Source organism: Coffea arabica, chromosome 2c, assembly GCF_036785885.1.
Source record: "Coffea arabica cultivar ET-39 chromosome 2c, Coffea Arabica ET-39 HiFi, whole genome shotgun sequence".
NCBI lineage: Eukaryota > Viridiplantae > Streptophyta > Magnoliopsida > Gentianales > Rubiaceae > Coffea > Coffea arabica.
In genome coordinates this window covers 23,381,234-23,521,749 of record NC_092312.1, presented here as the reverse complement: position 1 = coordinate 23,521,749, position 140,516 = coordinate 23,381,234, and the positions used below count along the sequence as shown (strand labels likewise).

At 35.5% G+C, this 140,516-nt stretch overlaps 15 protein-coding genes and 3 long non-coding RNA genes across 37 annotated transcripts; 8 read left to right on the top strand and 10 right to left on the bottom strand.

Annotated features, from left to right (window-relative positions):
- Window positions 1-1,056: 1,056 nt before the first annotated feature.
- On the bottom strand, window positions 1,057-6,890 carry LOC113726904 (uncharacterized). Its single transcript, XM_027250821.2, has 7 exons — window positions 6,591-6,890; window positions 5,447-5,707; window positions 4,780-5,376; window positions 3,251-3,421; window positions 2,239-2,384; window positions 1,383-1,493; window positions 1,057-1,296 (listed from the first exon to the last, which is right to left on the bottom strand). Exons 1-7 carry the CDS (start codon window positions 6,741-6,743, stop codon window positions 1,215-1,217), a joined length of 1,521 nt encoding a protein of 506 aa, XP_027106622.2. The 5' UTR covers window positions 6,744-6,890; the 3' UTR covers window positions 1,057-1,214.
- A 2,039-nt stretch (window positions 6,891-8,929) lies between these two features.
- Window positions 8,930-12,588, bottom strand: LOC113726898 (dolichyl pyrophosphate Glc1Man9GlcNAc2 alpha-1,3-glucosyltransferase-like). Its single transcript, XM_027250815.2, has 4 exons — window positions 11,667-12,588; window positions 10,817-11,023; window positions 10,233-10,470; window positions 8,930-9,452 (listed from the first exon to the last, which is right to left on the bottom strand). The coding sequence occupies exons 1-4, from the start codon at window positions 12,459-12,461 to the stop codon at window positions 9,082-9,084; spliced, it is 1,611 nt and encodes a 536-aa protein (XP_027106616.2). The 5' UTR covers window positions 12,462-12,588; the 3' UTR covers window positions 8,930-9,081.
- A 6,311-nt stretch (window positions 12,589-18,899) lies between these two features.
- Window positions 18,900-23,425, top strand: LOC113726897 (ATP synthase subunit delta', mitochondrial-like). Its single transcript, XM_027250814.2, has 2 exons — window positions 18,900-19,280; window positions 22,789-23,425. Exons 1-2 carry the CDS (start codon window positions 19,029-19,031, stop codon window positions 23,131-23,133), a joined length of 597 nt encoding a protein of 198 aa, XP_027106615.2. The 5' UTR covers window positions 18,900-19,028; the 3' UTR covers window positions 23,134-23,425.
- Window positions 23,426-27,623: 4,198 nt separating this feature from the next.
- LOC113724090 (uncharacterized) lies at window positions 27,624-28,512 on the top strand. The gene is made up of 2 exons (XR_011839233.1): window positions 27,624-27,814; window positions 27,993-28,512. It is a non-coding gene; the product is annotated as an uncharacterized lncRNA (long non-coding RNA).
- A 3,571-nt stretch (window positions 28,513-32,083) lies between these two features.
- Window positions 32,084-41,304, top strand: LOC113726896 (uncharacterized). Of its 8 annotated transcripts, none has more exons than XM_072075401.1 (5): window positions 32,084-32,283; window positions 32,458-35,235; window positions 40,529-40,678; window positions 40,771-40,837; window positions 40,958-41,304. In XM_072075401.1, exons 1-2 carry the CDS (start codon window positions 32,242-32,244, stop codon window positions 34,987-34,989), a joined length of 2,574 nt encoding a protein of 857 aa, XP_071931502.1. In that variant the 5' UTR covers window positions 32,084-32,241; the 3' UTR covers window positions 34,990-35,235; window positions 40,529-40,678; window positions 40,771-40,837; window positions 40,958-41,304. The 8 variants fall into 8 exon arrangements, with proteins under 8 accessions (XP_071931502.1, XP_071931500.1, XP_071931497.1 ...); XM_072075399.1 differs by adding an exon at window positions 38,339-38,460 and having other exon boundaries at window positions 32,084-35,235; XM_072075400.1 differs by having other exon boundaries at window positions 32,086-33,451; window positions 33,533-35,235.
- LOC140035248 (uncharacterized) lies at window positions 35,988-37,497 on the bottom strand. Its single transcript, XR_011839232.1, has 2 exons — window positions 37,260-37,497; window positions 35,988-36,487 (listed from the first exon to the last, which is right to left on the bottom strand). It is a non-coding gene; the product is annotated as an uncharacterized lncRNA (long non-coding RNA).
- A 4,357-nt stretch (window positions 41,305-45,661) lies between the features above and the next one.
- On the bottom strand, window positions 45,662-50,205 carry LOC113732038 (probable serine/threonine-protein kinase PBL19). 9 transcript variants are annotated; one of them, XM_072075393.1, is made up of 7 exons: window positions 49,959-50,205; window positions 49,543-49,834; window positions 49,421-49,468; window positions 48,594-49,060; window positions 47,016-47,276; window positions 46,572-46,694; window positions 45,662-46,444 (listed from the first exon to the last, which is right to left on the bottom strand). In XM_072075393.1, exons 4-7 carry the CDS (start codon window positions 48,978-48,980, stop codon window positions 45,905-45,907), a joined length of 1,311 nt encoding a protein of 436 aa, XP_071931494.1. In that variant the 5' UTR covers window positions 48,981-49,060; window positions 49,421-49,468; window positions 49,543-49,834; window positions 49,959-50,205; the 3' UTR covers window positions 45,662-45,904. The 9 variants fall into 9 exon arrangements, with proteins under 9 accessions (XP_071931494.1, XP_071931495.1, XP_027113432.2 ...); XM_072075394.1 differs by having other exon boundaries at window positions 49,543-49,828; XM_027257631.2 differs by having other exon boundaries at window positions 48,594-49,063; window positions 49,543-50,205.
- A 4,513-nt stretch (window positions 50,206-54,718) lies between these two features.
- On the bottom strand, window positions 54,719-63,004 carry LOC113732037 (eukaryotic translation initiation factor 4G). 2 transcript variants are annotated; one of them, XM_027257627.2, is made up of 11 exons: window positions 62,732-63,004; window positions 62,362-62,627; window positions 62,100-62,242; window positions 61,705-61,857; window positions 61,493-61,566; window positions 61,316-61,372; window positions 59,853-60,644; window positions 59,342-59,704; window positions 56,134-59,252; window positions 55,509-55,703; window positions 54,719-55,415 (listed from the first exon to the last, which is right to left on the bottom strand). In XM_027257627.2, the coding sequence occupies exons 2-11, from the start codon at window positions 62,586-62,588 to the stop codon at window positions 55,085-55,087; spliced, it is 5,454 nt and encodes a 1,817-aa protein (XP_027113428.2). In that variant the 5' UTR covers window positions 62,589-62,627; window positions 62,732-63,004; the 3' UTR covers window positions 54,719-55,084. The 2 variants fall into 2 exon arrangements, with proteins under 2 accessions (XP_027113428.2, XP_071931493.1); XM_072075392.1 differs by having other exon boundaries at window positions 62,362-62,568; window positions 62,732-62,947.
- A 2,581-nt stretch (window positions 63,005-65,585) lies between these two features.
- LOC140035247 (metacaspase-1-like) lies at window positions 65,586-69,860 on the bottom strand. Its single transcript, XM_072075391.1, has 5 exons — window positions 69,286-69,860; window positions 67,623-67,953; window positions 66,919-67,039; window positions 66,575-66,790; window positions 65,586-65,884 (listed from the first exon to the last, which is right to left on the bottom strand). The coding sequence occupies exons 1-5, from the start codon at window positions 69,662-69,664 to the stop codon at window positions 65,825-65,827; spliced, it is 1,107 nt and encodes a 368-aa protein (XP_071931492.1). The 5' UTR covers window positions 69,665-69,860; the 3' UTR covers window positions 65,586-65,824.
- An 11,981-nt stretch (window positions 69,861-81,841) lies between these two features.
- Window positions 81,842-83,585, top strand: LOC140035246 (large ribosomal subunit protein eL43). Its single transcript, XM_072075390.1, has 5 exons — window positions 81,842-81,961; window positions 82,586-82,625; window positions 83,025-83,113; window positions 83,191-83,273; window positions 83,367-83,585. The coding sequence occupies exons 1-5, from the start codon at window positions 81,959-81,961 to the stop codon at window positions 83,428-83,430; spliced, it is 279 nt and encodes a 92-aa protein (XP_071931491.1). The 5' UTR covers window positions 81,842-81,958; the 3' UTR covers window positions 83,431-83,585.
- A 2,988-nt stretch (window positions 83,586-86,573) lies between these two features.
- LOC113732034 (uncharacterized) lies at window positions 86,574-91,373 on the bottom strand. The gene is made up of 3 exons (XM_027257623.2): window positions 89,671-91,373; window positions 88,316-88,577; window positions 86,574-87,253 (listed from the first exon to the last, which is right to left on the bottom strand). Exons 1-3 carry the CDS (start codon window positions 90,894-90,896, stop codon window positions 87,074-87,076), a joined length of 1,668 nt encoding a protein of 555 aa, XP_027113424.2. The 5' UTR covers window positions 90,897-91,373; the 3' UTR covers window positions 86,574-87,073.
- Window positions 91,374-98,109: 6,736 nt separating this feature from the next.
- LOC140035874 (uncharacterized) lies at window positions 98,110-98,766 on the top strand. Its single transcript, XR_011839776.1, has 2 exons — window positions 98,110-98,460; window positions 98,586-98,766. It is a non-coding gene; the product is annotated as an uncharacterized lncRNA (long non-coding RNA).
- Window positions 98,767-101,371: 2,605 nt separating this feature from the next.
- Window positions 101,372-105,368, bottom strand: LOC140035245 (putative casein kinase II subunit beta-4). Of its 3 annotated transcripts, none has more exons than XM_072075389.1 (6): window positions 105,129-105,368; window positions 104,759-105,042; window positions 103,850-104,068; window positions 102,212-102,321; window positions 101,954-102,119; window positions 101,372-101,769 (listed from the first exon to the last, which is right to left on the bottom strand). In XM_072075389.1, exons 2-6 carry the CDS (start codon window positions 105,000-105,002, stop codon window positions 101,639-101,641), a joined length of 870 nt encoding a protein of 289 aa, XP_071931490.1. In that variant the 5' UTR covers window positions 105,003-105,042; window positions 105,129-105,368; the 3' UTR covers window positions 101,372-101,638. The 3 variants fall into 3 exon arrangements, with proteins under 3 accessions (XP_071931490.1, XP_071931489.1, XP_071931488.1); XM_072075388.1 differs by having other exon boundaries at window positions 105,282-105,359; XM_072075387.1 differs by having other exon boundaries at window positions 104,759-105,186.
- A 4,054-nt stretch (window positions 105,369-109,422) lies between these two features.
- Window positions 109,423-110,435, bottom strand: LOC113729707 (zinc finger BED domain-containing protein DAYSLEEPER-like). Its single transcript, XM_072076828.1, has 2 exons — window positions 109,589-110,435; window positions 109,423-109,505 (listed from the first exon to the last, which is right to left on the bottom strand). The coding sequence occupies exons 1-2, from the start codon at window positions 110,433-110,435 to the stop codon at window positions 109,423-109,425; spliced, it is 930 nt and encodes a 309-aa protein (XP_071932929.1).
- Window positions 110,436-115,028: 4,593 nt separating this feature from the next.
- On the top strand, window positions 115,029-119,397 carry LOC140035243 (cytochrome P450 714C2-like). The gene is made up of 5 exons (XM_072075383.1): window positions 115,029-115,539; window positions 116,486-116,712; window positions 117,186-117,427; window positions 117,643-118,012; window positions 118,786-119,397. The coding sequence occupies exons 1-5, from the start codon at window positions 115,242-115,244 to the stop codon at window positions 119,209-119,211; spliced, it is 1,563 nt and encodes a 520-aa protein (XP_071931484.1). The 5' UTR covers window positions 115,029-115,241; the 3' UTR covers window positions 119,212-119,397.
- A 140-nt stretch (window positions 119,398-119,537) lies between these two features.
- On the bottom strand, window positions 119,538-121,245 carry LOC140035244 (cytochrome c oxidase-assembly factor COX23, mitochondrial-like). Of its 2 annotated transcripts, XM_072075386.1 has the most exons (4): window positions 120,813-121,245; window positions 120,489-120,565; window positions 120,123-120,183; window positions 119,538-119,761 (listed from the first exon to the last, which is right to left on the bottom strand). In XM_072075386.1, the coding sequence occupies exons 1-3, from the start codon at window positions 120,940-120,942 to the stop codon at window positions 120,166-120,168; spliced, it is 225 nt and encodes a 74-aa protein (XP_071931487.1). In that variant the 5' UTR covers window positions 120,943-121,245; the 3' UTR covers window positions 119,538-119,761; window positions 120,123-120,165. The 2 variants fall into 2 exon arrangements, with proteins under 2 accessions (XP_071931487.1, XP_071931485.1); XM_072075384.1 differs by lacking the exon at window positions 120,123-120,183 and having other exon boundaries at window positions 120,813-121,238.
- Window positions 121,246-124,236: 2,991 nt separating this feature from the next.
- Window positions 124,237-128,458, top strand: LOC140035242 (rac-like GTP-binding protein ARAC4). The gene is made up of 7 exons (XM_072075382.1): window positions 124,237-124,618; window positions 124,790-124,877; window positions 125,751-125,860; window positions 125,976-126,039; window positions 126,598-126,662; window positions 127,465-127,530; window positions 128,158-128,458. Exons 1-7 carry the CDS (start codon window positions 124,475-124,477, stop codon window positions 128,254-128,256), a joined length of 636 nt encoding a protein of 211 aa, XP_071931483.1. The 5' UTR covers window positions 124,237-124,474; the 3' UTR covers window positions 128,257-128,458.
- Window positions 128,459-136,027: 7,569 nt separating this feature from the next.
- Window positions 136,028-140,121, top strand: LOC113732027 (uncharacterized protein At1g28695). Its single transcript, XM_027257616.2, has 3 exons — window positions 136,028-136,408; window positions 136,488-136,880; window positions 139,375-140,121. The coding sequence occupies exons 1-3, from the start codon at window positions 136,232-136,234 to the stop codon at window positions 139,927-139,929; spliced, it is 1,125 nt and encodes a 374-aa protein (XP_027113417.2). The 5' UTR covers window positions 136,028-136,231; the 3' UTR covers window positions 139,930-140,121.
- Window positions 140,122-140,516: the final 395 nt, after the last annotated feature.

Here is a 140,516-nt window from a genome sequence, read left to right as displayed (position 1 = left end):
TGAATTTAGACTTACAAGAGCAAGAACAAAAAACACAGCCGGAAACTGGCAATAAATAAGCCCATGGTATTTTGCATATTAAAGTTTTTCATGCTGAGAATGAATTACCTGACTAAATGTCCAAGTCAGTAATGGGCCTTCTTTAAGACAGTGTTCTCCTAATCGGATTTTGCCCAAAAAATTTTATTTAATTTTGTTTATAGTGCTTAATAACTCACAACTAATATGTTTCCTTTAGATGGTTTATTATAGTTCACATAAATCGGGCTTGCTTATTTATAGCTAGTAAAAAGGAGAAAGAAAATCCTTTGCCTGTTTAGACCAATTTGTATTTAATAAAGAATGTCATTTCTCTACAACGCCTTAGAGCTGAGCCTATTTCTTTGCATTCGTATTACATGATTGAATTCTCTCCCTTTGCATCTCAGTTTTGCCATTCCAACTAGGGCTTTGCATCTCAGTTTTGCCATTACAGCTAGGGCTGCAAACGAGGCGAACCGAATCGAATTTTGACCTAATCGAATCGAATCTTGACTTAATTTTAGTGAACTTGAACTCGAGCTCGAGCTCGACGAGCCGACAATTTCAAGCTCGAGCTCGAAAAAAATAAAAAATAATTATCTTATTTTTTAAAAAAATAAAAAATAATTATTTTATTTTATTTTTTAAAAAATAAATAAAATAATATTTTTTTCTTAATAAAATATTAAGAATATATATGTAATTTTACTATTAAAATAAAAATATATATATGTACTTAAAATAATATATATATACTTAAAAAAAATATATATATATATACTTAAATAAAAAATTAAAAAAAAAAAAAATATATATATATATATACTCGAGCTGGCGAGCCGAGCTTAATATCGAGCTCGATTTCGAATCGAGCGAGTTTGACTCGAGTCGCTCGCAAGTCTCGATTCATTTGCAGCCCTAATTCCAACACACCAGTTTTTTTGCATAATCTTAGTTAAAACCTAGCAACAGTGACTCCAAACTAGCAAGAACTTTGCAGCAGCAGCAATTAGCCCAAAAACCAACACATAAACAGAAGATAGAAAAAGCTTTAGCCCATGGAATTACATTCATTGGCTTATATCATCTAGTACACATAAAAGATCATTTTTTCAGCTTAGGTAGATAGAAATGTAAGCTGTCATACTTTACGTTTATGATTATACATGTGTAGATATCTATTTACAGTTGTATCATTGAGAGGGTATTCCATTATTTGTAACAGAATCTTGCTCTGGATCTTCACAGACATTGCATCTGCAGAGGGGGCATACCCTGATGAAGCACAACAGAGGAGCAAGAGTGACTATTGGTGTACAGAAAACAATGAGCTTCAGGAGAAAGAAAGTTGATGGACTTACCTATTTATTTCTTTTAGCCATTTATCAATACAAGGCATATGGTATTCGTGTTTGCAGGGAAGAACCCTTAATTTGTCCCCTTCCTCGTACTCGGCCAAACAAATGTAGCACCTGTATTAACATGAGTGTTCTGTCACTGTACAGAAGTAATCCATGGAATGGTAAGGTACCATGCTACAACTGCTAGTGTCAAGTTAGTTTTTTGAACAAAGAATTCACAAGCAACTTGGGATGCAGAAAACAATTGAATCTCTTGCATAGGAACATATAAGTCGAACTACAAAGCCTGTCATTAGAGAAGGGAAGTTATTTAGATGATCTCAACAGGTTCCCACCGAACCCGACAAAAGTATTTAATGGGCTAAAGTGAGTATAACCTAAGAGATTTCTGGACAATGCAATTTCAAGCATTTTAGCTGCACCACAATTATATGAATAAATCCCCTGTTCATCTTTACTTTTCCCTGATTATGCATATATAAACAAAAGCCAGACACTGGTGCAGAAACCTGTCAACACAACTAGAGGACACATGGGCGAGCTACAACTGAAAATCTCTCGTGACAAAAATTTACTCCCTCTCCTTTTCTTTTCCATTGGTTGGTTAGCAATATCATTCTTGAAGCCCATTGTACACCTAACTCCCATGGTTTCTTTGTGCAAGAACAGTTAAATGAATGATAAACCCCATAATATCAATCTACATGTCAGCTGGCCTAAAACATGCTTTGCGCTAAAGGGAACATAACTACACAAACAAAGCCTGCATATAAGACACATACAGCATGAATTCTTTGCAAAACAAACCAAATTAATGCAAGTTGGATCCTCCATCCACTAACTTGAGCAGACTTACTGTGGCGTATCGCCTGGCCTGGTTGCAGTTGCGTCTACTTTTGTGTGATATTTGAGAGGAAATGAGTCTACAACCGACTCTGGAGCTGGGAGTGTAAGCATTGACAGTGAGAGTGATAACGGCTGCCGATGAATCTCATCCAAAACCTAGAGATCAGAGCAGATAATGTGCTCAACCTATTTACTTAATTAAATAATAATCAATGCAAGGAACTAGAGCACATTGAGAATAGAGAGGAATAAAATACATAATCTTCTGGTGTCCCTTGGAAATGCAAATCCAGTTTTCAATTTGTTTCTTGTGACTAGCATTTCCCAACAACTAAAGTAAATGACAAAAACAAGTAAATGACAAAAACAAAAGTGGTGTTACTTTTACATCACAGTCACAGGTCAAACACATATCATTCATGTTAAAAAACAATTAGCATTTAAATAAAATTCTCCATTTGTCTTTCCAAAATCACTAATATTATGTTAATCTATCTCTCACATATACTCTCAATGACAGAGAGCCACAACAGGTCCAGAAGCAAGCTGTTGATTGCTAAATTAGAAATGTTATCAATGCAGATGGAACCTTTTGAGATATTGAAAAGTAACCCTTGAGTTCAAGTTCGTTAGAGTTTTGAATCTTCTTTCAGATCAAGTTAACTCCAAGTACTCTTTGTCAAAACCAAGAACCAGGTAAAAAGTACCAAACACTAAAACTGTCAGAGACAAGGAGGGGCTAATCTCTAGAACAGGACACTCCCTGGATCATAAATTCATACAAATACTGAACAACATTGTCATCCTCAATCTTATAATTGCTTTATGTATCTGTCTATTGAATGCGATGGAAGCCCACTCTTTACTAAAATTTGTCTTCCAAATTGAACACTCAATAAGTTGAAAGAAATAAAATATGATCTAGAAAAATTATGAGTATAACATGGAACGATAAGTAGGTTTTATATTGACCATTTATCTTCTCTTCAAAATCACTGCAGCTAAAAAGTTTAATGATCTACCTCAAACAGAGCTTCAGCGAGCATGATAATTCGTGAAATACTTGCAAGAGTACTAGACTCTTCAGCTGAGAAGAATGAATCACAGGAGCATGTACCGTCAGGATGAAGACCAGATGCACAAAAATCAGTTCGTCGCCCTCCCTCACCATGGCCAAGAACTCTTTCTGAAATCTGTAGGTGAAGAAAGGTGTACTCTTTCAACTGAATAAAAGGTCAAATATATAATAATACAATTCAAAGGCAGTATATAAATAGTTTGAAGACAACTAGCATCTCCTTCTTCCTTCTTGCCTCAGCAGGACACGAGTCAGCACTACAGACACATGTAAGCATGTCTCCATGATGTGTACAAAATGCATATGAACTTAGCAATCTATGTCACTAGGAAAACTCTGTTCGAATCCAATAATAATGATGTCCAGAGATTACCAAAACCAGACTAGAATAGGCATGAAACATCTAATATATCAGCAAATGAAGTTCATGTATAAAAAACCAAAAATTATATAAAGGGAAAGTGAAACATGCAATACAAATTAGAGTCATACATCACACGTAATACATTTCAGCTACATAATTACATAAATATCCACCTAATGTACATGATTGTCAAAGGCAGTGTAAGCAAGGCTCCAAGCCAAAGGGACATATCAGAAACCTCACTTCCCTTAGATACCTTGGGTTTGAGGTGCATGAGGACCTCCTCTATATGGTTCGAGATGAAGATTATCAACTTATAAGAATGAATATTTTCCTAAATGACAATGACCAAGAGATAACAAAATCTAATTCCTGCTCTTCCACAATGCAAATTATGTATTTTTCTTTAGAGGCTTTATAGTTGCCCATCCTTTCGTTATGGTCACTTGTGCTCATCATGTTTCAATGTTGCAGGATACCATTTGCACTGTTACTACTTTCAATTTGTCCACGTTTACCTTATTTTCTAGCTAATTGCCTTTTTCCAAAATCAATGTTATCTTTTTCCCAACAAGCTTCTGGATTGTAAATGATACATTTAAGTGTTTTTGTGCTTGCTTCGATCAGGAAGGTGCATGATCTAAACACCAAGCAACATGACATAGGAATTTGCCTTTTGCCTTTGACAACCAGGATGAGTGAATTGCCATTTAACTCTTGGAAGTTATCCTTCTAAATCTTCAAAACATACAATCCTGCCAAAGAATTCTAAATACCGATATTAATTCAGGTTAGCAGCCTGATTCAGAATTGGAAACGAGAATAAATTTTCGATTTGATAATGTACTAATGGATTATGAGACAAGGCTAAAACAGAATCAGTTTAACAACATGCTGATAGGCCAAAATGCATAAATTCATGAGCAAATCCCAATTCAATGACCAAGCACCAACTCTATCTGATGCGATAGCTTGGAATTCAGATATAATATTCCTTGATAAATTCTGAGACAAGTCATAAACTTTTCAACCAGCAAACAAGTATGCAATATGGGTTTCTGCATATCAAATTTTTTACAGATTAAATTCAGGAGGGAATGATAAATCACCTCAGATCTTAAGAGCCATCTTCGACCACTTCTGAAATTACTTCTAGCACCCAGGTAAACAGAATCATGAAATACACCATCATAATGGAGATCACCACTCAAATTAAGAAGCCATCTGTCCTCAGATCCTAGATCATCAGCAGGACCTGTGGCGAAAACTATGGTTGGGGAATCACTAATCCTGCTAAAACTTCGTCTTGATAAAGCTTCCCAATATAGCCTCCTATTGTTCCTTCTTGCTTGACTGCTACTTATTTCAGCAATGCTACTAGATAAAATATTGGAAGGGATACTCACCACATCAAGATGAAGCAAATCTCCTCTTCCAAGATCTTGCTCACTACCTGACATACGAAATCTTGAACTGGAAGGTGTGTCCACTTCAGCATTACTGTTACCAGACAGAAGAAGACTTCCTAAAGGATCAAGGGCAGAAGCAAGGGACCTAGAATCAGAAATCTCAGAACCCAGAACTGCAACCTCATGATTTTCAAAACAATTGCCATCTGGAGATGAATTTCTGCCCTCTTGAGCAACATTTCTCCCATGTTCATTTTCTGAAATGCTCACATTTGCAGGGATCACACTTTGAGATGGCTGTTTACAAGATATACTAGCATGTCACCTTTCTCATATCTGGTAAATAGGAACAAAATATAGGAATTACCTGATTGGGAACTAAATCTGTATGGTTTGAATGACATGTCTGATGGCCACTAGCTTCTCTACCTGGCATAGCATATTCTAGAGAGGCACTCTGAGTAGTGGCATTGCTGCTTGATGGAGCTGCAGTCTCAAGTTCAGAACTTGTGTACCCAGCCTCTGAACCAAATATTGTAGAAGATTGTGCTATTGAATGCGAAAAACTATCAGGAGTCAGATTTTCCACAGAATTGATTGTTGGTGGTCCCCTTGGATAATCATCAAACTGCAAGTGAAGATCGAGGGTTGTTATAATGCATCAATGTAAGTTAAAAAAAAAAAAAAACGGAAAGTAAAGTGGTAGTTTCATTTTCGATATCAACTGACTTCCCCAAGTACGTAGACAGAACCTGATTTCTAGGAGCATAAAAACAACAAGAACCACCAACATAATAAATCGTTCTATTAAAACTACTGTTTTATTATAAGTTCCGTTGTAATTAAGTCTGTGATGAAAACAAAACCATACAATGAAAACTTAAATCTCTAATAAACATGTTCTACACAATAGGGAACACAACAACGACAACGATATCCGGCTGACCATCAACTAGAGACGCACCTAAATTCCATTGCCCCCTAAAACACTCGGTTCACGTACAGGGCCAATCAAGTATTGCATTTACTGCCCCAAAAGGTGATGGCGCGAATTATAAATTTTTTCACTCATCTTTGGTAGAACCAAAATTGATGGAAGTTGTAGCAACAAAGTTTCCAAAATAAAAAAGAAGCAAATAACATGCTCAATCCAAATATGGATTATATTACTCTGTCTTTTATTTTGATGTGTTCATTCATGCTTACCAACTTCTACTTCTAATACCACAAACTGAAAAACACCCTCTTAATGATCAACAAGATGTGCAAATTTTACAGCCACAGGCCTTTCAGTAATCAATAATTAAACCAATATTTCCGCCCTAAATACAAACAGACACAAGACAAATGTAACAACCACAGTCATCTCAAACATCACCATCAATATTAGTCTTTTAGTGAGGTCAACTCTCTCAAAGATTCATGAACAGAAACAACTATCTAAAGTTAATTTATGCAGATATAGGGAAAAAAATTTTGTAGGCTATTTACAGAAGTTTTCCATGTAGTACCTCAATTGGTAATCGAGAAGAAGAGGAACCACAGATGAGGAAAGATGGGAGCTTAAACTTGGTGCTCTTGAGTTTAGACCCTGGCCCAGATGGTTTTCTTGATGATGATGGTTCTGACGGTGGAGATATACGGCGACTGGCGCTTGAGCCCATGTTGAGTTTTGGAAAGAAAAAGGCAAATTCTTGAGGTAGAAGAAGAAGATGATGAAAATGGGTGGCAAGAGACTGCAGAGCTGAGAGTAGAGAAGAGAGAAAGAGAACAAAAGCCAAAAAAGTGACGGTGAAGTAGACAAAGTCGTCGTCTGCTTTTACAATTTTTCTAGTCTTTTACTTAATACTACTGCTGGTTACCAGTAATAATTGCAATTTTGGACGTTTGTAGAGTAATACGACTGTATCAGAGTATCACTTACTTGGATGTAGTTGTTGATCAGGAGCAAATCGTTTTCTTTTCCATTTTGTCAGCCATGTATAATAGGGTTCAATTTGCTTGCACCAATGAGCTAATTCACCGCTACTGCAGATTTTATCCAAGAACACCAACAATAAAGAAATGTATAATAATGTTTATGATCGCACATTTTACGTAAAATTTTTATTGTTGAAACCAAGTTTAATTTGTTAAAGTTTTTTTCATAAAATAATTATATATTAGTAGTTATAATGCTTATGGATAATTATGTTCAAAACGTATAATTAACGTTGTGTACAAGTAAATTATTTTATATACATTAATAATGTTGTGTACAAGTAAATTATTATAGTCAGGTGCATGTTATATAAGTAAAATTTGTATTTTAAATTCAAATTCAACAACTGCGTCAGGCAGCTAAAACTGTCAGAGCATATGCATCGTTATTATATAGAAGATTAATCGGAGAGAAAACAGTGTGCTGATACATCCGGTAAACATTTTGAATGTCATCATGGTTATCAATTCTGATTTTATGTCCACGACTCAATTCAGACAAAGAGGAAGAAGAAAAATGTGGTAATAACAATTACATTTATGTAGTAATTATTGCTCCTAAAGAAATTGTGCGCAATATGCTCCGGTTCAATTTAAAAAGCCGTACAGATAACAAATACGACCACGCATGTGATTCCCGCCAATTATTTCTCTGTTGAAAAATCTCCCAAGTGCTGCAAAAGAATAAAGAAGAAGAAGAGGATCCAATTTTCCTACTCCACACTATACTATACAATAAACAAGTAGTAGCACTAATTTAATGTCCTTTCATTTAAGCATTTATTTAGCCATACAACAAGAAGGCACGGGGGATTGGACAAGTACGCCTCACCTAACCTATCGTGAATTGTGAAAGTGAAATTTTCCTTGAAACAAACAGTGAACCAGACCGCATCGCCTAATAGTAATAGTAATAGATTAATAGTTGATAATGATATGTCTCTCTGTATTTGACCCCGGCCCAGCCAGCATGAGCACGGTTCAATTCAAGTTCAAGGTATCCATTCACATCGTCATTATTATTATTAGGTTAGAAACACTAACCTAGTGTCATCGCCAAATTAGATCCTAAAGTCAATCTAAAGGGGATCCACAAACCAACACCATCCAACCAATTGGTGACAGGAGGTGCGGCTGAGGACCTTAAATTCAGAATAACTACCCCACGATCTTTCGATGTGGGATGGAGTCACCCTCCCCCCCCCCCCAAGCACACCCTCTCCAACATCGTCATTATTATTGATTCTACTTTTTTTTCAATTAGTGCATTTGCAGGCTATGAAAGACACTGAATGCTGCTATGAAAGGCACCAAATTCAACAAGCATGAGAAAAAGGGATGATCTGTTTTTGAACAATTTATGGAGCCCACTGCTTAATCCTTTGCTCTACTTGGAACATCACACAAGATGGCCCCTTTTTATTTCAATGAGAGTGGAATGGAATGGAATAGAGATTCACAATTAGTTTTTTTAATGCAAATCGTCTATGTGAAAAAGGGTTTCTTCCCCTACCAAAGCCATTGAAGTTTTTGACAATATAAAAGGAAGATTGGCAGTTGCTCATTTGCAGGAAATTCTAGGAAGAGAAGATTTAAGGCAAATATCCAGATTTTGGGAAACTTTTGGCGGAGAAGAGAACACATAAAATAAAAGAAATATTTTGTAGAAAACGTTAAAGAAGTTAGAATTGCATGACTAAATAAACTTTTGCAAAATCTTGCTGCTACTTCATAAGAAATTTAGCATTGCTGTTCATCAGACCAAAGTTAGTAGCCCAACACAGTTTATAACAATTTACTTTAAAAACTTTTCTTTCAAAGAAAGGTAGAAGCTGATAGGAACATTGACCAAGGGTTCAGCTCACAAGCATTTAAGGTCCCAGGAACCGATGGATGTTTATTAACCTTCAAGCAAGTATTACAGCAAGTGTAAGGCAAAAATACTTAAATGCAGAAGGCCAACTATCTGGAAATTCGTCAAAATTTTTCCAGATAATACCTTTTGACCAACACAGAAATAAGTTAAATGGACCCAATAATCCACTTTAGTTGCCAAATCCACGAGTACATCATTCCAAATCCACTGTATATAGAGATCATCATGAGAGGTAGGAAGGGAAGTTTATTTCCAAGAACTACAGGATGCAAGAACTGTCCGCATATGTCAACTACCACAATGCCCATCAGATAAGACTTCCCAAACCATCCAATGACAAAATCTGCATTCCTCACTACTGCACTACTATGAGATCTTTCATCCCCTTTAGGCACATATGCTCCAAAATACGAAGACAATCCGAACCACATAAGTGCAGCATGTAAAAGCAGTAGCAATACTTTTATAGGATACTCTTGTGCTTCATATAAAAGAGGGAACAATGAATAGCAGGATACTGCAAATGAAGCAGCAGAGCAGTGTCAGTCTTCAACTATATCAAATCACAAAGAGAGAAAAAAAGCTGAAACAAGAGTAAGATGTTGCAGGCAAGTTTGCTAGTTGCATTCGAACTGGATGAGCTGCTTGCTTCTATCCACCGGTACTGCAGGCAGATGAATCATGTCTAGGGGTTTTCAAGTTGTGCACAGACTTGTCTGTTTACACCATTGTCGGTGTTCCGATTCATAGTCCTATACCCACTTTTAGTTTGTTTGGAAAAAATTCAACATATACAAGGACAATTTTCTAAGTAATGTCATAGAAACTCAAAAACCACAATGGTGTTTCAGATGTTAAACACAAACTCCAAATCAATTTACTAATGTGCCTGTGTAAGCCTAGACAATCTGCCATGAAAGTGAAAAAGCAAGAAAGAGAAAAAGGAAAAAAAAAAAAGATTCCATTTCATTAATTTATAGTACTTCCACACTCCGCGTAATGCATCACACACCTATCAGAAAATAGAACGAAAAGTCCATCTGTCTTTTCCATTCAACAAAAGGGCCATGGCATGAGCCAGTAGCAGTAGCTCTCATCAGAAGCCTAACACAATAAGATCCCACACCATATCGTTTCCCAGAAAAGGAAAATTCATTGTAGGTGTGTATTAGTATGCAAGGGCGTGGATTGAGTCCCCTCTTCCAATCAGAGTTTGAGCAAATGAAATTTCTCACATATAATCAAATTTAGCTAAGAGCACAATTCCTCATGCACATAAACAAGCGAAGTAACATACCTATAGACAAAAAGAAGTAATGCTTTGCATCCTCAACACTTTTCAAGGCAATGATTGCAAGAGGGATCACAAAATGAAGTGATGCCTTCTCATGAACATGCCACCCAAACATAAAGCCACAAGAATAAGCATACGCCACCAATCTAGTAACTGCACTTGGTTTGGGATCTCTCCAGGCCTTTAAAAGACAAGGGGATATTGAAAGGAGGACCAGTACCAAACTAATCAATGGGGTGATCTGCAATTCATTATGTTAATAGACGCTATGTAAATCCAAAACTTGGCAGCTAAACATAGAAAATTGAAATGTTAAATTAATTACGGTAAAAATGCGCAGCCAAATCATTCTCTACAAGCATAACCATGAAAACTATAGATCAAGAATTTGGAATGCATAAAAAATATTTCGCAGATAGTCCTCTAATTTCTAGGCCCATTGTGTATCTAATTGCAGGACAATGGAGAGATACTGCAAATTATTGGATTTTAGATCATTGTATATTAATTAACTGATCAGCTTGACAGGGAGAAACTGAAAGATATTTGGTTTAGTGCATGTATTATAAGACTTCTAATGGATTTACCGTAGGTAATACTGCAAAAGGTGAGGAGTCCCCCACTAGCCCACCAGTGAATGATGCTGTTGGTGCTTTGACGTGGAACCCCATTTTTACAAGCAAGAATGCAAGCAGTTTATCGAACATGATATAGAACACCCAGAAATTTGGAGCCCAATAAGCATGACAGAGTCCCCTACCAAAAGGAAACATGCGCCGTAAAACTTGATGTATCTGCAAGGGCAATATTCACAATTCATCCCAGTTGTAAACATATGTGAGTATAACGCACATACCTAACAATTATGCTCCACAAGTCACATGTTAGATCAACAAACTAAAATTAGCAGTTAAACTTCAACTAATAGAAAGAGAGCTTAAAACTTTTTAAATCATGTGAAACAGTTTCCTGACCATGCCTACAAACATATGTGTGAAATTGACAACTAACACAGGGACAGTACTAGCTTCCCCGATGACCAAATAAAGCTCCTCTTACTTATTAACTTATGCCAAGAGCCTAAGACAAAAAAAACTAACAATGATCACCAAGTCATTAGCTCTTCGTCAAAATGGCCTTTAGCTTTAAAATATAGATGCCTAGGAAGAAAATTTAAGCTCAAATATTTCTATCAACCAAAGCATTACTTAGTTCAAAGCCCATACATCTTCACATAGTTTATATTCTCCAGAATGTGTAAATACAATAAGCAAAACAGACGTTCTACTGCGTAATTAAACTACAGAAAGTAGCATACTTGTAACAGTTTAGTTTCTTCAAAATTGCAACATAAACCAGGCTTCCAAGCAAATACTCCTAAAACAACTGCCGAAACAGAAAGATTCAAGCCAAATTAAATCTCGTGAGAAGCAATACCTGCCCATTGTACACGAAAGGACCATAAGCTGCCGCGAAAACGGCCACAACCACACTCCCCATCACCACCAATCTCCCAAACCCCTTAACCAATCCACCCCTGCAATAATGCCTCAACAAATACACAAAGTAAACCGGCGCGGCCACCGCAAACAAGTGCTTAAAACAAAGCAAAACCGCGAAAGCAAACCCTCCCAACAAGTCCTCCCCATTCTCCAATGCTGAAAGCGAAATCAAAAGCATCCCCAGCAAAAACCCATTATACTGAAAATGCAGATGGTCCACAATAATCAAACCGGGAGCCCAAACAGCCAAAACCCAGATGAGATATTTCTGTTTGGGGTCGAGTTTCCGAGTAATTCTGTAAATTCCGTAGAACAAAACAGCATCGGATAAGGTAACGGAGAGTCGTTGGAAGAGGATGGTTAGGTGGGATTTAGAGTTGAGGCCGTCAGTGAGGTGGACGATGGTGGGGTCCAACATAGAGGCGAAGAAGGAGAGGAAGTATTCGAAGTAGGCGAAGAATGGTGGGTAGTCGAGGGTCCATGGGCTGGTCTCGTCGGAGTACCATTGGGAGAGAGGGAGGGAATGGGTAAGAGCTAGCCAGTTGCGGTGGACCTCGAAATCTGTGCTGTGATATGCCGGAATTAGTAGGAGTTTTGTGCAGGTGGCGATCAGGGAGAACCAGAGGAAGTGGTAGAGCTGGTTTCCGCATGTTTTTGGAATTGAGGCAGCTGGGATCTGTTCGTTTTGGTTTTGGGTGGTGGAGTTGTGGCGGAGTTTGCGGTGGTTCATGGCTGTAGAAGGCGGGGAGTGGTGGTGGCGTCAGCCTTGCCGAGCGGAGATGTTAACGTTTAATCAGATGGAAGAATATGTCATGTTTCCCCGTCGAGCTTTGACATAATTAGAGAAAGCTTCCCTCTTCTTAACTAATTACACCTACACCCTTTATTTTTCAGATACTGAAACAAGTCCTCCAAAATAACCTCTTTGTTAGGGAAAGTTATTTAACCAAAAAAGAAAAAGAAAAGGACGAACAAAGGAACTTCTAAATTGACTGAACTCTTAAGCAAGTTTTGCAGAGAAATCCATCCACAGCAGTTAGACCGTATCACCCACCAATTTTGTTAAACTCTTAAATTTTGCAGACTAGGGGACTGTGGCAATGCTAAGAGCCTACAATATATATATATATATCATGTATATAATTTAAAGTATCTATTAGGTTAAATCTTCCACTAAGCTAGATAATAAAGCACCCTGCACAAATTAATCCGAGACTGCAAAGTTATTAAGTATTCACCTTGCTTAATTGTACAGAGTCCTGAAAGGGAAAAACAGTATACAATTGTAATCACACATAATACTTTGCAGAATCCAATGCTTGAATTGATATAGCAACTGAATTACAAAAAATGGTTCTCTTTTCGATATTTAAAATGAATAAATGTTTGAACTAGAGAGGTTAGCCTTTTAATGGTGATATCCCGCCATCCATCAGGGACCAGATAGAGATACTCATGCGCAGCGGTATTTGTCTCAAAGCTCCTCGGTGTTTCATTCAAGACCTTTAGTTCAAGCTGGCTCAATGTCGGGGAGGATACTGTAGATACAGCCAAATCATCGCATCGACGTTGAAATCTTAACATTTGAACGTATTTGTGATAAATGAACAGTTTATCACTTATTTTATGAAGTAATTAAGTTTTGTTCAGACAAATCAAGCACGTTTGAATATTGATTTAAATCTATTAAATTTAAATACTGAATTTAGGTGAAAATTCACTCGCTCTTGAACATTTAGGTGATTTTTCTCTCCTTTTCTCTCTCTTTGAATATGTTTTTTGTTGGATGCAATGTTTTGCATATGGACCGGGCCAGTCGGTTTGATCGGTTGAACAGTGAACCGGCCATGCCTCCGACTTGGTTCAATTAAAAAATCAAAGAATTAATTGAACCGAACAAAATCAGTCAAGAACAGGTTGAACCGATAAAAATCTGGAGGTCCAATCGATTTTTATTAAGTATTTATTTTCTAAAATAAATATTTTAGTTTTATTCAAAATTATTAATACAAAAATGAATAAAAAATTATTATACATTTGAACTGAGAGCAAACCGATTGAACCGATCAAACTGTGAACTGGAAAGTTTTTTGATTCACTCTACGGTCCGAGTTTAAAAACATTGGTTGGATTAGATGGCTATGTTTGTCCCGAAATTGGTCAAGTAATGAATGGTGTGAATGCCTTTTATGTTGTATATAACATGTGCAAGTTCCTGTGCCACATACATCTAAATATACCGCAAACTTGAATTTTCTGCAATGTAAACAATATGTAATTAAAGCACGGCATACACATTAATTAGTTTTCACTTGCTGAAGACTAGATCTAGCTAAAATTATTGTGATGAAGCTATAGCCAATATGATAGTTGTCCCAATCATCTCCCTCTCGTCTTGGTGCCTATATATTATATCACTCTCAAGGTGCATGATATCTCTTCTCATTCCATTTTCAGGGATAGGCAAGAGTATAGAAGAAATTGAGAAACTTGTGAAAACATGTCAGAAACTGTTCACAAGATAGGAGAGGTCCTCCGCATAGGCGGCCGTGAAAAGCACCAGAATGAAGAACGCAAGGGAGAGGAGGGCCAAGGTGAACACAAGAAAGGCTTCATGAACAAGATCATAGACAAGATCCATGAGCACCATGGAAGAAGAAGAAGAATCACGGGTCTGGCGGCCATGATGAGCACCATCACGAGGAACATAGTGAGAACGAGTATGGGGAGGAGGAGTAGAGCGAAAGTGACAGCAGGTGTTCCTTAGACCAAATTTGACTTCTGCATGTGGCGCATTGAAAAACTCTAGGTCAGGGCGATCATTCTTGAGTAAGAGTCAGACTCTGCAAGTGTTCCATGGACCAAATTTGAATTAGTCTCACTGAAGGTGGAGATACCGAGTATTCAAAGAAAAAAAAAACTATCATGTATGCCTTCCTACGAAGAGCAAAGCCAAAAACAAGTTTGTCAGTTCGCATGAACCATTTGCTAGCTCCTCTGGCTCTTTTTTGGTTTTCCACTTTGCATGACGATCATCAAAGAGTTTGACTTGGCCTGTTTTAGTTCCAACTTACTTCTTAATTCTATTAAGAAAAAAATGTTGTTTTGGTACTTAAACTTTGACAAATAAAAAGTTTTAGTCCCCAAACTTTAGACGAAAACAAATCTAGTACCCAAACTTTCAACTTTTGAATACATTTAGTACTTTTGACGGTTTTTTTTCCAAATTGCTACTTGAAAAAGTCACGTGTCTAACAACTATTAATAAAAAAATTGCCAAAAAATGTAAAATATTTTTTTGATAAAATTATTAGTTTTTAAACTTAGTATTTAGTGTTAGAAGGATATTATAATTGATACAATTATTAGTCCTTAAATTTAGTACTTAGTGTCAAAAGTATATTTTACATGACACTTAGTATCAAAAGAAAATTTTACTTTTTTTTTGGCATTTTTTTATAGGGTAAAAAACAAAAAAGTCCCCTGTGGTAAGCCTAATACACAGAAAAATTCCCTATGATTTTAAAATATACAACACGACCCATCATGCTTTGAATTAAATTGTAAATGTGACGGAATCCGTTAAACTTAACAGAAATGGACAAAATGACCAAAATGCCCTGATATAATTAAGCAAAAGACAGTTCAAAAAAATCATTTGTTTTATTCTCTAAATAGAGAGAATTGAGGGTTAAGGGGTAGAATAGATATATTTGATAAAAATTAGGTATAAAATTTTTTTTTTATGTTCCAATAAGTCATTTCCGTTAAATTTAACGGATTCCGTCACCTTTACAATTTAGTTCAAAGCATAAGGTGTCGTGTTGTATATTTTGAAATCATATGAGGTTTTTCTGTGTATTAGACTTACCACAGGGGACTTTTTTATTTTTTATCCTTTTTTATATAATAGTTGCTAGACATATGACTATCACGTAATTTTTTTCGGTAGTAATTTGAGAAAAATCCGTCAAGGATACTAAATGTGCTCAATAGTTGAAAAATTGGGTAATGGATTTGTTTTTATCCAAAATTTGGGAATTAAATCGCTCATGTGTCAAATTTTGAGTACCAAAACTGCATTTTTCTCTTCTATTAATGGCAATTGGACAGTTTGGACCACGTTTGGTTCTTTGTTCCTTCTTGATTTGGTCCTTGAGAGGGAGACAATATTAATTGCAAGTGGACATTGGATCTCCCTTTTGTAATTGGCAAGTGGAATGAATATTCTTATCCTCTTCTTTTTTCTGGTCAAGTGCACTGAATATTCTTTTATAAATGACATTGGTTCTCCCTTTTAGGGTACTCATTATTCAGGTGTTAAATTTTTAAAAATATTAGATTAATTAAGGAAGCATATAAATACAAGGGAATTAATTGTGGAACGTATATAAATGCAAGGAAAAATAATAATTATTAGCGTGTGTATATATATGATGTTCAACAATATTGTCCTCAAAAATCTAAAGAACAAAGAACAAAAGAAAGGAAAAGGAAAAGGCTTAAAAAAGGGGGAAAAAAAAAGAGGTGTTATGCAAATTAACAACCAATTAGTTGGACGAAAAAAGAATGTGAGTGTCTAGGTGTGATCATACATTAAGTGCAGTACCTTTTAAGATTGTCGACGCATCTGAAGAATTTAATTTAATTCTTGGTTGATTTGAGCGGTGTTATAAGAATTTTTGGTATTACTTTATTTCGTTATACAATCAAATTATTAAGAATTTTGATAGCCACTTTTTTTTTTTTCATTTGTTGGTACGCCATTACTGTTAAACAAATCCTACGTCTAGTTGTCTGCAGTCGATGAATATGCTGGTAATTACAAATTAATAAATTATAATTCATACCATCGCAGCACTAGTCTACTAGATGAAATTCTTTTTCATGAATTAGTTTTTTTGGCATATAAAAATTAGATATTACAGTTTGAAGTGCAAATATTTGATAGATTAACTACTCTTGTTTTGTTGGGGGGAGAGGGGAATAGTCGATACAAAGCAAACGAGGATTATCAATAGGGTCAGACTAGCCCAAATTTAGCTCGTAAAAAGCCCATTAAGCCTTACGTTTAATGGGGCCGAGTAGAGTTTGAATCTAAATATTAGCCCCGAATTAAATATGAGTTGAGTATGAGTTTTACTAAACTCAAGTCTAATTAAAAGCCGGCCTGTGTATTAGTATGTGTATATATGTGTGTGTATATTATACAACGTGTAATTATACATATAATAACACAAACCATTAATAACTTATATAGAATTTTATAATAATTTATGAATATTAAGCATATATTATATATAATTATGTATTTAATTATGAGATTGGAATAAACTAGATTTGAGTCCAAAGTTCATAGTAAAGTGTGAGTCGAGTTTTAGTGTTCTAATTTAAGGGTGCGTTTGATAAAATTGAAACCCGAAAATTGAAATATGAAATTTAAATTTATTAAGTTATCGAATTATTAAATATTAAATTAAATGCATTTGAATGTATATTACATTCGCTTATATTTGGAAGCAAGTTTTGTCTAGAAAATTTAGTGCCACTTAATTAATTCAGATATTCAATTTTCTGTTATCAAACACATTTGAACATATCAATATCTGAATTTATTAAATTTAAGTAAATGCTGAATTAAATTATCAAACAAGGTCCGAGTCTAAATCCGAAAATTTGAAAACTTTAATTATTTTGTAACTGGGAGCTTGAGCTTGTGGCCTTGTTAAAGCCTAGCTCATGGATCCTGATTGAGAGTGCTAAGCGCAACCCAGCGGACCCTCAATTTTTGTGGAAACAGTTTATATGGCTTCGAGGTTAGAAGTTCAATCATTAAAAGCAATTTATTAGTTATACTGGATCCCTGGGTCTTTCTACTGAACCAAAACTTTCAAAGTAGTAACCCTTCTTGCTAAATGCAAACCACCAAGGGTTCCAAAGAAATGCTTTTGGACTCTTTTACCAGTATTTGACTATTTCCCCTTACTCGGTGATAGTAATCTGGTATGCTAAAATGTGCTAGATTAATAGAGGGTATAATGTTCCCCTTTTCCTTCCATTTAGGACTGTCCATCTATAGACATGGACATTATTTTTCTCATAATAGTAATTGAATGCAATCCACATGTTTCACCATGCCTTATGCAACATGTATTTCCTTCCAAAAGCGAAGAAATTGAAACAAAGTTGTATTCAGTCACGCGTGGATCATGAATCATGGTTGTGATACGAGTAATTGAACATTAATTAAATAAATCTAAAATAGTTTAGTTATTCCAAAATCTTAAGCTTACTATAGCTTAATCATCAATTACTCCCAACCACTAGATGATAATGCCCAACTAGCCTAGTGGACCTGAAAATCAAGCCACACTATACTTTACGTTACTTCTTTTTTTTTTTTTTTTCCTGACGGAGTGGATGTCCGGATCAATTCTTACGGGGTCCGATTCGGACCCTTGTGGACACTGGATACCAACTCCTAAGGAGGTTTGCTGAGACCAACCGAGCCGTCCATGAGGGGCAGACAATTTGGTGGGAGGCAAGGGTTGAACCCCTGACCTCCCACCCCACCAGGAGAGGTGGTGGCCACTGAGCTAGAGCTCAGTGGTTCTATACTTTAGGTTACTAGAAGTCATTATTGGAAGGAATTGGCGATTACTTAGTGTGTTGTGAGAAATTGGATGAAGATTGCAACCATTATCAAGACAAAGTTGACAATAATGTACCAAGATTGTGCAAGGGTGTATAATCATTATCCCATAATGTACCCAAAAAACCCCCTCATTCAACATTGATTTATTTTTTCAAAAGTAAATTACCCGATTACCGACTGAACTTTTAAAATGGTATATTTAACGCTCAACATTTAAGAGTATGAAATTATCCTTTCAATTTTTAAACATGTATATTTTCAATCATTCCATTTTCTTTCGTTGTCAAACGTCTAAAGACTAGCACAAATCACGAGATATAACTAGAAGGCATATTTGAAGGTGAAAACAGATGGAATGGCTCAAAATATACAAGTTTGAGAATTGAATGGGTATCTTTGTACTTCTAAAACTTGAATGGTTAGAGATATATCAATTCAAAAAGTTGAGTGGGTAATCGAATAATTTTTACTGTTTTTCCCTTGTTTTGTACCATGTATATCACCACTTACTAGTAATACAAACAACAAGGGATGAACTCCAAATAGGCAGAAAGACTGAAAACACAGAGTCTCTCTCACTTCACCGTTTCCTTTCACTTCTCTCCGACTTGCGAGCCGAGCGAATCCCATTGTCTTCGAAAAATGCTTCGCCACTTCACTACCCGCCTCCTCTCTCGATCCATCAAATTCCGGCCGTTCTCCACCAACGTCGCGGCGGCCTCGGCTGCTGATGACGCCTTTGTTAAAGCCTGGAGAAGTACGATCCCTAATTTGGAACCACCCAAGACCCCTCTTTCCTTCATGCAGCCTCGGCCACCTGCTCCTTCTACCTTGCCGTCTAAGCTCACTGTCAATCTTGTCCTTCCGTACTCTTCCGAGTTCTCCAACAAAGAGGTCACTAATTTTACAATGATCCCTATTCGTCATATGATTTTTTGAAAAGGCCTTTTTTTCGGTTTTAAGTTTTTCTGTGTTGGGTTTTATTAGTGTTTTAATTATGTTGGTTTTGCTCGCATGCTGTGAAATTTTCACTTGGTGTTTGGTTTTTTTTTTTGGAATTTTTTGTTTTTTTGATCAAATATTTGATTATCTGCAACCAAAATTCTTTCGTGCATTCATTTTAAGATCGGTCTACGTGGGCTCTATGTGTTGTATTGTTCATTTTGTTTACTTGTTCGGGATTATGTCTGTAGAAATTTATGGCTGTTGAAATACTCGTGTAGTTTGCATAGTTTAAGTAGCTCTCTAATTTAGTGGTCATTGCATTAAAGATATATGTATCATCTCGAATTTGTTACATAATTCTGCTCGGGACCATGTTTTGAGTTGGCTGAAGCAGAATATGTGCATATGTAGAACATACATCAAACGTCAAATGCATGTATTTACCTATGTTTTCAAGTAAAGCGATTGGCTTATAAATTTTTGACTATTTTGGCCAATTAGGATGCAAAAGTCATGTTTTTCGTTTTCCTTGTGGTGTACCATTTGGACCTATAAATTTTGCCAAAATGCAATCAACCACTATGGTGAGGCATAGATTAAGTGAAGTTTGTTTGGCGGTTGGTCTTTTGGAAGCTTTGTTATTGAGGGCTTCCTTGTCAAGTCTCTTGCTATTCTGATTTGTAATTTTGATGAGCTGGATTGCATACATTCAATGAGAGGGATGGCACATTGTAGACATATGGCTTTGATCATGATAATTAGATGTTGAAATTTATCAAACTTTGGTGATCTTAGGAAAGAAAAACCACTTGTTTTCCATTTGAGCTACTAAAATCATTTTGAGGTGAAACTGTTACAGTTACTTTCATATGACATTGAGGGGGCTAATTTTGTGTCATCTTATAGTATGCTGGTGGTTGTTACTCTTCTAAAATTCCTTCCTTCTACAACTGAGTCACACATATGAAGTTCAACTAATTTACACTATCTTTTGTAAAACTCTGTTTAACTACCTTTCATTTAGTTGGAGAAACCTGCTTAGATGGAATTCTTTCAAATTAGCCAGTACATGGGTGCTGACACATCTGGACTGTAATTTTCAGTAGCTAACAGAACAATTTCAACTCATTTTCAAGTTGCATGGCAATATTTGACTCAAATCGTTTCAGTGAAAGATGGCTTCTTGAGTTGAATTATCAATGCTTAAAATTCAGTGCAACTTGGAAGATTTTTCCAAGGTAAGGGTACTAGTGAACCCGAGGACAGAAATGGTGTGGCTTTTAGGCCATGGAACGCAGGATTATGCTCCATAGGTTTTGTTTTATAAATTTGTTTTTATCTCCGATAAAAATACTGCATAGAAGGGTCAATGATCATAAATAGTCAAATTTTCATGTCAAACCAATTTGGTTCTATGATATTCTTAACTATCTTAGCCTGCTTAAGCTGTTGTTAAACTAGAAGGCATTTTGGAGAAACTTGTTGATTTTTCACCTGTTCCTTGCATGATATGAAATGTCTTGCTTCATGCCTCAAGTATAGATCAATTAGCTTTCTATTTTTTCAGTTAGGAGCAAATGCTGATTTTTGTCATTGTGTGTTGGACTGTAGGTTGCATCAGCTCACTTACATTCTGGCTTTTGTCTCGTGTAGTTAGTGAGTATAGAAATTGTCAAGCATTTGCGCATACTCTGCACTATAGGTGCAAATTATTTAGTTCCTTCAAACATGAACTTCTGTAGATGTCAAAATCAGGAACGTTTACATCTGAGTTGAGGCTTTATCGTTTTCTGGTATTACGGTTTTCAATGTTTTTGCTTCTGTTTTTAACAATGTATACTGAATGATAATGATGATGATGACGAATAATTTATATACCTGCTGCTGCTGGTTCTGTATTTCACTTTCGAGTTCTGTGGATCTCTTGTATCTGAGGCCTTAATAAGAGGTGAGGAGAATATATACTAAAGCTATTTATGGGAGGGAAAAGCTCAGTTTTGCATTTCAGTTGGGAGTCTTGGCTAGAATACATTTTTCACAGCATGCATTGCATATAAGTGTTCAAATGTGATGACTTTATTGCAGTATATCTTCATCAACTAGCTAGATAGAAGGGTGAAAGGCTAAGACATGTATTACAGTTCTTGGATTCATGTAATGCAGAAGTGACTTGATATATCCTATGGCTTGAGATGCCATACTATTATGAAAAATTAGCTAAGACTTTATTAGGAAGAAAGAAAATGCTTTGCCATACAAAATGATAGACAGGCTTCTGCAATTAGGAATAGGTAATGATAAGTTTAAGAAGCATATTTGCGGAAAGGTATCTTAACTTTGCTGTAGGAGTTCATTTCAAGTTGTTTTAGTTAATACAGTCATGCATGGCTTTTACTTTGTGCTTGCACTATTGGTTTTTCGAAAGTTTAATGCTTTGTGCAACTTAGGTATAAACCTTAAGCTTTAAAGCTCCTTTGGTATTACTAGGATTAGAATTGATACGCTGGTATTTTATGTTTGAGTTGGGAGTGACATCTGTAGTACACAGCATTAGCTTTGGAAAACCAGCACTTTTGGAATATTTGTGTACAATCTAGGTGTCAAGACCCCTTGGAAATTGACAAGTGCTACTTATCCGATAATATCTTTGCACTCAGTCTTGCCCCTCGAAGCTCTTCCTGTTCTCGATACTTTTGCTTAAGTAGATGTGATTATTCCTGCCACTGTGTTTTATGCTTATGTGTCAACCGAAGCCTGCCTTTTTCGTTCATCTGTATTATAATTCTGTTTGGATGTGCAGACTAGAATTTCTGTGTAAAGGAGAGTGGCATTGTGTTACGCCTATGAAATTACAAAATTAAATACTTTTTGCGTTGACAAGATACTTCAATGTCTTCTAGCTTGTTAAGAAACCTCTTTTCAATATAGGACAGGACACTTGGATAATTGGATGTCTGCTAACTTGTTGAGAAACCGCTTTTCAATATGCCAAACACTTGTGAACAAATCAGAAGCATTTGTACCGTGCATGGGGTTGAATCTGAAGTAAATTTTTTTTTCTTCAAATTTGTCATGAGTTGTCTGTCTGAATCAATAATGCTAAGGAGTTTGTATAGCGGAACATAGTTACCAATGGGGTGCTGACCAATAAGTCTGCAAGGAGTCAAAGTAGGAATCCATTAATTTTACTGCATTATTTTGAAGTATCAACTGACACGTGTATTACAAATTTTACCAAATGCTGATGTCCCCCCACGAAAAAGAAATTTCATTCTTGAGTGTTTCAGTCATCACACTGATGTTCATTTGCTTGCTTTGACCGATATGACTTCAAAAATATACTCCACTCTGCTCCAATATGCCGCCTCAATTGTTAGAATCATCATCTGATTCTACAGAGTACATTCCAATGCTTTGGTCTCTCAGCTGAAACTTTCATCATTGTGTGTCTTCACAGGTTGACATGGTTATTATACCTGCAACGAACGGTCAGATGGGCATTCTTCCCGGACATGTGTCTACCATTGCAGAGCTGAAACCTGGTCTTCTGTCCGTCCACGAGGAAAATGGTGTGAAGAAGTATTTTGTTAGCGGTGGCTTTGCTTTCATTCATGCGAACTCCTTTGCAGATATCATTGCAGTGGAGGCAGTGCCAATTGACCAACTTGACTCTGCCTCGGCGCAAAAGGGACTTGCTGAGTTCACCCAGAAGCTGAGTTCTGCCTCTACTGATCTGGAGAGAGCTGAAGCCCAAATTGGGGTTGATGTGTATAGTGCTATTAATTCTGCTCTCTCAGGGTAGCTAGTGGCGGGGAGCTATCAACTCTCGGCATGAACAGCAGCTTACATTTATCTTTGTTGACATATCTGAGATGCAAATTAGATCAGTTAATGGAAGAAACAACTTTTGCGGTATAGACTCTGTGAAAAGAGTCTCACAAGATGTGGGCTTCTTTCGAAAGTTGAGCATCATCAGAAGGGTCCTGACGGACTCATCTGAGGGCTTATATTCTCTTGACTACTGCTAAGTTAACATGAAACTCAAGTAAAATATTCATAATTGTAGTTGAGCTTTACGTCAGCTCTGTTGATTATCCCTTCCATCTACTACATCCTGTTCTCTGGGAACTGGATAGTTCTGCAGTTTCTTATAATTTGCTGGTCATGGTATCTGCTCTTCGCTATTCCAAATTACCCTGACTGCTTGGAAGTTTCCTTTGCATGCAATACTGTTTTGATCTTGCGGACATAAAATGATGAATAAGGTTAAGTAAACAATTTATCTGGCTCTTCTCTTCAGGATTATTTTTGGACCTCTTCAATTTCGTCCCCTTGAGATGAAGAGAGTAAAAGAGTATGCGTCAGACGGTGTGGTCCTAAAAGCAAGAAAATGACAAATTTCATATACGCTCATTTAGCCCATGTGTGTGGCCGGTTCTTCAAGACCTCAAGAATCTTACCCTTCAACATTCTCTCACCATCAACCAGCCACAGCTGTAACTTGGATTGCCCTGTCTCGCCAGTTCTTCAAGACCTCAAGAATCTTACCCTTTAATATTCTTTCACCATCTGTACAAGTTTCATACATGAGCGGGTTTTTCTTTTTTCGAAAATGGTTGAACGACGTAGGAACGAAAACAAAATGAAGAAAAAACAAAGCTAAAGCATTCAATTCTTCATGAAGGATTGAGCTTCCTAGAAAGGGCAAAAAAAAAAAAAAAGAAATAATTCAGCAACTAACTTATTTTTAATTTCTATCGTTGATCAAATAATTCATCTTCTGACACACCTGTCGTGGCCTCTCTATTTGTCCATAAAGTTCAAGAACAAGATTATTACTAAAATCCCAGTTGCAATCTTATGGAAATTACAGGGAGGACGCTGCAAAACCTGCCATGAATAAAAAAGTAGTAATTGTTAATATATATATATATGTGATAAGTTGGGTGAAATATATGTGTGTTAACGGGGACACTCGTTAGAAAAATCATTTTTTTTTCAAAGAAAAAAAGAAACTTGTTGCGCATATTAAAAAGTAATTAGTGCTCAAAATAGATAATTTAATGCTTTATGTGGAAGTCTAAGTGTAATTTTGCCGTTAATTAAGTTGCCAAATGGGCACATGTTAACATGGTAATGACTCAGTTCCAGGCATCGTGACGTCGTGAGCCTTTAGCAACTTGGCCAATTCTCCAACATATACAGTAACTTGCTTGAAAACGCTCGAGTGAAATACACGTTTAATAAAGCTGAAACATCATTGACTTAAAATCTATACCAAATCAGGAAAAGAATAATCTAAACAGATTCTTTGCCATTAATTCTAAAGCTTCACCTCACATGCGCTAGAGATCATGTGCCCTCCAATTGAAGGACTTTTTCATTGTGATTTTATGGTAAAGAGACACGACATCGCTTGAGATGGCTTAAATACGTTTAAAAAAAAAAAAAGAAATAGTATAGCATTGTCTTTTTTTTTTCCGGACTTTTAAAATTAGTTAGTTAAACCTAATTCTAAATTTAATCTTAAAAGTCGACAACTCTTGAGGTAAACTTAAGGATTTAACTACCCAACCCTCCAATCCCAGATAAATGGTGTGGGACTACGGGAAAGTTAGTAGAATAGTATAGCATTTTCAATGGCACTTTATCTCTTTTATATTTTTCACGAAAGTAAATAAATAAAATTGAGCATGATCAACAAAACTTGAAGTGCCAATACCATTAGCCATAATTCATACTTTGCATTTTTTACCCATATTTGCTTCAAGTCCACCACTCTTGGATTTCTTTCTCAGCAGAAAGTATTATCGTTAGTTATAGGAATACCATTTCTAAAGCAAGCACTCTTATGCAATAATAAGCTTTAAGAATATTTCCAAAAATAAAACACAAAAAATTAAATAAAAAATACTACAATTTATGAAGATAATTCTTTTTATTTTCAATATACTACAAGAAAATAATTCTCCTTTATACATTATTATTGTTTGAATTGATTTTTTTAAATTTACTTTTATATACATATAATGTTTTTAATCACTATTTTATCTGCATAGCTCAAATCATTCGGAAAATAACAATTCAGGCCGACTAAACTAAAGTCCAACTGAGAGGTAAAGCAGCAATCTTACGTGTGTTGAGAAGGACCAATAATTGATGCATGTATAATAGATGCACCCGTTCGATCTTGACCGTCGATTGCATTGACCTCCAGGATCGCGAACAGCTCCAAGATCGTCGAACGAGAAAGCACAGCCGTTTATTTATTAACTGCCACGTATCCTGTAGGGTGTACTGGGGGGCTGCTCCGCTGGTTACGTGACGAGGACACACGTGTAGCGGGCAACAATAATTAGAAAAGTGACGTTGGAATATTGCTGCCCGGGGTTTCGCGGTCAGAGGAGACAATGACCTTGAAATTTGAACCCCGCATGTACAACTGGTCTCGAGTGGGTCCCAAAATGTGTATGATTTCACTGGTGGAAGTGGGAACCATCAGTGGGATGTGGGCCCTTCCTTACGCAACTCCGATGTGGAATGTGACAAAAAAGACAGAGATGAGTGGGGACTAAAGTAAACACAAATCATGAAGATGAGGAGGAGGAGGAGGAGGAGGAGGAGGAGGAAGAAAGTGAGATGACAAATGGCATGTTGAGTCCATAATTGTACATGCAATGCTACTCTTACCACAAAAAGGAAAGAATCTTATGTATTGCGATGTCAAAATTTGCATGTTGATTCATGAATTAAGAAATTGGGAAAACTTAGCTAAATATACTTTAAGAAGTAATTTGTGACATATAATTTCTTATCAGCATTTGGTATGAAATTGCTTGTTTCTTAATTATAATTAATGCATACGTGAAACAGAGTAGAAATAATTCAGTGTTTAATTATGCATTAGACATGCATACGTAAATATGAACATTCTATTGAGTTATTTTTCTTCTTATTAACTCGAAACTTAAAAAAAGAAGTTGCATTAATGTTTTCATATATTAGGACCATGAGGGCGGGATTGATAGGTTTTAAATCATTACAAATTGAAGTTTTCATATGAAAAGCAGTAGAAAGATTCTTAATGCTTATCCTCTTTGTCATGAGCTATAATTCTTTTTTATACCTATAAAGCATAATACATATATAGATATAATATCGAATGATGTGAAATGCAGCCAATAGTGGATCTTAAATATAGAATTACATATTACTATCAAGAGTAAAATATATACAAAAAATACACTCTAAAAACTCTTATTTGATCTTAAGTTATAATGCCTAAATATGATTATATTTATTCTCCAATAGATCCAAAAAACAAGTAATAATGGAAGCCAACAAAAAATTTTAAAATTTATTACATCATATTTGTCCTAGTTACGATTGTTGAACGTTTTTTTTTTCTTATATGTTAATTTTAAAGATTACAAGAGACTTTTGAAAATATTTTATATGTACAGTAATCTAATTGAAGAAATTTTGGTTAAGCATACAAATTTGCTATTATTTGGATTGTAAGTTATTTAAGATATTTTTACTGTAGCACTTTTGTGATGTAATATATGTGAGATAAAAAGATAATTGAAAAGATAAAAAATGTATTAAAAATTGTAATGATAATGTAAGCAAATATATTTAAAAAAATAATCAACTGTTCAAACAAATATATATACATATATATGCGCTCTGTAAAAGTTGACCTAAGTAAAAGTTGAGATAAAATATAGTTTGTTCTTCAGAGGTTTACTCGCTTCATTCATGGCAGAAATAAGTGATTAAAGAATCATACTCTGGGCTTTCTTCTCCAACAAAAGTATTTCCAATTCAGCAAATCTAAAAAAGTTACCAAACACAATCTAGAAAATGCTGAAGTTCATGCACCCAAAAAGATTCCCTTAAAATGTCAGGGAGCAAACTGCTAAAAGCATCAGTTAATTTTTGGTTTTCCTAAAGTTGCAAAAGTGAATTTTTTAAACTACTGCAGTAGCCAAGTGGTACATTGTACTTCTGCCACTAGATTCAGCCCCTTGGATTCTGGAAAAACTGCCACACCACTCCCAAAGTATTTTTCTGGTGGTCCGTATCACACCATTGAACTTGGTGGTCTCAACACATAAACAACTAACCAGACAGTTGACACATTTAATTGTCAACATTACGAAAGCTTCCAACTGGCTAGACCACCAATTTTCCCTGCTCCATAAACCACTCAAGCATAGCCCTTTTTCTTGCTTTTCCCATCTTCCTGAACTGCCGCTATATAAAACCTGGGTCCTCTCCTTGCTTTCTGCTCCAGCTTTCTCTACTTCTCTCTTGTACGCTGCTATCAGTATCATCCCCACCTCAAACTCAGAAGCTTTCTGAACAATGAAGTCAGCTGCACTTTACTTTGCTGGCTGTGATGAGCAACCCCATTTTCTTGATTCTTGTTTTCTTTGCAACAGACCTCTGGCTCCTAACAGTGACATCTTCATGTACAGGTTAGCTAACTTGTTTCCATTTCAACATGTAGTACTGTGCACTTAATTTGATGTTTCTGATGAATATCAAGGGAAGATGGCGTAATAGAGAACTTAGGATTTAAAAAGATTCATTGCGATATCATCGTTGTTTGATTAAGTAGTTGAAATCTGATGTGAAGTTCTTGTAATACTGCAGGGGGAATACTCCATTTTGTAGCCAGGAGTGCAGGCAAGAGCAGATAGAGATAGATGAGGCTAATGAGAGAAGATGGAACAGATCATCAAACACCAACAGAAAAACAGCTGATTCTAGGAAAGAATCTAATGAAGGTGTAAGGACTGGTGCAGTTGCAGTGGCCTAATCAAACAAATATTGCCATATATTCTGCAAAGCCTATTTAAGACCTCTTATGGTGAAAAAGAAAAAAAAATAAAGCAAATAATGGAGGGCTATCCATATTTAGGGCTCGAGTTTGATGATTATCTTGTAAAGTAGCGGTGGGTAGGAGAAAATGAAGAGTGAGATGCCCATCATAAAATTTTGATTCTTTTTCTTTTTCCTTTGCCTTTTCCCTTCGGAAAATCTCTTGTTTGGTACTATACAACGACCAGCATCCAGAACTGGGATGGCATGAGATGTGCAATCTTCATAATGATGTTTATTTCGATGCTAATCTACTGAAATGAAATCATGGTAACATATTTCTACTTGATCATCATGGACCTTCTTGTCTGTTCTCCGTAGCTTTTTGGAGTAGTCAATTAGTATATATTGTTGATTTTCATTGCAAACCTATTGAAAAGAAACCATGGTAAGATGTTTCTGCGTAATCATTTCAGCCTTCTCATATTTCTCCCCTACTTTTTCTACTTGTCAATTGGTATAAACTGTTTATTTTCAATGCTGATCTAGCAAAAGAAATCCATGGTAACACGTTTCACATAATCACGGGCCTTCTCGTTTGTTTCTGCACGACCTTTTCAGACTTGTCAATTACTATAAACAGGGAATTCCTAGGATTTTCGTGAACAACTCCGAAATCATTTGTCAAGTGTGTTATCAATTTCACCACTGATGGATAAGTGATAACATTGAGGGCGGATGATCACATACGATCTTAATACCATTCATTGAAGATGCCCGAACAGAGATGGATGGATATTGCTTGAAGGGCTCTGTCGTTATCATCACTCAAAATTCAACCTTAATTGCTTTCGATCCGTTTGCAGCTAAGACAAGAAAAATTGCATTGCTAATAAATAATTAGTAGTCGATCACCATGATGTTTGTCAACCGTGATTATCCATTACTCACTTTCCAGTGATCAATAAGTATAAGAGGTATAAGTAAACAGGAACAGATTATTGACAAGCGAAGCTTCTCTTAAGAAAATTAACTTTGTGACGTGCGGTGGGGTGGGCTGGATTCAACCACTGTATATCTCTGCCCAGAAATCCAATCCAACTTGAGGAACAGCAGTTCATATTTGTACATGCAGGAGGAGGAGAAACTGCAATTCCAAATGACACGGTATCGTGTAGTTTGTGATGTGCTGTGCAAACTGTTGTGAGGGCAAAGCACAAGCATGAACTGAGGAAAACCCTCTCTTGTTTGCTCTGCATTGCATGGTTAGGAAAGGGCAGATTCCATAGATTATGCTGGCGGACTAGGTGAACCGAACCCATTCTGAGCACTTTATTTGTTGGTGATAATGAAATCTGCAGTCATGGAGGATATTCTGGTGACAATAAATCGAGCCCATCATGGGTCACCATTAATAAAACCAAAAGGCAATGCTATCCTTGTCTTTCTTTTTTACTTTTTCGGTGGACTATGATCGTAGGCCTTGCACACTGATTAGATAAGGATGTCGATTTGAGGTAGACAACTTAGTTTGTTCCATAGTTTTACGTTGATGTTCCATGTATAGAAAGAAGCTACATCCGTCCGAGTTTATATTCCATTTCCATTGTTTTTTTCCCCCTCCTCCTCCTGGGGAAGAACCCCAATTGTATTTAACTACTGGAGTTAGTCCGGTGATAAGGGGAAGGTTTTGAAGTCGAAATTTTGAATTCTGATAGTAGGGTTGCGAAAGGTGTAAGGGGAAGGTTTTGAAGTCGGAATTTTGAATTCTGATAGTAGGGTTGCGAAAGGTATAGGGAGGGATGAGAGGGTAAAATAAAAATAAATCCCTAGTTGTATTTTCTTTCTGAAAGAATTGACTGACTAAATTTACCACACGACTTAATTTACCAAAATTATTAATAATCCAAAAATGTGGTACTAAACATGCAAAGATTATTTTAGGCTAGTGTCATTAGGACAACTTACATTGAATTTTTATAGTTACCATTAATCTGACCTCCCTGTCTTTGTTTAGGTGTATTTTCCAATGGTTGCATGATTTGCAAGTGGTTTCCAACTTATGTAGTAGAACAATTGAAAAGATAAAGAACAAAGAACAGAACACTCTCTCATTCTCTTACACGAGCCTGCATTTTGTGCACTTCTGGGCTGAGGCCTATTCTGCCCACCATACAGGGTGTTTGTCCAACGCCACTTCACTTAAATCCAGAAAACAGCTCAGCCCATCAATATTGCATTTGGCTTGAAATTTTAAGTTCCGCTTAGAGTTATTATAAAAAAAAAAAAAAGTATACTGTAACAATTTAATATATTGGATTGAAAAATAAAAAAAAAGTGTTTATGAAAAGCGTAAAAGTTTTTCCTTAAAAAACTACTATCCAAACGAGGATAACATCCTACGTGGACCACATTAGAGAGGGTTCCATTATGACGGTTCGGCCCAATCAGACGTGCTTGAACAATAAGCCCATACAAAAGAAATATTACGTTATGCATTCACATTGTAAAAATCAATATATTTTTATTTTTTTAAAAGGTTTTTTTTCTAGCATAGGAGATATGAGATTTGAAAAACGGAAAGGGGGGAAAAGGGATTTGGACCCTCAACCTTACTATTTTATTTTGATATTAAAATAAATAATTCAGCTATAAAAAGTGACTTAAAAAGTATATGATGTTTATGCGATAAATGCAAATGTGGGAGTAGATAAAAGCACGAGATATCTATATTGTAGATGCAAATGTTATGATAGCTAAAAAAATAGAAGGCGGATCAACTTTTACTTTATTTCTTTTGCATAGCATTGCATCTCGTATTAGAATATCGTTTTCCAAAAAAAAAAAAAAATTGTAGCAGCCAAAATGATATACCTTCATGGATCTAAAATCTAACATTCTAACCGACGTTTGAAAAACACAAAATGTCAATATTTTGAGTTGCCGTACTTGAAAGAATAGAATGAGATGCGTAGTCGTCATAGACCAATGTACGCACCGCAAATGCCAAATTCAATATGAGAGGGAATTGGCTAAAAGAAGAAGTAGAGATCGCAGCATGGTTTGAAACTTCATATTTAATTCGATTCGTTCTATTTTTCTCTTCATTGTAAACTAATAACGAAGGATGCGGAGCAATAGGTCGAATTACTATACACAAAAGAGTTGTGAACTATAATACGCGAGTCCTCCTTTAGTATTAAAAAAAATTGTGTCATTAATTATTATCTCAAAATTTACTTTTGCACGATGGAGCATTATACTACCATCTCATCTTCCATACCCTCAAGTTTAAATAATTCTACTGACTCTTCCAGCCTTCCATCTTTCTACTATTTTAATTTCGAATAACTTCTAATTTCTTATTAGATTAATTTTGTATATATTGACAGTATATACATTAATGTTATTGAATGCATATCGCATGTTCAAAAAGTGAAGTTTAAATTCAAATTGAAATTATTTAACATGCGTTCAAGGGTATTTTTTATTATTATACAACATTAATCATATTTTGTTTAAAAAACATTGTATGCAAAATGTTTGGTTTAGCGGGAGGCTTAATCCTTTGTGGATATTTTTTTTTTTTCGGAGACGATAAACTTTTTCTATCCTACACTAAGAGGAAGAGGACGGATCTAAGTAGGTCCAAAAGTAACCCGAAGGAGATTGAACTACTACCGGACCAGACGGGTGCACAACACACTCGTCTGGATTTTTTAGAAATAAACCACTTAGATGTGACAATTTTTGGTGAGAGGCAAGAGCCAAGGTTTGAACCCTTGCCTTCCACCCCACCCCACCCCACCCCACCCACTTAGGTTGTGGATATCCACCCACCAAAAAAAGGGGAAGAATTGTTTAAGATTGCAATAGTTAAAAGAAAATTGAAGAAAAATGTGAGGCTTTGTAATTGAATATATAATAGGATCAAGGGCAATTGGGTTAACATCGAAAGTAACAAAATATGAGTCTCCTTAGCAGCTTGGAGAACATACACTAGCTAAAACCCCCCAAAACCCTTCTCAACCGCTGTTAGTCGGAAAACCCATCTCCGACGACATCTCCGGTGAAGCTCCGGATGTCTGCTACTTTGCGCCGTTTACACACAGCTCTGCTCAAGGTCTGTCTCTCTTCCCAACTTTCCCTCTTTCCCTTAACACCACACACTTCATTTACTCATTGCCTTCAATATCTCTCACTTCCCTTCACAACCATTAATTCCCATTTTACATATTTAAGTCGTACTTATTCTACTACCTCATTTGACGGTAAAGATATAATCTTTATTGACCAGAAGTTCGACTTTCTTGAACAATTTTCCCCTTTGGGGCACTTATCAAACACACCAAACACTGTAATAAATTCGAAAGAAAGGCGTAAAATTGTGATTGGGCTATCAAGAATGATTAAACAGGACCAAGATTCTGTATTAAAGGGATTCTCCAGTAGGTTTTGCCCCTATTTGCTTGTAGAAATCTTGAAATTATTTGAAAACCGCGAAGTCTCATTTGCATTTTTCAAGTTGGTCTTCTGTGATGCTTCGGAATTCATAGTTCAGTCGTGTTGTATTGTTGCACATGTCTTGGCAGCTGAGGGGTTGAGGTTGATGGCACAGGATGTTCTCTCTTGTGTAATTAGTAGAATTGGTGAATGTAGGAGTAATGAGGTGGTAGAGTTTATGTGGAGAGAGCATAGCAAGTATGAGTCAGATTTCTCGGTTCTTGATTCTTTGATGAGGGCATTTGTGAATGCAGATATGGGTTCCCAAGCATTGAAAATCTGGGATAGAATGAGGGAGGTCAGAATTAGACCAAGTTTATCAGCTGTTAGCATTTTCTTTGCGTTGCTAATTAGAGTTGGTGATTATGGTAGTGTATGGAAGTTATTTAGAGATATGATCCAAAGGGGACCTTGCCCGAATATTTTTGTGTATAATGTGATGATTCTTGGCTTTTGTAGAAAAGGGTGTGTTAGAACAGGAGAAAGCTTGTTGTTTTTGATGAGGAAGTATGGTTGCGAACCTGATGTTATTGCACATAATTTGCTAATAAGTGCATATTGTGTGAGAGGCTGGACATCTCATGCTTTGAATTGGGCGCATTTTATGGCGGAAAGCGGTTGTGAACCAAGCACTGCCACATTTGTTACAATTATTAATGCATTCTGCAAGGAGGGCAACATTGTAGAAGCAAGGAAAATGTTTGAAGAAATGCAAGAAATGGGTGTTTCACCAGGCACTGTGACATACAATGCTTTGATGGATGGATATGTAAAGGCAAGAGAAATTGGTGAGGCTAATATGCTCTATGAGGAAATGCGGAATATGAGAGTTGCTCCTGATGGTATAACTTTTAACATTTTGGTTGCAGGAAACTACAAATATGGGAGGGAAGATGATGGCAACAGGTTCTTAAGGGAATTATCTATGATGGCTTTGATTCCTGATTGTTCAATATCTGACATGTCCATTTCAGGATTGTGTTGGGCAGGAAGGTTAGTTGAGGCTTTGCACTTACTGAAGACTATGCTTGAGAAGGGCATACCTGTTAGCATAATTGCCATCAATTCACTCATTTGTGCTTACAGCAGAGCAGGACTGCATGAGAAAGCTTTTGAAGTGTATAACATAATGACAAAATTTGGTCTTACTCCTTCTGCTTCCACATCTACTTGTCTGCTGATAGGTCTAACTAAAGTAGGGATGCTTCAAAGTGCCAGAAACCTTATGGATAAGATGATGCAAAAAGAGTTTCCAACAAACCAAGTAGCTTTCACAGTGCTTCTGGATGGACATTTCAGAAAAGGGGATATCATGGGAGCTTTTAGCCTGTGGGAAGAGATGGGAAGGAGAGGGATGGCTCCTGATGCTGTTGCCTTTTCTGCCTTCATCAATGGACTTTCTAAGGCCAATTTTGTTGAAGATGCATATGATTGGTTTATAGAAATGAAAAGAAAAGGACTTGTGCCTAACAATTACACTTATAATTCTTTAATTGCTGGTTTTTGTAATTGTGGGAAATTGGACGAGGCATTGAACTTGGAAAAGGAGATGAGGCAAAGTGGGCTTCTTCCAGATGTCTTCACCATGAATATCATCATTAATGGGTTTTGTAGACAAGGAAGGATGAAATCAGCAATTGATACCTACATGGCAATGCACCACAGAGGGATAATTCCAGATATAGTTACTTACAATACTCTCATCAGTGGATATTCTAAGGTATTTGACATGGTGAATGTGGATAATCTCGTAAATATGATGCATGCCAGTGGTTGGGACCCAGATATTACAACCTATAACATATGGATTCATGGTTCTTGTAGCAGCAGGAGAATGAACCGTGCTGTTATGATATTAGATGAGCTTGTTTCATCTGGAATAGCTCCAAATACAGTGACGTACAACACTCTAATGAATGGTGTTTGCAACGATATATTGGATCGAGCAATGATTTTGACAGGAAAATTGCTTAAGATGGGGTTTGTCCCAAATATTGTTACGACTAATCTCCTGTTGTCTCATCTTTGCAAGCAAGGTTTACCTCAGAGGGCCTGGATGTGGGGGCAGAAGTTGAGGCAGATTGAATTTGAGTTTGATGAAATAACGTACAAGCTATTGGACAGAGCATACCATGACATACATGGAGATGCTAAATATGTAAAAGGGACTGCAGGAAAGATCCTTTTTCTAGATTTTCTTATGTACATTACCTATGACTACTTGTGCAGAAACAAGCTTTGCAGTGAAAAGAGTGATGAATCTTTTGAACTGCTGGATTATGGGACTGCAGGGTACTCAAAGACAACTTGCAGGGTAGCTTTGTAGCATGTTCATAGAAGGTTTGATACATTGAAACTGAAGTGATGAAGAAACAAGAAGTTCAAAAAAAAAATTTGGAACCAACTCTAAGTTGGGCATCAACCACTAGTAATATGAGAGGCTGGAAACCTGGAAAGGAAAAAAATATTCATAATTGAAGAGGTTGCTGCCTCCACTAGAATTGAACGATGAAGCAGTACTTTCTCTCCTGCCGAAATTGCTTATGCTAAATCACTGAAAGCTTTTTACCAGGTATTGGGACTTGTTCAGTTTCTGTAGGTATTATCTGCCTTTGACTGCTGAAATGTTCTCTTTCTCCTACTTCTTCACTTTTTCATTCTTTACATTTCTCTGCTGCTCTTAATTTGTTGACATTGATTTTATGGGCCTTGTGGTGATTTAATCTCTTTCCTTGCTCTAATAAAGCTTTGTTGCTAAAGAGATTCCATTTCAAAGCTTCAGCAAAGAACAATGTTCAGAAAGACTTGCTACATTGTAAAATTCCAACAGCACCTGCCTTTAAAATATTATTTCATAACAAACAGGTCTCTCTAGGAATGTCTCATTATCTTAGGAATTATGCTCATCCATAAGGCAAAAGAACGTGTCAGCTGAACATACATGAATTTACAAGTTTAAGGTAAGTAATGAATTTGCATTGACCCGGTCAAATTTGTCAGAATATGTTACTTGTACACGCTTACATGTGAATAATCCTGAATCTTGGTTGGATTTTGAGGTTTAAGTATACATGAACAGCTGGATATTGCAATACTGAAACATTATATTAATAAATCAGGCATGGGATAGTTCAGAATACAAAACTTTTGAATTCTGAAATTTAATACTTATGGATTGGACCACTCAGTGTCAACCATCCAAACTTAGAAAAAGGAAAAGAAATTGCATTTTGTCTTGTCTGCTTAGAAACATTTTGTAGAAGGATGGCTAGTGTAGGAAATTCTGAAAGTTGAGGCTTGTTAATATTCTTAAACTATTGGACATCGACAAAAAAGTTTTATTCTTAAAAGTACAGGTCCTTGTTCCCCATAAATACTAGTTCATGTGGTGTGAAGACCACACTACATTATTTCACAAAACTTTGTAGCAGCTAAATAACCACTGAAGACAAAGTTTCTGAAGAAAAAGATTAATGTCCAAGTTACACATTTGAGCTAGAGTCGGTGGTGTTCAGATCAGGCTTAGGAGATGATTCACTTGAACTTTTTCCTGTAGGGGGTTCTGGCAATCTTCCATGCAACCAATCAAGGATATAAGATTTCTTTAGAGTTGATTGTCCTGAAGCAGTAGCGTTGCCACAGAGAGGTTGCTTCTTTGATGACAATGATGATTGTGGCAAGTTGTCCCCTTGGTTAAGGTCATTAGTGCTCTGCTTGTTATCAAACCTTTGGCGTTTAGAGGGCAGATTGAAGTCGTCAAGTGGTTTTTGGGGTCCTGGTGGAGGTGGCGGTGGCCGTGACGACATGTGGAAATTCTTGAGATTCTTCATTTATGACAGAAATTGATCAAGTTAGAAATGATGCAAAAAAAACAGGTGGAAGTCAGTAAATCACCCACATATGAGGCAAACACAAGATAGGAATCAATAACCTTTAGAACCAGATATACAAGCTTAGAAGAAAATTTTGGATCTCAAAAGATAACTACTCCAAGAATGATCTTGAAAAAGGAAATCTAACCAACCAAGGATATGATTGTTTAAAAAAGAAAAAAAAGGAAGAAATAACCTAGTAAATGCAAAGGTGAAAAAATTTCATGTTACATATCGCATATATGTGTCTCTGTGTAATTTTGGATGGATAGATAGAGGAGACAAGGATGGTAGCATTTCTAGCTGTCTAGTACACTTGTAATCATGATCTGTTTTCTCCCTGATTTACAGAAAAGTTCAAGGATAGAAGACCATAACCCGGAAAAGCCATAATGCAGAAAAGGCAATAATAAACATAAACCCCGAAACTAGAAAATCAAATTTTTATGGATGTGTAAACCTTACATACCTACCATCACACTTATAAGGAAGAAAAAGACTGAATACGAGATGTTTCCAAACTAATTGGCCAGAAATTCAAATGGCACAAAAGTCGCTCAAGAACTAGGAACCAACTTAGCAAAGAAGCAAACAAAATGTTAGCAAATTCTATTAAACATGCAGGTAAATTGTTATCACGTTTGTGGATAAGTTGCGAGAAACATTTCCCTTTTCTATTCTCATTATGTTTGTGTGTGTGTGTGTGTTTTTTCTTTGAGCTTACCTTAGTATATGAATCAAATCAGAGAACCTTGATGCAAAAACAGAACTTATGAAGAAGAGCTAATATTGATCAGAGTCAAGTTGGTGAATATGGAAGAGCACCTAGGGACTGTTATAAAGGAGACGGACTGAAGCAAGAAGACAACATAGAGTATTTGGAGTTAAAATTACAATAAATATTCCACTTTGGTAAGATTTAAATTGAATTGGAACTATGTGGTGGAAAAAATTACAGATATGATAGTAATTTGACATGCACGAGTGAGGCTACACACGTGTCTTTGGTGGTGCTGATGTGTTTGCACCAAAAGGATCCACCTCTGGAGGCTGAATAAAACTGTGTGCTAATGCTAATGCTTAGTTAAACCAACTTATGCTCATTTGAGGTTCCTGTATACCACCGTTATTTACGTTACAAACTTTTTCATACACCCGAATGGCTTTTGGCACTTGAAACCTGGTTGTGTTACAAACTCCAACAACACTCACAAGGATATGTCTACTTATATATACTTCAATATATGGGTATATACTCCCAAATATACAGGTAGATGACTATGTGAGCAAGTCTATGGGGGTGGAACTATCATTCGGCGTGTGACATTCTGAAGCAATTTATTACTTGGATGCTAGATATCTGCAAATGATTTTAACCCCTAAGACCATTGTAGATTCAAATATATTTAAGTGGAAATTTTATAATGGAAGTGTCAAAAGCGAATTTCATCTAATGAAACAAGTTACGGTGGTGTGGCTAAAGTCGTCGTCACAAATTGTTTTTAAGAAACATGCCTCTTAACAGCTGTCCATTCCCTGATAGTCATATTTATGGGCGATGTTAAGGAGAAAGCTCAGGTTACAATTTTCCCTAATTGCACATTGATGTATTAAGTATTAACAATCTTCTATCTATAGCTATGTTGATACAATAGGGAAATATTGTGGCCCATATATTTAAATATGCATTTTCAAAACCTTGTGGATTGCATATTTAGAATTCAGCTCTTTTAAATCTTTTTCCGTTGAATGCCAACTACAAGTGTGGAGACGTGAAATTGATTAGAATTCATACTTTTGTAGGATGTAGACCAAACATAGATTCGATCAAGCTTCTGAATGGGCAACAGACTGTTACATTTCAAATCTATCTACAAGAAGTTCCTTGAATGAAATTTGGGAACCTGTGGTTGCATGCACATTGTGTTGAGTTTTCATTCTTTGCCAGCACAAATTGATCTTTTGTTGCAATAATAACAAAATCTTAGACACTGACTCCTTGAAATAAACCGCTATTACACTCTTTGTTATAGTCATGGGTGCAAATCATTAGAGTAGTAAAGTGGGGCAAAAAAAGGTTAAAACTAGCTAAAGCATCTTTTGCTCAAAATCATGGATTATTTCACAACACAAACACATCTTCAGTTCTTGGTCTGAACAAATTGATCCAAGCACTTATTCCACTTAGATTTCCAATTGCAAGACAAAATATGTTTGTTTTCAGTTTTGTACTTTTAAGAGGTTCGCTTCATATAGGTGTTTCCTTGATACTGATATAATAATGAAAATCAAAAGAAAATTGATAGTTTTATTGGCATTCCTAAAATAGGGAAAGCAATATCTGAAAAATGTTGATTTCTTAGAGATTTGTTCTTCTTTCTTCTTTCTGCAGTAATTGGAAGGGAATGATGTGATTCTCGGCTGTTCGTGTTGTATCACTGTGTTGGCATGTTGGTCTAATCCTAACAGAATAAAAGTATGAGTTATGAACTGTGATCTATGGTCCCTTACTGGCACCTTGAGTGCATGAGTGTTATCATAATTTGGCTGCATTGTGCATACTGATTGATCGGTGTTGAGTGAGGATTGTATGGTTGGTATTTTTGTTTGGGTTGCCTTTTGACCATGCGGCCCTTTCATACGCATTTTGCCCTTGGTTTAGTAATTGATCAGGGTAAGAAAAGACTTGCTTTTTCGTCTTCTGAGGTTGCTGACAGAATTTGGGATTCAAGTTGTTAACTGTGCGGTGCGGTGCGGTGTGGTTTTGCTCTTTTTGATACCCTTTTTGGCATTTTGCTTGCCTCTTCTTCTCTGTTTCAGTCTTTTAGATGCAGTAGTTTTTTCTCTCTTCCACCACAAAATATTGAATTCTTCCAGTTCTCACTAGCTACCAAATTTTATCTGCCTGTTATCCCACCATTCCTCCTCCTCATTGATTTTGCCCCTACCCCTCTCCTTTGTCCACCCCTACTCTCCATACCCTAAAGCTGAGTCTTCAAATCTGCTCTGTTCTGATCCTTAATCTCTCTGTTAATTCTTACCAAACACCAGAAGCTCAGGCTACTTCTGTACATTGATGGTTTTTATGACTTTCTAGAGAAAGAACTCTTTTTTTTTTCGCTTGGACTGTTGTTTCTACTTCAGATTGCTCGGACTATTGATTCTAATTTGGATTTTGTGTGGAAGAATAGTTTTTTAATTTGATATGTATATTTCTAACTAGATGTGTTGCTCACACAAGCCTGGTAAATTTATGTTTATGGATTAGGGTTTGAGTATTCAAATTTGGAAATTCTTGACTTGATTTGTCATTTGTTAAAATACCGGTTTTCTTGTAATGCGTTTAAGAATAAGGTTCTGAATAAATATTAAAGTTTCGGGAATTGCTGAATTTCTATAAAGGGGACTGCTGGCATGAAAGTTTTTCAAAGTAGGCAATGTTGAGTTGAAGAAATGAATGAATGAATGGATGCACATTAAAATGGGTGGTTCTGTTGTTGTGGGCTGCGGTGGTTTGTTTAAGCAAGTATTTGTTTCACAGAGGAGATAAAGTTGTTGAATTTTATTTTATTTTTTTTTAATATGGAATGAAGTGCTCTGTTTTGGGGAATGGGTATTGGTGGTCTTCATTTTAGTACATAGCTCTTCTTCCTCACTTTCTACCATTGGTTTAAACTATGACAGTTAGTTTCAGTTGCATAATTATCATGAGGTTCTGTTTCCTGTGAGATTTGTAATCCTAAAAGAACTTCTTTTGCCATGCTTTTTATTAGTATTTGTTTGCCTTTTCTACTTCTCCACTTGCTATGCAAATCGAAGTGCAATTTTGTTTCATTTTAAAGTCCTGATAAGAATCTTGAATTCGTTGCTTCAAAGTCACAGTCTTCAAAGTGCTTGTAGTCTACCTCCTACCTGCTTTCCCTCTTTAATTGGTTGTGGAAGTTAAAAAAAGAACAGAAATGTGTCTAATGGCAGTTTATTATAATTCTTCAGTATTTGTGGCTACTGCTTTTGATAGCTATAAAGAATGACCTGAAGACCCATGTAATGAATTGGAAAAATGGGATATGAATGCTGTGGATCCTTGTAGTTTGGAGGATGGTTACCCGCTCTCCCGCTGGCTCTGTCTCTGCCCTGCTGTAAGTATGTATTTGTCTAGGGTCTGACTTTTCACTGCACATATATATGTAGATGTGGTTTGAATTCTTGACTGTCAGTTTGCTGTATTTGCGTAGGAACCTTTCAATGAAGCTACCAACTTGCTTAACAAGATTGAAATGCAGCTCGGCATTCTTTGTAAATGTATATAATATCTAAAAGCTATTCACAACTCATCTGCTGCTTTCCTTCTTTTTATCTGTCGTATTCTCGTGATCATTGGTAGAGTTATCCATCTAAGCTTGTTGCCCTTTCTATTTGTAGTGGTCCTTGAGCAAACAAGACATCATTAGTGCATACTGATATCGTCAGTGGCATGGGGAGACAAATTATTATAGGAGCAGAAAGAAATCTATTTGCCGATATGAACAGTCAAGCCAGCAGGCATTGCTAATTCTTCAGTTGCAGAGTTAGGCGATCAACGGCTAACATGAGAGTGGCAGAAGCCATGGAAATTCTCAGCTCTGGGCTTGCATGTATCATTGATTTTTTTTACACCAAACCTCATCAACTACACTAAGGTTTCATTAGTTATGCCTTCCTATGAAAACAAAGTTTTGATGTCCAGAAATCGCGGAATCTTGAAATCAGATCTGACATTATTAAGTTCATTATGCTTTATAAAAGTTCTCTGTGGTTAAGTTTAACTTACAAAAACATTCCTTATAGTTTCAAATCATATGAAGCACCGATGGAAATCATCAAAAGTAACAGGAGGACATTAAATGACACAATTACCCTAACATATACAAGCTAAAAAACAAAAAACAAAACAAAAACCTCTAACAACCACCATGATTAAGCAAATCTACGTAAAAACCCTATGTGATTAATAAGCTAACTTGTGGAAAAGTCTTTTGTGGTTACCAATTGCCACAATTACCCTTCACTTTCCGTTGCCATTCTCCCTTCCATTATCTTCTTGCTTCCTTTCCTTCCCCCTCTTTTTTCCAATGGCGGAGTCAGGACCTTAGGGTAAGAGGGGTCAATTTTCGACATCACATCAAATATAATCATAATAAATTTACAATAAAAAAGCGCTTATGTTAAACATACTTTTTTCGTTATTTCAATTATTTTTTGACATCTAAATTATGCTATAATGTAGTGGTAGTTTAGCAACGTTAAAAGAGTTTGTTTTGGATTTATATCAATAATTAACCTTAATTAGATCTAACTCTTTTGTGAAGCTTAGGAATTAAGAATTCTTAATTTAGTAAGAGAGGCCAATCATTTTCATTACTATATAAAAAGTATGAATGTTGGTATTAGGAAGTGCAAGCGCTTTTTTTATTTTAATTTTTGTTATCTCTAAATTATCCTTATGTCTTTGAATTAGAATTATTGCATTTTAATGTGGCACTAGTCCCCCTCATGTAACTGCTTGGCTTATGAATAAAAGAGCTTGTTAAAAAAAATGTGGCACTAATTAAAAGAAATAAAACACTCCAATTGATTACATTTTAATAGTATTGGTAATTATAATTTAAAATGGCTCATTAAAAACTATTTATCTACCCTTGGACTCCATCTCCAATTATTAAACGTATTAAAATTTCTTAATTGCAGCATGAAAAATTTTTCATTAGTCATTAGTTGAGATTGTAAAAAAAAAAAATCAATTTCAAAAAATAGATACTCTCCAGAAAATGAAGAAACATACAAGGACAAGAGAACCTTATTCATCTGTATATCTTCATACAAATATCACAAGTGAATTTTACATTACTATATAAAAAGTATGAATGTTGGTATTAGAGAGTGTAAGTGTAAGCACTTTTTTATCTTAGTTTTTGTTATCCCTAAATTACTCTCATGTCTTTTAATTAGAATTATTGCATTTTAATATGGCACTAATTAAAACAAATAAAGCACTCCAATTGATTACATTTTAATAGTATTGGTAATTATAATTAAAATTGCTCATTAAAAACTATTTACCTACGCTTGGACTCCATATCCATTTATTATACATATCAAAATTTCTTAATTGAAACCTGAAAAATTTCGCATTAGTCATTAGTTGATATTGTAAAAAAATAAAAAATAGATACTCTCTAGAAATGAAAAAACATATAAGGACAAGAGAACCATTATTCATCTATATATCTTCATACAAATATCACAATTAAATTTTACAATTATGCACTTTTTACCAATATGAAGAATTTTTCATGTTGCACCCAATGGAATTTTAATATACACAAAATGATGACACGTTTATAACTAAAATACCAGTATTAAACTGAAAAAAAATCTGAAATAGCACCATACAAACCACTATTATCTTTAATAGCAACTGATCAAAATAAGAAAAATTGAAAAAAAAAATTGAAAACCATTTATAACATGACATAAAGTAAATAGCAAATGAATTAAAAATTAGAATATAATTCAAATAATACCAAAGACAACATCCAAATCACTGATATCTAGGGAAAGACAAACAGTGTTATTGACAATAATATAGTAATGCTTCATTTATATTGGTTTGAACAAACCAAATCCATCCATCAAGCCACAAGCCATCTCGAATGATAAAATAAGAATTATAATAAGAGTAAATTTAAAATCATAAATGATAAACTGAAAATGATATCCAAATTATTTTGGTGATGTCCAAAATACCATTATTTTTCTAATGATTGCATATATTTAGTGTATTGCAATATTAATGAATAATGGAAGTTGTTATGAAATGAAAAACTTTAAAATTAAGTAAATTTCATTCATGGTGACAATTGTAATTAGACATTTAGTGCATTCCAATAATTGATAATAATGATAGTGATTATGGATTAAAAGTTGGCAATTAAAAAATAAAACACTGCACTATACAAAAAAAATTAATATTAAAATTGTTAATTAGCCACAATTCTCATTCCAATTCCATGATCAGAAAAAAAAATAATACTAAAACCAAAAATATTGTGCTCATATGAAAAAAGTAGACTTGTTGCTTTTGCTTTGCATTGGATTGTGCTAAAAATATGAATAAAAGAAAAGGAAAATAGAAAAACTCCAACTATCTCTATCTATAAAATTTCAATTATTAAAATGTACAAACCAAAAAATTTATGTGGTGGATCATTTATACTCCATTATTGACAAAAATAGAATTAACATAATACAAAGAATTCAAATTACATGTATGTTTATTTTTCTAACTTAATTATATTCTTCATTTAAAAAAAATTGTGATGATTGTGGTTTATATGCAATAGAATCATGAATATACAATAATTTTGGTAAAAAATGATATTACCAATATTTGATAGGTTAGAGTTCAAGCTATAAATCAAAAAGTATTTGGTTCATGATTTCAAATTCAATCCTAAGGGATATGTCAACTATATTAGAATGTTTTCTGTCTCTTGTCGTTTAATAAAATTTTTAAAAGTAACTAGCTTAAAAAAATAAATAACATAAAAATACTATATTATGATGTTGATGATCAAATTTTCATAAAAAAAAATTTTAGTATCTAAAGAATAATATATTTTAAGATATTACAATCACGTGCAAAGCACGTGAACTATTACTGGTCTAAATAAAAAAGATAGATTCAAAATTTTAGAGGGGACAATATAGATAAGAAAGAGAATTTCAAAAATATTGAGGGGCAAAGTTGATAAGAACAAAAATTTTAAATATTTTAGCAGGGGGGAGGGGGACAAATAAAGGAGTAACCTTCAGTTTTTTCAAATTAGTTCAAACCACGAGATGTTAGAGTGTATGTTTTAAAACTATAGGGTGTTTTTGTATAAGTTCGCTTAACCACAAGAGGTTTTTTGGCATTTTACCCTTAAATAGTATAGTAGGTATATCAACTAAAAATTTGCTTGTTTTTAGTATAAATAATTACAGAAGAGGTGCGTGCATCTCAAACCCGTAAATTCAAACGATTTTCTTCACTTTTTCAAATTAGTTCAAATTATGAGATATCGAAATGAATATGAGATTTCTATGTAGATCCGCTTAATTAGAGGAGACTTTTCTGCATTTTACGCTTATTTCTTTAATTTAAAACTGGATTTCCTGAAATACATACCATCATGCGTATCAAAATACTTCCACCAAATTCTTAGCAACGCCATTGAATAAATTGATAGTTAATGGTCTCATACAAAGAAATTCTAGCTAACTTTCGATAGGAATGAGGACACTTTGTCAAGTCTATAATCTATATCCTAGGCATCTTAGCGCCACAACTATGTGGATACTGCTCATCGATGAAAGCAAATATATGAAACTTCGTAGTCTGCCTAAATACAATCATCAGAAACTCCCTCAAAACTCGATCCAACAACAAAATCCAGACGCGCGAGACCCAATTCCCATATAAGCTCCAGCTGATGTGTATAGAAGCATGCTACCTGTCTCTTCTTCGTTTGAAGCCCAACCCCAATAAGAAGAGCACAATTGTTTGGGCTTAGAATCAGAAGAAATGGATGGATGAATTGATTTCAACTGCAGAAGCAGATGGTTGAAGTTTTTTCAGAGAGGACGGAATCAGGAGAACTTAAAGAAGATCAGGAGACAGTAGCTTGTACACAGCATTGACAAACCAATCCTCTTATGGTCCTCAATGGCATTGATACTTTCTCTGCTCTCGTAGAAGCAAGACAGATGAAGCAAAAGCAGGCGACAATTCGAATTTTACACTTCCTTTATTGCTTAAGCACAGTCCATTCCTTTTACAGTCAGATCAGAATTTTAGAATCAAAAGGTGATGCAAAATGACATCGATAAATGCTGCAAACTCGAAAGCTGGGGGTGACTAGCCCTTGGACAATTTCCTCGAGAGGACATCAAAGTTTGCGATGCCCCAGGACTTGTTATCTTTCGGTTAGTCAGATGATATCAGGGAAAAGCTGATTTGCCACTGTAGGATTCAGTAGGCAGAAAAGCTGATTAATTTCTCATAAAACTGTCGAGGCAGACCTGCAAAATGAATTTCCAAACAGATTCTTTGGAACAAAAAGCTTGATTGAATTGCATTTACATCTCAATACAGTGATTCAACTTACATGTTTCATGCTCCAGAAAAGGGAAACTACTCTAACAGAGTCACAGCGGAAAGTTTAATAGAAGGCTCAATGCCTTCACTAATTCCACACATATTCACATCATTGCTGTACCATTTCACCAATATTTCAAATCAAAACCCTAAACAAACAAAATCCATTTAAATGGAGAAATGATACTGGATTACATTTGCCTCTGCATTATCATAAACCCTCTTCTACTGACTCCACCAACACGTTCACCTAATTTTGCTAAATGTGCCATCCTCCTTTTTGCTGATTCGGAAGCTCCCGTCTTCTTTGGTGGCTTCTCCTCAACTGGATCATCTTCAACAAACTCAAAACTTCTATCAGGAGAAGTTAGTTCACCTGATACATGGATTATCTGCTTCAGCTTCTCTACAACTTCACTCATCTTTGGTCTGTCCCTAGCACTCTTTACCAAACAACTATCAGCTAATCTGGCAATAGCTACAGCTGCACTATGAGAATACTGATTTCCGAGTCTTGGGTCCATTATCATTCCAAATTTCCTGCTATTAGCAGGATACTGTTTTACCCAATCCAACAGCTTCTGCTCTGGCCTGGGTCTATCTCTTTCTAGTGACCGCCTACCGGTTAAGATCTCGTATAGCACAACACCAAAGCTCCAAACATCACTCTTGGCTGTCAGGTGACCCGTCTCAATATAGTCTGGTGCTGCATATCCATATGTACCCACAACCTAGTCACAGAAAGCAGGCTAATGAGGTCAGTCACTGTCAAATTATGATTAGATCACTCCTTCACCATCTTCATGAAATCAAACTTCAGTTGAGATGTATCTATTCACAATAATAAGTTAGATTTACCGCTGTAGAAACATGAGTTTGTTCACCAGTGGGTCCTTCCCTGGCAAGCCCAAAGTCTGAAAGCTTGGGCTTGAAGTCCTCATCCAGTAGCACATTCGATGCCTTAAAATCTCGAAATATGACCTAAAAGATTGATGACAGTCAGCTAACAGTAAGCCAGTCAGCTAAGCATTTATGACAGGAAAGCAAAAGTGCATTAAAGCAGTTTCTAAGTGCTTATTGTCCACATCAAACATCACCAACATACTCGTGACGTTGGAAAAATGATACTAGGTTACCTTTGCAAGATCATGCTCAGTTTCTTAGTATGACAGTCTAATATATAGGTCTCACAGATGCTGTTGATCAATTGCAGTAAGTAGGGCTAAATAGATCATCTTGTGGTTAACTTTAATAAGGTTGCGTGGCGTAGGATCAAGAGTAAAAACTAAACAGAGTAAAAACCTGAACTTCCAATTCTTCATGCAAGTAAGCCAATCCATGAGCTGCTCCCAGCACTATCTGCAGTCTCCTTTCCCAAGAAAGAGCAGGATAGGCCCTATTGAATAGATGATCTTCCAGGCTTTTGTTTTGCATGAAGTCGTACACGAGTAGTCGCTGAATACCTCTTTCTCCATCAACAGCACAATATCCAATAAGTTTAACAAGATTTGGATTCTCCACAACACCCAGAAATTGCACTTCTGCCACCCACTGCTTATGACCCTGCATCGACAATAAACCTTTTCCACAGTCAATATTCAAGCCACAAAGGTGGTTGAAAATTGAAAAGGCAAATTCCCAAACACACAGCAGGCATCTAGGCAAGTGGTGGCTAAGTAATAAATTACATTGCTAATTTCATTGGTCTCAAGCAATACTTTGCGCATGTACCAGTTCAACCACACAAGTAGAAAGGTGACCCCACTCCAGAATTTTATAGTATTTACAATGAAGAAGTGGCTGATTTGCTTACTATAGGATTCTCCCTTCATCTCAAGCAGTTCAATAATACAATAAATCACCTATGTGAAAGCGGGGGAGCACAAGTTGAGGAGGGGAGGGGTGGGGGACATGGAAGAACAGTCAGAAAATAAGCCCACATAGAACAGGCCCAATGACGGGGAGAGCTGTATGGTAAACTATCATCCCAAAAATCTTGATATCTCACAAATCCTCCCAATAAGATGGCCACAGTCATGACAAAGGATTATTAAGCAAGCATCTTCATCTCAACTGCTAATGCTTAAATGAGTTTACATTTTCACATACACAAATGATGAAATCTAAACACATGGCCGCCATCTACGCAATGACATCTCCATTGCCAATAAGATACTTTTTCAGAAACAACAAATTCCTCACTGCACAACCAGATTGATAGGGCTGTACAGCCCATAGAATCCTACTGTAAGGGACCTCATGCTAAAGAGTGGATGCACGATTGAACCACATTCAGTTAATCAAGACATAAACCACATCAAAATGATCTAGCCAGGGGCGTTTTGTGCTTATTGAGAGAGCATATTTCAGTCACCTGATGCATACTTAGCCTAATTGTAGACTTGGAGGGGGGAAGTTAAAACAGCTGTCTAGGACAGTCCCAATAAATCTGAACTCTCAATCAGTGCACCGCAGTTGAAGACAAACCATTGGAGGAAGTGACAAGAAAATCACAAGATTCTGGGCCTACATCTGAATTTTGGATTAATGACCATTTTACTGATAACTACAGAGATTAACAACATCGGTTGCAACATGGGGAGTTCTCACTTTCTTAATTTTTTGCACATCATCAGACTTCAGGTAACATACTCTGAATGCCTTCCACAAATCAAAACTACTAATGGAATTGGGCAGCAAATCATAACAGCCCGCTAATCCCACCAATGATGCACAAGCGTGATCTATCATACCAACCCAAACATCAAGCGCTTGAAAGTTCTATGACCAACAAATGAAACAGATAAAAGACAAGAAAGATTAGGCTGAATACTACACTAACAGACATTTTTTCCCAACAAGCACATCAGCAGACCATACCTGAAAGCCATCTCTGTTAAGTTTCTTAATAGCAACAACAATGGGGTCACCCTTTCCACCAACAGGCTTGATTGTACCTTTATAAACGCTTCCAAAACCTCCTTCTCCAATCTTAAGCAACCTATTGAAATTATTGGTGGCTCGAGCTAGCTCTGAGAATGAAAAGACCCTCAAATTCTGAGCTCTCTCTTCATACAATTCAGTTACACTACGGAGCGAAGTGGTTGAACCAGAAGACCTAGCAACCCTCTCAGAAGTGGCAGAACATGACGATTTGGACACCCTGTCAGCTGCTGAAATATCAGATTTGCTCTCACATTTTAAAATTGGTGCTGATCTTTGTTCCTTACTCTTAGTCCTATCCTTAAAGTAATGAAAACACTTCATTTCTCGTCCTTTTTTTCCACCCCCAGATCAAACAGCGCTTTCAAGATTGAATTTTTAACTCCTCAACTGCCATTAAACTCCTGCTGGAAACAGAAAAAAGACAAATGGAAGAAGACAAAATTACTGCCTCAAAACTTTTTAACATCACCAATCATCATCATAGAAGAAGAAGGTTTTTTTTTTTTTTTGGGATGGGGTGGGTCGGGGGAGAACACGTCAAAGAGAAAGAGAGAAATTTCACCAGCAAATTCAGAGGAAAACTTCACATGTGCAAGATTAAATACAAAGAAATCCCAATTGAAAGGACAGAGAAAAGGTTCAGGAAAGGCAAAGTTCAGCGAAAATTTCCAGTGAATACTACCAGAACTGAACCCGCAAAGAAAACTAGCCCACATCGAGAAAATGATAAAAAATGGAAACTGAAGAAAGATGAGGACCACCTAAATGGAACGACAGTTGAAAGGAGGGAGGCACCATTTATTTCAAACCTGTACAAATAATGGAAAGCTATTCAATGGGATGCAACTAAAATCGTCAACAGCACAAGCAGAAGGGATGTTACCTTCGTGATGTCAACAGCCCCAAGTACCATGTCCTCTTGGTAGCTTTTACTTTTGCAACCACTTGCACTCAAAATCAAAGGAAGTTTTTCAACTTTCAGACTTTCAACGCGTTTTGCATAATCTATCTTTTAAATACTCTGCTACTTCCATTCTTGAATTGCAACAATTATACTAGCACACTAATTTCTTTAAACAGCTTATGAGGAAACAAGTTATTGGGGTTCGACAAGAAGTAGTCGTTTATTTCTTTTCTGACCTCTAGTGCTGGGCTTGGCTAATCCGTTCCTGTGACTTGTGAGATACGAATATTGTCAGAAATGAAAGGGATTTTGACAAATGGTTTTGTCTGGCTGTGCCAATAAAAATTGAAAAAAAAAATACGCAGGAGAGGTCCCAAGCTTTTCGGGGAGCTTACCTGGTACGTGGACCGATCACTGATCTCGGCTTATCTTGGGACTTATATGTAGTCTTGTCTTATACTTTAGGAGTTCACAGGAATGTAAAAACTTTTGATTACGTCGTTTAATCTAGAATGAATGGTGGGGCTTGTCTGGTTCATTAATGTTAGCTTACCAAACACCAACTCAGATTGAAGAACTCAGGGGGAGGGCTAACAGTAACAAGCCACCGCCACCAGCCAATCGCATTTGGCTTTCGACGTGAATAATTTGGGAAGCTATGACCGACCAATTGTTCTAGTGAATTCTTTCCACTAGTTTTTTCTATTAGGCTCGGCTGCTGTGGATTTAGAATTGTGCACATGGCCAAGAAATTAGAATGAATTCTTTTGGTAGAATACATGTGTGCATAAAAAATTTGACAATGTACTGAGATTAATCTTTTATACATCTACAATTATATACCAGTGATCCTAAATTCATAATTCCTGTAAAACCTGAAGTTAAAATTTAGATTGAGATCGCTTATTCTGCTTTCGTTAATGTTGAAACTATCAGTATAACAAAGATTAATACAAAGCATTAAGTTTCGAGTTTGTTTGAATAAAGTATTATTTGAAATTATTATTGGACTATTTTTCTATTATGTGATGTATGTAAGATAAAAAGATGGTTAGAAATATAAAAAAGTGAATTGAAAAATGTGTTTATGATGTAAGTTAAATATTATTTGAAAAAATAATGTATCCAAACAAACCTTTAGACCAAGAAATTTGAGAATTTGACTTGAGCAGGATGTTGATAATTTTTTAAATGATTGCAGACCAAATCCAAATAAGCCAACCTTTCACTGTTCAGACGTTTTTGTTTTTTCCGTGCAATCCAAGGAGACGTACCAAGATCATGCCAAGTACTGGTGTGACAGAAGTCCACAAGTCATTTTCTTGTAATCTCTATTTCTTTGTTTGCTTTTTAGATAAATTAATTCTTCCTTGGTTAGGTTGCACGTGGACTTGGCAAATTAATTCATCCTTTCTTGTAGGACGAAGCTTGGATTTATTAAACAGTGGGACCACCATTTAGATTATCAATATTTAGAAAAAGATTATGCATTATATTACGGGTAAATCTTTTATGCACTGATAACGTATACACTAACGGGCCCAAATGCATGATACATATACATGATTACCAACATGAATATATGATATTTACAGCAGACGTAGACACTGATGTCACAGACACACATATACACACACAAAAAAAGAGGGAAAAAAAAAATCAAAGAAGTCATTTAAAAGTTTTGGTGAGGACGTGAATTAAAAATGGTGCTTCTTGCACTATATTGTATCTTTTGCGTTTGTATGTATGCAAGTCCTTTTTTTATTGCACTTTCAATGACCAAAATAGACACTTTGTAAAGGTCTCAAATGATTTGCTACCTATTTCTTTCCTCTGCAAATCAATTTCTGCCGATGGAAACTTATCCAAGACTAGGATAAATATGATGAAAGCACATAAGAATATCTTCCTATCCCAAGAAAAAATGATACCCTTCTCATACAGAGATATCTACATATCTTTAGCCTCAGTACTCCTAAAGCAAATTGAGAGCTTATGTTGAATTAATTTCTAATCATCAAAGCATCTAACAAAACTGAGTAATGACCAAAGGGAGTTACAAATGTGAGAATCCAAGCCTTACTATTAAGAACGTAGATACTGCTCCATTTTTCGTTATGTTTTTTTAGCACAACATTTTACAACTTGTTCCATACTAAGGGGGAGAGGGGGCGGGGAATGGAACAAAGTAAGCTATTGAAAATTTAGAAGGAACTAAACCATCTCCGAAAATGTTTTTGCACGAGAAATGCAAGATAGGGTTTCGAACCCTTGCCTACCCCAGAAAGGGACTTTTCCTGGTGGCCGAACAGAAATGTTCTATTTATGTTACTTGGTCTAAGGTAGACTATCAAGATCTAAAGGTCAAGCTCATGTACATGGTATGGTATGGTACACAATTTCCCCAGCTGTTACACGTTCTCATGAAACAGTAGTAGTAATTAATTTTGGGTCAATGAATATTTTGATTGCCCTGTTTAAGAGATTTTGAATAATGTTACACGTCGCATTTTATTATTGTATAAATTTCTCCCCACAATGTTTGGTGAGATGTGACTTCTATAGAAATATATAGACTGATTGGATCTCCCAACAAGCATCCCTTCACCAATCTCAAAAGCCCAGTTAAGCTAGCCGATGCTTATTTTGTTAATCTTTTCCCTAGTCTCTGCATTAATTCAATCGGAAGATTAATTAATTTTTGCTTGTAGAAATCAAAATCTCATTTAAACAACACAAAAACCTTCACTAGAAAGATTGGAAACTATCTCCATGGCATTTGATATGCAAATCTTTATTCCCGAGATCCAACTGAGATCCAACTTCATTGGTAGAAATAATAGTAGTGTCAGGTAATTGCGAGATCCCTAATTTACCTTTCTCTTATCCTTTCCCCTTGCAAGGGTTGGAATCTCCGATTGAACTAAGAAAAAAAGATATGCAAATCTTTATTCCAACAAAAGAGATAGTCATTTTTCTGTTATTAATTTTAGTTACAGAACAAGAATCAAAGCCCCCTTCGAGACTTCTGTGCTCACAACTTAAACGCCCTTGAAGCTTTAAGAGAGAATGAACTGTCTAGGTACCACGAGTGAAAATAAAATAATGTACGCACTACTGCGTACCATGGATGTTTTGGGATTTCGCAAATGTATTGTCCCAAAGGGTTTGGAGGGTTGAACGGGTTCAGGCTCCATGGAAGACGCAAATTTGAAATGTAGAAATTGCAGTGAAATATGGAAGTATTGTTCGTCCCTTACAATAAAAATAGTTTATGACAGAAAAAAGAAGATGTTATGGCATTGCTTAGCTTCGTCTCAATTGTAGTCAACATGATAATTAGAACTAAAGACCAATGGAGGAAGACACTTGGCTTGTTCAATCCTCATATTTTCCAAAAAGTCTACCAAACGGAGGAGTATATATATGTTTTGTACCAAGTATATTCTATTTAGCTCAAGTTAAATTGAGTTCAATCAAGATTCATGTCACACAATTGTTAAACTCGCCCTGAATTTCAGTATTAGAATGTCTAATTCAAGCTCATCTTGATTTTGACTGATCGCCCTTGATTATATAATGTATATACAGATCCAGAGAGTTAGAATTCGCTCCTTGATGAGAAGAATGCAATTTTGTCCAATCCACTCTTTGCTATTTGAGATTGTGAATGCTAAAAGGCTTCAAGAATTCGGCTCTCTTCGATGCATACATCTAAAATCAAGCTAAGCTGAAGATTAAAGACTTGATTTTGACTTTACAATTATGTAGACTTATCATATTATTATTAGCATATATTGGGTACAAGTAATATGGGCCATGCCTGATAATCTTGACTTAGTAAAAGATGAAAGCCAAATCAATCAGAATTCGGTCATGATCCCTCCTCTTACAGCATTACGGTTTTTGCTTCTTCTTTTTCCAACTATAGCCTTAATGGCTGGTGTAACAAGAAGGCAACTGGAGATTTCACGATAAAAATGAAAGAAAGAACAATGAGTCGGAGCAATTGTGTACAAGTTTTTTTTTTTTTTTTTTTTTTTGGGAGGAGGAGGGGGGGGGGGGGGGGGGGGGGGCGCCAGGGATATTATTATTTTTGTCTTTGTGAAAACTAGGCAAATTGAATGCCACTGTTGCAAACTTATACACTATAAGAAAAGGTAGAACAATATCTATATCTATACTATATATAAAGGAAGAGAAGAGGTTGCCGTGTTAGTGTAAATTATTTATGTCACTTTTTATAATTTCTATTTTACCCTTCAAATAAAGGGCAAAACAGCACCGTCATCTCTCTAAAACAAACACACACAACATTACTATTTAATAACCCTTTTTTTATTCAAAATTTTTGCCCTTACATTTGGGCATGCTCTTCCCCCTGGTTACCATAATAAAGTGCCCATGCATGATAAATGCAAGCAGTCGAAACTTGAAGGTTTCTCTCCGACTTAATGACTGGAGAGAAAACCCCTGTAGCATTTATAAGTGTTGCTTTCGTACGCTTGCTGTTCCACAAAATGACCGAAAAAACGAGAATTCCGGTTAACCTTTCTCTGTGAGTCGAACCCAAGGGATGAAGATTTTAATTTGAAGGCCCTTCAAACGTGTAGCTTCGTACAGCCAACATCCTCACCAGAGTGCCTCACGTTGCCTGACTGAATTCAGTCTTGAACTCGATAAAGTTAAACTAGCCAGGGCTGGAATAAATGCTAAAACTTAGCTAATGCGAGAGCTTCCTTCGAAAGTACAAGAGGTAAGCTAACGCAAAGCTCGAAGTTGTACTTGGTAGAATGTAAATGACCAAATCCACCGTAGGTTCAAACACAACCCGGGACAATGACGAGTTTTGATTTTACTCATTTGGCATCACAATCCTTTCCCGTACCCTGATATATATCCTTCTCTAAGTCATGCAAAGACCGACTTTGCTCAACAACAAGCCTGCTTACAAACCCTCAATTATTTATCTTCATGTCCAAAGCTCTCAAGTCATACAAAGGCCGACTTCATGTCATACAGCACCAGCAACAAAAGGCCATATAAGATCATTCAAGCCAGAACTAACTAAAGCCCTTTTTGCTTACAAATGCCTAAAAACAGGATTTGCATGCAGCTTGTGCATGGAAATGACAATTTGGTTTGCAAGGCTCCATTAAAACCTGCACTTCGCAGTAGCTCAATCCCTACATAGGCAAGAAAATCGCAACCAGAATAACTTGTGCTTACAAACATATAAAATATAGCCTACCAAAATTTAATTAACTCAAAGAGGCTGATGAAACCATCTTGCAACAGCACATGATGCAACTAGAGGCCGAGAATTGGATGCTCAATTGAACCTTGGCAATTGCAGTTATTTCTAGAAAACAATATTAAAACATGCCGGGTAACCCCTATTAAATCCCCATCTGCCCACAATAATGTGTGTCTATATATATATATATATATATCTGCAAACTTAAAGAGGCAACCTAAAGTGATTTCTTCTACCAGATACACCGAGCATCACTAGTACCCTCTAAATAAACTTATCTAGTCTCCATGTTTTGTTAGAACTTGGAGGCCTGAAGTTCTCTAGCCGCAAATTAGAGCTCGAGCGAATCTCATTCAATACAGAATCACCTCTTTCAGATGCAATTATCTCCAAGATGGTTCCAAGAACTTCAGCAGCAAGTCCTATTTCTACTAGGCGTCCTTGTTCTTCTCCACCTTCATATATTAAGCGTCCAACTTCATTAAACGATATTACATTCCCCAATACCACTTTGGCAAAGATGCGACCAAGAAATTCAGCAGCCCTTGGAGCATCATTTACGGCATCTTCCAAGGTCATAAGCACAGAGTCAAACCTGCCAAATAAATGCAAAATACCAAGTGAGACTCAAAAGTCAATCCTCATTAAGAAAATCAATTATCATAATGCATAATACAATGGAACCTACCCTTTTGTGAGATGATCTTGACTTATAATGCCATCTCGATGTTTCGTAAGAGTGATGAGAAGCTTTGCTAAAAGGTCCCTCTCCATGTCCTTCCTCTCAAAAGAATCAGTAACCCACAGAGATATCATCGAGGGATAGAAGCTCGGATTATTCAAATCCTTGATGCACAAAGCAACTTCGTTCTCATCTTTGGCACTGCACAATCACAATTACATTGTCAGCGAAAGGACATGCGAGAATGAACTTTTGCAGGTCAAGCTTGATTTGTTTTACAAACTTGAACTTGCATGGAGATCCTAATACATTACCCGACTCTCAATCATCTCACCAAAAAGCAGCAAATAATACTGCATGCCATGTATCTTTAACATGAAAAGAATACCAGACCTTCTGCAGAGATATCAAAAAAGGAGACTGGAGAAACTTTTGATAATCTCATGGGTTTCAGTATCAGAATCAATTGCACAACTACAGAGAATAAGAATCTTCTATTCACTGCAACAACATTAACCTCCTTAACCTCAAACATAATTATTTAACATGGCCTTATCTTGAGTGTGATGCAAAATGCAAAAATTTCAAGAGACAGAAGACAAAAGGGAAAAAAGGTAAGATCTAATAATACCTGTAAAACTCTTTAATTGCTGACATGGACATGTCCTTCAACCGTTCTTCAGGCCAAACTTTGTCAGAAGACACATTTTGTGTCAAGGCACCACCACCACCTCGTCCAGGTGGAGATGTAGGAAGAGATCTATCAGAACCACGATCCGTACTCCAAACATCTCTATTCCCATAAGCCATGTTGCGTTCTTGTGTACTTGATTGGTCATAAGAAGATGCACCACTAAACCTGTCTGGTGTGTATCTTGGCATTGGATCCTCTCTTGAAGCATAAGCTGTCCGATCTGCAACAGGGTAACCATTCAGCCCAGGTCCCACTCTCCTAGAGTCCCCAGTACTTGGGACATCAGATAATTGAATGCCTGGAGAAGCTGACTGCCCTCTAAACGACATTCCCCGTGCAAGACCACCTTGAGGCCCAAGAGTAATAGAATCATCACCAAGGGGTCTCTGAGGAAGAACAGGCATTGTCCTGCTTTCAAAAGGTCTATCCTCCATCCGAACATCTTGTGCACCATAGCCACGGAGCTGAGGAGGCATAGGACGGAAACCACCCATCTGGGAGCTTGGAGAAGCTAACACATTTGTTCCTCTAGGAGAAAAGTCAATAGTCTGGCCCCTTCTAACGGAAGAGCCCAAACTAGGAGCACGAGCAAGGCCCCTAGCTTGTGCCTGACGTTCTTGAGCAGCATCCCTGTGCACTTCTTCAATCTTTTTCGGCCCTTCAACTTTCCTCCTCTGCTGCCACTTATTCTTTCTCAGATCAATTGCATCTTTCAGCATGAACCTCACCCTAGACGACAGTCTCATGTTCCTTGACAAGTCTCCCATCATTTCAAAATAAGCATCCATATGCTCTTTGGCTTTTGCATGATCAATCATCTCTCCTATTGTGCTCATTAATTTGCACAATGCTTCAACATCTTCCTCCTCAGGGTTTTGACACGGACCCAGCAATTTCTTTATACACTCGTGCATTATTCTCTCTGTCAACATTCTCTTCTTGTACAATTCCCCAATAAGTCTTATGTTACCCAACATCCTTCTTCGTGCTCGTAATTTTTTCTCCTCTCTTTCCTCTGATGACTGCTGGGCTTCACCTTCCAAATCAGCTCTGTTAGCTTCCTCCTGTTCTCTCTCTCCTCTCTCAAATTCTTCCTGGCACTTGTTTAAAAGCAATCTCTTAAAAGTAAGTTTTTCATTATCCACAGTCAGATCAGGCAACTCTGCTGCAAGGTGATAACAGAAATTGGCATACATCTCGCAAAAAGTTGGCTCCGTTAAAGCTTTATCGAATATTTGTGAAATCACACCGCCTAGGGTGACAGCATTATCAATGTTGACCTGTTTAACTTGCTCAAACAATTTCTCAAAATTTTGAGGTGTTAGCTTGTTCAGTATACCTTTCAGTTGTCTCTGTTTGGCTTGTTCCTCATCTGTGACTTTACCAACTTCATATTTTCTTTCTGCTTTGTGCATTACCTGTAATGGTGTCTGAGGAGAAGGCATTAAACCCTTCTGGAAAGCAGTTCCACGTTGCCACCTCTCAGAATCAGGACTGTTTCTTGGAACACCAACCTGAGGAACAAAGGACTGCATTTGCCCTGGAAGCATGCCAATGGGATACTGAAGAGGAGATTGCATGCGAGGATTCCTTAGCACGCCATGATTGCCCACTGGGCCAGGTCGATACATTGCCATGTTGGGCCCATAACTAATATCCATCCGCATATCGCGTCCAGACATTAGTGGCCCAGGCAGTTTATTCCACTTGTCTTCTTCTCCTAAGCCACTTCCCCGACGATCTAGACGGGCTGCCATGTTAGGTCTATCAACAATTCTTCCAGAACTAGAATATGACTCACGCGAAACACTAGCATTAGAAGCAATCAAGGCCTCTGCTATATCAGTTGCAAATTCAAAACCCTCGGGTAGATCAGTACATTGCTCTGCAAATTTAAGTAAGAAATCCCTAGAATATTTTTTGGTCATTACTCCACTGCCATCTTCACCACTTTCATTAACTTGCTTCCTGATCTCTGAAGTTTCCAATTTTGGAGTAGATATGTCAGCAGCATCTTCCCAGTCCTCAGGCTCCACTTTACTCTGGCCAGAGTTCTCCTTAGACACATCCTTTTGAGACACATCTGAAGACATTCGCTCCAAAATGCTGCTGGAGGCATTCTCCATGGTTTCTGCAGAAGCAGCAATTTCCTTTTTCTCCTCAGGTCCCTTGTATGCCAAATATAGATCTGAAGTTGGTCCACTGCTGTCTAATTTTTTCAATAATTCCTTTCTCTTCTTCTTTCCCCTTGGTGCAGTATTTTTTGCCACGTTTGGCTCAAATGAGCACTTGTCCTTGATTCCAGATGCAGACAAAGAAACAGAACCAACACTTTTATCCTCAGGACCATCTTCGTCATGCTTCAAAATTTCTTCAGAAAATGGGTCTACAACGGGTAATGACTCATCTATAATAACAGAAGTTGTAACAACAGTATCGTCAGTATCCATGTTAGCAGGCCTACCTAAAGAACAACCCCCCAAAGAAGATACATTATTATCTTGAGTAGTAACACCAGTGGCTGAATGAGACACCTCACCATCTAGAACTGAAGATGATGTAACCGAATTATCAGTCCCAGAATCATTTTCAACTTGGCATCTAGCAGATTCGTCCAGCTTTCCAAGCACATCTGGTGGAGACTCCTGTGCCGGGAACTCACTACTCCTAGCCACTCCCCTTACTGTAGAGCTCTCTATGTGGCCAGCAACTTTAGCAGGTTCTAAAGCAATAGATTCCAAAGATGTCTCAAGACTGCTAATGTCTTGTTCACAGCCCTCAGAAGATTTTACTTCTCCCTGCTCCTTTTCCCCACGCATTTCTACCTTTGGTTGGCTGTCTTCCAGAGTTTTAACAACACATATTTTTGATGAATCTGATACTTTGCTTTCCTCATGCTTCAAATCAAAAGAATCTGATTCAGATATACTAGCTGTTGACAGAGTCTCTTTTGGATTTTCAAGATCCACACCAGTTGCAGATGTAGTTGTTTTCACTTCTACAAGCTCAGGTTCCTGATGTGTCAAAACTGCAGCTGCTGTAGATCTTTCATCCACCTGCATTAAGTGATGCAAAACAAAGTGTCAAATATTGCATACACCACGAACCATCCAAGACCACCACCTGATGTGCTACATTGCTGTACCTTTTTTTGTTGATCTTTGGTAAAGACAAGTCCACCAGCAACCTCAGGTCCTAAGCCATCGCTACTTTTTGGTGCAGCCAATGATTTCTCAACAGGAACGCCAGGAGACAATGAACTGGATGCAGTGCTTTGGACAGAACCAGAACCCGATGGTACAGCAGCTTTACTTGCCTCCAACACTGATTTAGGTGTTGGTTCAAGACCAGTCTTTGACTGTTGCCCAGAACTCTGGGATGAAGTTTCAGTATCCTTTTGAGATGGCCTTGACAGTTTAACAGATTCTCCCTTAGAAGCACGAGGTGAACTTACTGAAGGTGCTGCATCTTTCTCTCCATGAGAACTAATAGCAGGTTTTACAGTGACCTGGAATAAACTCAGAGAGGTTACCAATTCCTCTAATGAACAGCAAGATGATCTTCCAAGTAATATGTCAGTGAAGTTGAAGAAATGCAACAACATCAAAAGTATATTTTAACCAAGAAACAACGAAACGAGAGAAATTCTGACTGACCTGATTATAACATCTTTGAGTCTGTGGAGGAGGATGGGTAGTACTTAGAGAAAGAGAACTTGGAGCTGGGAGGAAGAAAGAATTAGCATTATAAGAATTAGGATAGTAGTTAGGCGGATGCGCAGGTGTAAATGATGAAATAGGTTGTGATTGAGGAGGCACACTAGGATGTGACCTCTGGACAGGAGAACCATCAAGCCTCAATTCTTCATGAGTTTCTGGATGAGTAATCTTTATAGTTTTACGAGGAGCACCAAACTTTCCAGCCGGCTGCTGGGCAAATTGTGGGCCCATATTTAGTCCAAGGTTACCCAATTGTTGGGGAATCTGAGGACCCATCTGAGACGAAAAATTCAAATTCTGCCCCTGATGAAGCATCCCTTGTGTCTGCATTGGATGGGGTTGAAGACCTGAAACAAATACTTGCTGCTGCACAGATGGATTTCCAATCTGTAAAGGCATAGGCATTGGCATTGGCATTGGCAATGATGTAGCTGACATGGCCTGCGACTGAATCTGTGGATTTGGGCCCCCAAATTGAACAGGCACCTGCGACTGGTGAAATGGCATTTGCATAGACATCCCAGGCATACTGTGCACAGGTGGTTTTTGGGTTTGAGATACAGAGGATGGTGCTGAAACCTGTACATCCCTTTTGGGCTTTGATGGGGGATGGCCCTCGGCAGCATTAGACTGATCAACCGTGCTTGCATCCTTTTTTGGCAACTGCTGCCTGGGAATTGATGGAATTGGCAAGGTTGTCGGAGCTGCTCTCACCAAGTCATTACGAGCCTGGCACCAAAAGAACCAGAAAAGAGCAAAAAATGTAAGAAAATGATTTCAAGTCTATAAGAGCATTGACAAATCTCTAAGTCACCAAAAAAGCCATCCACTGTGACTATTATCAATGTCCATATCAGGACCTACAATATAGCAAAAAGGATTGGACAACATACAAGCACATTTATACATCAGTTGGCAGTCTATAGTGTATCCAGATCATCCTAAGAAGTAATAGTATTGATAGTACAGTATGGAATATGAAGTCTGTTTACATAAAATAACACTCAACTCCCTGTTCCTATTATTGAAAGAAACCCAAAGTCTTTATAATAAGTTGATTGCGCATCTACTGACTGTAGGCCAATCTCTCTGTGAAAGGAGACCGATGAGAGTATGTGAAGGCACGCACAATCACCAGCACCCAACAATGCTAACTCTTTTGCAACTACACTGCCAATGCTAAATGCAATATTACTTGTCTGAGGTCTTCATGGAAGAAAGGCATCAAGGAAGGAAAATTTTCTATTTTTCTTAGGAAAAGCTTCTTTAACAAATCCATTTCAAAATATAATATTGTATTGATTGCCAATTAGAAACTTAAAGAAAAAAGTCTTTAACCAATCGAAGCAGCTACTCTTCCTACTGAATTTTAAAAACAAGATAATACAAGAACCACAAACCTGGTCACGTTTCTGCTCATCTAAATTTGGTGGAGCTGAGCTTGTTCTAGCAGGTATCTATAAAATGAAATAAGAAAATTATATAGGCACTGTCTTATTAAAAAACAAGGTTCAAAAAATCTTAATAAAGGGTGCAAACGCAGGAAGAACATTATGGTTAACACGAGGAATGTCTACCTGCACTCCATTCATAAGACCAGGACTGATGGATCCAAACTGAAAAGGAAATGTCCGGGATGCCTCTGCTGGAGCTAAACCATCATAAAAGATTTTCAAAAAATAAGCTAGAAAGTAAGAGAAAACTCGAATAATTCTCATTCACCGAAATTAAGGGAAAAAATTAAAAACCACAAGCTTCAAAAGGAACATCGAGCACCAAAATCACATACCTTTAGCTGGTGTAACAGGCATGGGCAGATGCTTGGGGTCAGAACTTGCAGGGGGAACATTAGAAGATGGAGGTTTTGGAGCTCGGGTGGCTTTTGGAGTAGCCACATCAGTTGCCTTGACTGTCGCACTAATGGCAGGTGCATCCGATCCTCCTAATGCACAAGAATCAACGTCAGCAACGTAATGAACAACGCAAATTCCTCCGACAAAACAACTTTGTGATCGCGATTTAAATTCATCGAAAAGCAACCATAGTAAAGGTTCTAATTTTCTAGTAATTTCAGGAATAACAAACCCTACACACTGAGAAAATTAACAATTTCCCCCATAATATTATGCCGGTTTAGGAAAACCAGTCTTTGAACTCAAAAATCAACTTTTTTGCAGCACGTACCATGAGGTGGCTGCTGCGAATGAGCACCATTCTGAACAGCACGCGGAGCAGAATGAGTACTAGAATCCGAACTCACACCCAGACCACTTGTAGGAGCACTTGCCCTAGGCATCCCTCCTTGCACATTGTGATGCTTCTTAAAACTGCCAGCACAAAACATCAATCCAAAAACAAATGACTAACTAATTCATCAATTCCCGAATTCAAAACTCAAACCCTCACGCATAAACAAGCAATTTCGGGAAACCCTAACTTGATATACCTGCGGCTGGAGGGAATCGAAGGTTGATTATGATTCTGATTATAATGGTTGTTACTGCTGTGGGAACTGGAGGTGGCGGAGGGAGGAGGGCCGGTGGCACCACCGCCGGTGCCGGTAGAGCCTTTAGTACCGCCGCCGCCGGAGAAGTTACGATGGTGATTGGATCGTCCGGATTTTCTGTACTGCGAAGACTCGGTCCTTTCAGCCCTTGATTGATTATGGGACATAAATTCAAGTCCTCAATAAACCGCTTCAATTAATTTTGTCTACAGATCCACCGATCAAATCAAGTTTCCCAAAAAATCAAAAAATAAAAAATAAAAACAAATCAAAATCAGAAAATATTAACAAATTCCCCCTTTTCGTTTACCTGGAGTGAAGAGTACGCTAAGGAAAGGGAAGTTGAAAAGAGATTAGGGTTTTTACTGGGTGCTGTGGATGGCGGGAACCATGACGACACTGTCAGGGAAAGAGAGAGAAAGAAGGGGGGGGAAGAGGAGAGGTGTGTGTGCTGTGTGTGAGGTATGTGACCTTATTGCATTAGAGAGAGAAAGTAACAGAGATAAATTTAGAGAGAGAGAGGGACGGGGAAGTGAGCAACTGGGAAGAAGTATTTAATGGGAGGAAAAAAAAAGGTTTGTGCGCTCTTTTACTGGGAAGAAGTAGGATTTAATCTCGTTTTTATCTTTTTCTTTTTTCTTTAAATTTTGGCCTTTTGGGGGATGTGGCTCGAGGATTAGTCAAAAAACGGTAGTGTTTTTAGGAGATGGGAAAGGAATATGTCATCGCGCGTGGGCTCGTTCGTTCTGTTTTCTTCTTTTTTTAATTTTACTGCTTTAAAATCCACCTCTGTTTTTTTTTTTTTTGAAATTTGAAATTTTTTAAAGTAGAGTAAAGCCAAAGATTTGATTCCGTATCTAACTTCTAAGCTCCAAATATTTAAAAAAAAATTTAACAATTTGGAAGTTTTTTTTTTTGTTTATATAACTTGTTTGAATTGATATTTTTCTAAAATTTTCATGTAAAAATATAATATTGTATTAAATTGACGTACACAAAATAAAAGGCTGATTGAAAATTATTAATACACAAAAAACATATATAAATTTTGGAAAAGGATGGCAATACAAATGGGAATCTAATCTCCACGCGCTGCTGACAGGGATTTTGATTGGTGTATTGGGAAGGGGGAAGGTTCTTGCCTTCTCGGCAGTAAGTGAGGGTGGAAAGCTGAGCAGCAATGGGGTTAGGGAAGCAGAGAGTCAGAACTGAGAAGAGTCCCTTTGATGAATTGAACCATTCAAATACGACTAGTAATTTGTCTCGAATTCTGTTGTTGTATAATTAACAATTGTCAATGCCTGCACGAAACTCTCTCCGCTTAGTTTTTGCCAAAATTAAATGTTAACCCCTTTTAACTTCCAAACTAGGGCTGCAAACGAATCGAGCCGCTCGCGAGTCGCTCGAGCCAGGCTCGAGTCGAGCTCGACATTAATCGAGCTCGAACTCGAGCTCAGAATATTAAGCTCGTTAGCTCGCGAGCCGGCTCGCTTGAGTATATATATATATTTTTTTTTTATTTTTATTTAATAATAAATTACGTATAGTATATATATTTTTTTTTATTTTTTATTTTCATAGTGAAATTACGGATATATCCTTAATATTTTATTATTTATTCAGAAAAAAATATTATTTTATTTATTTTTTTAAAAATAAAATAATTTTTTTTTAATTTTTTTCGAGCTCGAGCTCGGCTCGACTTGATTCGAGTCGAGCTCGAGCTCGAAAATTGCCAGCTCGTCGAGCTCGAGCTCGAGCTTGATAAAATTTAGCCGAGGCTCGGCTCGATTAGCTCAAAGCTCGACTCGGCTCGGCTCGTTTGCAGCCCTATTCCAAACTCGTATTTATTTTCTTAAAAAATGTGGAATTGAATTGGAATCAGAATCGGAACCAAACCCAAAACCCCCAAGGGTATTGAGTTTTCATCATTCTCCGTTACGTATTTTTGGTTCAAATCAGAATGGGCTTCACTCAACCAATTGAGTTTGTTTGGATAAGAGTTTATTTGGATGATTTATTTGAGATATTTACTGTAGCACTTTTTGTGATGTGATGTATGAGAGATAAAAAGGTGATTGTGAAGATAAAAAGGTGATTGGGATTTGTGAGAATAAATTTTGCAAACCAAATTCTCTCTATCCAAACAAACTATGAATTCAGCATTTTGAAACTCTAGTCATGAATGTGAAATATTAATCAGCGAAACATTTCATGAATAATCCTTATTAGATTAAGAGTAAGATGAGATTTGCCTAGTGAATCTTACCCCACTGTATGATTGTCGGACTATTACATAGGACGGAATTTATTTAGTACGCACTCTCTATAATTGCATAATCCATTATCAACAAAAAAAAATTTCTTTTTCATAATAAAATGAGACTTGTCCAGTGCATCGTGCCCTACCGTATGATTGTTGAGCTATTGTACGAAATGGATTTTATCTAGTACACACTGTGAGTTCCCTTTTCAACCTAAAAAAAAAATTCTTTATCATAGTCATATGATCTACTAAATAGACAGTTGAACCTCCCCATAATTAGAACAGGAGTAAGGATGATAATTGGCAAAAAAAAAAAAAAAAGATCCACTAAATAGACACTAGTACTAGATGTGGGTATCATATTAGTTTTGACACCTCTTCCTTAGCCTCGTACCCCCGAATACTTCCTAACTAAGTTTAACCTTCTTTTTTAACTGGGTCCTTTTATTAAAAAAAAAAAAATGGAAGAACGCTTAAATGTCCAAACTCCAAAGGATTCATTCATTATACTGGGGCAACACTTCGGAAAAAATTATACTTGTTATTGATGGAAATCAACAAACAATGTTAAGTTTGGTGCAGAATCTTAAGAACAAATTCATTGTATACCCAAACAATTGGAAAAGGGAAAAATGAAACGGATAATCGATGCCCCGGATTATGACTGCTTTGATGCTAGCAGATGTCGGCTGCTTTCATGCCATCTTGACTGTGCTTTGCATGTTCTCGTTTGTCAAAAATTTTTTAGGCAGTGAAGATTCAACTACTGCAAAAGATCACTTGATCAACTCCTAAAAATTTACCAAGCAGGGTTTTAAAGGGTGATTTACTTGTACAGGTATTTTCCACAAAGAAACTCTCTCGGTCTGCCCAGGCATCATGTAACAAATCACAACCCTTAATGAACCCATAGTGTGAATAAAAAGGAATCACTGTTGTTTTGCATATCCGCTGCCCACTGAAACTAGCTACGTTACAGTTTCCAACATATCCCTGATGTATATTTACAGCATCTCCAAATCTATGGATAGACAAGGAAAGATATTGAGGAAAAAAGAAAGAATATTCCAAGCAAACATTTGTGTCTATATATAACAACCTGAAGAGACCTCCGGGGCAATCTCCACTTTAAAAAGGTCACAAGTAAAATGGTGTTGAGTACACATCAAACATCCGGCAGGCAGTTAATTGCGGCTCCTGTCAGCAGAAACAACATGAAAAAGATTGAAGGCAAAGGATTTAGAGCTGAGCAAGGATGAAAACGCATTAGCCAAACAGGCGCCAAATTTCAGAATTGTCCATCTGCATTTTCAGTCAATTACATCTACAGCCTTTGATTTTCTGCAGTTCCTATTTAATACATTAGCTTCATAAATGCCTAGTCACCATTTTTCTGTCCATTACGCTAAACCAACAACAGCACATTTTACCAATAAAATGTAAAAACTAGAAACAAAAACACACCTACGCTACCCCCTTGTCAATATTCAAGACATTTACACAGTACTCTATCAAAAACCCCAATCTCCTTTTACAAGCTGTTCAACGTGACATTAGACCGAATAGTATTTGCATGCAGATCAACCAATAAATATGATACTTGTTAGACTACTACATCTTGGGCACAGAAACCAGATCTTTGGATAAATAATCCATTAGTTCTATCTAATGCTACAGGTGACCGCTATTGTGAATTTGCAATTGCAATGCAATCGTGAACAATCGGCACAGCAGAAATGTCTACCATTTGTGTGAATTAGAGATAAGCCTTAACAATCCAGTCTTGGCTGTTCTACATTTATGTGCCTAATCACGTATGATTAATAGGGAGATTCTCAGATACAAGCAGACTCTCAATCAGTAGGCTAGAAAACCAGAAAAATGTACCTGTTGGAATCCACCACTGAGGCTACCGCCTGTTAGAAGCATTGAGAGGACAGATGTGACACCACCACCACCAAGACCATTTCCTGAACTTCCAGCCTCTCTAATGGCTGTTCGCATCGCATTTAACATACTTCCATAAGTTGCCGCATGTCCCCGCTCAATAGCTTGAATGAAACAATATGTCATGGCACCAGTTGACGTGATCTTTGAGAGAGCCTAATCACAGGAAATATCTCTGAATTATACGCATCTGAGTAATTCCAAAATAAAAATGGCTACCCAAAAAAAAAAAAAAAAAGAACTTCTCCCTGAACTCATCATAGTTGACCAGAATATTAACTTACTGATGTGTCAGCTGAAGTTTGATCATCATCACAACCGCTAAAGGAAATGACTTCACCACCATTTGATCCTTTATAAACACCTGATCTAGGACGATGGTCCTCCCACCCATACTGCCCACTCCTGTTCCCAAAGAAATATGACATGTAAGTGGCAGAAAGCAAATAGCATAGCAATTAATGAGAAAGTGAAGGGCTTCATTTCCAGACAGAAATGAGTAAACTTGCATCACTGGATTCTATTGTCCGGGCCATTACCGCAGATTTCTAGATCTCAAGATTTTACATGCAAATCCAATGTGTATCCAACTAACACATACATGTTGCACTTTTTAAGGGACAAACATCAATTTATAACTTCTTTTTCCTTTTTTTTTTTGAAGAATTTATGACTTCAGAAAACCATCAAGTATGTTTCAATCAAATTTAAGGATTGGAACCTACTCATGGAAACATTATTTATCTCTCTCCTCTTCCAAGTGATACATTCTAAAGCTCAAATAGCTTTTTTTTTCAATTAATGATAGAATTCAATAGATAATACCAGAAACTACAAACGAAAATAAGTAGAGAGTAATGAAGATCATCCATTACATAGCAAAACTTCAAATTTCTACAGGTTTGGGGAAAAACTCTCAACCATTATCACTACAGGAACAGCAAGTCAAGGACAATTCCACTATTATTACAATAGTGAACTAACTGACCTGTTCATTCTGCAAAGAAACGGCAAGTCTAGGACAGTTCCACTGTGACAAGCATCGATTATCGCGTGAAGCCTAACACCCTGAGGAAGAGGTCTCACAATCGTTGCATTGATTTCATCATCCACAATCATACCCTGTGTCTCAAAGTCCAGCGGACACAATGTTTCATCATATCCATCAACTTCATCACCATTATAGTTCCTTTGTCGTGAGCCATGACCAGAATAGTGAAAGACCAAGGAATCTCCAGGTTGACATCCTTGTACAAGCCAATAAAAAGCCATCCGCATGTTGGCTTTAGTAGGAATTTTATAGGGATCGGTTTCTTCTTCTGCACATAGAATTCAGTCAGAAGGAAATCTTACAAGTTAAAAAACAATATTAAAAGAGATCAAGATTTAGAAGGTAGCTCAACATACATAATTACAGATTTAATACGCATAGCTGATTAAAACACTTAGGTTTCAATATTTCCCTTATGGCCTATAATTCAATAATGCAGACACAAAAAATTTTTCTAGTAGCCCCCTCAATTGTAGGCAAAACACATAAAGAAAATCAAAATTGATTACTTAGTTGTCTGAGAATTTATGATATGCCAAAGACTACTATAAGTTACATCTTGAGTTCTCGATGCTACCCTATCTAGCAATGGTATTAAAAGCCCTAAACCTACCTGTTTATGTAGATGCATACTTCAGAGTTTAGACTTATTTGAAGTCTCTGATCCCACCACATTTCTTTCTTTTAAAGTTTCTTGGAAGGTCAGTAATTAAACACGTCAACAATTTAATTTAAGCTAACATTAGTCCAGCTTAACAAACATAACATGAAGTGGAAGCAAACAATTTTTCCCCCCTCCTACTATTTCACCATGCAAGCCGTAATCCACTTAGTCTTTTAAAATCAATCCTCTACCATCTCGTGCATTTTGAAAACAGAGACAACTCTAGTACTGAGTCAATCAAATTTTAGGCTTTCTAACAACTTCCAGAGAAACCAAACAGTTTCTAGCTTTTTATGTGACAAAAATAGTGCATTAACTACATCAATTTCGATTCATTTAATCAGACTGCAACCAAGCAAACCATCTTAAGCATGTCCAAACAGTGGACCAGTTGTCCCTTAAACCCAGATCAGTAGATTGATCTATCAACCAGGCACCACATGGTGCCGAGATTGACTGTCAAGCCTCCTCCTCCCCGTTCACCTAATTCCCCTCCCAAAATGACGAAAGGAAAATAAAAGTTGATCAATCATCATTCTTACTTTGTTCTCCTAAAGAAAGGGGGAAAATGTAAAATTTTTCCCTTTCCTTTCAGTCATAATTCAAAAATCCCACTAAAATCAGTAACAATTTTGAGGTTTCATCATAAACTACAGAAACTTCAGTCATTACCAACCCCCAAAAAAAAAAAAAAACTTTCTCTGAACAAAATTTGACTTCTACTGCTATCTTTTTCCCACAACGAATATTCGAACTTTAAGGGGGGAAAGTTACACCTTACCGACAAAAAGGAAAATAAAGAAAAGCACTTCAGCAAATTTACCAGAAACCAGACTCTCAAAAAGCTAAAGATGTAACATATAACGTATTTATCAGACAAGCACAGAAACACATACTAGAGGTGTATATAACTAAATGGAGATCACATAGATTTACCAGTGAGCATGATGATGGAGGATTCAGGAAAGTGAAATTTATTAACCAACATGTAACGCATGCACTTGGCATCATTAATGCATCCTTTAAGCTCGTGTCGGGAGTACCGATAGGATATACCGACGATCACGGCTTTTTTGCGGCCGTGGGCGTTGGGGGGTGGGCCGGGTGGCGCCTGATTGTAAGGGGACGGGGCAGGTGGTGGAACGTGGTTGTGAGGGGCTACAGAGTGGGCGGACGATCCATGTGGAGGCGGAGGGACGGCTCGTGGATCACCGATTTGGGTGATTGCGTGGCAAATTGCACAGCGGATGGATTGAGCTCCCGGCGGCATCTGTAATGGGGTTCGACAATTCGAGCAGTTGACTAGCATCATCATTTTGGCGGATCAAGATGTAAATTTGGGTGAATATGCGGGGGCTGATTAAGAACAGTTCAATTTGAGAGGAACAGGGTTTAGGCCTTCTGGAGACGAAGAACAGTAGATGAAGAGCGAGAGCTGAGGCCTTTTGACGGAGTTTGTGTGTGTTTGTGTTGGGTCGGTGGGGCTGCGGGGAAGATGAGGGAAACGGGCCGGCGGGGAGAGGGCGTGATAATGAAATTGGGATAAGAAGGGGATGCAAAGGTGAATAAAAAAGAAGTAGTTGGGTAGTTGTGGAATATCATCGGAGTCTTTCTCCGCGTATGGGGTTTTAGAAAAGTTTATTGCTAGTAAGTGGTAACGATGGGAATTTTTCATTGTGATATTTTTAGTGTTCATTGTTATCAATACTAGTGCTCACTCTAACATGCGTGTAATTAACAATTAACTCTTTAAAAAGTTTTTTTTATGGATTTTATGGGTCAAATTGAATTATAATGTAGATAATCATATATGAATCGAGGATTCTCGAAGTAGAGAAGAATATGTGGGAGTTGGAAATTAGCATGAATAAGTTATAGTTAGTTGATAATTAAATAAATAACTACCTTTTAATTCAAATAATTATCGACAATTGAGACAAATTTGCCCTTATACTTAAGAGTATATTAGGAATTTTAAAGAATGATAATGTGTTTTTTTTTTTTGATCAAATGACATTGTGTTATACTACATAGTGACTAGTGACGCTCTCCCTTTATATATTGTATATATAAAGGAAATGAACAATAAAGATAAGGGTAAATTTAAAAATAGACAAAATTAACACCAATTTAACAAATAAACATAATTTATTACTATAAAGATAATAATACCCTAAAAGAGAAAAAAATTTCCTAAACTTTGATGAGATTCAATAAATATATCTTGTAGTTTAACAAATTTCCTCAAAGAGAAAAAAAAAAGCTAATCATTTTCTAAAAGTTTTTTTGTTTTGAAGTGGATAAATTTGCCTCCCTCCCCAACCATTCTTAATCCACACCTCAAACAGTAATAAGATATTAAAGCCCTTAACAATTAATAAGTTAATTGGTAACTTTTTTTTCATACGATAACAATAAATTGCGTTCGTCCCACTATTCTTTTAATTATTTACTATTTTTTTCTTTTCTAAATACATTCCTTTTTTTTTTTACATTCCATGTTTTTCATATGCTTGTGCTGCATAAAGCAGCTTTAACAAATGATTATAGGAAGACTAATTCTTCTTACATAAAAATAACTGCAAAAATCTCATCATTAATGCTCAAAAATAGAAAGGGGTCATATAGTGCTCCATTACTTGTAGTACTACATCTGTCATATAATAATAAAAACCTCACTAGGATTATACATAAATGTTAAATCGTTTGATTTTTTATAAGAAATCTCCATTATTTCATAAAATTTGATTGTTACAAAATGAAAAATCAAAATTTCATTCATCACATATATGTGTGGGCCAAAAAATCTCTAAGAGAAAATTTTGTTGGGAAGTTCACTTTTATTTGTTAGCTCTTATAAATTAGGAGAGTATAAAATCGAAATATATTTATAGATATGTATGCTGCTTAAAAAACTCACTATAGCACCAAAAAATACTATAGCAATATGATAAGTTATTGTGTAAACACGGTAGGAAAAAATATGGTACACTGTAGCGATATGTATATATAAATATATGTACATATACATGTATACATATATATATCTATATATATACACACCATTTTTTCAATTCAACTTCTCTCTCTAAATTGAAGAATTCTCTCATCATTCTCTCGAAAGTATAAACTAGTTTTAGGTTTCAAACTTATGAGCAAGTTTTGATCAAGAATCAAGTAAATTTCTCAAATTTTGTAAGTCTTTCCACAAATCATGCATGTAATTGAAAAAAAAAATTCAGAATCTATATTATTCCCGAGCAACCTGTTGGTGGGATAAAACTCAAACCCAACACAATTTATCAAAACATATTAGTTGAAGAAAAATCCAACCTTCTCCAAAATTCAAATAACATCTATGAAGGACGCATAGATGGAGCATTTAATATCTTTACAATCTTTCAACAAATGACAAAGGTGGTCACGGCCTATAGGACATCACATGACCACACTGACCAATTAACTGCCCATATCCTAATAACAGGATTTATTGAACAACTCAAAGGTTGATGGAATGAACACTTCATTACAGAAGACAAGGACAATATTCTCAATACAACCAAAATTGATATCTGGGCACTAGAATGGGTATTAATGAATTTTTCAGTTGGCTTTCCATTTTTTGTTTTTTATTTTTGTTTTCGTGGGGTTTGAGAATCAAAGATTTTGAATCTGTAAGAATAAGTTTGTAATATTTTAATGTCTTAGTAAGAGTTTGGGGTATGAAGTTGTAGATATTTGGGAGAATAGTCTAGGTTAATGCGTTTGGATCATCATGCCAATAATCGAACTCTGTTTGGACCATAGGAATATAGGTGCTGGATTTGACATATTAACTAGAGATTTTGTTTGATTTTGACTCAGAATTGGCTAGAATTTTGAGCTCACAGATAGACCAAACTAAAAGAAGAAATCAATATATCAAACATTAATCAAGACATAGACAATTGGAAAATTTCTAAATACACTCAAATTGATATTTACGAAAGAGATTAAAAAAATGGATGCTTTCTATCTCAAACCATATAATCAAAACTGTATAACAAACTATAGCCTTAAATGCTGACCGTGAAGAAATTAATCTATTATCTAAAAGAACAATAAAAAAATAAAGAAAAATACAATTATATTCATTTTGAATTAGTACAAGTTGCAACCAAACCATTAACAAGAAAATGAATAGACACATCCATACTCATTTGCTTTAGAGATAGTCGATTTTTAGAATTTAACGATTCCCTCCTAAGAATGGCACAAACCAACTTCTATAAATGACCAGTATATTTTGATTATTTCCAAACTTCACAGTTTCTTTAAAAGATAGAAACATTCTAGATGCTTTAACGATAAGCATAAAAACTGCTAATTATAGAGTCAAGACTGGGACTCTTCCAGTAATTATATACTTCAATACAAAATTATGAATTCGGCATTTAGAACGGAAGCTCTTAAAATATTATAAAAGGGATAAACAGTTCTATTCCAAATAAATCTGACTAGATCTCAAATTACAGTCCCGAGATCTATCACTTATAACCAGATCACACTATCAGAAAGTTGGATACTTCCTAAAGTAACACCAGCAGAACCAATACAAAAGACGACAGTCTCAAGCATCCAATAGTTTGCCTCCCGGGCTGTCCATATCAAATTTAGCAGATCAATGAGTTTTAGGGCATAATTTTCATCCACAACCAATATAGATATACCTAGACACTCGACAATAGAAAGAAGATCAGTCTTAGGAAGACCACCAACTTCCTCTATCTCAACTCGACTCCAACATTTGAACCTCTCTTCCAAAATCCCACAAGCAAGGTACACAACCAGCAGGCCTGTCCCTTCAGAAATCCAAGATGGATCCTCTGATGACACGGATTAGGAAGAATTTCCTAGATCTCTTATATATATGTGTATAAATATATACATATACATATACATATATGTGTATATATGCATATGTATACATATACACATATATACATATATATACACGTGTACATATATATATATATATACACATATACATATATCCATATATGCGTATATATGCATATGTATACATATACACATATATACATATATATACACATGTGTATATATATCCCTATGTATGTATGTATATCCTTATGTGTTTATATTGTTCTTTTTGTTCAATATCGCTCTATATATAAAGTATGAGGTTGGAGTTTGATATTAAAAAATTTTGGGCAAATTACAATTTACCCCCTGTGACTTAGTTTTTATTACATAACTCTCTTATGATTTCAAAAATTATATATAACCCCCTCATGATTTGGATTAAAATGTCAAAGTGACGGAATTTACAATCCATAATAGAATCAACTAAAATGTCAAAAATACCCCTATATAAAGTTTAAAATTATTTATTAACCACAGGGAGGTAATATATATATATATATATTGAAAATCATAAGAAAGTTATATGATAAGACACTAAACTATAAGGGGGGTTATATGATAAAATATAAAATCATACGGAATTAGAGTGTCATGCATGTTATGTTTATTTATTTTGGTCATTTAAATCAATTTAGTTTTTAAACAAGGGTGATTTCGATATTTTCATAAGTTCAGTTACGGATGATCATTTTCGTCACTTTAACACTTTAATCAAAACTATGAAAGAATTATATATCTCTTTTAAAAATAGAGGGGGGTTTTGTGAAAATTAGCTATACCACATGGAGGTAAAGTATAATTTGTCCAAACATTTTTGCCACTCTTTTGAGTTTTGTATTTTATCCTTGTTGGTAAGGATAAATCAGTATCATCATACAACTCTATATATATTTTAAAAAAGATACATGTATGCAAATAACTACCACTGCCCATGTATCAAAAACTTTAATACAAACTTTTAGTATTTGCATTATGACCAACTGTGAATGCTTGACACAAGTATATCAAAAACGAATCGGATACACATTAATAGAAGTAAACTAAAACACGCAAAACTAAACACAACAATTAAAAAGTTGATGGTTAGTGGATGGTAACTTAGGCACGAGATGATTCATCAAGATCCATAAGGTTAAGGTAATTTACAATCTTTTACTTAACCGGTTGAATTTGTGTAAGTGAAATTATGTTCTTAAGTTCTTAGCTTTTTTATTTTCTTTTTGCAAACTTAAATTTTTGTCATTTTCTTGCCAAGTGAAGCGATTAATCAACGTTTTTCACCTAAAAAGGGCAAGTAGTGAAAGTGATGTTATGACAGCTCCACCTCACCCTAAGGCGAACCAAAGGAGTCGGTGGACCGCCTGTCCAACTCTCACCAAAACTATGGATTTAGAACAAACGTAAATCCTACCAACCGCTTAAAAAAATTTCGAGAAGATAAACATTCAGAACCCAATTGACCCAAATTAAAAGATACAATCAATCTTTGGTACAGCGTTCCTACAACAATCAAAATGAAATGGAAGTGCCGTCGCCACGTCACAATCTAACCAAGTACAAGTAAACTTTGGTTAACATGAGAGAATGTACATTTCCAAAGATATGGTCACATAAACATGAAAAAACACTTTAATATATACATATTAGTAAGTTTACAAACCCAAAAGGAAACATTATATTAAGATACAGTTACGGTTTCCAACTTCCAAGGAGCTATACAAAGAGGGTATTTATACAAGTTCAATTCTTTCTTCAAAATGATCATTGGTTCAAAAGATGGTTCCCTGTAAGAAAAACAAGGATAACGGGACGGGGTGAGTTAGAAACTCAATGAGGTACCAAAATTATAAACGGTAGAAATAATGAAAAATCACTTTTAAAGCACTTATTCACATTAAATACGAGAAATGAATGAACACCGTAATGTAAAGGATACAGGTGGCTCTCAGGAGCTAAATCCTCATTGCAATACTTGATCCAGTCTCGTTGACCCTCCGTCAATGTTTAATAAAACACATATGCCCGTAGACTCCTCTTACGCTAAAATTTCGTTCACCAAATATACCTCTTACCGGGCCCGAACGCCAAACAGGAACAGAAATGATAATACTCGAATATATCGAAAATCCAGAGTCTCCAATACCCATAGATTCCCCAGAAATAGGCACCCATGTATTGTCAATTTTCTCGACCAAACCCTTGTTGACTCGAATCAATCAACTTCCCATGAGATTGAATTCAGATTTAACAGGAAGGTCGTTTGATGCACTTCCAAACGACATTATAACAGGCACAGGTAACAGATTCAAGTATATGCAGGAAACAAGTCACACAGGCCAGAGAGCGAGTTTGATAAAGTACACCCTCGTTTCGTACAAAATAAATAGTCGGGAAATACATTCAAATAGCAATTTGCAAGTACAGATAACCAATTTAGTAATAATTCAGGGGAGTGGTACACTCATTGATTCAAGTACAGATATTTCGAAAGTTTTTACTTCAAACTGGCTTTAATCGCCAAGAAATCCTAAAAGAACCAAAGTAAACAATTGAAGGTTTCATATCCACAATCGAGTAAACGGAATGTACAAGTGAGGTTCAACTACTAGTCGTATGTCTCGCCAAATAATTACTAATGCAAGGGTGCAAAACATGATTTTGGAAAATGAAAAGATAACATGAAGACCTAGGGTTCAAACACCTCAAAAACTTTTCTTATATATATTTCAAACCAAACCAAACTCAAAAAAATACCACATTCCCAAAGTTTGGATAGCATGTCCCCTACATTTCCTTACTTTTTCATCCTACAATCAACACCAATTCATCTCAAATCAACCATATACACATCATAGACTATAAAATACACCTTTCGGTACAATAAGCACAACTGAAGCTACACTTATCGGATTGAAACGAATCTTATGGTGTTTTGAAGTCAAAACATATTCCAACATTTCTTATGAAGACCTCAAAAGCCAAATCATGCATTTTCATGGTCAAAAATGGAAAATTCCACGAAAACAGAAATCTGTCCGCGAAATAGGGTTCATGGACAGTTAAGGTATTTCAGTCATTTCACATGCTATAGTGCTTCGATTGAGTTGAAATTTTGTAGGCAGTTAGTTAATACCATTTGCTACAACTTTTATGTTTTAACATAAGCATGATTTGGCCTCTAACATGCACTAATAAAATCGGTCAGAACAGGGTAGATTGGAACCCTAACACTGAAATTTTTCGCACAAGGTGAAATTTTTCGCAAATAACCGCAATTAACGCACAAGGGTTCCATTTAACACAATTTAGAGCCATCAATCCAAGACCAACCATAATCATCATATGAAAACAGAAAAATTCAAAAAAAAAATCAGAAATTTAGCTAATTTCACTTTAATCCATGAAATCTTTCATAAAATCACCTAATTAGCTACCATAAATCACCAATTGACCATTATTAGAAACAAAAAATGAGTTCCAAGCAAAATACCTTAACTTCTCAAAAAAGGTAGTAGTTTAGGGGTTTTTCTTCCAAAACAACTCCACAAAGACCTTCAAACTCCCTTAGCAAGTCAATTTTGTGGACTAATTCAAGAGTTAATCGGTTGGATTTCAAGATTTAAACAAGAATGAAAGATGAAAGGTTGAAACTTTTTTTTCTTTTCTCTCAAGAGAGGGTTAGCCAAGAGGGATATAAAATGAAGGTGATTTGGGTTAAAATTGATTTATTAGTAAAGATAAGAAAGTTAGGTAAGTCAACTTCAATAGGAAAGTGACACTTGTCACTTTGTTTTTGCTTAAGATTATCTTCTTGTCTCCCCATGGTTAATCCATCTAGGTAATCTCTAATTATTTCCTAACACCTAATAATTAAATCCCTTTATGCACAACTTAACCTAATTGGCCGAATTTCTCTCACTTAATGCACTAGCGGATCCCACGTTCAATATACACTCGTAATTTTTCATGAACTAATTTATACTAAAAAAATGATTTAAAACTATATTTTCTTATAAAAATCTCTAAAAAATCAATATATTAGGGTATAATGAAGAAAATGCTTGTGAGAAAATAAAATAAAATATTATAAAAGAAAGAAAATTTACGAATCCTCACAGATGTTATGTTCGTAAGTTCTCAACTTTTCCTCTTTTCTTTACATGTTGAAATTTTGTCATTATCTTGTCAGGTAAAGTGCTAAGGATGTTAAGAACTAATTATGATCTTTTATACTAAAAATCTGTCATTTACTGGTTAAGTAAATTTCTATTGATGTTAACAACTAATTATGATTTTGTAAAAAAAAAAAGATTATGATTTTGCACATGCTTCAAGCGTGACACCATCACTAGTGTATTAATGTTTTCTTTCTCTACATTAATTTGCACAAATTAAATTGCGTAGAGCATTGGGGAAAATCGAGACTATAATTGCACAAATCTCAATCTAAGTGTTGTCATTTATGTTTTGAGAAGCTAATTGAAATTCCTCATTCATTTACCAAATCCCTAGTGCAAATACAAAAATTTCCAATATTGGTAACAGCTGTACATTTTTTCCATTTGCTTTCTTTGCAAGGAACAATTGATGGTAGTGCAAAAAAGTTTTTATTATATAGGTAAGAGCATTAATCTCTATTTCCTGCAAAGAGTTTGGATTGTGGAGTTAGTCCCTGCCAATTGAAGAGGTCAAATAATAAGTTCACAAAGAGTTGAGTAACATTTATTTGATTATGAATGTTTACAGTAAATGTTCAATTCATACACATAATTTACTATTTAATTGTACACACTCAATTTTTCAATCCAATTGCTTTTGAAACGTTTTTCGTAGAAAAATTTAAGAATTATTCTTCTATACATTAATAATATATACATTTTCACCATTTGATATATAACATGTAATTTAAATTTGAATTTAAAATACAAATTTTGTAAATATATTATATATTCGATCGTAATAATAGATATACTTTGAATGTCTATAAGATTTGCTTAAAATTTAATAGACTTGTGCAAGACCTTGCTTAAATCACCGATTTAACTAACCATTTGCAAGGAATGAGGCGTATTTCATACATCACATAGATGATGATTATGCAAGGAATGAGGCGGATAGTGGGGTCTCGTGCCCCGTGGCAATTGCTGGACGCTTTCAACTCAAAACTTTTGAAAGGGAACAGAAAGTGCGAGAAAGGATTCCGAGACGTTGTATTCAAAGTCGCTTGTGTCATCAGCAAACAGCAAGGTCTCGCACATAAAAACATTCGCAATCCAAACGCGTAAAGTCACACGTCATACAGAAAAGAAAAAAAAAATTTCTTGTATCCAAAGAAAATAGATTAAAATTTATTAATATAAATTAATCAATTTACATTATAAATATATTTTTAATTATTTTTTATTAAATATATATCATATCAAAAAAATATTATAGACATAATCTCCTATAAACAAACCAATTATTACAAAATATACACCAAAGAAAAAGGCGAATCCGTAGACAGGATAAAAGAGAAAAATAATGCGATCCTATAAAAAAGTAACCATGACTAGGCACTAGCTAGAGCTGCCTTGCGTGCTACTAGCACTAGGATTTCAATCATTCAAGATAAGAACGGGCTAAAATTGAAAGCCGGTTTTCTAAATTTATTTGTTGCCTTCCCCCGTATCGGGCTTCAAATTCTTTGTCCTCAAAGTAGCCTCCGTCCCTTATTTATACAGTTATTACATATTTCTAATCTTTTATTAATCCAAACTCAAATAAATCATGAGTTTATTTGCATGAAAAACAAGCTTTTAATTAGATATTATACTGATATAATTTTTTTTGAGTCTTGATGATATAATTATTCATTTATATTTTTTTATTTTTAAGCATGTGCATGAAGGTCCTACTGGTAGTAGAGATGGTTTAAACATATGAGAATCAAATAGCCAACGTATGTTGTGTTCAACGCAATTGTCACAAGTAATATTTTCTTGTTTATATTTAAATTTTAGTTATTCCAAAATTCACTTGTTTGCAAGAAATAGTTATTTAATCTAAAATTTATTTAAATTTGGATTAACAAAAGATTAGAGACACGTGGTAACTGTATAAATAAAAGACAGAAGGGACAGAGACTATTTTGGGGACAGAGAATTTGAAGCCCCTCGTGACGAAGGAAAAGGCAACATTTACGGATTTGCCTCGTCCAATTCCAATTGGTTAATAAGCAGTAATACTCTACCAGGTTTTGAATAGAGGACTGGATGGTTCACGTATGATGCCCAACTATTCCGTACGACATTCAAATTATGTATCTGTAGATTTTCCCTTTCTCGCTATAACTCTTACGTAAGGTATCTCTTGATGAAAAACAGCGTTCAATATGTTAAGATGGCTTAACTAATCCTCCTCAATTTAATTGATCATGAAACACGAAACTAAGACCACCCCCGTCCAAGTTCTAGAAATTCATACTTTGTTTCCATAAGATTTTAAAAGTTTTCAAAGTTTTTTTTTATATATTTAACTATATTTGCTCCCCTGAGTTCTAGAAAGTTATACTTATATGCATATATATATATATGAATTAATTTTTTATACAGTAATAATGTATACACTTTTACCATTAGATACATGACACATATTATAAATTTGAATTTGAATCTCAAATTTTTGCATATGTATCATATATCCAACCGTAATAATATATATATCGTCAGTGTATATAATATTTACTATATATATATATATTAAGCTATTTTGTTTTTCAAAATTTTACGTTAACTCCAAAATTTACATGTGTTTGCATTTTGCCTCCTCAAACTAAATTCTATAATTCTCACTTGAATAAATCTTCAAGCCAAAGCGTAAATCAATTATTATTTCAAGATATATATGCCACCACTACAAAGATATATATATATATACATATATATATATATATATATATGAGATACCAATCTGTCAAATTGGTAGCATAATCATGTTTATTGTTACTTAAGCTATGAGACATGAATCGAGCATTCCAACAATAACGCTGACAAACATAGGAAAAAGGCTTAATAGGCCATCACTGTGAATAGCATGAAGTACTGAAACTACGCCATTATCTAAATCTTAATCAAATCAAAACTCATATCCGATTTGGGTTCCATCGTTGTTTGCTTCTACTCTAAGACTTGGACCATTGACTGGATTCGCAAATGGAAGGAAGCAATTGCCCGTTTTTCTTTTCTCATGCAACGTCCAAAAAAAAAACAAAAAAGGCAAAAGACTGCTGCCGACTACCTTTAAATTGTCTCTATCAGCTTTCCATTGGTGCAAATTCACAGGCGTCAGCAGCACATTACCCGTTCCAATGCGTGTGGATTGCGGTGTATGTTCTCTTTTTCCTTTAGAGGATGACTCCAAAAGGGCAACTTTAAAGTTACAAAAAGAAAAGCTGGAAAAAAAAATCAAGACAGCCAATATATTAGTGTGCCAAAATCTCCAAAATTTTGCAATCTTGTGTGGCACTTTTTATTGACACGACGTCATCAATGGTAAATTTTCTCTTTCCAATTGTTTGGAGGAAAAATACTCTACAGGAAATATTCTTTTTGTCAGCAACGATATATTTGTATAATCTATTCTATCGTAATTTAGAAGAGAGGGAGAGCCTAATGAGGCTGTGGTAAGTGGCTGGTGGGTATACAGATTCAACTAAATCAAGGGAATGATATGATATAACCCTTAGATGTTTGGACTCTACCAGGAAATATTCAACGAGGACAATTTGAAAGAACTTTGGTTGCATGAGAGCAATTCAGATAGTCACAAACCGTAGATAAATTTTTTATTTTGGGCATGTAGGTTAGAATCATTTTGAATAAAGGCATAGAAAAAAAAAATTGGAGACGTTTATTCTTACCAAACTTATATGACCACCTTTTTTTTTTAAAGTAAAAGATTTTGAACTACCTACTTACAATTGCTCCTCTTTTACCATCCAACTCAACCTTCTCCTGACTCATACCACCACTTATTTGTTCCCATATAGATACTATTGTTAAGATATATCCTGTAACTAGCAATACAATTTAAAACATCCTCAAGCACTAAACCGCTCCATTTGATCTTGAAAGACTAAAGAAATAGAGAATTACACTTTCAAATTCTAAGAGTCTCATGGTAGCTTGTTTTTGTTAGATAAATCAAATTTACAGCTTGTATCTTTTAACAACTGTTTATTTTTTTTTTCAAATTAAAACGTATAATTGTCATTGTAGTCTTTTTGCATAGCACACGAATTACAGACACATTAATTATGAAATCAAATACAACATATATCAATCAATTGGGAAGCTCATTCAAAATCCACCCCATTAATGTGCAAAGTAACATGATAACTTTTTTTTTTTTGGGTCACAAATGATGAAACTTAAAAGATCCAATCAAATGCGGATTGGAAATATTGGGCCGCTGGCTGACAGTTTATTCCAACAAACAAGAACGAGCCACCCTCCAGTCGGGGCAACTAACAGAACCGGGCATGCTACGACGGCCCAATATAAGGTACAGCTTGATAATCTGGACGGCCTATAAAATCTAACTAGCCAAACAATTAGGGTTTTCTCTGACTGCAAAGGGAGTCTAGGGTTTTGCTGCTTCATCCTTCAGCCCCCGTCTCTGCGGTGAATCTTCTCAGCTCTTCAACATGGTTAGCTCTCAATAGCTCTGACTGTTATCAGGATTTGGTTAATAAATCGAAAGTCTAACCTTTTCCTTTTCGACTTAATTACTTGTTATTGCTATTATGATTTGTTCATTTCCTCAAACATGGGATGAGCATAGGCATTTTGTCTTTCTTTCCCCAGTTTTCTTCAATTTATCTGTTTTTCAGATGGCCAATGCGAATGGGGTTTTTGGGGGGGGGGTTGTAAATGGTGGAGGGAAATTATATTTGTTGTTTCACTAGGCGCTGAAGTTTCTTGGATTCGAACTTGCAAAAAATTTATAGTAATTATCTGTATTTAAAATCTGGAAGATGATTAAGAGTCAACTTTAGGTGCTTTCTTGATGTGGTCGTTTTAGCTTGGAGAGGTTTCGTGATTGGTTTTTGTCCGGAGTATTTTTGGTAGTAAGGAAATGAATCATGGGAAGTTGTTGCTGTAGCTTGTTGTGGTGTTATTATATGTTATATGGTCGTTTGTTAAAAAAAATCGTGTCATGGTTTTGTGCACAGATTGCTGATTGCAGCTTACTTTCGTAAGTTTTTATTTGTCAATCTTGTTGAAATTAATTTTGTAGCTCTAATTTCATCATGCTTGTTTAATTTTTGCAGACTAAGAGAACCAAGAAGGCGGGTATTGTTGGGAAATATGGTATGTATCTTTTCCTTTTTTGTGGGATCCTTTTACATGGTGTAAAGAATTTTATAGGTGCTATTAGGAATGTGTATGAATTATAATTAAGTATCACCAAGATAAATATGGACAACTCATGATCTACCTACTTTCACAGACTTGTGCTAGTAGCTCAATGTAGGTGTGATGTTAACTCACGATTATTAGTAAGTTGTTGAAACTTCTGCTTTTTAGCAGTAGCAATTCAGGCTGAAAATGTGTGTCTGTGTAGGAGCTGTGATGGAGCATACACCCTGTAGTTTTGTTTCATTGCATGCGGTCATTCTTTGCTGGATGGCGTGTTTGCTGTCCAGCTTTGTTTGTGGTATTGTTAGTCTGTAACATGACATGTTTCATCGATTTTCTGGTGAAACATAGGTACCCGTTATGGTGCTAGTTTGCGAAAGCAGATTAAGAAGATGGAGGTTAGTCAGCATAGCAAGTATCTCTGTGAATTCTGTGGCAAGGTATATATAGTCCTCCTCTGTTCAGCCTTTGGTTTGATTTTATGCAAATGCTTATGTAATGTGTGGTTTATTTGCAGTATGCAGTAAAGAGGAAGGCTGTTGGAATTTGGGGATGCAAAGACTGTGGCAAAGTCAAGGCTGGTGGTGCTTACACGTTAAAGTAATTATCTTTCAGAAATGCTTCTCTATGGAGGTTCAAGCTCATAATTGAAATCTCTAACCTTTTTTTTTCCCTTTTATTTTTATTTGGCAGCACTGCTAGTGCTGTGACTGTCAGGAGCACCATCAGAAGGTTGAGGGAGCAGACAGAGAGCTAGATCCTGTTTTTTCTTTTGGAGAATGCTGGAGATCTTTTTGTTTACTTATTCGAATTTAATAGTCAAATCATTTTTAGATGAAGAAATTTCTGGAATCCAATATGCATTGTCACACTGTGTTTTATCTTTAGAATATTCAACTGTTGTTTCTTTTATATTTCCCAGTTGAAGTAGCATGTTGCACTTGTCATACATGTCTGTTCAGCTCAACCTTGGACGAGTAAGCCATCACTAAAATGAGTTTTCATCAATATTAAGCACTAGTAACTTGCTTATTCCTGTATAGTATTTGTGATCCGTGTTCGGTTTTGTTGCTGCTGTGGTAATAGTTTCGATCACTGCAAATTGTAGCATGACACTGGAAAAGGTTGGGGAACTCCGTTAGAAACTCACTGTTGCCGTTGGCCCCTTGTAGGATTGTTCTTCTTGATAATTTGTTGGACTCTGCCAAACTCGGGCACATGTTCCTTTCTTTTTTTTGGGAGCCTTCTTTGGTGGTGGTTACATCGGAGGGTTTAACATCCATTAGCAAGCTACTGCTCTTGGGGTTGCAACCTCTACCACATCCTCATACAGCAGTGTTCTGATGCTCTCCGGAGGTGTCTGCATCACGAGCTAGCTTGTTCCTGCCCGTAAGCTCATCTTGGCTAGTGCGTTACCCTATTTCCTTGCCTCCACGAATTGATAAACTTGCAGTCCCAGTTCCTTGCTGTCCATTTTTTAATCTTCCTGACCAGGTTTCCATGCACCCCATCTGTGGTGCTCCCAGTTATCATCAGAATGCTCGTCAGTGAATAAGATTCCACTGTCACCTTCCTATTTCCTTTATTCCAAGCTAGCTCTAAGCCTTGTATCAACGCCCATTATAGTTGACAAAATTTGCAAAGGAAAACGAACGCTGTGATGAACCATTATAGTTGATCAAAGCTCTAAGTCAACTGATATCTTCCAACTAACAAAGATTTGATTCTGAACCATTAATACTGAAGGCAGGCCTGGATGGAACAAATTGTACACAATGCAATGGAGGAATGTGGTAACAAAATGTACACAAGTTAGCTCCAAAGACCAGGGAAAATGGTGGCCCTTGACGTATAAAATGAAGAACCTGATGCCACAGTTTAATGTAACAAAAACGGATAGTAAACAAATCGTTGCGGTTCTGTCATGGCATGACAGACAAGACCTAAGAAAGCTTGGAAAAGAAAAAGGCAAAAGGAGGGCTCCTGAAGCCTGCAATCCAGATTCGGGAGCAAGCTTTCGTTGTCCAAGGAACGAAAACCATGACATGAAAATAAAACCCAAGCCTCAGAAGCACAGATTGCCAAAGGATGAATGAAAACTCAGAGCTGGAAACAAGTTTTCTAGGTGCCACAGGTGTAAAGCAGCAGGCAACAGGCTGATTTTGTTGCAAGGTTCCAGTAAACCTTCCACATATGTGTCAGGGAATTGTAGTCTACGTTCTTTATGCCTTGAATATTTTAACTTTCTTCGTTTTATTTTCTTTTTCTTGTTCTTCTTAAAAAAAAGAAGTCAAGGTAAAATACTTTCTTCCTCGTAAATATGCACCGAGAAGGAGCAAAGCCAATGAAATTTTTTCTAGTTTTTCTCTCGCCAGTAATTGAAATTTCCAGTTTCTTTTTTGCCTCTCCTTGCTTAAATTACAGAACTAAGGTAAGATAAGCCTCTAAGCGACATCTTTCTCACTGCTATATAATATTTATTGTAGGATATAGCATACCAAGGGTAATTTTAGAAACCTCCCTTGATATTTTTGTCAATTTCACTCAACTCCCCTCAAGTTTAAGTAATTACACTTACTTCCCTTGATGTAGTGAAATATCTGTAATGTCCTCCACTTGGTAGACAATGTACAATTTAAAGCAATAGATTTACAAAACAAAAAAAAAAATCCAATTTCTCCGTACAGTGTCTATTTCTGCTCCTTTATTTCCTAAATTTTATACTACTATACCCTATTTTTATTATATTCAGTTTTGCGGATATTAAAAAATTGAAACTATAAAATCAACAGACAAGCAAATTATGTGTCAAACTAGAAAGAAATGAAGAGGCTCGTGGCGATAGATAAATAAATAATAAAATTGAAGATTGAAAAAAAAGACCAAAGATTTGGAATTTATTGTATTTTGTTTGTTATTAGGAATTTTTTTTTGTAAAATGTCAATAATTTGCATAAGAATATCTTTAGTTGGATTAGTAATTGTTAGTTATGATTTTGTTGTAGAAATAGAATTTATTTTCTACTTCTTAGATGTTCATATTTTTAAGAATGTGAGAGTGTTATAACAGTGGTTCTAAGCTAGATTAGCTTGTATTGGAAAGGTGTTAGGGCATTGAGATTTAATTTTGGAGTATAAAATTGGTTGTCAGTGAGGGGAGGGGAAGGGGTGTGTGTTTTTTTTCTTTGCATGGCAAGCATTTATATTATATGTACAACTTAGAATCTTTTGGGCGGTTATTTGAATTTGGAATTGGAGTTTATACTTGGATAGTTGTTAGAAATTAGGATAGTTGATTGGTGCAAAATATGAAAGAAACTGATTGAGAGTATTGTATTTTTCTTTTTTAATTTTGTACAAAAGAGCAATTTAAGATTTTTAAGAGAAAATCTCTAGTTTATTGGATCTACATTGTTACATAAATAGTAAAAGTAAGGGAGGTGTATGTAATTTTAAAAAGCTAACAGAAGCTCTCTGCAATTATCAAAAACCTCAGGGGAGGTGTGTGAAATTGTCCTATCATACCAACGAGTGGGAAAGGGGACATCTACCCGCCCCCCCCCCCCCCCCCCCCCCCAAAAAAACAAAAAAAAAAGAAAAAGAGGGGGTAGGATAGGGTATTCCAATCTCGTGTACCTCATTTTTCTTTTCTTTGCTTGTGGGACTCAAAAAATTGCATTCCCCTGGCTCTGTGCTTCATCCGGGGGTACTAGTTGGTCCACGAAACCTCGGAATCCAACCAATCCGGTCTATTAAAATTTGTTTTCTTCCATCTTGCATTTTAGCATTTGTTTTGATTTGGATTTAGATTTGCGTGTACTAGCTGTGGTGTAAAAGACACCATCCAGAACTTGTTTGTAATTTTGGGTCCACAAGGCAAAAAGGTAAACCCAATCCTCATGGCCAGAAATATACAACTAAATTTTGTATTACTATGTTATAACAGTTCCATTAGTTTCTCAGCAGTTATTAACCATAATATACAAGGCCGACTGGATTGAGGTTTTCCTCATGGCCAGTACTGAAGTTGAACTAGCTAAAAACTACATGAACAAAATGACTAAACAAGGTAAAAAGATCAAAAACAGGAAAAGAATAAAAGCCAGAGGCAGCAAAGCGGACAGATCTCTCTCTCTCTCTCTCAGCCAGCTGCATGAAGGTATAGAGGTTGTTCCGCTTAGAAGTCAGTTATATTTCATGCACCAGAAAAAGGGTGCAGAAATATACTACGTCATAGGCCATCTCAAGGAAGCAGCAAAAGTAAACTCTTCAAGATATTATTCAGTTCTGTTAATCTACACGAGGCAAGTGAAGGAAAATATCACCAGCACCATCTTCTTCTAGCCATTTTGGTTTGTTGGGAGCCTAATGAAACGAGACTGACTCACCATCAGCAATTCTTAATGAACAGGAATTGGAATATCATCACTATTACTCCTATGATGCATTTGCTTCTGCACAGCCTTAACAGCTGCAACTCTAGCTGCATTGGCTGCTTTGTTAGCTGCAGCAACTGCGCGGTTCACTCTCTCATCCACCTTGGCCACATCATAAGCTTTATCTGCTGCTCGCCGTGCTTCCTGGATCCAAAGGACAATTTTGTGTTAAAATTATTTGTTGCCAATCAAAGTACATAATCTTAGCATCTACTTTGCAAATGGTATTCACCTGTCCAGTCAAAATGTGCAAAAAGCACAAAGAAAACATAAGAATATGCTTCACTGCAGGAATTTGTTTTTAACCAGTCTTTCCAGGTTAAGGCGAGAACCAGGCAATGGCAGCAAGACCAACCAACAAAGAAAAGGCCTTTCCTTTCTTAGTTTGATATAACAAGTTCTTATTATTTCTGTTAAAAGCACAAAAAGTATGCTATGTCGATTAAAGAAAAGCAAATGACATTTGCAGACCTGTGAGCAAACAGAAGGATTATAAGTGACATGTCAATGGAACCAAAGAGCAGCCAACAAATTAGATGAGGGAATCCATATTTGCAATAAGTTGATATGCATCTAATCTATGTAATGGTTTTCCACAACATCTTCTTAGCATTTTTCAGACCTCTCCAACCCAGAGATGTATACGAGTCAAAACAAACATGAAGAGAAGATGATACTGCTTTTCATGTACATTTTAAGTGAATGAGAGCTGAGTTTACAAACGAATTTGTCTGTTCACAAACAGCTTGTTTACAAAAATGAAGAAATTGTCCACATATATAATCTTGAAATTCTACTTGTACAGAGAGTAGTTATGTTACTTTTATAGCACTCAACACACACATGTGATTCACATCCAAAGAGGATTACATCAATAGCACAGTATGACTAATGTCCTAAATAGCAAAATTCATAAATGTAACTTAAGATGGGAGCTCTTTGATAACAAGCTCAACATAAAATGTCCTTTTATCGTGTTCAATAATAATTAAATTAGCTCAAGTTCTGTTCATTTACTAACAAATACCGATGAAGAAGCCAATTGGCAGTAAAGAATGAGACATTCTCTACAACTAGTATCATTTACTCGAGCCCGCAATCCTTTCTCCTTATGGGGAAATATACAAACAAAATGAAGAAGAAAGGGAACATTTTCTCCAGATGTTAGTGGAGAACGTTCGAAATCAAAATAAAATATCCATTTACCTGAACTGCATTGAGCACCTTGGAATGGTAAACTGCGACAGGAGATACAGGATGGGATGCATTCTGTGTGCTAGGGACATCAAGAATCCCATTTTGCCAATGCCCCGACTGAGTTTCCCCATTCCTGAAAGTGTACATTCCGAGTCCTTGTCTTCTACCCTCATGCCAGGATCCTTCATACCGGTGGCCATTTGCAAAAGAATAAACCCCAAAGCCATGCATCTTATCAGCAAAGTATTCCCCAGCATACGTGTCTCCATTCCTGATATAAAATATTCAATTGGGTACACACACAAATCTCACTCAATTAAAGGAATCAAAGAGTGGTGGGGACTACTGTATGTATTTATTCTTGTAAATCTTAAATGTAGACCTCCATTATGCACAACAACTCAATAAGCTTCTTCTATCCGATACATCTCAATAATGATGAATTGCAGCGATGAGATGTAAAAGTGACATCATCATAATCATGTACAAGTTCGCATTTTCTGCAGCCTTGAGACCTTTAAACTTGCAGAACTATGATCTCATAAGTGCTGTGGCCAGATTTTTGGCACAGAGAGATTATGTCATATGAAGTTGGAATGAACCACAAATTTATACATGGGAACAGCTTGTCTGCGAGTCAAGGTTGAGAGAAGGGACTGCCTAGAAAGCAAAGAAAGAAATGGGACCATCCATTTCATTTAGTGAAAAGTTCTCTTAAACCAGTATGATTCTTCCTTCAGGAATTAAGCAAATGGAATAAATGCCATATAGGACTACAGCTTCCTTGTACTGCCTACCCTCTACACTAGATTCATTTCTTTTTTACACCCACCTACATAGGAAATTGAATCACTTTCAAAGAGCTAAGACCACAAATAAGGATAGTTTCTCAATATTGTTCCCTTTTCTTCTCTCATCACCAAACAGGAGGAATTATCACTATGGTCTCATTTTTAATATCTTTTTCCTTGCAAGTTGAAATTAGTCTTTTACTTCCTTCTTGTCCTAATTTACAAAACATTCAAGAACAGTTAAAACCATTTAATGCATTCCAAAATATCTTGTTCAGGATCAGACATCCATATTGAAGTAAGAGAGTCGTATAACATTCTAAAGCACATGAAGTATGCAGACCGTCCAATTTGAAAGATGAAAAGTCAAATATGCTAAGTTCACAACTGCAACAGAATGCCAACAATTTACATTACTGACAGGAAATGTATCAGCATTCACAAATTTCAACAAGAACTCCGGAACTGATTCAATTCAAACACCAAATTAGGTATTCCCAGCAGTTAAAACATGGTGACAAAAAAATTATAAACTGAGAAGCAAACAAGTAAAATCTTAGATAAACATTTTACCTGAAGTGGTAGTGACCCAGGCCATGCTTGACACCCCATTTGAACTCGCCTACATACCGGCTACCATCCTCACAAGTATGAACTCCACACCCGTGGCTCTGCCCATTTGACCATTCCCCAGCATAAACATCCCCAGTATAAAATCTATATACACCAAAACCATGTCTAAGCCCCTGTCTATACTGCCCCCTATACCGGCTGCCCCTTGCCCAAGTCTCAACCCCATATCCATCATACTTGCCATCTACCCAATCACCCTCATACCTCCCGCTCATATAATAGTAATAAACCCCACTGCCACTACACTTACCCTTGTGAAATTCCCCCTCATACACATCCCCATTGCTATATGCCTGCACCCAACAACCGGAGTTCGCCCTTTTCTCGGTCTTAGGCCGCGACCCTATTGACCAAAACACCGGCAAATGCGGCCGGTTAGTCCCAGAAACCACCTGGCTAGATGAGGGAAGCTTAATCGGGAGCGAACGGGCCAAGAACAGCCTGATAGAAGGCAGCCGAGGGAGAGCTAAATTGAGAGAAAACAACAGGGCAGCCGAGAAAGCAAAAGCAGATAGAAAATCAAGAACGAAGGAGTGGCTGGGGTGGGAAACAAGGAAGTAGAAAAAGGGGAGGGATAAAAGTAGAACAAGGCGGATGTGGACGCGGAGGCGCCGGAGGTGGAGGTGGCGGAGGAGGCGGCGGTAATGGAAATTACTCAAGAATTTGTAGCAAAAAGGAGGTTGAGGAGGAGACTTTTTGGGTGCAACTGGGGCCGGAGAAAAAGGGTATTTGTGCAGAGAATTCGACAAAGTTGGGGACTTTATCAGAGAATTTGAGGATTTTGTGGAGAATTGAGATTGGCCCAGATGGGGTCTCTTGTGAGGGGTGGTCTTGGTTGTAGGAGACGAGGCAATAGAGGGGACAATCGGCTCATTTTCATTGATGATAATATGCAAGCTGTGATTGTTATTGGGATTGTCAGAAAGAGAGGAACAGGGGGAAGAAGGTGAGTTTGGGGGCGGAGATGATGGTGAGGATGACAAAATGGAAGCAGCAAAATTGTTGGGGGTGGTATAGTGAGAAGAATAGAATTGTTGGGGGTTGCTGCTGTGTTGTTTGTGGTGAAGGGAAGGAGGAAGATTACTCAGAGGAGGGGAGGGATTGAAATCGGAAGAGATGCCACAGCTTTCTTTTCCGATCTGAACTTCTGATTTCTTCTGATGCATTACATATCCTACCACAAACACCAATAAGAACCCCAAAAAGGAAGCAGAAAACCAAAAAAAAAAAAAAAAAGAAAGGAAACACAAAAAAGAAGACTTTATCCACTATCAAAATGATACTCTATTACCACAACAATTCAATTCAAGAAACCCTTTCGGATTTCCAGCAAAAAGATTGCCTTTTTCCTGTTTTCGCGTCCAAATTTGCTTGCTTGGTGAAATGGGATGGTTGTGGAATTGTCGTTGGAGAGTGGAATTTTGCGGTGCTAGTAATGTTCTGGTAAACGGATTGGGGGATAAATTGGGCGGGGGGGGGGGGGGTGGTGTAGTCTTTCTTGAGGGTGAGTTAGTGTGTGAGTGTGTGAAGAAGAAGTTGATTTTATACTTAGGAAGAGGAGAAGAGAAGGGAGGGGAGCGGAGAGTGCGAGGAGTGGACGGTGTCCGAAGGAGAATGAATTTGAAACTCAGAGCCAAAGAGGAGGCGATCAGCATCCAATTGCCCACTAGGCCATGACTTATGGAGAAAATAGTTGAGTGAATTTGCTCACATGCCCCTTGTATTTTTGGATTGTCACTGGAAAGCCACAGCCAGGTTCGGACCTTTTGGATTTGGTGTTTTCGGGTCATGACTCATGACCCAAAGTAAAAAAGGGTTGTCTTTCACGTGTCAAATTTAAGTTATATTAGTACAATTGGATGGAAGTTTCTTTTATGCTCTCTGTTTCAAACCTCCTCTTTTTTTTTGGGGGGGGGGGGGGGGGGGGGGGGGTTGCTAATTTCTCCATATATTATTGGAAAAAAATCAAGAAAATGTGACCCTGACACGGGTTATTTATGCTCATATGCACCTCGGGTCCAATCCAAATTTTACCTTTTTTTTTAAATAACATTTATATTTAAAAAAAAAAATAAATATAACCACTGGACACGGCTGGGGATTGAAATTTTGTTTGGAAAATTTTGAAAGATTCCCAGGGGCTATTTAACACCGGAAGGATCTAGTAGAAAGAGTTGCATGACTTTGGAAATCTTTGAAGAGTTTGGAAGCCCACATATAAAACTCATGGATAGGCATAAGAAAAAGTTTCATGGTTTGTTTGAAGTTTAAAAATAAAACATATTAGACGGTGCTACTTTTATTTTTTTTTTCCTTTCTAATAAATTTTATTTGTTGAGCAATAGACATTTTTATATACCTAACTATGATTACAAGCAAATCAAATTATTCTGACACTCCCCCTCGTAAGTGTAAGTGAGAGGATTTGAATTCAAAACCTCTTGTTTACAATTATTCACGTCTTATCACTCAATCTAATCATTTTCCCTTCATTTGATGCTTTGATTGTGTATCAGTATGCAACTATTTTTTTATATATTAGAATTTACATTTTGCAGTCTTATATGTAATTTCATATCAGTAGATAACAATTGCAAATAATAAACTAAAAGTTGTCGCCAATTTTATTTAATTTTTGAAACATCAAATAGATTGATTGATGTACTTATAAAAAAAAAGATTTATTTGTATAAAAAAAAAAAAGCTTCAAACCAGCACAATGTAAGTTTAAAGTAATATTATTGCACTCCTCGAATAAACAATCTGACTCTGTCACTGAGCACAACTAATTTTACAAAAATATGGATATTTTCCCTTAAACACTTATGTTTTTAATTGATTTTGAGAAATTGTAGTAAACGTAAAACCCATACTCGTTTGACATATATAACATGTCCTTTTTTATTTTTTCAAGCACTAATTAGCTAGTCTATGTGATGATCAAAACATACCATTAGAAACCAAACAAATTTTTCCAAAAAAAAAATCAAACCCTAACTGGTTCTTGACATCTGCCTTGTTAACTGACGTTGCCTATGAACACATTCATCAAAACTATTTAGTAAGGAAGCACCCTTTAGTCTTATACTGCTATTACTAATCTTTCACGACTTCGTAGCTGACAATAATAAATGCAGAGCCAAATTCTATTGGTGGTCCAACAATGCAGAGCAACTTTTGTTTGTTTTTCAACATTTTTTGGTAGGACAAATTAATTAATTAATGTGAAACTGGAGTACAAGATTCGATTAGTCAATTACCAAACCTCCTCATTTTAGGAGAAAAATCATGTCCCTATCGGCCATTATGTCCAATCGAGTCTTTGAAAAGTTTTGAATGATTGATATTATATTCCCCCCCCTTTTTTTTTTTTTTCAAAGGAATGAATATGGAAATTAATGAATGGCTGAGCATATTCTTCCCTTGCTTTTATAATTTTTGACTTGTGCCCTGGCTCGAAAAACCCTTATCTTGCCTGCTAAGCACCAAAAAAAAAAAAAAGGAAAAAGGAGGGGGCGAGGGGTCGCGTGGGTCTCGCAAAAGAATAGACAAATTTACACCCTCGTGTTTCTGAAAGTAAAATGTACCCCACCCTCTTTGAAAAATTACAACTCGGAAAAAAGCTTTGTAAAATCTTGCGACATGGGAAAATTACAACTCTGGGGACTGACTGTTTCTAGTGTATCGTCGCATTTTCCCTAAAGCTTGGGGATCATTTGATCATTGAGACCAAAACCAAGTCGTATACGTTCAAGATACCACGCTTTCAATTAATTGGGTTATTAGCCGATTCATGCATTGAATTGGTCAATTTGATCTCGGCATACCTTATGAGATGTATGGCATGCAAAAATTGAATCGAATTGGTCAAGAACTTGTATGGAGCAAGACATTTCTTCCAATTTTTCTGAAATATTCTCAATAAATTTGTTTTTCAAGGGATTTTAGTTCTTTCTGCCGTCAGGTTCAGAGTTCAAATCCTGTAACTAGCAGTTGGATGTGCAGAGCGTGTAGAAAGGAGCAGGAGGATTTAAATATAAAAAAGATCTTTTTAATTTCTTTTGATCAATCTTCAATGCTCTATAGACCCTGGTGTGTATGAACTTTGAGTTGCGTTGTAAGATGAGTCTCATAGTTATTAAATTTAGTCCGGCCTGGCGGTTGAACTGATCAGTCCGGTGATTCAGGCATTAGATCGGGGCAGGTTTCTAGTTTGACCGGACAAGAAATTGACCGGATCAAACTTGCCTCGTAATTTAGGAGGGAGAGACTGTAGTGGAAACTCGTACAGTTTTTCAATTGATCGAGTTTACATTTTTTTGAAAAAAAATTATAGGTCTTTATTTTTGAAACAAAACAAAATGTATATATGATTTTAATAAGATTTGCACATTGGATCTTCATTTAAATATATATAGACTTTACCATTTGCTTAGTTTTTATTTGATAACTAAATATTCTTTTAATAAAATTGTTTATTTTTTTATTAGACAATTAATCCTTTTAACTTTTAAACTGACAATATTTGATTAATTAGAAATTTACTTTATTTTTAAATAAAAAACAAAATAATGAAAAAATAATGCTATATTTTTTAAAACAAGCGATATAAATTTTACTTTATAATTGACTATATTATTTATTTATTTAAAAGTACGATAAAATGAAATTAAATCTTCTATTAATATCTATATATTTATTATATATGTTTTCAAGTATAATAATTAGTATCTAAAAGCATTTTACTAAATGTTTTATGTATATTAATATTTTATATTTATAAATATTAATATTAATACTCACCGATTTAACCAACTGTTCAATCCCTCTATCAGGTTCCTTGCCGGATCGGGTTTAATAGCTATGCAACTCACAAATACTGATCATCTTTTGCTTGTTTGTTCTCCAAATGTAATTTGAAGAATGGGTGACGAGAAATAGTTTCATCCGCCAGACGGGACTGTTCCTTGGGAGCCAAGCTATTGACTAATTTAAGATTAGTTCAAATTTGACCCTACACCAAACTACTTCATTGTTTCTGTCAAGAAAACCAAAACAGGGGCTGTACATTACCCCTTCCTTAAGGGTAAGCAAAGCATACCTCAGAAAACTACGTCAACCATACCAAAAAAAACGCATTGTTAATGTTCATATTCAAGAAAGAAGAATACATAGACAAAGTAATCTTGCATTATTTCTTGTCAGTAACCAACGTTTTTTATCCAAACCAAAGGAGGGTAAATAAATCTAATCAAGTCGAACGCTCTAGTATTTTAAACTTATTTAATGATTTTAACGAGTTTGAAGTTTTGTTCAATTTTAACTTATTTATGTGCCGAATTGAGTTTGAATGGGTTTTTTTTATTATTATCAAATTTAAAAGCTAATGAACATAAAAACACTATTCAAGTTTGGTTAGACTAATTGGCGAATCAAATTCGAACGAACTTTTATTAAACCGAGTTCGATTCAAATGTCGAATACTTTGATTTATCTTTCTTTCAATCCTATATACCCATATAATTATGAGACAACAAAATTATTATACACTTTTTTTCTGGGTGCAAAGACAAACCAAAAATTAATTAATGGTAATAAACTACTCGTATATATACTTATCAATTGCTTGAATAGTTGATATATCTTGCAAGTTGATTAAAAAGGTGCTGATTGATTTAGTATTAATACGAGAAAGATAATCCGACAAATTTAAGTTGTCAACGGATATACCAAAAGCATTTAGGTTGCAATAATTGAAGCATGAGAGCAATAGCAGGACAATTTTTATGTCTGTCCATTCACCTTTTAAGTTTCTTAAAGGTCCCTTTCTTGTTCACATAGGTCTCCACCTTTGCCTCGAGCCCATATGCACCACCCAACCTAAAACTAATGCATCAACGCTGAAGAATCAGCCAAAAACATGGGTGCCAAAAAGGATTGGACAGACAAGAAGATTGCACCAAAATCTATGCATTCGATCATCAAGTACTAAAAGCATAGACATCTTTTTTCCTTTCCCTATTTTTTTTTTTTTTTTGGTTTTTTAAATCAAGAAAAGGTAGGATGATTGCTTGGGAGAGCTCGGCTTGTTTCACTCATCATCATCCATGGTTTTTGATTCGGTTTTGCATCTATGTGCTAAAGCCTAAAGCCCAGAAAGGAAAAAAGGCGAATCGAAGGGGACTTTCCATGCATTTTCACGCCTATTTGCGGCCAACGTGCTCTTCTCTTGAGCAGCTTTTTCCTTTAATAACCGGAAAATTCATAGCAAAAGTGAAAGTTCTTTTTTTTTTTTTTTTTTTTTCAGTCCATTGAAGTAAGGGGTAAAAGTAGAAAAATAAAAAGTGAATTTTGACATTTGTTGTAGAAAATATGGACTATAATTGCTTCTTTTAACTCTGTGGAAAAGTAAAAACTGCATATACGAAATGGAGTATTAAGGTTGTGTTTGGATTGCATTTTCCGTCATTTTTCATGAAAAAATTACTGTAGCGATTTGATATATGTGAGGGAAAAAGGTGATAGAAAAATGTGATTACGGAAAACGACAATATTTTTCGACGGAAACAAGCAATCCAAGCAAGGCCAAATATTTGCTATGATTGGATATGTACTGAGTAGATCATACTTATTAACATATTAATTGTAGAACAGAAAATGATTAGCTCTTCAAGTCAACATTCTATTACAATAGAAAACAAGATACTACACAATCTTATGACAGATTTTCCTATAGCTAAAAAATTACTTGTGAACATTGTCTGATTAGGTTTATTCTGATTAGGCTTTTGAGGTTAATTCTGGGATTAGGTTTATAAAACAACAAAAGTCTGATTCAGGCTGTTGAAAAAAGACAAATTGCCTCAGGGTTGAAAGGGTATTGGGTGGTAGTATCCCACTTAGCAGCAGGTCCCCCCTATAGGTACATTTGTCCCACATCGGGGTTGGGGTTGGGTTTGGGTTGGGATATAAGTCCCTGGGATTGCCTCAAGAGTTGCCGGCTTTTGAGGTTAATTCTGGGATTAGGTTTATAAAACAACAAAAGTCTGATTCAGGCTGTTGAAAAAAAACATTGTAAGTAGGACTGCAGAGTTTTGGCCTAGTTTTATCAAAGTCGAATTTAAACTCGAGCTCGAACTCGAAAAAATAAAAAATAATTATTTTATTTATTAAAAATAAATAAAATATCTTTTACTTAATAAATAATAAAATATTAAGAATATATATATGTAATTTAGACTTTGTAGTTTTCCTTTTTCCTTTTTTCGATGCCGGTCCCTATTTGTGCTATTGAATGCTATAATCTAGTGATTGAAGCCACTAACAACAGATTGCACGATTCAAGAAATGGTCGGAGAGAAATTTGCAATAACCTGATGGAGAATATTAAGCACAATTGTAGTGAATATAGACCGAAGTAATTAGAAGTGCATATTATGTGACTTCAACGTATTATAATTGATAAGATTGTCCAAACAAATTCTAAACTACACAATCATGGAGGTGACAAGAAATTAAAAAAGAAAAGCTCTTTAAATCGCTATAGTATAAAAAAATTTTATATTTTTCATGAATACATTTTTTAATCACTTTTTTATCCTGCATACATACGTTAAATCATTACAATAAATTTTTTTTTTACAAAAAACTTTGTTGTTCGTGGTTACGCAGTGCATCGATCTCATTATTGTTAACCTTGAGAAAGTGAATGCGGCTACCTTTTATTGAACTCAAAAATTGAATAATCTGTTCCTTCAAAAAAAAAAAAATTGAACAATCTATCTTTGAGAGTCAAAGTTCAATCAATTTTTTTTTTTGGAAGAATACGAAAGATATCAATATGGTACAACAAGGCAAAAGGAAAGTAACGTAAGGTACTGCTACTCGATAAAAATATAAAAAGATCAACCCCTGAAAGGGATAGCAAGAAAATGATGATGTCGAGAGATAGCCCACTTGCTGTGAAGAGCATCTCATTTTTTAATTTTATTGTAGCGGTTCTATTCAGTTCAGATGACTTCTAATAATCTCAAACTCATATCTGCGCTGTCGATTTTGTTAAAATTGCAGCATTCACACATGGCCAGTAACTGATTGAATGGACCATTTGTTTTTTCCCTTTCCAATGATCCGTCTGATCGAGACTCGAAGTGTCATCTTCTGTGATAAATTCCTTCCTCCTCCTGCAGTTACTTGGGACAATTTACTTTGTTGGTTGATTGGATGGAAGAGGAAATTGATTGATGCAAGTAGCTGATTGCGGATTTGGGATGATGATTTTAGCCCGTACCAAACCCACAACAAATCAATGAACATTGTCGGCTTTTGCTTTCAACAACTGTTGCTGCTCGTCATACAAATAAGAAGGATGGATGATGAAGGAACTTTGTTTTGACTTTTGAAAGCTTTGATAATTGCTGGCCAATTAAATAGTAGGTGCAACTGATGAGTAGAGAGGATTATCTAATCCAATCCAATCCAAGATATTTGTCTAACTCAACCCTTTGGGATTGATGATGGTCGTGAGCTAAATGTTGAACCCAGATGGTTGATTTTTTTTTTTTTTTCTTTCTTTCTTTTGGTTACAACATGAGGAAGAGGGCCAAGGGGCAATTGTGAGGAAGGTGCAAATGGTGCACCGGATGAAAAACAGGCTCTTCAAAGATCAAAAGTTGACGTAGAAACTGATGGTTTAGCTCAGCATTTTTGACATTCAAGAAGAGCATCCAGGTTCCTTGTTAGTTGTTAGCATCACAAACATTTTTTTTTTTTATTTTCGTGTTGTTTTATGTTCTTTTGTTACGTTGAAAGTGGGAATTTAGTTGAATCTGAACACAACATGCCTTGATTTACAGTTTAACTGAGAGTTGCTGGTCAGATTGCATTTGTGGATTGCTGGTCAAATGTTTATGAAACAACTGTAACTGTCTCTATGGTCAAGGGCTTCTATCCTGACCTGGAATGATGTATGGTATCCTACACATTATTTCTGTTGTAATCCGAATAGAAAAACAGGTAGAACTGCTCTTCGGAAAACAGGCAACGCTCTAAATCATCCCATGCGTTTCAATCCGAATATTTATAAGCAATTCATAGAATCAAATACGGGAAAATCGTTAAAAATATTCATTACATTTTGTCAAATAAATTTTTGCGTCATTTACTTATAAAATATTAACTCTACGTCCCTTACAACTTCGAGGTAGTAAAATTTGATCTCAACTTGAGTTTTTGACTACTTTTTGATCTAAAATCATTATGTGATTCACATGCAATCATTTTTTTATATACAAAAAGGTCATATTTTACTTTTTAGTGACAAAAATGAATATGAATAGAGTCAATTCTCACTTTTTTTGGGGATAAATGAATATATTTTGCAGTAGATCTTACTTTTTGGGGGTGGGGGGTAAAAATAAATATGTATTGAGTTATTTATTTAACAATAAATGAGATCTAATGTTTTTGCCCCTAAAAATAATAATCATGTATAAGTCACATGATGATATCAAGGTAAAATTTGGTTAAAAATCTAGATTAGGACTAAATTTTGCCGATTTAATTTTGTAAGGAGCGTAAACTTACAATTTTAAAAAAGTGAGAGATAAAAAAAATTGGGAAAATCGTCCAAAACGTCCCTCACATTTTCTAAAATGACTTTTTTCGTCCCTCACTTTTAAAAGTGTAATTTTATGTCCCTTACATATTCACATTGGTCAAATTTAGTCCCTAACTAGGTTTCCAATCATTTTTTGGCCGAAATCCATCACGTGCAAGGCACGTGATCATTTTTTAAGGGTAAATTTGTCAAATTATATTTTACATAATCTAATCTATAGTCCTCCACATTTTATAAAACAAATTTTTTCGTCCCTCACATTTCATAAAATGATTTTTTCATCCCTCACATTACACAAAATGAATTTCTCCATCCCTCACATTTCAAAAAATGAATATTTCCATCCCTTACTAATTATGTGTGTAAGGGAAACCCTAAAAAAAAATATATGTGTGTGAATACATTTTTATTTAAACACATGTATATGTCTATTTGATTTTGCTTAATAATACGAATAGCATAAATATATGTATGTGTCTATTTAATTTCACTTAACAATATGAATACCATATATTATACGTGATCATTTGATTTTATCTGGTATTAGCTAGTAAAAAATCTTGCATTTATTGTCAAGTTGGTCAATAAAGCTATTTTCGGTCAAAATACAATAAGAATATGCAAATTAAGGTTCTATTGGTAAATATTAGTCATAATCATACAAAAAGAGAAGATAGCCCACAAGTTGGACCCAATTACACACATGTGTTTATGCTATTATTATTAAGTAAAATCAAATAGACATATACATGTGTTTAAAAAAAATGTATTCACACGCATAATTAGTAAGAAATGAAAAATTCATTTTTTGAAATGTGAGGGATAGATAAATTCATTTTGTGAAATGTGAGGGATGAAAAAAATTATTTTATAAAATGTAAGGGACGAAAAAATTTATTTTATAAAATGTGGAGGACTATAGATCAAATTATGTAAAATATAATTTGACAAATTCACCCTTAAAAAATGATCACGTGCCTTGCACATGATGGATTCCGGCCAAAAAATGATCGGAAACCTAGTTAGGGACTAAATTTGATCGATATGAATATGTAAGGGCATAAAATTACACTTTTAAAAGTGAGGGACGAAAAAAGTTATTTTATAAAATATGAGGGACGTTTTGGACGATTTTCCCAAAAAAATTTATTCAGTGAAATGTGAAAAACATTTTAAACAATTTTCCCATCAAACAATGCATCAAAAGTTGGATCAAGGGCCTCTATAGTGTAGGCACTAGTATAACTGATACAGAAATTAATACGACAAAAGGAAATATCACAACACAATTTTGGACACAAATTTCAACAAGAGAGAATTTTTTTTTTCTTTCTGACATTTTCTTACAGAAGTAAGAATTTACGCAAATAAACCTAATTCCCACAGTAACTTCAAAAGTCGGCAACTTTTAAAGTCCTGTGAGGGACTTATCTACCCAAACCCTTTCCCCTCCAATACTGATGTGGAATAGAAACCCCACATGGTGCCCTAACAAGAGAGAATATTTACTGTGCTTTTATTTGTTTTTGTGTTAATATCTACATCTATAGTTTTAGCGCCTATATTTATTTTTGTAGCGTCTAGACAGTATCCTGTGGCGACGGCAGGCGGTTCCTGATCCCCAACAGTTACGCATCACCGATCAACTAAAGGGTTTGGGGAGCTGAGGGCGTGGGGCCAGTCACCATAACATGATTCCACATTTCCAAATTGTAGCAGTTCCAATGTGATCTAAATCAAACAGGGCAATCGTCAAGCACAAAAACTCAAATCGTACCATTATTCCTATTTCTTTTCCATATTCATGCACATGTTTGAGGGAGCAAACAGTGTTGTCAGTCAGTGCGAGACCATCAATACATCAAATGAAATTACATAACGTAAAGCTTCAAAGAAACAATAAGGAGGCTCATATTTGTTGTTGTCAGGACCCTAGATATCAGCATTAACTGGTAGATGCCTCCATTGAGAAATTAAGATGCTTAATGCACATTAAGAAAGAACGGAGACAAACAAAGACGCTGCAATGAAAAGCATCTCCATCATTCTCACCCAAGAAAGCAATAAGATCACAAATGCTCTGTTAAATATAATGATAAAATTTACGGGACAAATTTGCTTGCCAGAAAGGTAGTAAATGCATTACATCAATAACTCAATTTGCACATATCGAGCCTGTTGCCCTTGACCCGACTCATTACCCCACAGCAACGTTGCGGAAGCAGCCAGTTGATAACCACTGCTGCCAGAGTCTGAGATCTGAAAGAAATAAAACATGTAACTTCTGCATCAGGGCCTGTGTATCTTGAAGCCAAAAACTCTGGGGACATAGCTCTGTACTGCTCTTTGTGGTTTGAGGTGTCCATATGTCATCAAGAAGAGATGAGGAAACGTTGTTCCAAAATAAGCACCATCGATATCTTGGATAGTTAAGAAAATAAATAATCTCCACAAGCCTAAAAGCATCATAAAACATCCTCTAATAGCCAACTCATGATCAGGTTAAGCATGATCCAATTTGTTCAATCCCAATGCAATTGCAGTATAACAGGAAACAATTTAAAAAATATATATATATATATATATGGCGCAAGAAAAGGATACTGCCTTGATATTTGGAACGCGGATAATATATATCTTCACACTTGGGGCAGTATATCTTCACTGTACTGGATCGTGGAATGTCCGACTGACCAACAGGGAGGCAGGGCTGCCCACAACAGTAAACCCTTGGGCATCTCCCAAAATCATAGTTTTTGTACTTCTCCAACTGAAAAAGGTATCAGCTCACTATTTAGCCAACATAACATATAATATGAAACTAAATAAATAAAGGCTTTTAACAAAATAAATTAACATTACCATTGAAGCCATTCCCTTACTAGTCAAAATGTACCGAACATGAATCAAACCGTACAACATCTCTGCTGCTGATTCCACCAGTTCATTCTGTTCTTCGGTAAACATGTCACCTACTCATTTTCACGGGATAGAGAAGATATTCCATGAACCAATTAGCTAAAACAGGACATATTTGAATTCTGCAATAACTAGTCTGGACGCAGTAATTAGAAGATAAATAGAAGCAAACAAAGGACATTCACAATCCCCAACTGTTGAACCGTCAAACAAATACAAATATATGGTTTGTTGTGAACATAGAACAATAACCAGAAAAGGGCACAGCCGATGACTCAGAAACATGAGAACACATGGACGCTGTGATCACACACACTAAAGAAAGAAGGCTAAATTAGGCAAACAAAACATGATTTTCCACTATTCCAAAAAACTATGTATATGGACATCTAAGCCTATGCCACTGGATAAATTCCAGCAAAAGTTCAAAAAGAAACGACTGTAGTAACGTAAAGAAAAGCGTCACAACATGCCAAAATTTCTATTATGAGACAACTTAGAGTAGAATCATGTGGAACATCTAGCACAATCTTCTCAATATAGTAAAAGTCCAATTCATACAGTATTTTAGAACGTGAAACAAAACCAACACACATCAGAAGCATTCATGCAGTTGCTTAAAACATAAGATCTGAGTGACACTTTTTTAGGCTTTCTTTCATAGGTTCATGAATATCAGAAGGGAGAAAAACCATGTTTTTCATCTTTGCTGGGTAAGTTGAAAGAAAGAAACAGAAAAAATAAGATAAAGAAAAGATTTAATATTCTTAAATAGAAAAACCACCCCGCACCAAAAAAAAGAGGATTTTCTGCCATCACTCAAACTAGGCCATCCCATATAATTCACTAGAGGATGATAATCTATGAGTCATTCTAACAAAAATTGGTTTTTCTAGGCTTGTACTCCTCGTTATTGCAATGCTATTATATGAACTGATAAGATACAGAAAAAGCTAACACCATTGGTTTACATAAAATAAACGACCAAATGATAACTCGTTATCCTATGGTCATCCATGAAGTCAAGCAATCCACTATAATGAAACCATACAGATGTCATTCAGTGAATAAAAAACCAGAATATCACAAGGATGAAAGTGAAACATTGGATAGCCTAGTAGGATCATTATTCAAAGCTTCAAGTCCAGATAAAGTTTCAACAATTTCTTCCCAAACTTGAAAGGTTTTAGACCTTGAAATTAAATAAAAAAACCTCTACTTAATTCCTGAAATTCATGTCAATCTTTCCCTATACCAAAAGTAGAGACAAAATTCCAAGTTCACAACTTTATATCTTAGAGCCTACGATAATAAAACTAAACTAGAAACTTTGATTCTCTTATCATTTTTAATATCTTTCTGCACCATTTTCCAGGACAGGTTATCAAAAAGAAGCAAACTCCCCTCTACTTTATTTTATCGGAACATCAGCATAAGAAAAATATTTTACAACCCAAATACATCTTGATCTACATAATCTGGTTCCATGACAAGTCATGACTAGCACTAACTCCTTGAACAGTATAGAAAAATGTTCCAAAGACTCATTCAGAAGTACATATAAAAAATGAAAACACTTACCATGAGAGGAGTCTACATCCAAAATTAGGTCAAGTGCATAATCATAGTATGGAACTTGACTGCTCAACCCACAAAGATTGAAGTCGTCCTGAATATATTCATCATCAACTTCACAAAAAAATTCGTTTCCTCGCAAGTTGCAAAACCATGAAATCCAAGATGTATCATCCCCTTCAGAACCACTAACATCAGACTCCTCACTATCTGTATCCGATTCATCTGAAAAAAATGCGATGCCATGAAAAAAACACGACTCAGAATGTAAAATCACATGGAAACGCACAAATTCCCAATCAAGAGAGCAAAAGATGAATCAAATGACCAACCACATCACTTAAAGTTCGCTAAGGCGCAAACATCACCCTGATTTTTCACTTTTCTCAGATAGTAGTAGAACACGGAGAGAGTCTTTTGGGGAATGAGACACATACAACAGCTGTGAAAGGTTGGAAGCATAAAACAACCAAGCACTAAGAATCTAACAAAGTTGAAGTAGAAAGTACACTTTGTGTATCCAAAAAAGGATATGCTCAAAATTTGATTCTAGCCATCAACCATCCAGAGTTACTGTCAACATTAGTGATGGTTACTTTCAAGTGAATGAATCATAAACTCATTTCACTTTGTTAAGAGCCCTTTAAAACTAAGTAGCTAAATCCCCATTATCCTCTTCAAATCCTCTCAAAAGGAATCATCAATTTGGAACAGACGCTTGAATTATCCTAATTGCACTCTTTAACGGGTATAACGTTCCCACCTCTTCGAAAGAATATTTGTTTAATATAATGTCAATAAACTTAAATTATGTCCATCTACAGCACGTGATATATTAAATTTGTACCTTACATTTCCAAAACAAACTAGAAATCGTTGAAAAAAAATTAAAATGCACACTTCCAGGAAACTAACCATCAGAAGCTTTAATCTTGTTGGAAGTGAGAGTAGACGTGGAGCGAGTATCACGATGGTCCAGCTGCTGATGCAACTTTCCCGAGCCGCCACCCATACCAGCGGATGTGGATGGCACGGCTGCCACCCCAGCTGAAGATTTATCCTTTAATCCCCTAGATGTCGAAGGAGAGGACTTCTCCAAGTGTTTATCCAACGCATCGTTTATTCGCTTCCGATCCAACGACGACGACGGTCCTCCCATGATCTCCGCCTTCGATGCTCCTCCACCTCCGCCTCGATCCCTATACATAACTTAATTATCAATTTTCACGCTCCAAATATCGATTTCAATATATACAAACAAGTCTTTTCGTATATGTCTGTGTACCAATCTTTGTATTGGTAAATTCAGGAAATTGGGGAGGAAAACTGGGAAAGAGAAATAAAGTGGTAGAAATCCCAGAAAATGAACCCTAGATTGAGAAGAAATTTGAGAAATATCTGGAAAAAGACGGAAATAGTTAGGGTTTCGTCTATCTACATCGAGAGAGAGGACCCGCGCTGTGGGGTTGGGGTGGGTTGGGCATGGATACGGGTGGACGGGACAGAGAACTGGAGGACCTGTGGTTTCTCTCTCCTCTCAGTTTTACTCTTTTAGATCTTTTGAATTTTGGGTAAATTTCACTTTGCATCCTTAGGTTTCGCTTAATCTCGATTTGCTCCCTCATAGTTAAAAGTTTTGGACACATTTGCCTACATTTGGTTGGTTTGAAACTTTGAATATGATAAGATATTTCTTATCGTTTCGAAAGAAAGAAAAAAAAAGAAGAATATGATAAGATATTTCAGACTATATCATCGTAATAATTCTTAAGAAAGATAATTTTAAAATTACTTTTTGTTGAATATTTTAGTGATGATATACACTCCCATTGTGGTTAGCATCTTTGGAAAAGTTTTCAACATAAGGTGATAAAAAAGATGTAAGGGTGACAGTTAAGGAAAAATTATTATTTTTTAAATACAGAGGGGCCAAATCCACAATCCTCAAATCTAAATTTGTACTTTTGATATTAAAAGTTGTATGAAATGTAGACCTAAGAAGAAAGAGTGTTGATTTAGCATTTTCCTTTTTTAGGTGTTCGATGGATTTGTTAACTCATTATTCAAGAAAAAATAATAGCGTATAAGAAATCTAGAAGTGATAAAACTATGAAAATAAAGATAATAACAGATGTTGTGATGGATGAATTCTAGTTTTTTAATCTTTATATCGCTTCTATGTTTGTGATGGATGAATTCTATTTTTTTTTTATCTTTATATCACTTCTATGTTTTTTATAGGTTGTTTGAATCACAAAATTTTTATTATTTTATTAATTAAAATTTAAATATCAATACTACTAGTTTAATTACCTTCAGTTTTTGCCCTTATTTCCCTCTAAGGAGTCCATATAGATTGTGGAGTTATAAAGATTATAAGACACAATTGTGAAGAGATAAATGAAAATAGTTTTGTATTTACTTTCTCAATTGGTAGACTTGATTGCCGTGAAAGATTAGATATGAAAATTTTTATTTTTTTCTTTATTATAAATGAAAAATTTTAACTCTGACATCTTTGATTTACACTCTTTTCCTCGTACCATCCAACCAACCACTTCTATGGGTATTAAAGCCCTCAATGAGAATCATTATTATCTTTGCAATACGTGGAAATAGTACAAAATAGTGAGATATTTTAGGCAAACCATCATGTCTATATTCAAGTGTTCAAGCGTCATAGGGGCAATGTAAGATTAAGTAAATTTAGGGGGTAAAATACAAATATGCTTCTGTTTCTCGCAATTCTGGTGTTTTTTTTTTTCAAAATACTCCTCATTTCTTTTTATAAGCAATTTTTTTATTTGGTGAAGTTCAAATTTGTACCCTCTGTTTATATTTCTATTTTTTCCCATTTATCCAACATTTTTTTTAACCCTTATGGTCCTTATTCTTCATCTTAAAGACAAATTGTGTTTTAAATATAGTAGAAATTAATATTTGGAATGAAAGATAAAAGTTTAGAATGTGTGGTTATCGTATAGTGTTAAATCAAAATGCCTAATCAACAACCAAACATTGTTTGAATAACAATAGATTAAGGAGAAAGTAATATTGTAATAATTAAGAAATACGAATATTCATTTTGATTTGGATATTGAAGTTTAAGCAACAAAAACATATAATCGAATTACTTTAACTTGTTGTCAAGTAGCTAAATGAACATTTTTTATTTATATTTTGAGATAATTAATAAAATTGGAGCTGGCATCTCCTCCTGTATATACATCCCCCCCCCCCCCCACAAAAAAACCACAAAAAAGAAAAGAGTAACCAAAAGAACTTGATTACGAGGCTTCCAATTTGTACTCTCACTTCAACATGTAAACACAAACCCTCACACAATTTCTTTCCTTTCTTTTGTTTATAAACAATGATATTAATGTAAAAATTCAATCATGGAATGCAAACCATGTGGTTTGTTTGGATAGGAGTTTATTTGGATGATTTATTTGAGATAATTACTGTAATACTTTTTATGATGTGACGTATGTGAGATAAAAAGATAATTAAAAAAATAAAATGGTAATTAGAATTTGTAAAACAAATTATTTTATTTAAAATCATCTCAATCCAATTTGGCCCGTTGCTTATACGCATTGGTCCATATAGACATTATTGTTATCCTCAACTAAGGTGAACGACAAATAAAACTAATAGACTTGAGACTCTTTTCCCCTCAATAGAGACTTGACTTGAATTTGGCTATGTTTAAATTAATTCAATCTTTTTCTATCTTGGTTTATGAACTTGCCTAGTAGATGAATGGGGTTTAATAATGTGATTCTTGTGTGGAAACAATGGCATGTTAGTGGATGGATTAATCAAAGTGATGGCCATCTGCAAATGACGTGGCTAAGGGAATATAACATGATTCCTGAACAATTTTGATCCCTTTTCGAACATCCGGCATAAGGTAGTGCAGTCTAACATGGGTGTATAAGGGGGTTCAACATTAGAGGTGGCAAAATGGGTGATTTGGGCGGGTTTGGGTTAGATAAAATGAGTAATGGGTATAAATGAGTCAATCCATTTATATCCATTTAATTAGATAGATATAAATGGGTAAGTCAAAAAATGAGTTGGGTAATTGAATTATCCATTCATAACCCATTTATTCTAATTTTTTACAAACTCATATAAATTCATTTTGTAAACTAAATTATCAATTTATACCATTTTACACCCATCATTAATTTTAAATATTTACTTATTATGCCAAATAAGTCTAATTATCAATTTTTTTCCATCCGCATGCTATGTTGTAAAATTACATATTATTTAATAATTGAACAATGAGAATCTAAAAATTTGGACTAAATAATATGAAAGTTAACATAAAAATTTAATTCAAAACTTTGAACCCCTAGTATTTTTTCATGTATAAATTTAAAATTTCATTTTAAAAAGGTAAGAAAGGAGGCTAAAATTTGTCATAAATTAGTAATGCTAAAAAATGATCAAATTAATAAATTACGAGGAAATAAAGCGATAAGACAAAACCAACAAATAAATATAATAAATAAAACAAAAATAGTTAACATAAAAAATAGTTAAAAATCCTGATGAGGATTAGCGATCACTTCATTTAGCATACAGACAAAGATAAATTTTCAACAAATTGGAATAACTGATAGAACAGTGAAAGGTTACATGGCCAAAACTTGCCAATACCAGAATAAACAATAGCTACTTGAATTCCCACAAATTGGTAAACGAAATAAATACACTTACAATCCATGAAAATTTTACAAGTTAATACTCCTACCAAGGATTGTAACAAAAAAACTGGTAGCAGAAGCAGAATAAGTAAATGGAAATGATAGTACTTCAAATTTGCAACAAAAAATCCTCTTCTCAGTTTTCAAAATCCAGGTGAAGCCAACTCTATCAAAATACTTAACAAGCACTCAGCTTCTCAAGCTTCGTACAACTGCATAGCATAAAACTCCTCTAGCTCACTGCTGGATTCCGCCAACAAGTTTGCTGTTGGCTCAACACAAAATAGAGAAGATTCCTGGCAACCAGAACCAAATTCAAAGTTCTGTTTTTTGCTACTTAAATTTCATCTAGACAGAAACATAAAATTCTTTTCACCACATTTCTAACAATCTCCATATATCAAGACAGTCAACAAAACAAAAATTTGCAGTCAGGCTCAGAATTGTGAAGTGTGAACGGACAGGGAAGGGATGATACTGCAAAAGTCAACTTTAATCTACTAGCATATTTCCTTGTGAAGCTAAACAGACCTTACAAACAAACATCAGAAAATCCTTTTCATTCTAAATCATCAATTCCAACGCAATAATTAAAAGCTTAAACAAAAGATAAATGCTCCTAGCCTTCCTGCCTAACTTACTACCAAATGATACAATACAAGCATGAAATGGTACCCTAAGCTCACACAGATTGTTCTTTCACTCCCATGCGGTACAAAATATTAATTCAATGGTGTGACATTTTCCTCTAGAATATGCTTTAAGGATAACCAAAATAATTCAATGGCTCAGAAGGTGACTTTCCAACAAAAAATTTCTGGAGCTTCTTGTTGTGATGATCATAAGAATACAGCTTACCTAAACATGAAGGTTAGTAAGTTTAGCAACTAAAGGTGCAAAGTCAATACTCAGTCTTTCTCTATCTTCTTCATCTTCAGAAGCTGAAATCAAAAGTAAAGTTCAATAAGTGACTAAAAAAGTAAAATACAAGATCATGTGCACAAAAAGGTTAAGTATAACATACCTGTTACTCCATATAACCAGTCCCTAGTACATAACAAGACCTCCATATTTTCTGGTAGGAGTGAAGTACGAAATTTACCCACAATTCTACCACCAATACTGAAAGTTGATTCCGAGGCCATTGTAGTGATAGGAATACTTAAAATATCCCGTGCCATCAAAGAAAGAATAGGGTACCGATTTTTGTCTTCCTTCCAAAAATTGAGAACATCCAATTCTTCAGTTAAAAGGAGTCGAGTATCATCCAAATAAGAGTCTACTTGTGACTTATTCCTCTTGTTTGCATGTTGTCGACTCTCAAATTCAACAAAATCATCATTGTCATGGCCCAAATCACCACCAGAGCAGCCTGCTATTGATCCATCTAGCAAATCACCATCAAAAGTATTCTCATACTCCTCAAATAGTAAATAAAATTTATCCCGAACTTCCTTAGCACGTTCTTCATAATCAAAAGGATACAGCTTCTTAAAAGCATACACCACATAATCCATTTTGAAGCGCGGATCCAAAATGATAGCAAAACTCAAAACCAAGCTATAACATTCCCAGTACTTCTCAAATTTCAGTTTCATTTGCTTGGCCATTTCACTCACTTCAATGTCTAAATTATTGATCTCTTCCGTGATAACTTTTTGAATTTTCCAGACACCATGAAAATACAAATTTGCAGTTGGATAGTTAGTCCCTGAAAAAAGGGTGGTCAGGTCGTAACAAGGCCTCAGCAGTGTTGTAAATTTCTGCACCCTAAGCCATTCTTCTTCAGTTGGGTAAAATCTACTGAAGCTGCGATCAACCACGTGCAACTGATGAAAGGCAAGCTTGTATTCAAGTGCACTATCCAGCATCACAAATGTAGAGTTCCATCTGGTTGGGACATCTTGATGCACCCTCTTATTGCATGGCAAAGAAACTTGAACAATACACTTTGCAAATTGATAGTCGACTTTATTAATCCCAATTTGGAGCCTGGGATGATCCAGTGGACAAAAAACAACATGCCCTGAAAATCTGTACTATTGAATAAATAAGAGGAACTTCAGCAAATAAAAGAAGATTGCCAAGTTAACTGATACTCATCTAACAGACAATATACTGCTGTAGTGGTGCTAAAGTTGATGCCTAAGAAATGATTTTATTTTTTATTGATGCTTTTTGAGAGCCACCGTAAGCGTTATAATTTTTGGGACATGCCCTGATAAATGGTGTTGTTGACCGAAACTGAATCTATCCAAACTTTTATCCACATAAAAAAATTGGAAAAGAAAAGGTTGCAGCCTGAAAGCAATCCCAAAATTATTAATTAACTGCCGGAGAAAACTACAAATGAAGAATTATTTCTGATTGGAGCAAGAAAATGCTAGTCCTCCTTTCTTCCAAATAATACATCTTGGTGCCAAACAAAGACGATCCCCTTAAACAAAAGGAGAGGAATTGAGGAATTGAAAAAAAAAAAAAAAAAAAAAAAAAAGCGCCGCCCAATCTTGTGTGACATCAACTCTTAGGCTGTGATTCCTCGAGATTCATGATTGTACAAAGGGATAGGCTCACAGCCAACTACTTAGATGCTCTCTCGTTTTCAACCCAATTGTTAATCCTCCGACACCATGCTGGAAATTGGTAGTCACTACCTCACTGGTGGCCTGCCAAATCGATCTCTTGTCTTGCATCATTTGGTTGATAAGTGCATGTTTGTTTGAAGTTAGTTTAATTATGGAAAGATTAGGAAATTGGCCTGTCCAGACTGTTGTGCCCATAATAGCAGTTGATTGATATTCGACGAAAACAAGTGAAAACACGCAACTGTCACGATCGAAGAAGCTTCCGAAATTTCTAAAAATTGATCGTAATTATTTGGTCACAAGAATGATGGCTTCTTAGAATTAGGGAAATGGATTAGGCTTCTTATCGTGGGAAATCTTGTTTGTGGATCTCTTTAACTTCCAAAGGCATATCGTTTGACATAGGAGACATGGTACGTGTGTGAAATGCTGCAGTGATGCTTGACATAACGTGGTAAAATAGATGTCATGAATTGAATGTAGACATGTCGATGCTGGAACTAGATTTTAAGAGGCTTTATCACAGCTGTGTAATGTTTTATTAACTCTTTTTGTGCATAGACCTTTCATTTATCGTACGCATATTTTTCTCCTCCTTATATATAGTACATTTTTCTTTTTGGTAGAAAAAAGTTTGAGTGGTCTTATTTTTATATAACTAGTCTAAAAATCCGTGCTACGCACGGTGATAAAGAATGTTACAAAAAAAAAATTAAATAGTTATAGGAATACATAACACATAGAAATTTAATAAATAATAGCTTAACCTATAAAATATCAAACAATTTTTAGCTACACCTACCATCTTCGTGCTCCATAAATCCCACCATTTCTTTGCTACAAATTAAAAAACATATATAATTTTTAGCTACCGTCTACCTAGTAAAAACATGCATTACAAAAAAAAAAAAAATTTAATGGCATAACACATAAAACATGTCATATTAAATTGTAATAGATCTAAAACCAAATTATATTTGCTAAATGCCAATTTATTTCGCAACCATCATATAAAAAATTCAAAAAGTATTTGTCAAAATGTTAATTTATTTCTTAATCATCATGTCCATTACATTTGGCATAAAATCCATACAGTATCGAATGCTTTCAAGATGAATAAAAAAAATAAGAATAATTATATTCAAGGTGACATACAACTTAAACGACAGACACAAATTAAAAAAATATTTTATAAATTCTTTTGTTTGTGTCTATCATTTAAAAATGTCATGCTTTTTAGTCATTGTGTTAGGTGGCCTTAAAATATAATTATGAAGGCTTTATTTTATATGATTTTAATTTTAAATTTCAAAATCTCTGTTTGTTTATTTGGCCCAAAAATATTAAGTACTACATGAATTTACAATTTTCAATATGGCCTCATATTTTGTAAATTAAGAATCTAATGCTTAAACTATATACAACTTAAGTAGTAGAACATTAGTGAATAGAGGTGAGTAAAATTTTTTTATGAAGATATAGAGTAAAATGGAAAATAAAAGCATGCACAGTACATAAAAATTGATAAAAGTATTTTTATAATTTAATTTTCATAAAAAACCTTATGCCATCAATACACTATAATGTATAGAAAGTAAATTTATTACAACTAATTACATGTATAAACTTCACTTTTGTGACAAATTCTTAAGAAAAAATATTGTTTATAATCTTGTATTTGAATTTCACTTGATGTAAGAATAAAAATTACATTCTTCTTTTAGTGAAAACCCCTTTTTCTGGTTTGGTATTCTCTATCGCAAATAACCTTTTATATAAAAATAATAAAAGGTTCATCTATTTCTTGTGCAACCAAATTTCGACTATTGGTTGACTAAGTTTTTATATTTTTATTCTGTTTGTTACTTTGGATAGCAAAATCGAAAAACTTGTGCAGTTGTTGTTTCATTTACTAAATTTATTAGCCATTTCTAAGTATGTGTGTATATATATGTATATATGTATATATATATATATATATATATATTTGGATTGTGTATTTTTTAGAAAAGGGAATTTTAGGAGCTTTTTCAAAGGGTCTGGAACAAAAATTGCATGAAGAATCTATAGATGTATAGAGATACAGATGACAATATGTAAAACCTTTTTCTAGGCATTTGTCTAGATAATCTCATGATCAGAAAACAAAAATAATACATGTAGAAACAAAAATGTATCTTAGAGATAAAAAAAAGAATTCACAATAGTAATTTAAAATTAGTATAATACATGATATGAGCGCAGAAGCAAACTTGGGATCTTAGAGGACACATTGCAAGATCGATGGAGTCTAACCCAAACTTGGACCACTCAAGGATAGATTCAACGGTAGAGGACGTTACACTTAAGTATGTGTGCTTGATTGATAAGTCAAGAAAACCACCTAGAATCAACTCTAGGAAGTTCAAACTAGTTTTCACAAGCTAAAGGAATTTGCTTCAACGGAAGACGAAATTCTAGAATTTTATTAATAATATCACAAAAACTAAATGTAAACAATGACTTGAGACTATTTATAGCCTTGACTAAGACCTAATAAAGCTTGGAAACGCTCAGTGGAGCGCATCTTCAATTGCATTTTTAATTATAAGCAACACTTTAGTAGTCTTGCAAGGATCTTTCAGCTCAAACCCTTCAATGAGCGGTTTCTCTTGGGCTTGGACGGCATGAACCAAAGCTTGAAACGATTCCTTGAATCTCTTAACTCGTGCTCGTGTCACTGGGTCTTGAGGCATCTTCACAGGGTCTACTTGAACACCATGGGTCTCGTGTTCAACCGCATCAATACATAAAGAAAAATACATGTGGATCAGAAAACCCCTTTTTCCTTCAATGCTAGAGTCATGTGTATTATTAAGATTTGCAATAATTTAAATTTTGAAATGATGAGAATATAGCCCACAATCAAGACTTTGATTGAAATCAACTCATTATATTTTATGAATTAAAATACATAGAAAAGCTACGAATGAGGAATTGGCATTACATTTTTTGAATTAAAATAAATAAAAAATCTACGAAAAAGGAATTGAGAATTTGGAAGTCAAGGAAAGCTTTTAACTGAAAAATTCTTCTTCAATTTATACAGATATAGTTATAGATTGCTGTTTTGCCTACAGCTATTTTCTCCTCAATAAAACAAACCCGCTTGCCCAAATAAAAAGAAAAATAAGAGAAAAAGGTAAGAATACAAAAAAAGAAAAATTTAGAATTCCATTTTTTTAGAGTAAATCATTTATATATTGACAGTGTATATACTAGCGAGTTTAGATATATGCTACATATACAAATTTTGATGTTCAAATTCAAATTTAGGTGATGTGATATTTATCAACAATATATACACTGATACTGTAGGAAAAATTAATCTTTTTTCTAATCCTGCATTGCTTCTTTGGTAGTAAATTAGTGATACTCCCTCCATCTCACTTTGATAGTTTTGATTTTGTTCTCACATAGTTTGAGAAAAATTAGTTAACATTGTTGGAAAAGTAAATTTAACTTATTGTTTTTCTAAAATACCCTTACATTAACATTAGGATATCACTAATCACTTATTTATATTAATTACAACAATAATAATGACGGTATATTGCACCACATATATCAAAGTAATTATTGGTGGAAAAATTGACTGTATTAAATAAGATAAGCTACATTTAATGGTAATAAGTTATATTAAATAAGAGTATTTTAGATAAATTAAAAGTTAACTATATTTTTTAATTAAAAAATAAATTACGATTTGGACGTATCAAAAAAGGAAAATAAGATTATTAAAGTGGAACCACGAATTACTTGTTTTAGCATAAGAATTTCCACCATAGATAGACTTTCGTAGTATATAGATACATGCACTTGTCAATTGTAAAGACCCCTTGCGTATTTATACTTTGTCTTGATCCTTTCAAGAATCAAGGGTGCCTAATTCCCAAAGATGCGCTATAAAAAACCTATGCACTTCCTACCAGACCGTTAAAGTTTCCAAAAGGAATCCAATCCCAAGAAGCACAAACTGTCAAGGGGGAAGGGGGTAACAAAAAGGGCGAGGGTAACCAAAGGGGAGGTGAAAGATCAGAAAAGAGCAAGGAGATGGAAGAGGAGCAATCTCTCACAATAAAGGTCATTTCATCAATGGTGTTTGCAGCAGCTTTGGTTCTGCTGGGACAACTCTACCATGCCTTGGTGCTCAAGCCCAAACGAATCCGATCAAAGCTGAGAAGACAAGGGATAAAAGGGCCTTCACCAGTTTTTTTCTACGGAAACATCCCTGAAATGAAAAGTATTCACCTTCAAACCCGTTCCATGGCTGCGACAAACAGTGATGAACTGTCTCATGCTTGGCCTGCCGCTGTATTCCCACATCTTCAGCAGTGGCGAAATGAATACGGTACTTCATGTAAATTTTTAGCTTTATTTCTACTGCATTTATGTTCTTCTTGTATTAAATTTTCTGAAAAGAAGTCAAGTTTGAGCATTGAAAATATTATAGTTTATCGGTTCATGTTTCTGCCATTGTTGCAGAAGCAGAACACTACAAAGTTTTGAGTCAACCTTCTTCTTTTCTATTCATTTCTTTTGTCTTGCTTTGTCACATGTGGGCACTGGACAGCTAAGGGCAATTTCCTTTTCAACTCGTGTGAAGACAAACATGTTTAAAAGCAAGAAATGCTATTATAATCCATTTTGATTAAAGGATTGATAGCGCACAATGCTGCTCTGTCCTGTATTAGAGAATTATTTCATGATTTACTCTCTTAATGGAATCGTGACTTGCCAATGCACAAGGATGGGTTGGTTCCAACATTTTAATATTTACACTTATTTGGAGATAGTATTAATATCTCTTGTGGACAATAATAGGCTGTTTGGTGATCATCTTCGTCTCAAAGGTTTTGCCATCAGCGGTGCAGAATTGATGTTTTCCATATTCCCAAAGTTCTTCAGGAAGGATGGCAACTTGATATATTCAGGATTGTTTCCCAAAAAAAAAAAAAAAAAGAAAAAAAAAAGAAAGAAAGAGAAGGAAATATGTATTTGGACCGGGAATGCGGTGTGAAAGCATCACCACAAGACAATCAAAAAATTCAACTTTTCGTTTCTTTTTTTTTTTTTTTTTTCCAGTTGGGATTATCCGGGTCTACACCCGACTAGTTCCCCAACCCTGAGGAGAGTGGGCCCCACTGATCCTCAGGAAATTACGCCGGATTGCTGAGCTCGAGATCGAACTCAGGCCGTCTCACCCTAATTAGGGCTACATGATCACACGAGCAACCCGTCGGGGGCTCAACTTTTCGTTTCTTTGCTTTGAGACAAAATTTTTGCTACTGTTGCAGGACCAATATTCTTGTATTCTACTGGAAGCATTCAAACACTTTGCATCATGGACCCAGAAATGGCGAAGGAAGTGAGCCTTTGGAACTCCTCAAATTTGGGGAAACCCTCTTATATATCTAGAGATTATAGCCCTCTGTTTGGTCAAGGCATTTTTTCATCAAACGGCCCTTACTGGACTTTCCAAAGGAAGATAATTGCTTCTGAATTCTACCTCGACAAGGTCAAGGTAAATGGTTACTCTTTTCTGCAATATGTAGTTTCCACTTTCCACCGCACATTTAATCTGTTTGCCGTTAAAACAATGTTCGACATAGAAAAATATCTCATAAAGCATGAAAGGACAAAGAAATCGAAAAGCAGAAGCACTATTCAATTGGCAAGTCTCATACATGGAGTCATTGAATTGTACAATTTTTCATGGCTATCATTCTTGTTAACCCTGTTGTGTCCAAATCTTAGGCTGGATCTTGCAGTCCGCAATGATAATTCGAACGAGTAAATACTATTTAGAAAAAAAAAAAAAATCTGAATCTGGCAAATCCAAGTCGTTTGATTTTAAGTTTCCACCAACCACTTGTGAGCCCACCTTTGAACTTCATCAGCGGATATAGCTGAAAATATTGTCCATTGTTTGCCTGACGCTTTACCATACTGAGAATTACATCAAATGTTTCATCATTAGCATAATTTTACCTGAAGGACATGGTAAGCCTCATGGTTGATACCACCTCCACAATCTTACAATCATGGGAGACCAGGACTAAAGATCAACGGGGAGATGTTGAAATTAGAGTTGATGAGGATTTGACAAGCCTATCAGCAGACATAATCTCGAGAGCTTGCTTCGGGAGCAGCTACTCCCAGGGGGAAAAGATATTCTTAAAGCTTCACACTCTTCAAAAGATCATGTCAAAGGGGCTTATTGGAGTCCCAGGGTTAAGGTTAGTGCAACTCATTAAAAAAAGAAACGACAACATTTCTTTTGACACCCTTCAAGGATCAAGCAACAGTTTCATCTATTCCATGATCACTTATGTAACCTGCTTCATGTAGAATCTTCAATGTTTAGAGCCAACTTGCAATCTGGTACTTCTTGTAGGTCATCTTTGAACAATCTATGTCCAAAATATTGATGATGACAGAATAAACATGACAGGTATGTTCCCAGCAAACATAACCGAGATATGTGGCGATTGAAGGAAGAGATAGATTCCATGATATTAGAAGTGGTAAAAACGAGAACTGAAACTGCGCACCATAAAGACCTTCTACAACTGATACTTGATGCCGCTAAGAGCGAAGGGGACAAGAGCCACTTTACCAGTGATTTTGCCACCAATAAGTTCATAATTGATAACTGCAAGAGTATTTACTTTGCGGGGCATGAGACCACGGCCACCTCAGCATCCTGGTGTTTGATGTTATTGGCTGCACATCCAGACTGGCAAGCTCGTGTTCGTGGAGAAGTGCTTGAAGTTTGCGGACACAATCCTCCGGATGCAGATAAGTTTCGAAGCATGAAAATGGTATATGTGATGGTCAAAAAAATCTCCTTAAGTTTCTGACCTTAGTAACTGGATAAAAGCGTCTGTGACATTTCCATCAGAATATACTCATAAAATAACTCACAAAAACAAAAATGGGTTAGGCATGCTAAAATAAGTGAATTAATCTCAAATACTTTATTTCAGCTTTTCTATCAAATAAATGATTGTTCTTTCCAATAATCACATATTTCAGTGTTGGAAAGAACTGTTTAAAGGATCAGAAAGTTGCTTTTTATCTCAAAAGATTTGACACATTGAAGTGTTGCGCAAAAGCAACTCACGGGAAGCTTTATAAAATCCATTTTTTCATCTTAGATTTGTTTGAATACAAACACAGTGATAAAACACAGACAAGAATGAAACAACAAATTTTCGTTTAAGAAATGTTTAAAAATCATAGAATGAAACTAATCAATATCCGAACAGGACATAGTTCATTTCCTTCATCAAGAGTAGTTTTCTTTTAACAAAGTCAATAATCAATAGAATTGAAGTAATCAAGGATTCGAAAAGGACATATAGACAACTTCCCAAATGGTAGAACTGAGATTAGGCTCAATATGCAACCAATCTATATGCTTGGTACAGGGAAAAATAAGTTAAAATATGATGTTCATTCTACTACTGAATTTGCTCCAGGAAGACTTCCATCTCAAAGACAACAACCATTAATCGTTTTTCAGACATTATTTCACGGACAATTGGTGCATTTTAGCACCTACTTGACTTTACCAATTTTTTCATTTTGGCAGCTCAACATGGTAATTCAGGAGGCACTACGTCTTTACCCACCATCGGCTTTTTTGGTAAGAGAAGCCTTACAAGACAAAAATTTGAAAGGCATACGAATTTCGAAAGGCTGCAACATTCAGATTCCTATAGCATTTTTACACCAACAACCTGAACTATGGGGACGAGATGCACGTAGGTTCAAACCAGAAAGGTTTGCAGATGGAACAGCAAGAGCTTGTAAAGTTCCACAAGCTTATATGCCATTTGGAGCTGGGTCTCGCGTTTGTGTAGGTCACCACTTTGCAATGGCAGAATTGAAGGTGATCTTATCCCTTGTTCTCTCAAGGTTCAGTTTCTCCTTGTCACCAACATATTGCCACTCCCCTGCCTTTCAACTAGTCATAAAGCCTCAGCATGGGGTTAAGCTTCATGTTAGAAGACTGTAAAGAACATTTCAAAGTGCAGTGTTATCCTAGGGAAGTGGAGTGTTATTATGTTGTGATGTAGATATGCAGCTATTGTTCCTGTTCAGAAGTTTGGAAATCTCTGCTCCTGACTTGAAGAATATTGTGGAACACGAGCTGAAAAGGCTTTATCTCTTCCCAGAACAAAGACGAACCAAATTTAACCCATGGAGCTTAAATCTTCCAGCGTTGTCATTATTCTCATATAATGTATTGTAAAGCAGGTTTTATTTACCTGTTTCATATTCCCTGATAAGGCAGAAAAGAATCTTCTAAGAACCAAATGGAGCTTAGATCACATAGAGAACTTTTGATGCAAAAACAGATTTATAAGGTTTTTATTAATTTTTACATGTCCAATAAAGCCTACAATTGGCAACCGTACACTCTGATCAGAGAACGTGCCACAAGAAATATCAGAAGGCTTCAGAAGTACATTATATCTGTTACTCAGAAGAAGAACTGAAAGTCAGGAAACGCAAATTCAAGAGAAGAAAGATCTACTCCTATTTCGCTCCAGCCGAGCTTCCCTCTGTAGAAAATATGAGCCAAAAAAGAATGTCATGAAGCTATCTGGAAGAATTGACTGAATATATCCAGAAACTTAACTCAGTAGAAATGATACAACGAATACACAACGTATCCCAGTAATCTATTCCCTTTCACAGCTACAAACTTGTATAAGCAGATGAATAGACTTGGTGGAACTTGAACTAAATCCTTGAAGTTAAACATCAGATAGTGCAAGCTAATTAATGACCACTTGGATAAATGCTAGTTACTCACACAACCCAAAGATCAGAGTAAAAAGAATCAACCGATTGAACTCCAGAAAATAACAAGTTTTAGACACACAATCAAGCCACAAAGGAGAATAGATTATTGACTCATACCACATTTTAGCAAATCACATCAAAAGCAAGTTGGCCCCCCAGTCTAAGGACATTTAAGAATCTGCTGTGACCAACATAAAATATGACACCATTAGAAAGAAGCCCACAAAACAAAATTACACACAACATGATAGTATATCACATATATTACATAAGCATGGAAGGCAGTTTATTTTTCCCCACTTCCAACGTCATTTATAACTAGTATACTCTACCAAATAAATTCACAAAGATAAATATTTTACAGGAAAAAAGAATCACAACAAAATTTTCAATCATCTTTAAGTAATTCATAATTTTTTTTTCCGGTGGGGGTGGGCCGTGGGATGGGTTCAGGAAGAGGTGGTTTGGGAGAAATTTGCATACCTCCTTCTTCTTGCATTCCTTGTAAACATCAAAATGTTGCTGACATTTACTTTTATCTGCATTAAATTCTTCTAAGCCTGCAAAATTTGAAAAATATTTTACAGGCATAAGGATCATTAAAAGATAAACAAATCATGCTGCAAATTATTTCATTTCTGAATAAATTTGGTAACAATATTCTACAAGGAGTAGTAAAATTTCCAATCAAAAGAAAGTAAATAATAAGAATATTGAAAACCTAAATTAAAAAAAAAACTGAAAATTAAGAGAAAGAAAGTAATAATCAAATGGTGGATTTATTAGTAGAAAGCAGTGGAGTATTACATTTGAGAGAAGCAGTATATTGAGGGTAGCATTGAGAATCAGAGATTTTGGCTGCGCTTGGGTATGGAGGTGACTGTATCTGTGACTGAGCTCTTGAGCTTGAAGGAGAAGGCGACGAAGACGACGACATCGTTTCTTAGATTTCGGCGATTTTTGCCGCTGTTGTTCTGTTGCTATCACCGGAACACTTGGACGGGGCCCGACGGGGAAAACAATCAAAGATGGCTACATAAGGCAGCTTGGGCTAAGGCTATTTTCGGGTTGGGCGCCTGGAGTGCTATACTTGGAGTCTGAATGAAACGTGCACCCTGTTACACTGCAGATATGCCCGCCCCGCCCGGTTGGCCTACAATAGATTGGAGTATTTGGTGGATTCCAAATAGGCTGACCTGGGCATGGCTTTGCTTTGCTTGATTGTGAGGGACACCCTAAAAAGAAGAAAATGGTAATTGGTATCTCCATAATTGCTAATCACAAGTGTGCATGATAATACCCAATGGCTAGAAGTAGGGTTATAAACGAATCGATTTGAGTTTGATTTAATATTATCGAGCTCGAACTTGAAATGTAAAGTTCGAATTTGAACTCGATCTTAAATTTAAGTTGAGTTGAGTACGAGGTCAAGCTTAAAAAAATAATTATTATTATTTTATTTTTTTTAAAAAAAAAGAAGTAAGTAGTAGTAAGTGATTTTCTCAACAAATAGTAATAAAATATTAAGAATATATATGTAATTTTACTATTAAAACAAAAAATAACATATATATTAAGAATTGAATGTCTTTGAACTTAAGTTCGACCTTGAATTCGACTTGGCTAGCTCAAACTAAGTCGAACTTTGATTTCGATCGCAAGTGATTTGACTCGTATGTAGCCTTTGTTAGAAAAAAGCTCTTAAAGTCTTCTTTACTATCAAATTTAGGATTCGAACAATTACAGATGGGAAGGATGTGGAGAGGGGTAGAAGGGTCAAACAAAAAAAGGGTGTACGTGATAATTTATACACTAAAACAATCTGAACAACAAATTTTAGGAGGCATTTAGATTAAGTTCATCAATCACTATCACTGTCATTAACTAGTTAATAGTAATTAGTTTTTGTTATGACCCTTAGTTTTTGTTACATTTTTTTCACTACTCCTTTTTTATTCTAAATTGTCTTCACACTCTCTATCTCTTACTTGTAACTTTGTTGTTTTCAATTAAAAAAGTGAGTTACATGATTTCCCCACTAAAAGGTAGTTAATCACAAAACCCATAAAATGAACCTATCATACCCATTAACCTATTCTGATTAACATTAACCAAATAATATATATGTTTCATAATTAATTCCACTCATCCAATTTCAAATGAAATCAAATTTTAACATGAGTTGCACTCCACAAGTAATTGTACTTGTATCCAGATCATAGTTATAAAATCTCCCCTGACTTGACGGTCAAATTAATCAACCCGATGGACCACCTATAGAACCGGATTGGATTGCTAATTAAATCAATTAAGTAATAAATTTGTTGATCAGTTAAGTAATAAATCAGTCAATGTCTCGGTGATTCAACTAGTGAATTTTTTTTTTTTTTGAAAAAACCTTTGATTGATTTATATAAGTACTAAAAAAGCGATTGAAAAATGTGCCGATGAAAAACATCATTTTTTTCCCAAAAAAACTACAATCCAAACAACTCTAAATTGCTTGAGTTGGGGCATTAATTCTTTCTCTTGTACTTGATTCCTTTTGGATTGAACAAAGTTGCAGGGGTCTACCAATCCCCACTTTAATTGTTTTTTTCTTGACGAAAGAAAATACCAATTTTGATATATTGCAGGCCCGTTTGGCATGCGAGTTTTTAGGATGATTTTTTTTTTCTTACAAGTTTTTAATAAATTTAACTATAAAAATGTCAAAAAACTTCACAAAACTTTTAAAATACACATATCAAAATAACAAAAAACACACACAAAAAATTTCCCTTGTTTCCTTCTTCTTCCTCATCCACCCACTTCAGCGCCTGTATTAACTTGGAAAATAAATTTGAGATCACGAAACGTGGCCTCAAGACCAACCTTTCCATTTATGTTGAAACATTACGATACAACACGTCAACAATCAGCAATCCAATCCAACGCCCAATTCGGTTAGTTTTCGTTCCTTGTCAAGACTGACTGACTGACTGACGTCTACGGCCCAATTACTCACAGAATTTGAACTGTACCAAATAACCGATTTCCAGAAAGTCGGTCTGGAAAAAAGATGCCAATTTCCAGACGTATGCAGCGCGTGTCTTCGCAATATTCCTTCTTTTTTCAAAAAAAAAAAAAAATTTCTGTTTCATCATAAATTCGACACGTTTTATGTCAAAATTTGGAGGGTAAACAAATTCTACCTCTACTTGTTAAAAATTGCTGCCATGTTCCTCCAAATTCCAACTATAGTTTTAATTAAAAAATGACAGTATCATTGAAGGATCTTAAGTCAAAGAAGGCCTTGTTTGGATAGCTATTTTTCACCGGAAATTTGCGTCATTTTCCGTAATCACATTTTTCTATTATTTTTTTTTCTCACATACATCAAATCGCTACAGTATTTTTTCTACAAAAAATACTAGAAAATACAATCCAAACACAACTGTTTTTTTGTTTATGCACATACAACATTGTATTAACTTTTATTACAAAGAAAGAGTTTGTTATTGGCTAAAATTAGACTTTTTTCGTGAAATCATTCGCATGTGACGAGGATACAAAGCCAAGTCGGACATAGTTCTTACTACAAAATCAATATTCACATAGTCTTCAACAAAATGTATTGAAAAGTACTTGTAAATGTGAAAAAGAAAAGTGGCCTAACAACATGGTTTGGTTAGAGTATTATTTAAAAAAATTATTGTAACACTTTTGCGATGCGATGTATGTGAGATAAAAAAATAATTGAAAATATAAAAATGTGAATTGAAAAATATATTTATGATACAAGCGAAATATTATGTGAAATAATTCAGCAATCCAAACACACCTAAATCAACCCTTATATGGTCAAACTTTTTTTTTTTTTTTTATTTTTTATCAATAGGCATGTACATTGTTGAGTTTACTAGCAAGACAATTTATCTCACGCCCATGTACTGTCAGCATGATCACCAATCAATTATTTTCAAATTATATTCAAGGGCAATGATTTTCAAAACCTTCATTGATTTACTAGAATCACCATAAAAAAGAAAGCAGTGGTTCATTCACAGTGATGGAATGAAGCGCGTGATGAACATTCCTTGTGATTGGGTCCGCCAATTTCCTTTTGCCGCTTGTACAGCTCAAAATAAAGTCGTCTCATAGCTTTCCTGCCGAGAAAAGCTCAGTAGAAAATCTCGCTTTTCTTGTCTCCCACAATTTATGTCCCTGTCCAAGTGTCCATCCATACAACATTAACAATTAATCAGGCCATTGGTTCGTACATGAAGCCTTAATTCTAGCTTAGCTGATTGATACATTTAGTCACATAGGCAGAAAGAAGTCAAGAGCAAGCAAAAAATTTGTTCAAACCCCGCGATTCTTTTCCATAAATTCTTGCTACTTTCTCGAGTTTCAAGCAAGTTTGGAGTGCTTAATGGGGTGTGCTTGGTTGTCTTGAATTGAGTTGGTTTATGTACGAATGAGAAAACATGACTAGTACAAGTGATGCTGCTAATAGTACATCAACGACAACAACAGCTGCATCAAAGTTCATCAAATGTGTGACTGTCGGAGATGGAGCTGTTGGCAAGACTTGTCTTCTCATTTCCTACACCAGCAATACCTTTCCCACCGTAAGCAATTAATGTTACCTTTGTTAATTCATCTGTCATTAACCGTCTTCCCCAACTTCCTTCTATCTGTGTGCTCCTGCATTTTTTTTTTATTCAAATGTTTTTTTGTAGGATGTGATAGTCAATTATGGGAAAGGATTCATTTTTTTCAGTTCTTTTCCTCTCTTCTAGGATTACGTTCCGACAGTTTTTGACAACTTCAGTGCCAATGTGATTGTTGATGGTCAGACCATAAATCTTGGACTTTGGGATACTGCTGGTACAGTTTTTTCTTTCCCTTTTCTTGGCTTGTGAATCTGAAAGCACAATACAGCGCGATTGTTTTAGATTGTAATGAGTTGTGGCTCTCGGTTCTAAAGGAAAGCGAGTACACTGATATGCATGTTGAAATTGGAAGAATGTGGCAACTTTTTGATGGCTAATTTGCATTACGATTTCAATTCTTGAAATTTGAATAGGCTCTGAGTTAAACCATTAAATTGATATTTTTCCTGTTCTTAATTTACATGTGCAATACCCAATCAGAATCTCAGAATTGTTAGTCTTTGTTTCAGAAATCAGAATCTAGCTTTGCTATGTATTACATCTGGAAGAAGATCCCTTTTTGTTGTCGCTTTTGTGTTTATGATCAGCAAGAAATTCTGCCTCGCCATGTCCATAAACTTATTTTGGCTTTAGAAAAATTCAACCGCCTGATGAGACCCCAAGCAGAAGATGATCAGAGACAACAATGTAAAGCACAAGCTTTACCAGAGAGAGACTATACATGTTAGATGATAGAATATGCCGTGGGTTTCATGACTTCAGTTGTCAATTTCACCACTTAATACATGGATAAAGACATCCTCGAGAATACACCATTATTCCCCAGCTATAATGATAAAGGGATAGCTAAGAAAGATGCCCACAGTCAGATAGTTGAGCTGAGCAGGAAGTGGGATGCAGCAGTATAAATGGCCCGCATCTGAATCCTCTGATGATTTTTTTTTCCATCATAAATCTTGCTGAAATACGCACTTTTATGAACAAATCAGTGACCAAATGAGGTGGCCCAATTAGTAATGATGCTAGGAAGTGGTTGGATGGTCCTGAATAATCATTGAATTCCTTCATTTTCATACATATGTTGCAGGTCAAGAAGACTATAACAGACTGAGGCCTCTTAGTTATAGAGGGGCTGATGTTTTCATCCTTGCTTTTTCTCTCATAAGTAGGCCTAGCTTTGAGAACATCTCGAAAAAAGTAAGGTTCTCCTTTCCCTTGAGTTTTTAACTATTCCTTAGCAGCAAATTCCTTGAGAAGTTACCTACTGATGGCTGCTTCTTTTTGCTTTCTCCTTCTGGTTTCGTTGGAGAAGTGGGTTCCAGAGCTAAGACATTATGCCCCATCAGTGCCCATTGTTTTAGTGGGGACCAAACTAGGTATACTTCTTCCATTCATAACTTCTTAATGGCATTAGTGAAACGGTACTCTTTATATAAAGATTCCAAGCACTTGAAGTATGTAAAGAACAATAATCTTCTGTGCTTGTTTCTTTTGTCTACACTCTCAAGTTATCTGAGTAGAACTTGAATTGAAGCAGTCTACAACATTATTAGTATTGGGAGAAGATTCGCTATAGATAAACTTATGGATACATGTTGGATGAGCACATTATTGTACATGTGGACAAAATTCCCTGAATATAAAATTTCAGTAATCAAATAAGCAAGTGGCCATCAGGCTGATATAATTTTTATTCATTGACTGTAATCAGTTTTTAAGGCATGATTCTTGAAAGCATTTGGGATCCTGGGATGTAGATGTTTGGTGGCATGAGCAATGTATGCCAAGCCACCCCTGTTTCTATCTAGTACGCATATTAAAGAAAGCTGTCTTTCCAGATATCAGATATCTTTTAGCTACCGAACGCAGACTATTGGTGAGGCATCTTGTCTGATTTTCTTTTGACGTTTGCATAAACTTGAATGTAATGGCAGATTTAAGAGATGATAAGCAGTTCAAGCTGGACTATCCAGGGGCATGTACTATTTCTCCTGAACAGGTACATATCTTGTACTTGTGCCTGCAGCGTGCCTTGAGCAGCATCCCTTAACTCTTTGCTGCCAGTGCTACCTGATGTCATGGTACTTTGTCATGTTCTAAATCTACTCTAAGATAATCCTTTAGTACATTAAAAATGAACAATACAAGGAATGCTTGACAGCCAGTGGTCACAATCCTCTTTTGACATGTAGTTGCCCTATCACTGTACCCCTCTCATCACTAGAATTCAGAATTAGAACAATAGTCGGTATATGCAAATGGAGTTGCTCAAATGAAATGTGAAAATCTTGGAACACTAAAAAAAAGATTGGATGCTTTATTTATCTTATAGTTTATTAGTCCTTCCCACACTTTAGGAGTAAGTTTGATTATTCTGAGCTTATAGTATTGCATCATAGGTTGTCCGTCTCAAAATGCTTTTCAATCTGCTGCTGTCATCAATAATTACGGGTCATGTTCGAGAAAGATAGAATTGTTTAGTAGTAGGTCCAGGCAACAGAAACGTAATGTAGTTAGATAGATGAATATTCTTACTTGGTTGTAAAGCTAGTAGTCCTTTAGACTTCAGTGAGCTGTACCTTTCGGATGTGGGGAAGATCAAGAATCAAAGAATGTGAAAATTTTAAGATCTCTTGAACCAACTAGAAATTCCAATATGAATGACTGATACAACATGATTCATGTACCGGAAATTGACGACAAACAGCTGAATTGGTGTTGACTTGAAATGTTCAACAATGTGGTGGCAACAGAGACTTACCTCTCATTATACTATAAACTCCAAAACTTCTTGATTACAGGGTGAAGAACTGAAGAAGCAAATAGGAGCTGTGGCATATATTGATTGCAGTGCAAAGACACAACAGGTCTGTCTCAAATATGCTCTTCCAGCTAACTCAAATTTAATTACCACTATATCTTCTGCCAAACTAATTGGTGTGCCATTCGCCAAGAATAAAAATTGCTCGTGACAGTTTTGCCAAAGCTGATTGACTAAAGAAATATTGTCTTTAATTCTGGAGAGGGGAAAAAAGAAATTAAAGTTCCACCATAGCTGCTATTTACTTTGGCTTTGGTGGGGGGTTGGGTGTTGCAGAAATGAGGTATTGTAGTTGAGAAAGATGTGAAAGTTCAAGTTCCATTCAGTGTTAGAATTTACTTGGTATTCTTTCCTGAAGTAGATACCAACCCCAAAATCTGCTCTTGTAATACTTGGAGTCGCCTATCCTAAGGAGCTAGGAGCTCATTAAGTTACTTTGAATTATTTCCAAACATATCAGCCTCGGTAAATCCTTCTACTGATGCTCTGGAGATATTGTGAATACCGTCATGAAGTGTTTATTAGCGGTATCAGATTTTCATGTTAAAGAGCGTCAACTGTGTTCATCATCCTGAATGAATGTGTTAGAAGAATTCATGCTGTTCATGACTACCGTTCGAGTTAAAGCTTCAGTTGGCCTGAACTCTGAGTTCGTGTCTATTGTGTAATGCAGAATGTGAAGGCAGTATTTGATGCTGCAATTAAGGTGGTTCTGCGGCCTCCGAAGTCCAAAAAACAGAAGAAGAAACGCAGAGCCTGCAAAATACTTTAAAAACAAACTAGCTGAAAGTATTGTGAAGCTCCTAATTGATGTAATTAATATTCTGCGTCCATTCTATTTTGTTTGTGGGATATGTATGAATTTTTCCCCTTCTTTTAACTGCGTGATATGCTGTTTTCCTGCAAAATCTAAAATGAATTTACAGCTTGAGATTAACATTTTAATGATCAAGTCAAATCAACAGCATCAGCCACCCGATCAAAACTGCAAGTATTGCAGCGGTATCAAGTACATTTGACAATGTTTCAAAGAGTGGCAAAACATTGTAGACTTTTTAATTGCTTGTACAGAATTTTTTTTTTTTTACGCATCACATCACAATAAAAATTCCTAATCTTGCATTATTTGAGGCCAAGATTCAAATCTCTCGTAAAAATTTTCGCTTCTTTGTTGAACACTGGCTATACTCAAATCCGCAGAATGAAGATGGAGGATGGGGATTCCACGTAGAAGATCACAGCACCATGTTCGGGACAGCAAATAACTGTATGTTGGTCTTCGTTTGCTGGGAGAAAATGTTGATGGCCCGAATGGTAAAAGCTCTTTCAAATGCCCAGAATTGGATATTAGATCACGGTGGCTTTAACAATGATACCATCCTGGGGAAAGATGAGTCTCTCGGCAAAATTCCTGGCCAAATTGTCCTGGATACAAACTATACAAAACTTTTATTGGAAGAAGAGGATCTTGTCATTCATTAAAATAAAAAAGAAAAAAAAAAAAAAGAGGACATGCCCGGATCTGAGATCTCAGCAATTGTACCTTAGAGGACAATTAATGCTCCAAATTGGTTGCAGTTCATCCGGTTCAGGTTTTGCTGAATATACACCGTTTGGATTAGCTGTCGGGGATGTTTTTGAAAAATTTTACTGTAACAGAGTTTTTATAATATATTTTGGGATATTTTTAAACATTAAAAAAAATTAGACTACTTTTTAGAGTACTTTTTAAAAATTTTATGTGTATTTGAAAAACTCAACAATCCAAACAGAGGTATAATATTATATTTTTTTAAAAAAAATGAAAATTGAATTCTACTACACAAATCAAACCACATCACCAAGTACCTTTACATGAACTTTGGTTGTAAAGATTATATATATATATATATAGAACTTTATAATGGCATTAAAATTTTGGAGGGATTAATTTAAAAGCTAATGCTTTTCCTGGTAAGCATAAGCTAAGCATGTCACTGCTCAGATTGATAGGCAACGTTTTCATTTTTATGTTAACATTAAAGGGACTGTAGAACATAGAATAGAAGTATTATTTTGATCTTTGGACGTATGCTAAACCGTAGAATTGCAATCTTCTTTTCTTGTTTCAAGATACGAAATTTGTGGTGCTATTTACGGGAAACGTATATGCCCCATGCACATTACTCCATTTGTACGGGAGGAAATATGTTGGGTGGGCCAATCACCGATCCATCTGATTACTATCGTTGAGAAAAGAGCTCTACAATGAACCTTATGATACAATCAATTGGAATGCAACACGACATTCGAGATTTGATTTGGGATTTTAGATGCCTTCTCTGCTTCCTCAAGCTCCTGATTAAGTTGTCCTTTTGAATTATTTTGCATGCCGTACAAGTGAAAGAAGAAAAGAGAAAGATTTAACGGTCGACTTAAAAATCTCATGATCATCAAACTTATTAGGTTTTGGGTATAAATTTTTTCCTGTTATAGCATACGGGTTTGATTTACAAAACACTTAGGCCTTGTTTGGATTGCAGTTTTTCGTCGGAAAATTACGTTGTTTTCCGTGATCACATTTCCCTATTACTTTTTTTCCTCGCATACATCAAATCGCTACAGTATTTTTTCCATGAAAAATCATGAAAAATGCAATCCAAACACAACCTTAATTCTCCTTAACTTGACTTCCGATTTCGCTTGTCATTCAGTTAAAAAAAAAAAAGAGCAAGCAAGCAAGCAAACAGGTTGATTTATTCGAGAAATTTTCATTGATAAATTTTCTAGCAAAAGGGTAAGATATAAACAATAAGATGAATTGTCTAATCTTTAAACAGGTACTCCACATGATGGCCTACTGGGCTTAATTACTCAACTCTAAATGGTCTTACATTTATAACCATCTGTTCAATATGCACCCGGACAACTCTACATTTCACTATAGTATATTATATCTATGGGAAAAATCCAAATTTTAGCATATCATTAACTTATCTACCGCTTAATTAAAAAAGTTAGATTATCTAATTCAAATATAGTACTCTTGTCAAATGTTCAATGAACACCGATTGAAAAAACCTTTGAATTAATTCAAATCTCAAGATTGGTTTGACTAATTAAACAACATGGCAGGTGGTAGGTGTAAGGTGGTAGGTAAATACATAATTAACTCTAAGTAGCAAGTAGGAGAACCACTGCATCATTTTCTCTTCACAAGACAGACAAACTAAGCAGCACCATCGCCTGTAGCCCTTTTCCCTTGCAAATAGTCTGCACGCACTCCTGAGGATCGGTGGTAGTGATTTTCCTGGGAAAAAGATAGCAACACAGCGGCCGACAGCCCTTCTCTCTCAAATGCGCCTACAAAATCCCACCCGCCAATGCCTTTCTTTCTCTCTTTCTTTTGCCATCTTATCCTTGCTCTGTACATGCAATAGACAGCTAAATACTACTAGTATCTAATTAGGGCAAAAAATTTTGGTGGAGTGATCACCTACTTCTATATCATCAGCCATTCTAACCGGTCAGTTTGGTTGGATGAAAATTGCATAATATTCTGGATTAATGTTACGCGCATTTGTTTTACACTAATAGGTGTCGATATATGACATACGGGTAAAAGATGAATTCAAAATTTGAATAGAAATTATGGGACGTTTGTCTGAATCTGCTCGCATAAAAAATATCTTTACATTAATGATATATAAAAATTAATCCCTAATATTTTAGATTAAAAAAAAATGCTGCTGAGCGAACAAGAAGGTTACTTGAAAACTCAACTTTAATTTGTCTTGCCGACTGAGGTGGCTCTTAAATGTTTGACCCGACATGATTGGGCATAACTTAATGACAAAGTTAGGTCAAGGGTTGCACATCCTTTGACAATTCAAAGCCGACATTCAGTTTAGGCCGCCCGACCCGCCACCTTGTCTATACGGTCAGACTATACTAAAAGCCATATACAATGATTTAAAAAAATTTAATTTTTTTTTAGTGCAAGTGACAAGTTTTAAATCTGAAATCTTTTAGTTACATTCTCTCCTCCTCTACAACTTAACTTATCCCTCTCCCATATATAACGACTTTAAATTTTAGTAAATGAGTATATTTTTAATCTTTTTTCCTTTATTAAAATGTCGGCTTTATTTGGATTCAAGAATTTTCAAAAACTAATTTTTTAAATATTATTAAAAAGTAGTCTAATTTTTTTTTCTAATATTTAAAAAATATTTCAAAATATATTCAAAAAACTCTTCTACTCTTAAATATCCCAAAATATTTTCTAAAATATACTATAAAAACTCTGCTACACTAAAATTTTCAAAAACACTCCAAAAAACAGCTAATCCAAACGGACCCGTCAATAACTGAAAAAGGACTCTTAGAAGGTTAAGGGTTGATTGTCGAGTCCAAAAGTAATTCCTAATAGTCCAAAAAAATATATATAAATTTACACAATATGGAAAATGGGTTAGTTAGTCCATCTTAAATCAAGGTGGAATACCGTAACTAATATAAAGGTAGTAATTTTAGATTTTTAACAAAAAAATCATGCCATTAATCAAATAACAGATCATATCATAAAAATTAAAGAAAGACATAAAACAAGAAGAACATAGAATAGGTCGCAAAATAACAATATCAAAATTATCCAATATTGTGATCCTCGATCGTTACGATATGAACAAAAAAACCTACAATTGCAAGGCTGCATCACAGATTGGGCATACCATATATATATATATATATATATATATATATATATTTTAAAAGGTATGTATGTCTTGGTTCACCTGTACAAATTCGAAACTCTGTAATTGCCCAGTGGTTGAGATAACATGATTTTGGGAAATTTTGCTGTTAGTGTGCCTTCCGAGTTTTCTTGGTTGATTAGTCACCCTAACGGGGTTTCACTTTTGAGTTGTTCGTTGGACAAATAACAACACTCATGGAACATGAAAATTTTAATCTAGTGATATTTCGATTAGCAAAAATTCCATTAGGACTTGCTTGTCAGCTCTCATTATTTCGTTCAGGCTTGATCTAAAATGTAGTAGAAATCCTTAGAAACGACAGTAGAAGTCAATTTTGCTTAAACCTGCGAGTTTAGTACTTTGAACCGATCTCATCCGTTCATTCTCCAGCAAGATGCGGGTTAATTTTTTTTTTTCTTAATCTATTGTCACTATCTACACCTATTTCTACTCATATTCTAATCTATACTAAAAGGGTGACCTAACAAGATTACGATGAACGACAGGATTGAACCACTATCAAATCATACAAGTGCAAGGGGCACCCATATGGATCTAAGAGAAGTCAAGTGACAACTTTTGATGGGAGGTAAGGTATGAACCCTTAGTCCCTCGCGAGTAGTCCAACTAATTTGGTAACTTGGTATGTATCAGCAGTTCCTATGATCGACTCCCATGTGTTATCTCATTGTGTTTCTTTAGAGCAAAACTCTACACAATCTTTTGAGATTAGTTTGATCGAAAGGTTGAAATACTCTTAAGTGAAAAAAAAAAATATATATATATATATATATATATAAACTTTTGATCCCCCACCCCACGCAAAGACATATAGTGGCCAACTACACTAGAGATGCCATATAGTGGCCAACTACACTAGAGATGCCAGTTAACATTGGTCTGAAATTGTAACAAATGTACCGACCGGCGGCCTCTATAGTCGTTGACTTCCTTTTTTTTTTTTTGCTTCCTCACGTGTTTTCCTTACTTTGTTTGAAGTGACTAATTTGATGCAGGTATTGTGGACCGGCTGTGGCTTGAAATCTAGGCATAACAGGATCGGAATACCTAAACGTGGAAGTGGAAATACTTGCCTGAAAATCTCTACCCATAGTTGGATTCCGAGGCATTTCTTTTGGCAGGGGTAACTGATAACCCTTTTTTATATCTGTTTGTCTAATGGGTGATCATATGCTACGTGTTAAAGATATATTTTACGTGTTATATTTTTAAAAATATAAAATTAATTAAGAAAAGTACATAAATATAAGGGAGGGTAGTTAAAATTAAATAAAAAAAGTATATAAATGCAAAAGATGATAATAATTATTAGCATATGTATATATATACAGTAAGTTAAATGAATATTAAATGTGTTAACCAGCGCTTGATAGAAAAACCGTTATTTTATTTTATTTTGTATAGTCTGCTGCTTTTTTCATTTTATAGTAAAAGATTGAATCTTCCATCATCTTATCATCCATCGCAAGTGCTGAAACAGAGGAGTAGATCTTCGGAACTTTGGGCAATCAGAGAATCAGCTTGCCGGGCCGCTCTATGCGCTACCCCAGTACCACTTATTCCACCAAACAATTTCTGCGTTTGGAGAGGAGATTATCGAAATATTATTTGAAATAATTAATGTAACATTTTTTTAATTTGATGTATGTGAGTAAAAAAGATAATTACGAAGATAAAAAAATGATGGGTAAAAAACAAAAAAGCACATCGTGGTAAACCTAATATTTGTAAAGTCTCCCTTGATCTCAAAACGTACAACACAACACCCCATACTTTGAACTAAATTGTAAAGATGACGGAATCCGTTAAACTTTACGAAAATGGACAAAATGACCAAAATGTCCTAATATAATTAAGCAAAAGACAGCTAAAAAAATCATTTGTTTTATTCTTTAGATAGAGAGAATTGAGGGTTAAGGAATAGAACATGTATATTTGTTAAAAATTAGATATAAATTTTTTTTTAGATTCCAATAAGTCATTTTCGTTAACAGATTCCGTCACCTTTACAATTTAATTTAAAGTATGAGGTGTCATATTATACATTTTGAAACCATGGGACTTTTCTGTGTATTAGGTTTACCACAAAAAACTTTTTTGTTTTTTACCCAAAAATGATTAAAGAACATAATTGTGATGAAAACGAATTAATATTTGACAAAAAGTATATTTTAAAACAATTTTAATATCCAAACACACCTAATGAATAATCTAACCATTTATTCATGAATAATCTAATGAATAATGAATAATCTCAAAGTATGAATAATCTAATGAATAAAACACGTATTCATGCGGTTCCGAACTCCATTTAATCTAAGGTTTCTTAAAGTACCCAAATTCTACAACAACAAACTTTTCTTATCCTTTGACTTGCCATCACATTAAAAAAAAAATTAAATGCCAAACACACCCAATTAATGAATAATCTTACCTTTCCATGCTTCAAATCATCCAGCAGAGCCCCCAAGTCTGTTGCTGTCCACATTCATGCCGTTCCGAACTCCATTTAATCTAGATTTCTTGAAGTACCCAAATTCTACAACAACAAACGTCCTTATCCTTTGACTTGTCATCACATTATTCTCAAACCCAAGAATTCTGGATAATTTGTAGTATTTTTAGTTCATTATCTCCAGCATTAAAAAGATTTGGCACATTAGTTTTGGGATAACTATAACCTTTTTATACACTATCATGTTAATTGTTTTACACGATTAGGTTTAACTCATGCTGCTTAACATGAATTAAATTTAAAATTTAAATCGTGCATATGTGACATACATCAAAAACTGCTAGTGTAAAAAACTGTTATTGTAAAAAAATTAATACACTGTTAGTGCATAAAAAGTTAATCCTTAGTTTTGTGTCTAAAATTTTAAAGTAAATCTTATATACACCTGATACTGTATAATACACTGTTATCATTGGATCTATGATATATGTGCAAAATATGTATTTCAAGTCCGAATTTTGCATAGTTGTCATTGATTTGACGCCGACAGAGTAAGTGTGCGAAAGATTAATCCAAATTTTAATGCCTAACACATATTAAGGATTTTTCTAATGGCATCCATTAATATACCTAAAATTCATCTAACCTACCATATATAGACGCATACTAATAATCATTATTTTCTCTTACATTTATATATTTTATGTACTTAATTTTACACACGATCTCTTATAATTATTTACTTTTTCTACTTAATCTTACATTTTTAAAAAATATATCTCAACGAGCGCTGACCAAATTTCAAAATAGATTTTACCATAAATTATTCAACGGGTTGATAAAGTCCATATGGACGTCGTAATCTTTTACCATAAACTATTCAGTGGGACTAACGAACTTGCGTATTGAAGTTAATTAGAAGGTATTGGTATGAATTATGAAGGTTATCTAGTTCAAGCATATCCATGTGGAGATCGAAACATTTTGGTGATAGAAAAAGACGGACAGCAAAAAGGGAAGCAAATATTTTTTTTCCGTATTTGCCTCATTGAATGAAAAAGCAACCGTTAAAGGTACATACGAAATTGGATGGATGACTGCAGAAGAAGAGTCTTCAATTGGTACATTGTTCCATCCCTTATTAACACAAAAAAAAAAAAGCCAAGAAGAGAATAAAAATCTTTATCCAAATATAGAAGCTTCATCAAGCAATCCACTATAAACCACTAAATAGAAACTATTTCAAAGAAGACACAAAAATGATAACGATAACAATCAGAAATTCATTGGGCAAAGGTCTATAAATACTTTTACACTATTCTATACTTTTCTCCGTTTACCAGAATTACGTGTTAAAGTGTATTTTAGAGCGGTGAATTAAAGGATCTCAGGTGTCTCCCCTGAGCCTCACCGACCCTTTTTTCTCCTTCACTGCTTAGCTCCCCGGCTCTTCACTTCCGGTCACTCGCCCCCTCCTCCTCGTCGTACTCCTCTTCTCTTGTGCCCAAGATCCGACCACCACCACCACCATCCATATGCATCATATATGCGCATACTTAAACAACATGGACTTCTCCAAGAAGTCCATCAACAATCTGGTACTTGTTTCTGTTGTCTTTACGGGCTTGCTTTTCATTGTTACCTGGAATCCGACGGCCTTAAAATCAGCAATCTTTTCTTTCCAGAAACACTCAACCTCGCAATCAAACGTCGTAAGCATCTCTCACTTCCATCTTACGCAAGCGCACAGATATTGCCACGAGCACTAAATATGTCATCATATTCTTGCAGCCAAATGTTACAATGATAAGAGATGAACTTGAAGCAGCTCTAAGCAATGCTGCCATGGCCACGGACAAGACCGTGATCATTACCATAGTAAACAAAGCCTATGTCGAGCCCCACAACGACCAATATCCAACTATGTTGGATCTTTTTCTTGAAGGTTTTTGGGTTGGAGAAGAGACGAGATCGTTGCTTGATCATTTGTTAGTAGTAGCAATGGATCAGACGGCCTATGATCGGTGTTCGTTTCGGCGGTTGAATTGTTACAGGTTGCTGACAGACGGCGTTGATTTCACGGAAGAAAAGCTCTATATGTCGCAGGATTTCATCAAGATGATGTGGACAAGAACCCGTTTTCTTCTTGATGTTCTTAAGCGGGGGTACAACTTCATATTCACAGTAAGTGGGAATCCCTCATGAGGACTAAGTTGATTTCGTGGGCATTAATTCTGATAAATGCGACATCGTACGACTGTTTAATTTAGGCTTTCTATTATGTTTCAATGTTTAATTTAATTAGAATTTATTAATTTAAAAAAAAAAATTGTTGAGTGCAATGGTAAATGGCAGTAGGTGTTAGTCAAGTTCGTCTGGAGTGCCAGAAGACTGTACGGATGAGCTTTTCTCATGTTTAAGAAACTGGCAGATATTTCAAAGAAATTAGGCAGTTAAGATCGGGATAAGCAGGTCTGAAGTTATTTATGCCGAGAAGAAAGGTTATCGAAGTTATCCAACTTAGCATTTGGATAAGAAAATAATTTCAGGAGTTGCACTTTCGAAAGAGACACAATGACCGAGAAAGAGCGACATTATTACTGATTCTATGACTAGGGAAAAAGACTCGAGAGGTTTTTTTTTTTCCTCGAAATTTCAACCTTTTACCTCTTAACTATAGATCAATGGTCGGATGAATGAATGTTGGGTTGGATGATAAGAAGGTTATGACGGGTTTCTTGTAATTTTATTATATACAAAAAAAAAGAGCTTATTAATTGTGTGGTTTCATTCTTTTAATTAGTGTTGCAATATGACTTTAACCCTAGAACCTGTTTTTTAAAAAAAAAAAATTTTGGAAGGATTTAACTCTAGAATAATCTTTATCATTTTCAAGGATAAAATAGATATGTAGGTTGTGAGCATAGTTTTGTGCACATATTACGTATTAAAACTAAAATTAACCAATTGTGTTAAAAGCAAAATTTAGGACACTGCGAATGAAACCTGTTGGGAATATGCATAGCTAGCTAACGTGTGGACTACTCCTGTTTCTCAGAGTTAAGATGTGATTTGACTGAACCTCGTTTGTGAGAAAATTTAGAAGGTGGGACATGTCGTGCAACTCGGGAGTTATAAATTCAAAGGTCTAGCGGGCAGGAACCTAGCAAGCTTAATTTGGCACCCTTAGTCCCCCGGAATGCAGAAATTTAGAATCTCCATTCTTCAATTAAAGCCCGCCTAAGACGGAAAGTCGTTGGCTTTCAGGCTTGGAAACTGTTTTGAAAATTTCCAGGCAAAACCAGCTTAGGTCTTCGAAGAATCCTGTAGAAACCTACAAGAAGATACAAATATAATGGCAAGTATAATTTTTAACTTAGTCTATGCGTTGAATAAAAATCAAAAGCTGTATCAGATGCATGGTCATTAGAGGGAACATCAATTAATGGCCCTTCTTGAGGTTGCCAGTTTATCTTTGTCTTTATCACCGCAGTTTTGCTAGACCAAGCAACGACCACCTTGCTTTGTAGAATTTTCAGTTTAGATGCATAAATTCATGGGGTAGTGGCAAAGATGACTAAAAATCCATAGACAGTTCAATCAGCGGCGATTTTAAGGTGGGGGCACGGGCTCCTACTGTCCCCTTAAATTTCTATTTTATTGCCATAAAATTTTGATATGATTTTAGGTGTCCTTTCGGAGTTTTAAGAAAGTAAAAGAATTACGTGATCCTTTAAATTGATTCATGAACTAATATTCTAAAAGAATTACTCTCGAAGTTTTATAGTGATGGATTTATAATGGATAAGCGAAATCCTATATTTTAGTAGTTTGTTATTAAAATCCATTGAAGGGGTCCATGTCCATTAACTTACCTTGAACAAATCTATTATGTATGGATACGGCTGAAAGCGCAATTCGTTCATTCTTGTAAAACTCATTTAGCATTTCACAGTTGCAATGCACTTTTCTAATCACGATAATAGGACTAGAAGCTATAAATTAAAGACATAAAAATTTCACTTTCAAGCAGGATAGTTAGTAGTAGATGACAATGGAACTGATAGTCACCATTTAGGGTCTGTTTGATTCAATGTAAAATATTTTCAACGGAAAATGTCTTTCATGGAAAATTTTATCGAGGAAAATAATTACTTTCTCTGTGTTTTTTCTGATGTTTGGGAGTAGATGGATACTACAAATCTTTAGTGGACTATTGCACAAGTTGTGAGTTTTGTTTTGAATCTTAAGGCTAGTGGAGAAGCATGAATGGATAGTCTTATGACTTACACCTGAACATGGAAAATAATTTCAGTTCATTTAGATGGGAAGTCATTTTACACCATCTGATGTAAAATATTTTCGGTAGGAAAATTTTTTTCCAAAGCAATAACCCAACCAAACAATAGAAAATCAGGAAAACATTTTCTGGAAAATATTTTCCTTCCAAACAAACAGACCCTTAGTGAAATTAGCATGCAGTAAGCTCAAACTATAGACATTGAACCAAAGCTGCTTGTTGCTGGCTCACACTTTGCACTCATCTAGAATACCAGGGATCATAAAAAACTAAAAACTTCTTTCGAAATTTTTGTAAATGAGTCGAATAATTCATCTTAGTTAGCAGATATATCGCTTTTCAGTGCACAGACTTGTGTTAATGGTTCTTCATTGGCAGGATACAGATATAATATGGCTAAGGAATCCATTTCCAAGACTAAGATTCAACGGAACTGATGACTTACAAATTAGCACGGACAACTTCAATGGCAATCCCAGGTCCCAAAAGAATCCGATCAACACGGGCTTCTACCATATCAGAGCAAACAACAAGACCATAACACTATTCCAAATTTGGTATGCCACAAGACTCAATTCCACAGGATTGAAGGAGCAGGATGTTTTGGGAAACTTGATATATAAAAGAGTGGCTACAGAATTAGGCCTTAATCTCAGGTTTTTGGACACCCTCTATTTTAGTGGCTTTTGCCGGGATAGCAAAGACGTTAGATCAGTGGTTACTGTCCACGCTAATTGCTGCAGAAGTATAAGTGCTAAGGTGGCTGATTTGACTGCAGTGCTAAAAGATTGGAAGAGATTCAAGCAGTCTAAACTCGGTGCTAGCACTGCTAAGCGGATGGCAGCCCAAAATACAACAAATGCTGTGTTCAAGTTCAAATGGTCCAACCACATTGCTTGTTTCAATTCTTGGAGGAAGCCTAGTGCAAATTAGCCTTCTGAGACCAAAGGCTATAAAGCTCAATCTTTGGTTCTGAGTTGTGTTGAGTGCAAGAAAGCTGCCTCTTTTGTTCTTGTGATGTCAATTACAGATAGTAACAACTTCAACTGGAAGTTATAAAAGTACAGGCTGAAATCTAAATTTTGAACAGTAGTGATGAAGTGTTGAAAGTAATAAGTTGCTGAATTGATTTAGTTATATATATTTAATAACTAATTAAATTATAATACCGAATTGAAATATCAAACAAATGATATGCTTTTATCTTTAAGTCCTTATTTGTGTATTTAGAGACAGAGAGAAAAGTGTGTGCGTGTGCATGTGCTTGCGTGAGGGACAGAAAATAATGAAACAATTTAGAGGTACTAGTATTGTTAGTGTGTGTACTTGTATGTGAGAGTGTATGTGTGCATGTGTATGTGTATGTTGAACAAAAAAAGAATAGCAGTGTACCTTATGTGTGTTAGAAAATGTATTATAGTCAATTCAGAAAATTCAGGATGAGTGTACTTTGTGTGTTAGAACATGCATGAAAATGTATTATAGTCAATTCAGAAAATTTAGGATGCGTTTGATAAACT

Excerpts from the sequence above, each read along its gene's own strand:
- LOC140035246 (XM_072075390.1), top strand. Across the intron at positions 82,626-83,024 it reads GGGTATTGTTGGGAAATATG|GTACCCGTTATGGTGCTAGT; the intron begins GTATGTATCTTT and ends GGTGAAACATAG. Across the intron at positions 83,114-83,190 it reads TCTGTGAATTCTGTGGCAAG|TATGCAGTAAAGAGGAAGGC; the intron begins GTATATATAGTC and ends GTTTATTTGCAG.
- LOC113732034 (XM_027257623.2), bottom strand. The coding sequence starts at position 90,896 with ATGCATCAGAAGAAATCAGAAGTTCAGATCGGAAAAGAAAGCTGTGGC. Across the intron at positions 88,578-89,670 it reads CTGGGTCACTACCACTTCAG|GAATGGAGACACGTATGCTG; the intron begins GTAAAATGTTTA and ends ATTTTATATCAG. Across the intron at positions 87,254-88,315 it reads AGGTGCTCAATGCAGTTCAG|GAAGCACGGCGAGCAGCAGA; the intron begins GTAAATGGATAT and ends CTTTGGATCCAG.
- LOC113732038 (XM_027257631.2), bottom strand. The coding sequence starts at position 48,980 with ATGAAGTGTTTTCATTACTTTAAGGATAGGACTAAGAGTAAGGAACAA. Across the intron at positions 47,277-48,593 it reads TTAACAGAGATGGCTTTCAG|GGTCATAAGCAGTGGGTGGC; the intron begins GTATGGTCTGCT and ends TTGTCGATGCAG. Across the intron at positions 46,445-46,571 it reads AAACTCATGTTTCTACAGCG|GTTGTGGGTACATATGGATA; the intron begins GTAAATCTAACT and ends TTCTGTGACTAG.
- LOC113726896 (XM_072075396.1), top strand. The coding sequence starts at position 32,242 with ATGTCTGCTACTTTGCGCCGTTTACACACAGCTCTGCTCAAGGTCTGT.
- LOC140035247 (XM_072075391.1), bottom strand. The coding sequence starts at position 69,664 with ATGATGATGCTAGTCAACTGCTCGAATTGTCGAACCCCATTACAGATG. Across the intron at positions 67,040-67,622 it reads TTTCTTTGCAGAATGAACAG|GAGTGGGCAGTATGGGTGGG; the intron begins GTCAGTTAGTTC and ends CTTTGGGAACAG. Across the intron at positions 65,885-66,574 it reads TCAGTGGTGGATTCCAACAG|GAGCCGCAATTAACTGCCTG; the intron begins GTACATTTTTCT and ends TTCTGCTGACAG.
- LOC113729707 (XM_072076828.1), bottom strand. The coding sequence starts at position 110,435 with ATGCTGGATAGTGCACTTGAATACAAGCTTGCCTTTCATCAGTTGCAC. Across the intron at positions 109,506-109,588 it reads CTGGTTATATGGAGTAACAG|CTTCTGAAGATGAAGAAGAT; the intron begins GTATGTTATACT and ends TTTTGATTTCAG.
- LOC140035243 (XM_072075383.1), top strand. The coding sequence starts at position 115,242 with ATGGAAGAGGAGCAATCTCTCACAATAAAGGTCATTTCATCAATGGTG. Across the intron at positions 116,713-117,185 it reads TCTACCTCGACAAGGTCAAG|GACATGGTAAGCCTCATGGT; the intron begins GTAAATGGTTAC and ends TTTTACCTGAAG. Across the intron at positions 118,013-118,785 it reads AGTTTCGAAGCATGAAAATG|CTCAACATGGTAATTCAGGA; the intron begins GTATATGTGATG and ends TCATTTTGGCAG.
- LOC113726904 (XM_027250821.2), bottom strand. The coding sequence starts at position 6,743 with ATGGGCTCAAGCGCCAGTCGCCGTATATCTCCACCGTCAGAACCATCA. Across the intron at positions 5,708-6,590 it reads CTTCTCGATTACCAATTGAG|TTTGATGATTATCCAAGGGG; the intron begins GTACTACATGGA and ends CTTCACTTGCAG. Across the intron at positions 1,494-2,238 it reads AGGCCAGGCGATACGCCACA|GTGCTACATTTGTTTGGCCG; the intron begins GTAAGTCTGCTC and ends ATGTTAATACAG.
- LOC113732037 (XM_027257627.2), bottom strand. The coding sequence starts at position 62,588 with ATGTCCCATAATCAATCAAGGGCTGAAAGGACCGAGTCTTCGCAGTAC. Across the intron at positions 59,253-59,341 it reads CCAAAGATCAACAAAAAAAG|GTGGATGAAAGATCTACAGC; the intron begins GTACAGCAATGT and ends CACTTAATGCAG. Across the intron at positions 55,704-56,133 it reads GCAATTAAAGAGTTTTACAG|TGCCAAAGATGAGAACGAAG; the intron begins GTATTATTAGAT and ends GTGATTGTGCAG.
- LOC140035242 (XM_072075382.1), top strand. The coding sequence starts at position 124,475 with ATGACTAGTACAAGTGATGCTGCTAATAGTACATCAACGACAACAACA. Across the intron at positions 126,663-127,464 it reads GTACTATTTCTCCTGAACAG|GGTGAAGAACTGAAGAAGCA; the intron begins GTACATATCTTG and ends TCTTGATTACAG. Across the intron at positions 127,531-128,157 it reads GCAGTGCAAAGACACAACAG|AATGTGAAGGCAGTATTTGA; the intron begins GTCTGTCTCAAA and ends TGTGTAATGCAG.
- LOC140035244 (XM_072075384.1), bottom strand. The coding sequence starts at position 120,942 with ATGTCGTCGTCTTCGTCGCCTTCTCCTTCAAGCTCAAGAGCTCAGTCA. Across the intron at positions 120,566-120,812 it reads ATATACTGCTTCTCTCAAAT|GCTTAGAAGAATTTAATGCA; the intron begins GTAATACTCCAC and ends CAAATTTTGCAG. Across the intron at positions 119,762-120,488 it reads AGGAATGCAAGAAGAAGGAG|AGGGAAGCTCGGCTGGAGCG; the intron begins GTATGCAAATTT and ends TATTTTCTACAG.
- LOC140035245 (XM_072075387.1), bottom strand. The coding sequence starts at position 105,050 with ATGTATAGGGATCGAGGCGGAGGTGGAGGAGCATCGAAGGCGGAGATC. Across the intron at positions 104,069-104,758 it reads CAAGATTAAAGCTTCTGATG|ATGAATCGGATACAGATAGT; the intron begins GTTAGTTTCCTG and ends CATTTTTTTCAG. Across the intron at positions 102,120-102,211 it reads GTAAGGGAATGGCTTCAATG|TTGGAGAAGTACAAAAACTA; the intron begins GTAATGTTAATT and ends TACCTTTTTCAG.
- LOC113726897 (XM_027250814.2), top strand. The coding sequence starts at position 19,029 with ATGCTTCGCCACTTCACTACCCGCCTCCTCTCTCGATCCATCAAATTC. Across the intron at positions 19,281-22,788 it reads CCGAGTTCTCCAACAAAGAG|GTTGACATGGTTATTATACC; the intron begins GTCACTAATTTT and ends GTGTCTTCACAG.
- LOC113732027 (XM_027257616.2), top strand. The coding sequence starts at position 136,232 with ATGCATCATATATGCGCATACTTAAACAACATGGACTTCTCCAAGAAG. Across the intron at positions 136,409-136,487 it reads CAACCTCGCAATCAAACGTC|CCAAATGTTACAATGATAAG; the intron begins GTAAGCATCTCT and ends ATATTCTTGCAG. Across the intron at positions 136,881-139,374 it reads GGTACAACTTCATATTCACA|GATACAGATATAATATGGCT; the intron begins GTAAGTGGGAAT and ends CTTCATTGGCAG.
- LOC113726898 (XM_027250815.2), bottom strand. The coding sequence starts at position 12,461 with ATGAACCACCGCAAACTCCGCCACAACTCCACCACCCAAAACCAAAAC. Across the intron at positions 11,024-11,666 it reads CTTTCGTGTACAATGGGCAG|ATACATCAAGTTTTACGGCG; the intron begins GTATTGCTTCTC and ends TTGCCCTTGCAG. Across the intron at positions 9,453-10,232 it reads TTACTTCTTTTTGTCTATAG|TATCCTGCTATTCATTGTTC; the intron begins GTATGTTACTTC and ends CTTCATTTGCAG.